The following is a 144,179-nucleotide window of genomic DNA, read 5'->3' as shown; positions in this document are numbered from 1 at the left end:
GCTAATGCTTTAGAGGTCAGGGAGAAAAAGAACAAAGAGGGAAACCGCAGAGACTTTCTCTTCTGACAAACATGTCAGTCGCTCTACACAAGCTATGATTTTCCCAGCGTCCCTCCATCCGTCTCCCTGGTCAGAGAGCTGAAAATAATTTCCAGGCCAAAAAAATATTATTTATTTATTAATTATTTTTAATGTCCGTTTAGTCTCCTTTTAAAACTCAGATAGTGAGGGACTGGGTGGGGTGGTAAGAAACGAAAAAGAGCCCTCCTGAATCAGACCCAGCTATTTCAGCATCCTAATCTTACAATGGCCAACCAGATGCAACTGGCATTCCAAAGCACACTGCTTCTGACAGGTACAGCCACAACTTGGCAATGTCCTGGCCCTAACACCCAAGAGCGTTGGTGGGGATGGAGATGCTATTTCAGCAAAGTTATTTAGGGCTTTAAGCACAAATATGAGAGTCTTGAGTTGAGCTTGGTGTAACTTCAGTGCAAGAATGTGAATTGTACAGGCATCTGTTTGGCTACTGTGAGAACAGGATGATGTCCTAAGATGGGTCATTGGTCTTATCCAGCAGTTCTTCTTATGTTCTTATGGGGACAAACAAATATAAGCAGCTTGTACAGCTGCTAGCCCACAAAGGTAAAGGTAAAAGGACCCCTGACCATTAGGTCCAGTCGTGGCTGACTCTGGGGTTGCAGCACTCATCTCGCTTTATTGGCCCAGGGAGCCGGCGTACAGCTTCCGCGTCATGTGGCCAGCATGACTAAGCCGGTTCTGGTGAACCAGAGCAGCACACGGAAACGCCATTTACCTTCCCTCTGGAGCGTTACCTGTTTATCTACTTGCACTTTGATGTGCTTTCGAACTGCTAGGTTGGCAACAGCAGGGACCGAGCAATGGGAGCTCACCCCATCACGGGGATTCGAACCGCCGACCTTCTGACCAGCAAGCCCTAGGCTCTGTGGTTTAACCCACCTTGCACTATCAGCCATTTCCAAGGTCTGGCTGGATGGCTGGCGCTCTCTCTCTCTCTCTCTCTCTCTCTCTCTCTCTCTCTAACTCAAACTGCTGACACACATCTCTGCAGAACATCATTCTCAGACATCACCCCCTGCAGGTAGATTGCCCATTCAGGAATAACATCTCTGAACCATTAGCTCCATCGAAGGAAGTTCAACTGATCATCTTCAACTATTTGTAGCAAGCAATCAGCTCCGCAGAGTATGGTCTCCCGGAATATAGAACACCCAATCACCCTAGACTCTTTGGACTCAAATAAGATTTTTCCTTAAAAGTCATTTTGTGCAAAGATGTGGACCACCTAAGAGGTTCTGAGCAGAAAGTTCTCAGTGGAATCATTTCAACTAAAATGGGGTGGAGAGACGTTTCAGCAACCCAGTGTCCTAGCTCACTATTTTTGCTGCCACTGCTGTGTGTTTTATAGTTCCAGGTGTCCCAGTAGCTCCCAGGTACCTGTTTCCCCAGCAGTCTGTAAGAGCATCTTCCTCACTCTGGTTGGCTTCCTGGCAATACTAGCAGAAAAGACTGTGGTGGGCGTATATTTCCAAATCATCAACACATGTTTTCCTCCAAAGTGTCCCCGGCTCGCTCTGTCTCTTATTGTACTTTCCAGCCACTTCACCTAGAAGATATTTCAGAAGTATATTTACTAGGTAATTACTCTGGAAATGCAGGCGCAGCATTATAAAATGCAAAGCTGTCCATATTTTTACTCTTTATCTTTATGGACAACAGCGAAATATCTTGGAGCCAATCAAAGGCCCTTAAGCCTGAGCTTGGCTATGTAACCAAGCCCGCCGAAGATGCTAGCTATCCATGCGAGAAATAAGCAGGCGGAATTGTTAGAGATAATTAGTTTGTACTCCGCAGCCTCGTCACAATTCTTGGCACTGTTATACATTTAATAAGAACAACACGGGCTGTTACACTAGGAACACCGCGCCAGTGTGTGCATATTGGTGCATGCCTCAAACGTTATGCCTTTCCATTTGCATGTGAAGTGCTGCGCGACTAGCAATGTTGCATTCAGGCATAGCCCAGGGGGGCAGGGGGAGGAGTGAAAGAAGGACCTTGAAGGCAAAGAATGGTGAGTTTGTCAGTATGCATGCTTCCTATGATCTTAGGAAACCGAATGCCTTATGCCAGCAGTTCCCAAACTTTTGGGGGCCACAACCTGCTTGGTTCCATAAGCTCAGTCCCAGTGCTCCCTACCCTACCCCATAAAACACATGATTCAGAATAGCAGTTTGCACAGGCTAGGATAGCTCAGTCGGTAGAGCATGAGACTCTTAAACTCAGAGTTGTGAGTTTGAGTCCCGTGTTGGGCAACAGATTCCCGCATTGGACTTGATGACCCTTGTGGTCCCTTCCAGTTCTACAGTTCTATGATTCTATTTAATTATTTTTGTATATAATTTTTATTAAGTTTTCTGTTTTGCAATTTAAAATACTCATTTTACATCCTTAAGATATCAATGACTTCCATTCTTCTCTTTCCAGGCTTTATGTTACATATCATAAATCCCTGCATATTTTACAAAAACTATACCATTCAGTATTTCATTATTCCTTCCATCAAAACTTGTTTACACTGTTGAATTTATCTTAATGCTAGGATTCTATGACATGCTTAAAAACGTAATGACACAGTAGCATCCAAAACAGTAACAATTAATTGCACATTTATTCAAAATCCGTTTAAAACTTTCATTCAACCAAACTGACAAACCTGATCTAGTGATGCCAGCTTTTCAAAGTCCGACAGTCATTGACACTTCCAGCACACACACACACACACACACACACACACCCGACAGCCCTCAGGCGGTAGTACTGCTTTATACTGAACCAGATTATGGGGCCATCTAGCTCAGTATTGTCTATAGCATGGGTAGGCAAACTAAGGCCCGGGGGCCGGGTCTGGCCTAATCACCTTCTAAATCCACCCCGCGGATGGTCTGGGAATCAGCGTGTTTTTACATGAGTAGAATGTGTCCTTTTATTTAAAATGCATCTCTGGGTTATTTGTGGGGCCTGCCTGGTGTTTTTACATGGGTAGAATGTGTGCTTTTATTTAAAATGCATCTCTGGGTTATTTGTGGGGCATAGGAATTTGTTCATTATTTTTTCCCTTCAAAATATAGTCTGGCCCCCCACAAGGTCTGAGGGACAGTGGACCAGCCCCCTGCTGAAAAAGTATGCTGACCCCTGGTCTATAGTATAGTAGACTCTATCCTGACTCGTGGGAAGCTCTCCAGGGTCTCAGGCGGAAGTGTTTCCCAGGCCTACCTGGAGATGCCAGGGACGAAAACTGGGACCTTCTGCATGCCAGGCACTTGCTCTACCACTGAGCCCTGGCCCCTCCCTTTAAAGCAGTGCAGAGTTTTCTTTTTTCAAGTCTAAGGATGTTTAATAGAAAGTTTTATCTCACAATAAATTTGATTATATTTGTTTAGAGAACAGCTAAAACAAGGCAGCTTCGTGGCACCTTAAAGTCTGACTGTGGCACATATGAGCTTTTGTGGATTGCAGCCTACTTCATTGGATGCATGAAGCGTTGTCAGGCGCAGATATTAAGGTGTGTGGCGGGGGAAGGCTGTTTGTCAGCAGTACTGCTGAAAGGCTTTGAAATGCAGGAGTTACGGTATATAACCTGTGCCATTTCTATGCAAAATTCAAATGATTAAGAAAGATGCTCATGGAGCATTCATAGGCTAGCAGCAGCTCAAGCTTCTTCAGCCGTATTTACTCTCTTACTAGGAAGTTGCAGGGGGTTGGAAGGGTGCAGGTATTTTGCATTCATTTGCAAGTATATACACTAGAGTCGAAACTAGTGATGCCACAGAAGCTGCACACTGCAGTGTAGCAATTAGAGTGCTGAATGCGGGGAAACCAGGATTCAAATCTTCACTCAGCCATGAAGCTCCCTGGGTGATATTGGGCCAAACATTGACTCTCAGCGTACCATACCTCACAAGGTTGTTGTGAGCAGAGAAATGGGGAGGAAGGGAAGCATGTATTCCACAATGTAAATGTCTCAGAAATGGAGTCTTAGGTGGTTCATAGTATTCCTCTCAGCCAGTGGTGTATCAGAGGGTGGGGAACAAAGGGATGGTTGCTTTGGGTGCAAAATTGTTAGGGGCACAAAATTCCAACACCTAGTGTTGCCTCAATACAGCTGTGCACTTCCATCCCTGGGCTCCGTTGAAAACGGCTTCTTCATGCGAACCAATAAGTGACCTCTCCAGACAACGGAACAACTCTTCTTTTATTATCTCTGTGGCTGCAATCTCCTGGGTGATGTGGACGCCATTAGGCAGTTGAATGCACAGGTGTATTCTGTTTGTTTGCCTCCCACTTATCCCCTCCCTGTGGCTTGGGCCCTGGCAACCCACGCCACACCACTGATCTCAACTATGTGGCATTACAATCCTGAAAACTCTTCTCCAGCTAGGCCACCTTCATTCATGACAGCCAGACAAGACAGGAAGGGGGGGGGGATTTTGAGGGATCAGGGTTGCAGGGTAGAAATAATCTCGGATGGGAATGAACCGACTTGGATTTTAATCTGAGTCAGAAAAGAATTGAAGGCTCCTAACAGTTGCCTCTTTGAGGCAAACATTGCAAACCTTCACAAGCCATACCGAAGTCCCAGAAACACACATTTCACCAGCTTCTCTAGTGCAGAATCCTGTCTCCCCATTGATTAGGATCATCATTCGTAGGAAAGATTCCTGGCTTCTTTTTCTCATATAATCCTTGAACTCAGCAGTCACGAGGCAAAGGGTGCTGAATTCAGGTGGCGAAACCCCTGTGAAGAAACTGCTTTGGTGCTGCTATTGCTGCTGCTTCTTTTCCTCCCTGGCTACCATTATATGAACGCTTGGAAATGAAGTTGCCAGTCTCCTTATTGACCCGTTTACCCAAGATGAGACACTAGAAGAAAAAGGCTTGCAAAGGTTAATTGGTGTTATTGTTAAAATGTGCTTCTCTCCTCTATTCATTGGTGTCTCTGGCAACACTCAGATAGGCAGTGAAAGCAAAAGCAGGTGTGTGTGTGGGGGGGGGGGTTTGCTAAAGTGTTCAGCCTTGAGGTCAGCAGCTCTTTCTCATTTACCAGCAGATAAAGCGGGTCTGTTTAAAGTGGCAAAAAGGAGGAAGAGAGAGGCACATCTGATCGGGGATGAAATGAAAGAGCAGCCATGCCTCCAAAAAAAGCATCTGCATCTGCAAATACTAACATTTGCTTAGCTGTTTGCTGTGTTTTAGAATGTGGAATTTTCCTTGAATTTTCTAGCTGATTTTTATGTACAATGTTTATTTTGATGCTATTTAGTTGTTGTGTTTCGTAGATGTGGAAACTATCAGGTATTTGGGGTATTTTTTTTTTTATTTAAGATGCTTTAAACTGTGTTAATAACCACTTAGATATTTGTTAAATATAACCCATCAGGCTTGGGTCATTTTAAAGTGCTTCATCAGGTTGGCTGCATCCTTCCTATCTACCCCTCCAAAATTAGTCTCAATGCTAGTCAATAGGTCCCCCCCCTTTAACTTGGTCGGTATGTCAGTGTAGGCTAATGAAACAATCCCTGTGTTTTCCTGAACAGCAATGCGCACAGTCTACTCATTGTACTAACCAATCATAGGAAATGAATCCATAAATTGTCAAGGATCAGGGTTTATAGAAAAGAGGAAGAAGAAGAATTACACAAAATTCTTGCTATATATATCTTCAGCTTGATACTTTGTAGGTTAGGTTAGGTTTAGTACATGTATATATTGCTTCCCGATAAAAAGTCACAAAGCAATTTACAACCATCTTTTTAAGAAATATAATAATAATATCAACAACAGCATGTTACAAATGGAAAACAACAATATGTCTGGAGCTGAAATGATGACCAGTTTGGTGCCAGGTGGAGAGCATTCCATGGGCAGTTTTAGGGTCCAGTCTGTTTCATCTCTGGTACTTGGACTCTAACTATGATCAAGCTATTTACAGTTCTGAGAGTTCTGCATTTAGAGAGGACCCCTTTGGCCTGTTTATACTTAAATATTTCTCATTGTCTGCAGCATCATACGTGTATAACTGTGCCATGATGGCTTTATCAACACAGATATGAGCTTCATGGGACTCCATTTGTGATATGTATACTAATCGAATAATGAGAAACCAAAAGCTTAAAGAATGAGAGGAGAACTCATGTGTTATCCAATCAAGAAGTGATGTGCTGTTGGCCACATCTGCATGGCTTCTCCCAGTGTAATTCACTCATTAAGCATGGATGTCTGCAAGGGGAAAGCCTATGTGTGTGGACCTCTGTTGCGTAGGCTTCTCTGGGACCCAGGATTCAAAACACAGATGTGTTGAGGTCCCAAGGAAATGCAGTTCAAGGAGATCTGCACGTATTGATTTTCTCCCTGCAGATGTCCATTCCTAATGTGTGTATGGCAGGGCAAAGGAAACTATGCAACCTTGGGACATAGGTTGACATAGCCATTGACAACCTATGACATAGCTAGCCATAGGTTGACAGCACCATTGACATAGCCCTGGTGCTCTTTTATTGTGTGACCACTCCATCACAAGTTAACATGTGCACTCTGAAGTTAATTCCATTACAGGTAGTTTCATTTGCTTCCCATGTGCTACAATGTTCCCAAAATAACTTTATGGCTAGTGCCTTTCCATAATACATCAAATATTAGCTGATATCATCTATTTTGTTCCCCTTTTCTTCATCTAAGGTGAGGTAAGACCCTCTATAGCTAACCAATATCTGAGCAGGCTCAAGAAAAGGTTCACATTTGAGGGATTGTGGTCCATAATTCAAGAAGCAGTGGTTTTCATTGCGTACTGTGACCCAGTGCTTTGGGGGGGTGCATACCCCTAAACATTTTGTGAATCTAAGTTTGGCCTCATTGAGAGGCAGTGTTTCAATATGAGTAGGAAAATGAGAGTACCCCTAAACATTTTTTAGAAAAAGCACTGCTGTGACTACACTGATTATTTCACATCTAACTACTTTTGGGAGAGCAAAGGTCCAATAATATGCTCCATTGTTTTAGGACAGCAATTTTAAAATTATGTTTCAGGGAAACCAGCTGTTCCTTGAAGCTCATCAAGAGGGCCTTCAGTGAAATTAGTTCTGGCATATCAGCTTTGCCTTCTGTAGTTGCAGGAGAGCATTGACTACATGCAAGCAGCATGATGGTGAGATCCAATAACATGCACCCCAGAACATTCCCAAGAACCCTCTCCATGGCAATCAAATTAATGTGGAAAGAGTTCCTGGAGTGTAAGAAGTTGAAGTGTTTGCTTACTCCTGTCAAAACATCTGGGACATAATTAATTTCCATCTTTAAAACAAGATCAGCTATTTGTTTGTTTCTTAACAATGTTGTTTAGACTTTTACCTTATCTGAAGGGTCTCACTCAAGCAAAATTGCTATCAGAACTGGGAGGGATATTGTCAATATAGTTAGCAATAAGTAATAAAGCAATTAGCAATGAGTAATTAGGGATCAAGCTGCAAGACACAGGGAGCTGTGGATGCTGTGATGATTTTGCAGACCATTAAAGTGATGATTTCAAGAGGTAATTGTCCAGCATTTTGATAGTAATACAGATCAGCCAGCTTGCAGGTGCGAAGAGGCCTTTGGAGTAGGTGTCCTCCAATGTGGAGATCATGAAAATTTTGGGAAACTACAAGAGCAAGTTCCTGCCCATGATGGGAGCCATCAGTAAGAACAGGAAAGGACCCTATGGAGGAAAGAAACTGGGGGGGGGGATGAGACCCATTGTCTGAACCACTTCCCCACCCATGTTAGTCATAGGCTCAGTCAGTCGAGGGCTCACCCTACAGGGAAAGACTGCAGGTCAACAGCAGAGCACCCACTTTCCATCCAAAAGTCCCAAGTTAAAATAAATTCTAGACTCTAATTCTAAGTGCATGTCTACTTCTAGCTGGAAGACCCCACAATCCTCAAATGTGTCCACACCAGCAAGACACCATGGCTTATCTAGCCAAGATTGTTATACCAATGCCTATGGAACCGGAGCCCAACACCTTCATACTTTACAACTGCACATTTTCTAAAGAGAGGCTTGGGGAATCAGGATAGCAATGTTCATATGTTACATTCAACTAGTGTACAATGTGTGAACACAAATAGTTGGACTGTACATGTAAAGTTCAAGGAGTACACAGTTTGAATGTCTGTGTATACAGTAGCTGAGCTATTCAAATCTAGTGTACACTCACATGCCCTTGCATAGAGACAGCTTGAACATGTGTTTGGTGTAATGTGGGAACTAGCCTCAGTTCTTAAGTCATTGAGGTATGCAGGAACTGTTGAGAAATCTGCTTGAGGAGGAAGTTCACTGGCTATCTAAAAAGAGAATATGCAATGGCAGGGCTAGGTTAAGATGTTTCCCTACCTGAGGTGAAAGACAAACTGGTGCCCCTCTGTTCCAGGTAGACTCCAGCTGGAATGACATCTGAATTTTACTGAATTTCTGCACCATACCTGAGGACATCAGGGTAGCTTAGAGGGTACAGAACAAGCTACTGCGGAATGGTGAAGGGTTACTGCTCCCAAAACACCTGCGACACTTTGCCTAAAAGTAGGCCCAGCCTTGTGTAACAACTTGCTAGGGCGAAATTTAAAAGGCTCGTCTTTTTTGGTTATCTGCCCAAAAGATTCCCTTCAGGACTTGGTGTCAGACAATTATGCACATTATGGACATTTTGTGCCTCATTCTGAACATTGTCCTTGAGGGGAACATATTACTGAGCCTGAGGGATCACTGTGCTCTGCTGCAGCACACCAATGCCTATGGCATTATGGAGGAGCATTGAAATATATCACCTATGAAATGAAGACATTAACCCAGACCTGGTCTGTTTATTCCAAGCCCAAGAAAAATCTCTCCGGAATCTTTCTCACAAAGCAGTTCTGCTACACATATTACTTTGAAATATAAAGAAAGAAGAAAGAAGGAGTCATAGGTACATCTTCACTAGTTACCACAAAGAAATTTCCCCTTTCTTGCACATAAAGCTTTAATTCTGAGATCAAGTTTTCCTTTTGTAGGGTATTTGGCTGTGAATATGCTCAGGTCAGCTTGGGAATCTTCTTGCAAGTCTGAAAGGCAGGACATTTAAAAAAGAAACAACCACACAAGCCATGTGTAACATTAGTTCGTTCACCCCTTCTCCATTGCAAATAACTGTTTAGGAGCCTTCCCTTTCAGGTGGCCTTACAAGATACAAGAGTTGTGGCAGGATTGACTGTTTGCCACCACCTGAAGGAGAAGCAGCTAAGCATTCCTTTTCCTACTCCTCTTCTGTTGCACAGCCCTCTCTTCTGTGAGTATTCAGTGGCTAGAAGCCCCAATGTCTATATTCTGTCTCCACTGCCAGAGGCAGTATGTTTCTGAATCCCTATTGCTGGAAAACACCAGTAGCAGGCAATACAAACCAGGGCCGGCCCACCTATGAGGCAAGGTGAGGCGATTGCCTTGGGTGGCAGCATCCACAGGAGCAACAGATCCAGCCTCAAAGGAATGCATCTCCTGTTGCTGCCACCACTGCTTAACAAGAGGAAAATTGGATCGTTAGTACAGCCTAACTGGGGTTAGCAGATGACTATGGTGCAGCTCTAACAATAGAAAATGCTAAGTATCAGGGTGAGCCCTGTGACCAAGATGGTGAAGGCAGGAAACTGGGGCATGGTAGGCACTGGCAGAGGAACAGGAGTGCAAAGGGAGCGGACCACCCCCGGCACCACTATTCCCGTAGGGTGCCACTGCGGCACCCACCCAACACATGCCATGCACCCCTGCGCGTGCGCCGGGAGTCACGGCCCCACAAGCGGCACACCACACCCCCAAAACACGCGCCACGCCCTCGCAGGCGGCATACCATGCCCCCTGGATGTGCGCCATGCCCCTGGGGCACCAGCCATGTCCCCACCTTCTCTCCAGCCCCGGCAGTGGAGCATGCAGCTTCGCCACTGACGGGAGGTGCTTGGACTACGAGAAATGGAAGCTCACAGCTAGAGGCACATCAACACAGAAAAAATGAAGATGGCAGTGATTGAATTGGGGCAGGAGGAAGAGAAGGTATGGGAATCCTTAATGACTCCCTCCTCCATAGCCCTCTAAGTGCAGTGGTAAGTAACCTTGAGACTCCTCTCTCCCCTGCTTTGGAGGGCCATAGCTTAGTGGAAGTGTGTCTGTCTTGCATGCAGAAGGTGCCACATTCAATTCCTGGTGACTCCAGGAGACACTTTTGCCTGAAAACTGCCTGGAGAGCACATGCTGAGCCAGCAAGCTAGACGCATCATTGGCTCTAACGCAGGATAAGGCTGCTTCCTATGTTCTTCATACCACCCTGCAATTGGAGCACTCGGAGCAAAGGATGCAAAAAACAAATAAAAAACAAGGACTGAGAATATTATCTGGGGCAGCAAGGTGGGGGTGGGGTGGCTCCTTTGCCATAATTGAAGCTTCAAGGGCCACACAATATTTACTGGGCACAAACTCAACTTCTGGAAATGAGCCACAGGCTTAAAAAAATGTTTGCAGGCACCAACACTTAAGGCTGTTGCTGTTGCCAGACCCACTGGCAGATGTGATTGCTCTATTGGGGGGGGGGAATAACAGACACTTGGCTGAGCGGCTGCTACCTCACTGCAATTTTGCCTTGTGGAAATTTACCGCCCAGTCTTGCAGACGCTGATATAGCTGTGCTTCATGCTCTAGAAGAGAAAAGTTAACACTCTTTCCCAGCAATTGCCTAAGAAACGTTTTCTTCCCCTGCAGCTTTGTAGCCTGCAATAAGCAGACTGTGTCTGTAGTCAAGTCTACTGAAGATTAAAAGGCCAAAGAGGTGCAAGGAATTTTTGAGCTAAAATGCTCAAGCAGCAGTACTCTGCTCTTGATTTCAAAGGTACCAAAGGGTTGGTGATGATGCTGAACTCAAAGCTTTGATTTGGTCCTTATCTAATCAGGATAGAGGAGCCAGGGGCTCCGTGCGGCGCATCTGCCGGTGAGGTCAGATTGGCCAGTGACCGTGAAATGTTTTGCCATTTGGTTTGGTTAGTTGTTTATCAGCCTACCTTTGCAAAAAGGAGTTGGGTTTGCTAATGTACATCTTAGAACTGTATTACGGACTGTGGTGCAGCTCTGGCAACATAAAACATATGGTTCACCCTGTGGTCAAAGAATATGTTGAATATTAGAACTATCTAATATGTGAACAGCATAGTAAATAAGATGGTAGATCAGAGCCAGGTTCAAATCTTACTTCAATCATAAACTCATCAGTTGGCCTTAGGTCTGCCAACATCCTCTCAGCCCCATATCTGCAACATAAGAAAACCATGCTATACTTCAGGTTTAGCACCAGTGTGTAGAAGATTGAGGCAAGTCCCAGTCAGGGGGTACCACCACTGCTTTGGCTCAGTTGGGCAGAGACTGAAGAGATGAGCCATCCAGCGAATGATGTGTAGCAGGATGACTCCCTTTGCCACAGCTGTTCCTGAGGTTTTGGTGGTGAGCTCATGTACACCAGCAAGTATACATGCTGCTGGTGTGTGCGTTTGTGTGTGTGAGGCTGGCTTCATTATACCAGTGGCACTGGTGAGGGAAAGGGGCATCATACAGTCCCAGAGTTTCACTTGGTGCTGCCACTATAGCCTGTGCATCACCTTGCAAGTGGCAAAAGCCAGGCCCTTTCAGGGGGCCTTATGAGGTCAGACGGAGCACCTTACCCAGTTCATTGCCTCCAGAAAAACCTGGAAAAAAGACCTGTCAGCATTACTGGATTATAAGGATTACTGTGACAACAATCCTGGACTCACACATTTTTATGAAAACTTTTTGATGAATACATGTGGGATCAGGACTGCAGGACTCTACTCTTAATTCCTAACCTCCATGTCCATTTAGACATTAAACTGAAGCTCTACACAGAGTTTTCTCTGGACAATTGGGAACTTAGAGTTTCTAGTCTTGCAGAGGGATAGGCATGCAAAATAACTGCACATGCATGAGATTTATGGAGCTGTTCAGCTGAATGCATGGAGTCTGGGAGGCATGACATTTCAAATGACCCCACCCCACTGTTCCCACATTTTCACTGTAGCATTTGACTAGAAATTGTATGCATGAAGCATTTTGAATGCTCTAACGGTGCTATTAAAATATAAATATTATTGTCAGTTAACTGTTAGCTGGGCAAACACCTATTTGGACTGCACCTCATTTCTGTTTATAGTGCACTGTGGTCCACTTGTGAGTGCAAACAGTAATGTAGATGGAAAACACTCTAGGGGTGCATTTTTTTTTACCACTTAATAGAACTTTGCATTTGTATTGTGATTTCAGGTATTCAAGGTGCTTCTCATCCTTTATCTAGACATAATCCTTACAGCACTATAGTAGGGTTGCCATTTTTTGAAGCGCAAAAAAGAGGACACATTTGCTGACTTCTGCTTTAAACTATGGATCGCTTTGACGACTCTTGTTTTACATACCCATGAAAAAGAGGACGTGTCCTGGAAAAAGCAGCCATATGGCAAGATAATTCAGCATTGTTATTTTCATATTTTAGATGGGGAGACTGAGGGAGAGAGACCTGCCAGTGAGTTCATGGCAGAAACATAATTAGACTGGAGGCTTCCTGACTCATACCTTGGCTTCTTCACCACTGTGTTTTATCAGCAGCCTATCATTTGACTTGGGAATGAGTCTGATTGACCTGAACCAGTGCTTTTTTCCAAGTAAACATGCATGTGATCATGCTGCAGAAGTGCCATTAATTAGTGCATTTAATTACGCACATGACTAGTATGATTAATTACTGTAAAATAACTATTCACCATTACTATTAAAACGACACCTTTAGGTTCCATGTGAATTCACTCAAATTGGCTGCTACTGAGACAGCTGAAGCTTCCATTTGTTGGAAGACGTTAGACAAGGAGGAATTCATGTCATGTATTATGAAAAGCAGAGGGCACTTGCTGCCTGTTGCCATTAATTGATAGTGAAGGAAATGGTCCTTTACTAAATGCCAGGAATTGACTTAATGGGATAAAGTTTGTGTTCAAGCCCTACGCGTGCCTAGTGATGAAATTACAAACGCACTGTACATTTGTTTTCAATGCAACTGTCAATTGAGCGAAAGGCACACTAGCAGAACTACATGTCTAATGGCTCGAATCTGATCTCCCACTCTTTTTTTCTCCACAGCAAAGTGGCCTGGCAACTTCAAAAAGAGAGAGGAGGAAATGCTTCCTTCCTAACTTGTTAGCTGCTGTACATGTCTCTGGCTGAATGGCAAAGTGTTTTTATTCGTCAGCTTACATGGGAACTCTAAACATTTTAACTAAACACCCCAAACAGCTGTTACCAAGGGCATTTCTGCAGTTCTTGGGAATGATCATTGCTGTGGGGTGGGGAGGAACGTTGCCTGTAAACAGACCATAAGCTGAGTGATGATAATTCTGCGATGAGAGCTAAAAATGGTCTCCTATTGCCACTAAAGCACTGTGGTGCATCTCAGTTCCTAAAGCTTCCCGATTAACTGGACACAGGGCATGTTTGAAGATGCTTCGGTGATGTAAACTCAATTAAGTGTGCAGGACCTTGGAAACAAGTTATTCTGTGCGTAGGTGGGGAAGGCCTGACATTTTGCAATAAACTAAACAAAAATCCTTTAGGCAGCACTGCAAGAGACAATTCTGTTCTGTGCATCAGAAGCAATAGAATTAAAGGGGTGGAGGAACCTTATTGGTTGTGCTGTCCATGTTGACTCCTTGTGAGTTCAGCTGCTATTTCTGCACTTCTACACATTGAGACACCTCATGTGATATAGAACCTGGATCATCTCTGAAGAGGGATTTTTTTTTTTTTAAGAAGTGTTGACATAAAACTGAATTCTCAAGCTGGCTTTCCTTTCTTTTCCTGATTATGCTCTTGAGTGATAACCTCTGCATACCTATGGCTAAGAATCTGCTCCTGGCCTTACTGATCCCCTAATCCTGCTTTTGAGATTGATCTCTTCCTGACTTTGACCACGTATATACCTCTGGTCCTTTACCACTCCTGGACTCTGCCTTCCACCATATCAGATATGCTCCTTGGCCTACTTGAATGGGCAGCCGCCCTCCAACACCCCCCACCCAGGACCAGAACCTGATGGTAAGGATGCTCAAGGATTTTTTTCAGTCTGCATTTTTAAGCAAGCTAAATTAATACTTGGATTAGAACACAGTTATCCTCGAGGCTTCACATTTTTCCGAATTCTGCAACACAGCTCAAAAATGTAATAACATGCATATTTTAGTTTTAAAATGTATACAAAAAATCAGTGAAAACTACATTTTAAAATAATGTGTATTTTCATACAAGTTTTTTTAAATGATGATGATGGTAATTGTCAGGGGTTCAGGAGCAGAAGCGAGGGCAAGGGAGGAAACAGAGAGCGAGGGGGAGGAGGCAGAAGAAAGGATGAGTGACGACGACGACCCGAGATCTCCGAGTCTGTCCAGTGAATCAGAAGATTCACAAAGAGGAGCACCAGTGGCAAGGGCAAGGGGGGAGACTAGGGGGACACCCCAGGAAGAAAGAGCCAGAGGGGACTCAGAGGGGAGCAGTTGGAGATCGGGACCTACGTCACCGCCAGAGAGTAGGGAAGAGGAAGAGCGCCTGGGAACTAGCGCTGGCAGCTCACAACAGGAGGGAGGGCACGAGTCAGGAGTGGCCACACCTTCATCGGGGAGCGAAGTGACGGTTAGACGGAAAGTGGAAGGTTGGGCGCGCGCACCAAGTTCAAATGCACAGGAAGGTGGCGCAGTAGGCAGCCCGGAAAGAGAGCCAGGTCCTAAAGCCCGGCGCAAGGAGACAGGGGAGTCAGGGGGGTCAGCGTCAGAAGAATCCCGGAAGGGAGAGACCCAGGGGGGCAGAGGGACCCAGAGGAGAACTGTCAGGCGGAAAAGGTGGAGCAGGGCTAGGATATTAAGTTGGTGCGCAAGGGGCGGAGACTCAGAAGGAGCTTCGCCGACCTAAGCATAAGGCGTAGGGTTGCACGCAGCAGCTCAAGAATGGAGACTGTAACTCAATAAAGACTTTTAATCAACAACCGCTGGCTAGCGTGATCCTCTGTGAGCTAGGATCTGGAAGTAACCCTGACAGTAAGCTCCTTCTCATCAAATTGTGGACATCCACGACCTCGCGGAGAGGAGGGAAAGCGGGTGCCTACAAGAAAGCTCACGAACGGTAGACAATATGACGGCCGAACAGCAAATAACGGAACTCAGAGACGCGGTTTCACGACTGACTGCCGAGGCGGTGGCGTCCAGGAAGAGAGAGGAGGACGCAGCGGCCGCCTACAGGGATCTCCAGGTCAGGTTGGACGTGCTTACGAAGCAGGGGCAACAGACACCCAAATCAGAGGGGATTGGGTTGGGGAGACGCACAGGCAGTCTGGTCTCGCACTTCGATGGGAATTTGCAACAGTACCCCAATTTTAGAGCAGACGTAATGTGTGCACTACAACTACTGCAAAAAGACTTTAGAGATGAACAAGAGAAAGTGGGGTTCATCATGTCCCATTTGCATGGAGACGCTAAAGCATGGCTGCGCAATTTGTGGAGGGATAAGGATCCTGCGCTCCAAAATGCGGACGCCTTTATTAAAGCGATGGATGGCTGTTTTTTATCAAGCATTGACGTGGATCTTGCCCGAAGGGAGGTGCACGGACTAAGACAAGGGAGAGCCAGCGTACGGCAATATCATGCCCACTTTTTCGCTTTGGTCAGTGCCCTGGAATGGGACAGAGATTCGGCTCCCGCCAGAGACCTTTTTTGGGAGGGCTTGAACAGCTCGGTGAAAGATGAGATTGCGAGGGGGGAGAGACCCCGGACCACGCAGGAGATCGTTCAGAGGGCGCTGGCGGTGGGAGTGCGGCTGGAAGAACGTCCGTGGAGCAGGGACGAAGGGCGCAGCGGGCGCGAACCAGCCAGGGGCTCCTCCTTCCTTCCCAGAGAAGCAGCGCGTGCGCAATCCACGCCCCCAACAGGGGGAGGGGTGGAACCGATGGAGGTTGGGAGTGCAAGGGCTCAGTCAGCAGCCAGAGCCCTAGCACCGGCAGCAGTGAAAGCGAAGCCTCCTAGAGGGAACAGGAAGTGTTACATCTGCGAGGATCCAGGCCATTTGGCGAAAGAGTGTCCCCGGAGGCTCCACAAGCACACTGCAGCCTCAGCAATGGTGACTGCAGCAACGCAGCAAGGAGAACCACAGCAGGGAAACGACGATGTCTGGCTGGAAGAGGAGGCACTGGGGCCCAGCCAGACGTGTCAGTGAAGCAGTCCCCAGAGATTTTACCGCCCATGGACCCCCTCCCGCCCAAGCCAGTAGTGAGGCTCACCGCATCGCTCCAGCTACCCAATGGAATCACCATGGACGTGCCAATCACCGTCGACTCGGGAAGCAATGCAGACTTCATAGGGCAGGACTTTGTCGACCGGCACGCTATACAGTTGCTGCCTGCCGCGCTGCCACTGCAGGTTGTCACGGTGGATGGCAGGGAGCTGTTAGGGGGGCAAGTGGTGAAGCAGACGCCACCTATGGTGCTGCGGCTTGGAAATCACAAGGAGATTATCAGCTTCAACGTCACTCAACTCTCAGACACGCCTATCGTATTGGGCATGAGTTGGCTGGACAGGCACAGCCCGACGCTGGCTTGGTACCAGAGGCAGCTGACCTTCGGTTCTTCCTTTTGTGCTGAACACTGCATCATGCCCCAGCAAGAAGGGGAGCAAGAGGAGTCACAGCTGCTGCTCGGCACGCTGCAAGCGATTCCCCACAAGTACGCAGAATTTTTGGAGGTTTTCTGCGAGAAGGAGGCAGACAAGCTACCCCCCCACAGACCATATGACTGCAAGATTGACCTGCTGCCGGGGGCGGCGCTGCCCAAAGGGAAGCTGTATTCCATGTCTGAAGACGAACTGCAGGAACTCAAGGAGTTCATTGATCATAATTTGAAACGCGGTTTCATCCGAGAGTCCCAGGCAGCGGGGGGCAGTCCTGTATTCTTTGTGAAGAAGCGAGACACGCCCCAGAAAAGGCTCGTGGTGGACTACCGCATTTTGAACAGTGTCACCAAGCCGTCGGACTTCCCCATGCCCCGAATCGACGACCTCCTCGCGAAAGTACGCAAGGGCAGCGTGTTCACCAAGTTGGACCTGCGAGGGGCGTACAACCTGATTCGCATGCGGGAAGGAGATGAGTGGAAGACAGCCATGTTCACACCCCTGGGCACCTACGAATATAGAGTTATGCCTTTTGGATTGCAAAATGGCTCCCACGTTTTTCAAGCTTTCATGCATCACGTGTTGGCGGGGCTCCTCTACAAGACGTGCGTCTGTTTCTTGGATGACATCCTGATCTTTTCGGAATCGCAGCAGGAGCATGACAGACACGTCAGGGAAGTGCTGAGCAGGCTCCAGCAACATAGGCTTTACGCCAAGCTGGAGAAGTGCCAATTCGACGTGACGGAGGTGGATTTCCTGGGATACAGGTTGTCTGACAAGGGGCTCGCCATGGACAGCGCCAAGGTTCGAGCGGTGTTGGATTGGAAAAGCCCACGCAACCGGAAGGAGGTCCAACGATTTGTCGGCTTCGCGAACTTCTATCGCAAGTTCATCAAAGGCTTCGCTATGCAGACTGCAGCCATTACAGACACGCTCAGTTCCAAGAAAAAGAAGTTCATCTGGACAGCGCAGGCGGAGCAGTCCTTTCAGGCACTCAAGCGTCTTTTCGCCTCGGAGGAACAGCTGCTTCATGTCGATCCTAGCAGGCCGATGAGAGTTGAAACAGACGCCTCGGACAGGGCCGTCGGAGCAGTCCTGCTGCAGAAGGACCCGCAGGGGGTTTGGAGGCCCGGAGCGTTTTACTCCAGGAAGCTCAGCAAGTCCGAACAGAATTACACCATCTGGGACAGGGAGTTGCTGGCTATTCATGCAGCGTTCAAAGCATGGAGGCACTTCCTGATTGGAGCCAAGCACACGGTGCAGGTCTGCACGGACCACAAGAATCTGGAGCACTGGCGCACGGCACAGTTCCTGAACCAGAGGCAGATACGTTGGGCTGAGTTCTTTGCGAATTTCGACTTCCGAATAGAGTATGTCCCGGGGGACACCAACATCATGGCGGACGCGCTATCCCGTAAGCCACAGTATCTGGAGGACGCCACGCCAGCGGCCGCCATGCACATCTTCGCGCCAACAGTGTGGGCGTGCGCTGCGGCGACAGTGGACCTGGAGGCGGTGCGACAAGCGTTGCAGAATGACTCTTTCGCGCAAGCAAAGATGGCTGAGATGCGAAGGGGCACGGCAGCGACCAACGGGTTCCAGCTGAGAGATGGATTGCTCATCCGCAAAGGGGCCATCTACGTGCCGGGAGACGAACTTCGCGCCAAGGTACTGCATCAGCTGCACGACGCGCCCACTGCCGGGCACTTTGGCAAGGAGAAGACGGTGGAATTAGTCGCCAGGGATTTCTGGTGGCCCGGAATGAGAGGGGAGGTCGCGGACTACGTGGCGAGGTGCGACACCTGCCAGAGGGCCAAACCAGTGCACAGACCGCCGGCCGGACTGTTGGAACCGCTGCAAACTCCGGTCGAGCCATGGGAGAGAGTCGCCCTGGACTTCGTCACGGATCTGCCCAGCTCGAGGGGCAAGACGGCCGTGCTGGTGGTGGTGGACTTGTTCTCCAAGATGGCGCATTTCATCCCGTGTGCGAAGGTGGCCACGGCGGAACAAACCGCCAAACTGTTCATAGACCACGTGTTCAAGGTTCACGGTCTGCCACGGTCTATTCTGTCCGACCGCGGGCGGCAGTTCATCTCGAACTTCTGGCAGAAGCTGATGGGCTTCCTAAACGTCAAGATCAACCTGGCGTCGGCGAGACACCCGCAGACCAACGGGCAAGCGGAGCGGGTCAATGCCATCATGCAGCAGTACCTGAGATGCTATGCGAATCAACAGCCTGCGACGTGGGTGGATTACCTGCCGCTCGCCGAGTTCGCCTACAACAACGCGAAGCACGTGTCCACGGGGGTCACGCCGTTCTTCGCCAACAACGGGAGGCACCCCAGAACCTTCCCGGGACTGGAAAGACTGGTGGAGGGGGAGCCGCAGACAGCAGATGCGTTCGCGTCAGAGTTGCAAGAGGTTCACGATCAGCTGCGGCGGCACCTGGAGCTGGCCAAACACGCATACAAGGTGCAGGCAGACAAACACAGAAGGGTTGGCGAAGAGATCCAGGTGGGAGACTGGGTCTGGTTAGCAGCCCACGCAGTGCCGGCCAGGTCGTTGGCCAAGAAGAAACTAGGGCATAAGCAACTGGGGCCCTACCAAGTCGAAGAGCAGGTCAACCCGGTGGCTTTCAGGCTGGCGCTTCCGGAGGGTTCCAGAATGCATCCGGTGTTCCACAGATCGGTGCTCACTCCCTACAAGGCACCGCACAGGTTTCAGGAACCCGGCACGGCGCCGAGTCCGCTCCGAGAGGGAACCAGGCAACGGGGAGTGGCACAGGAGGTGCGCCTCAACGAAGTCACGGAGATTTTGGACTCCAGATGGGGGGAAGAGGGGGTAGAATACCTTCTCGCTAAGGAGGGCACCCCGGCCAATGCCAACAGCTGGGTGCCGGGCTACGCTCTAGATGAACCTCTGCTCAAGGAAGAGTTTCATGCCCTCTTTCCCCATAGGCCAATGCCGGCGGACTTTTTCGACGACTGGCTTTTCACGCCCACGCTTTCAGCCAGCACGTTCCGGGGGTTCGACTCGGATGAGGAACCGACACGAGACGCCCGTTCCCCGGAGGGGTCACCCTCGGGATCTGCCTCAGAACCCTCGTATTGGTGGGATGATCGACCAGAGGAGCAGTGGCGCAGGAAGTGGCTGGAGGGTCCAGGACGAGCTACGCCTACAGGAGGAAGCGAGGGAGAGACCGACATGGACTTTTTCAGGGACCACCAGGGTCTCGAGCACGGCGGCACGGAGATGGAAGCAGAGGTGACCGTCGTTGACGAGAGCAGGGAGGAAGAACCGGGAGTCTGCGGATGGAGGCCGGCCACGGGAAGCGAACTGTACCCGACATTCGTCCCTTTGACACTGCAGCACCCAGTTCCCGCACCGGAGGGAGGGGAGGGGGGAAGGGGGGGCTTTGAGGGGGGGATGGATGTCAGGGGTTCAGGAGCAGAAGCGAGGGCAAGGGAGGAAACAGAGAGCGAGGGGGAGGAGGCAGAAGAAAGGATGAGTGACGACGACGACCCGAGATCTCCGAGTCTGTCCAGTGAATCAGAATATTCACAAAGAGGAGCACCAGTGGCAAGGGCAAGGGGGGAGACTAGGGGGACACCCCAGGAAGAAAGAGCCAGAGGGGACTCAGAGGGGAGCAGTTGGAGATCGGGACCTACGTCACCGCCAGAGAGTAGGGAAGAGGAAGAGCGCCTGGGAACTAGCGCTGGCAGCTCACAACAGGAGGGAGGGCACGAGTCAGGAGTGGCCACACCTTCATCGGGGAGCGAAGTGACGGTTAGACGGAAAGTGGAAGGTTGGGCGCGCGCGCCAAGTTCAAATGCACAGGAAGGTGGCGCAGTAGGCAGCCCGGAAAGAGAGCCAGGTCCTAAAGCCCGGCGCAAGGAGACAGGGGAGTCAGGGGGGTCAGCGTCAGAAGAATCCCGGAAGGGAGAGACCCAGGGGGGCAGAGGGACCCAGAGGAGAACTGTCAGGCGGAAAAGGTGGAGCAGGGCTAGGATATTAAGTTGGTGCGCAAGGGGCGGAGACTCAGAAGGAGCTTCGCCGACCTAAGCATAAGGCGTAGGGTTGCACGCAGCAGCTCAAGAATGGAGACTGTAACTCAATAAAGACTTTTAATCAACAACCGCTGGCTAGCGTGATCCTCTGTGAGCTAGGATCTGGAAGTAACCCTGACAGTAATAATTATAATTGCAGATTGATATTGGAACAAAATAGAATGCACTTTTGAATGAGCACCTGCGGATCTCACATGGACCACAGATAGAAAGATTTATCCATGGGTACCTGATGGTCTAGAGGAGTCTGTCTCACATGCTAAAATGTGAAATCTAACCCAAAAATTCTGATGAGTCAGATCACCAATGCACATTGACTTTTGCCATCAGCACATGATGACAATTAAGTAGAATGAAGTATTGCTTACACATCATCTGACACCTGCCAAGCTGAACACAGCCTATCACACATGATTGGCAGTCTAGGAATAGGTTGATATGTTTACCTGCCTAGGATTACAAAGATTCATGAACAGGAATGGTAAGAGTGGCAAGTCACTGTTAAGGACCACTGAAATGGAGGCAGAATGCCTTTCCAAAGTAAACATCCTGCAAATGTAAAATGATGGGTGGTCCTTAACAGTGACTTACCACTCTTACCATTCCTGTTCATGGAACATTTATTTGATGTTTATTAGTTTGCACATATTGCATATCTTCTGTTTATGAATTTTGAAACAGTATTATGATAAGATTATTGTCATTACTGTATATTATTAGCCAGCATGTTGCTCGTTGTTGCTTAGAGTGTTCTGTTTTGCAACACCGGGGATTTTCTTTGTTGTAGGATTACAAAGATGGCATGATTGTCAAACACCTAGCAGGTGACAACACATGGATGATAGGTAGCATTTGGCTTGGCAGGTCTGTTGTGCTGGTCTGGATTTGGCTTGATGTGTCACTTTTCCTGCACAGATTGCCTGAAAGGATTCAACGAGAAAGCTAGCATTCCTCCCAAATTTTGCTATTTGACCACAGAATGTTGAATGCCTTCAGACAAGCTTGTTCATTTTGATTCTGACCACATGGTGAAATTGATCATGCATGCAGTCTATTGTATAGAAGGAGCTTCTCTGTCTTTTGGCTGCCCCAGTTTCAATGCAAGCAGGAGATCTGGGCAGACCAAGTGATATGCACGAAGCCGAGTTGCTCCCATTGAGATAAAACAGAAAACCTTGACATTTACTCCAGAGCCAGTGTCAAAAGAGTGAAGAGTCAAAATCCATTCCAAGGCTTGCAGTCTTTGACGAAAACATCCCCTGTAGTTAAGCAAAAGTGACAATTGGCTGGTATTGTATTCAACCATCTCTGACATCTCCAGCTTGAAGGAATGTATGAGCATTTGTAGAAGCTGCCTGATAGGAAATAGATCCAAAACCCTTAATTACTTGGACAACCCAATCTCTTGCATACAGTCAGTAGCAGCAAAAGAAAATAAAGAGGGGCAAACTCGAGGTTAATAGTCAAAGATTTGTTTGCATGTGTTGGAGATACGTTCTTCTCCCTCTCCCATAGTATTAGAACTTGACACCACCCAATGAAGCTGACTGGCAGTAGGTTCAGAACATACCAAAGGAAGCAGAACTTCATACCATATACATGGAATTTATTGTCGCAGGTATGGAGGTTGGATTATTTAAATAGTGAATTAGCAAAAGATACGTCTGTCAGCAACAAGTACTGGCCTTATTAGCTAAATAGAACCCCTAAGGCACTATATCTTTGAATATCAGATATTAAGGACCAGTGGCGTAGCGTGGGGGGTGCAGGGGGGGCGGCCGCACCGGGCGCAACATCTGGGGGTTAGGGTTAGGGGGCGCAAATCCACGGGTTAGGGGGCGCAAATTACTTGCCTTGCCCGGGTGCTGACAACCCACGCTACGCCACTGTTAAGGACAAGAGTTACTGCCTTCATGTCCAGCTTGTAAGTGCCCTGGGGGCATCTGATGGACCGCAAGAAACAGGGTGCTGAATGAGATCAGGGAGCCTGTGGCTCTGCAGATGCTGTTGGATTCTATCAGCCTCAGCCAGTATGGCCAGTGGTCATGGATGATGGGAATTGTAGCTCAGCAACTTATGGAGGGCAACCAGTTTCCCTTCCCTAGACCAAATGGATGCTTAGTTTGATCCAGCAAAGTTTTTGTTCTTAAGTGTGTGTGTGTGTGTGTGTGTGTGTGTGTTCTGTTCTGTTCTGCTGAAGAGCATCATTTTTTCCTCAACCCCACCCTTCCTTTGGACATCTCCTGGAACACAATGTCAAATCAGTTACTAACTGTAATGATAGCACTCACAATTTGTTGACACACCCTTAGTGCTAAGGACTTGGCAATTTGAGGACTTGCTCTGGAGTCACATGACCTGGGCAGCTCTGTGGGCTTTTAGTTTCAGATTTGACAGAGACACTTAGAGGATCTTCTGAATAAAACTCTTGATATCAAACTATTCCTCATTCTTGCTGCCTGTTCTTAGACCCAGAAACTTGTCACTAAGTTTCTTAAAGGTACCGCTTTCTAAACCAGTGAGCCCACTGTGTTCTCGCCTCCTTGCACATCACATTTCACCCTGAGCGTTGTGAAATAACAAGTGCTACCTCAAAATATCATTGAATGCCTTTGAGAGCAGGGATGAAGCAAGGGGGTGCATATGTTTTAAGTTCATTCATGGCCTAGATGACTTTCCTATATTGATTAAGCAGTACTTTCCAAGCAGGTATATTATCTTAGAAAATAATCAGTAAATTAACTCCAGGACATCAACCTCCTAGGAAGATTAATGATACATAATTTACTTCTATGAAAGAAGCAAGCATCCAATAAATTAGAAAATGCACACCACTATCAAAGCAAATTGTTAAATATCTCCAGCATTCACTTTATTGAGTGGTTGACAAATGGATTTTACATTCATTCAGTCACATCAAAACTGCCTCCTTGTTGCACATCCTGCTATGGCTCTGGGAACAAAGGTACTTGTTGCTTATTAAGCATGCCATGCACATTCTACTCAATCCCAAACTGAGACAGACAGACAGACAGATAGACAGATAGATGCAATGGCTGCACCATACATTTAAAGCAGTATTATGCCACTGTCATAGATTTCTCCCAAAGAATCTGGGGAACTAGTTTGTTAAGGGAGCTGAGAATTGTTAGGATACCCTCATTCCTATTGCACAGCTACAATTTCCTGAGTTTCCTGGGAAGAGGAATTGATTGTTAAACCATTTTGAGTATTATGACTTTTTGAGAGGATCACAGGTCTCTGAGCAGCTCTAAGCACCCTTAACAAACTGTGGTTCCCATGATTCTTTGTATGGTGTGGATATGACAATAGATAGATAGATAGAGGATAGATGGATACAAGCATACACACACAAACTGACCTAGTATATAAGGTAGCTTCTTCCCTATGACAGTGACTAGGAAAAGGATCTAGGGGTATGCCCTCTCCAAAGGCAGATTCCAAATTATGTGAATTTTTAAGCACCCCTTGCCAAATGGTTGTAATGACTGTTTCTAAGTCAGTGCAAAGCATGGATGCTATAAATACCCTGGAGAGCTGCTTCCTGTGTTACTATGTGAGGCCACAACAATTTCAGGCGTAAGTTTAAGGCATAACAATTTCTGATGAGGATGTGGAATGGACCATTGCAGGTCTAACACCATAAACGGAACAGTTGTGTCACTTTAAATGACATCCAATAATTCCATACATTCAATATGGGGAAAACAAACATGGTTGCATGTGTGTAGGCACGCTAAAGTAGAATTGACTTTTTATTACTTTTATTTATTATTTTTTTTAAAGACCTAGAAGAAGAGGCCGAGATTATCTACATAGGAGAGAGAGAGAGAGAGAGAGAGAGAGAGAGAATGTCCGCTGCAGCATACAGAGGACGATAAAGAATTTCTGCATCTTCCAATCTTGGCAAATAATTAAGCCTCATAATATCGGTGCCAGTATGATTAATGAAGAGGAAAGGACAATCTCTCTGGTGCTGCTGCGCTTTTTAAGTCGCAAGGGACCTTTAACCCTTTCAATCTAAAGATGATTTATCTCATTTCAAGGCAACAATTGCTCTCCTTGCCGCTGCCTTTTAGAAACAGAATCCAGTCATTACTGATACTCCCCATTCTGCATCAGAAGCTTTGAGAGACTCTCCATTAGGGCCATTCCAAGTTGTTTTGTTTTCTTTTGTTTTCGCTTCGCCAGGCATATTAAAATTTTGCGATGCCTCCCCCAGTATGCACATTTGGGTCTTATTATAGACCAAGCAACATAATAACTCATTCAAGCTGAAATCCTATGCACACTTACCTAGGAGTAGGTCCCATCAAACGCAATAGAATTTACTTCTGAGTAGACATGTATAGGTTTGGGCCATGGTTGGCTGTGATAGTCCCTTTTAAAACTGTAATTTTATCCATTTTTAAAATTTATCAGCACACGTTATTGTGTTCCATTTTACTTATTCTGGAATAAATACATTCCCCCAATCCCAGATTCCTGAACATCATTCTTAATGCAGATTGACTTCCCTCTGGCTATAGTTCTATGTGCACATTCCTGGAAGCCCCCTTTGAACAATTGGAGGTATGCAATAGGGATGGGTAGGAAGTGGATATATTGCAAACATGATGTGGCAGCTTTATCCAGGCATGCTTGGAATGTTGAACAACAAAGACAATTGCTTCATTTGCAGTTGAGCTAGCCTGCTCTCCATCCTTGTGGAAGGGTTTTATCATGTTCCTTCATCCCACCATAATGGCCTAACTACATATGACACTAACAACATGGTTAGCGACACACACACACACACACACACACACACACACGCCCCATCATAGTATCAGACTAGATGTGCTAGTCCCGGGGGGAAGGTTACCGTTGTTGTAGTCAAAGTCCAGTCCTGAGTCACTAGCCTGGAAACAGTTCACAAGGAGCAAGGCGAGGTCCGAAGCAGGAAGCCGGGCGGGGACAGGAACACTGGAAGGTCAGGTCTGGGTCCGGGTAGGAGCAGGTACTCAACGACGACGTTGCTTCCACAACCTGGGACCGGGCTGACTGGCCTTTATCTTCTCTGAGGCCAGGGGCGGTCCCAGCCCCCAGGAGACCCGCCTCTCCTGGCCTTAAGGCGAGCACTCCTCCTGGGAGAAACCAGTTCCCTTCGCCTCTCTGCCCTGAGCCTCTGCAGTTCAGGAGAGGCTGAAGGGTTACTGGGCCCAGGGGGAGACTCACCTGTAGGCACTGAGTCCTCAACCACCTCTGGAGCCAGAATGGATTCACCTGGTGCCTGCTCCTGAGGATCCGGCACAGGTGTAGGCGCCTCAGAATCAAGGCCCTGCCCCAGTTCAGCCGGCCTGGAGGTGGGGACTCCTGTGCAGGCTGGGATTCCTCCGGTTCATCCTCTGAATCGGATTCCCAGGCCATCACACTAGATGTGATTCCAGATTATCACCTGCTGTTGTCACTACTGGGGCTTCCTGATAATAATACGTTTCAGCCTTTTTCTCACCTAGGTGTAATATAAGCTATGGGTGTGCGTGGGCCACAAGATTTAGTCCACACCCTAATTCAGTTCTTCAGAAAATAGACCAATTTGGTCCAAAACACTTCACAGGCTGTGCAGTTTAGTTGAGATCTGAATACTGATTCAGAAAAATGTCTCCCCCTTCCGCTATAACAAGAAAATAAAAAGCAGTTATAAATTAGGCAAAACTGGATGAAATTTTCAGTGTTCCATACTAAGTAGATGAAGCTTGCTAAACTACAGACAAATGGGTCCAGGAGTTTTAGCACTGGGTACATTTAAAATCTGATTTTTTAAAAGAAGAGAAAGGAAGCATCTATAGCTCTCTCTCTCTCTTTTTGCACGATTAGATGAAATTTGCAGGCTTCTTAGCCCGTTTTGAGGGACTGAAACTTGCCAAACTTCAAAAGGAAAGTTGCAGTGGTTTTCCTGCAAGAGCAGGCTTTACAGTTTGGGGGTGTTCTGTTTTGTTTTAAAAAAGGATTCACCTAACCTCTATTTTGTGGACAATTTGTATGCAAATAGAGTACACGAGCGGTGGTCCTAGCTAAGAAACCTGCCAAATTACAGGCAAATAGGTTGAGGGGATTTTGTGGTAAGGTCCATTAGACTTGATTTAGGAACAGCGGGAATTTCAAAGGAATTTCTTTTCCTCCTTATGGTTTTGAGGGAAATGATTTTATTATGAAAATGGTATGCGTTGCAGAGGTGCCCTTAGCCTGCAACATTTCAGAAGCATGGGTGAAAGGCTAGGGAAGGTGGGGACAGGCAGAGCTTCAGACTTGGTCCACTTTGGTTCTTGATTCAGGATTCAAATGAATCAGATGCACACCCATAAAGTGAGACATGGCTCTGAAAGTGAAAGAATCTGAGACTAATAGACAAGATAATAGAGTGAAGATGCCACTTAGCACCAGAACCTCTGTGTTATCCTTCCACTGACAAGCTAAGACCTTCCTAGTCAGACAGACCTTTGAAAATTAAGGCACAGACAGTGCTGATCACTGAGTTGCTGTGTTCAAAATGTGTTATGATGTATTTTTATTACTGTTTCTAAATGACGTAAGCCACCTTGAATCCCAACTTAGGAAAAAGGAAGGATAAGTAGGTAAACAATCACAGTGAATTGGGGCCTGCTATAAACCATGTGTACTCTGGGATATATTTTCACCCCCACCCCCACCCCTGACCCTTTCATCTTCCTGAAATGCTACATGACTTAAATAAAGGCATCCTGTCTTTGATTACAGCAGAACAACCAGGCAATACGATTGGCACACTTCAGAGATCCTTGATGTAGACTTTGAGGGTTTTTATCTAGTTTTTATCTGTTGGCAGAGTTCTTCCACTGGCTAGAAGTGAATTCCTCCCAATTAGACAAGGCTAGGAGTAGTTCAAGGGGTTGCTTATCTAAAAGGTGTTAGGAGAATCAACCGCACACTGCACCTCGGTCAGAAGAAGGAAGCATAAAACTTCCACTGTCACCACTTCCCCAAGAGCATAAGGAAAATGTTCTCACCATGGATAAACTTTCATTTGATGTTTTCTAAAAACTCCTCCCTTATATGTAAAAGTTAGTTATGAGATGTAAAAGTGTATTTAAATAGTTAGTCTTTGAATTGTTAATTTTTTTTGAGCTCCACCATATCTCTTTCACACTATGTGCACAAAGACATCATCATACCCTTCCTCTAATCATGGAAACCTCCATTTGGCTTGTCACAGGTAATATCCATTGATAGGTCTCGTCTCCCTGAACTTCTCTCTCTCTCTCTCTCTCTCTCTCTCTCTCTCTCTCTCTGCAGAGTAATAGCCATTGCCACCTGTTATTGGTATGAATTCTGCAAGTTAATTAGGCATTGTGTAAAGAGGCACTTAAGGTATTTTCAGAAATCTTTACCATACTTTAGATATCACACCACAATGGACTGTTAATGTGCCCTTTTCATAGCTACATTACTGACATAAAGAAAGTCAAAGAAGGACCCATCTAGTAGAATTTTCTCAGCAAGCTTTTGTGTATATAAATCCCTCAATGTGAATCTTTTCTTTTCTTTTTACTGGAATTCCAGGAAAAACAAATTGCCAGGTAGGAAGAGAAAAAGAGGAGGACCAAACCATTATGACAGTACGAATTAAAAGCTTTTGGGAAGATAATGCAGGATGAGAGATAGCAGATTTGTATTCCCTCTGCCGTTAAAATTTTGTTTGACCAAATGCCTCACTTCCGGTCTGATGCCAGTCAAGAGAATATGAATCCATAAAGCTATTCTCTATCTATTTCAAATACCAGTAATCGCTCTCATTCCCACCCACCCTTGCAATATACTTTCCATTTGAAAAATGGCCTTTTCTCTTGCTCTCCATTATATGAAGCTGTTATCCATGGAGATGTAAGTGGATGGTTTTGATTACCATTTGGTTATGCTGCCTCATTGTTGCAGGAAGGCTCCTTCTGTAATGAAGACAGTGAATAGCACTTAGATAATAGCCAGGCGTAGGGTTGATGATGTGTTAAATTATTCCTGATGTATATGAGAGAAGCAGATGATTAGTATTAGCACTATGAGAAAGATTTCTAAAGAGCACAATATAGATGTTGAAGATGGGGTCCAGAAAGACTCCCATGTCTTCGAATACTTTAGGAGATTTGTTAAAATGAAATGGAGCCAGTGACTTGCCACCCAATTGCTCCTAATGCAAAACTTTGAGGCTAATCTGGAGGTTCCAGCTCAGGCAACAAGGCTGGCTCTGCATCTGACGAGGTCCTGGGCAAAGTCTCCTATGATAGGCCCCTTCTGGTGTAATTAAGACATAGCAATATGTTGCAGTGGAAAACTGGGGCATCTGTCTTCTGGGGTGTGCTCCTATGCGAGTCACGTGACCCACATGAGAGCACAGTGTCCCAAAATGCCTGTTTTGGGGCACTGTGCTCTCATGTGAGAGCACAGCCCCCCAAAACAGGATGTCCCGATTAAATTGAGGGGCTATGAATAGTGGGTCTATCTGGTTGTGTTGCACTGTTCCAAGCAGTAGTGGGTGACTCCTTTGAGACATTAGGTCAGGAGCACTGAGGGGAATTGAAAGGGTGGCTAGGCCCACCTACTTGAGAATGCTCAGAGTACCAGGTCCGGGGGGGGGGGGAGCAGAGAGAGGCATCTTCTCTGGTCTGGACCCTTCAATATTGCTGGGGCCCTGGCAGTATCTCCCAGATGCTGTTTGGTGGGCTATAGAAAGTATAATTTGCATGGGCATAATGACTCTCCCCATACACATTCCTTCCTATCACACTTGTGCTCCTCTCAGCCTGCCAAACATCTGATGGGCTGAGGGTAGGGCGGCTGCTGGTACCACTTGCTGAGATCCCATTGCCTGCCTGTCTGCTCCCCATCCTAGTGGATTGGACCTGCAAAGAGCTGAGGTGCATGCCAACCAGCTAGAGGGGGGGAATGCATGATGGGATTCCTGTTCATCATGTGCCTCTCTGCTGCCCAGCTGATGGATCTAGAAGAATGAAGGTGAAAAGCGGTATTGACATTGTAACCACAAGGAAGGGCTCTAAGGGCGTTTCAGAGTTGTTCATGGTGAGAATTAAGTAGTTTCACAGTGTGTTCCTGTACGTGGCTACTTAGAGTACATTGAGTTTACCCAGGTAGGCGTGTGCAGGTGTGAAGCCTTAGCCATATTAAGGCAAAGCTATAGGGAGAAGCAAGAAAAGCTACCTAGGTGTGCATTAGTCTGATGATGCTTATGGTTAAGTTCTGTTAAAAATAGTTTCAAACTGTGCTGAGCTGTTGGCATTAATTGCTCTTGTCTCTCTCTACATCTGTAATCAGCACCTACCGGCATACATTCCATGTTCCCCTCCAGGGCTGCCATTCACAATACTAATCAAAATGGAGAATGTTCTGCATTGAGGGGAATATTCAAAACAACAGCATGGAATTTGCCACTTGGACATAGGACAGGATGCCAAGGGTAACCTTTTTTCATCTTCTGAAGTATTGTCACTGTTCTTTCTGTAAGCACAGAGAGAAAAGTTGCACAAACATGTGGAATACTTTCCCCTTAATGAGTGCCAGCACTTACTAGATCACCCAAGTCCTTGGAGGGTACTTGAAACCACTCCTAGCATCTTCACCAACAAAGGAAGTTTTCTGCCTGCTTTCTTAGAATCAGTTAGCATTACGTCACACAAAGGAAAAACTCCAACAGCAATGGAGATATTGCATTTTTTTTCTCAGGTGAAGTGGTTAAGAATGGAAACAAAAACAATATGTTAGACAGGCACATAATCATCTTTATCTCTTCCCCCGCTCCCCTCAATAAGAACAGGTGTTTTCTCCGTGTGTGTTAGTAGTGCTTATTGGTAATACCAGTTATGTCATATCAATGGTGTAGCAGGGGGGAGTGTTGCCCCAGGCACAGTTTTTTTGGGGGGGCATTCCTCATGATGCCCTGTGACATTGTGAACTGTTGTGTCCTTTTCATACGGCCCTCCAGTTGGAGGGCTCCATGAGAAAGATGCAACAGGCATGCACCTGTTAGGATCACCCTACTCACATGTAGGACCCTGGCAGAGACACATGCCCGACTGGCATGTTCTCTACCTCCTGGTCGGTTGGTTGGGAGCTTCAAAAGCTTTCTTCAGCCCAAACATCACAGCGACTGATACCAAGAGGCATCAGCACACTTACGATCCTGCAGACTATTGGCAGTTTGTGTAACAGAACTCAGTAGCGCAGCATTTTGGCTAATCTACTTTTATTTACATATAATACACTTGGAGCATTCTGACTCAGCTCCTTCCTCTTTCTCATCAGACAGCAAAGAGAAAAAGGACAAAGGACAATAATCCTGCATTCCGGAACACGGTAACATAAAACAACCTGTCTCCGTCACTTCCCACTCTGTGGAATGAAAACATACACCATCGTGTGATAGACAACAATCCCATGACTGCAAACACAGAGCAAGAATCCTAACATCACCCTGCCAGCCCCATGGCATTTTTGCAAATCTTGCCAAGTGACACTGGGCTCGCAGGCGCCCTGAGTGCACCTCTCAAAGCAGGGGGGCATTGGCTGTATTGGCCAGGCCGGCTCTCCACTCCAGTGGGCGGGGGTCACTCCAGCATCGCACCCTGCCCCCACAGTGGTGCATGTGCGCACACCCCAGGCACCAGCAAGGAACACTCTGCCACTGTGCCATATCACATTTCTGTGAAAGGCTAACAGTAGAAACATGAATAGAATCTGTGAATGTCTGGTTCAGGGAGAAATCATGTGTTTACCTGCCTGTAAGCCTGTATCATTAGTTTATGGAGTTAGATACCGGCATGCCAGTATAGACCCACTTCTGCAGTCTGGAGACCTCCAGGAATAGTTGGGCTACAGCTCCTATCATTCTTGACAATTGTCTATGCTGGTTGGGGTGGATGGAAGTTGTAGGCAGGTACCAGATTCTGGAAGTCTGGTATAGGCTGTACTGGCTACGTGAACCAATGGTCTGATTCAGTACCAAACAGATTGATAGATTTCTGTGTTCCTACAACAGAGATCTAAATGACAAAGGGAAAACACTATTTGCTTTTGTGGGTAAGTTTCCAGACCATGAAATACCAGAAGGCTGAGCTATTCAAGAAAATAAAACAATGATTTTCGCACCTAAGAGTGCAAAGTGAATCACTGAGTGTGGAAACTGCTTGGAGTAAAAGAAGAGGAGAATTTTCAGGAGGGCTTTGGTGATCATCTTTTAGCAAAGCATTTATCCAGGGGGTTGCCAAGTGGATGTAAGGTGAATTGAAAAACAGAATAGGGTGTTGTCTGTCTTTCATCTCCCGTCAGCAACCCAACAGAAAGTACCTCTATTTTCCAGGAGAGCTTCCGGCAGAGAAGCGGCTTTTGGGCAAGTGAAAGATTTCAGGCCAGTACATCTTATTACATGGGTGGTCGAGTTATTGAACTCTATTGACAAAGGGCTGGATTTTCTAGCAAGACGGAGCTTCATTAAAATTCTGCAGAGACTGAAAATTCAATAATCTCTCTCACAAAGAACTGCATGAGTGGGGCTGATTAGGCAATTTCTCTCTCATTCCATTCCTTTTGCTAAAAGCGTTGTTACTTCTTGTTGGTACAAAAAGACAATCATTAAATGAGCATTCGCTATAGTTGATCGAGTGGAAAGTTTTAAAGGTGCACCAGTTTCTTTCTTAAGGCTTTATTGAGGCCTTTAAAAAAATCTCACAACATGAGAGTCACAATACTAGATAATTCTAGACCGAATGATTGAAAATTAGATCAGAGACCGTTCCGTTCTGGGATCCTTCCTCTTTAACTCCTCTGCTGGTTGTTGTTTTTTCCAATGGCAAGATGTGGAGAACCATTGGTGGTAGGTGTGCCAAATTACGCCCAACATTGTGGGTGCCTGGTGCACAAGTGTGATGTCACATGCTGGGAGGAGCCCCAGTGTGCCCTCTGAAAGGCCTGGCGGGGCCTGCTGTGGCTGTGACAGGCTCCATCGGGTCCTGCTGCTTCTGCAACAGGCTCCAATGGAGCCGACCACTGCAGCGGCAGGGCCCGGCTGAGCCCACCAGAGCTGGAAGAGAGCCCAACAGAACCTGCCTGACTGTAGACTATTGAGGGGGCCCAGCCCCCACATTGAAACTTTTGTGGGTGCCTGGGCACCAACAGCCCCACAGAGATGGTTCTGGTGACTGGTGTTGTTTGCCAAGGGTGACACACAGTATTTCTACACTGCTCTAAAACTGCAACTGAGGAGTCTTCATGTAAAGGAAGTCACATGGTTCCAAAGGGGAGAGAGCTCACTGCAGTATGAGCCTGTTGCACATTGTACAAGCACAGCTGAATGTGGAGGTGATCTTTCACACATTCAGCAGGGTATGCAGGTGTCCTCTTTTTTGCTCTTCAGAATATGGCAACCCTAGTGTTGGTAGGACAGGGACAGGAGATGTACCAGGGGCTTCATCAGTGAATAGAGTCCCACAGCCTCCTTCATGTGCTCAGTGAAAAAAAGTCTGTCTAATAGCTTCTGTAGATGAGACCTGCTCAAGTCATGACCTGCCAGCTGGCCATGAAGGATACCTGCAGGCTCCTCAACTCCCCCTCACCCTGTTTAATCACTCCCTGGCAGGCAAAACAAAAAGTTTATCAAGTCCTCAGTAGGCTACCATATGCAGCTGGTTAGTGGAGCACTGTGCTCGACTTACTATACCACATAAAAAGAGCCCTGCTGGATCAAGCTAAAGTCCATTATAGTCCAGCACCTTGTTCTCACAGTGGCCAACCAAATGTATAGGAGAAGCCTGCAAGCAGGACCTTTGTGCAGCAATGCTCTCTCCTTGTGATTCCAGCAACTGGTATTCAGAAGCACACAGCCTCCAAACAAGGAAGAAGAACATAGCCATGATGGCTAGAGGCAAGTGACTGCCGTATCTTTCATGAGTTTGAAGCAGTCTAAGTTGGTGACCATCATTACATCTTGTGGGAGTGCATGTGGTCCAGACATCATTTAGATGGTTTAACCATCCTATGTATTACGGCGGAAGGCATGGGTGCCCGCCAGTCTCACCTCTCCGACGACCTTTCCTTTATCCTAAAAGTGGAAATGTATTCTACCCTTGAGGAAATAGCTCTTCAATCAAACAAAATATTCATCCTGACATTTTTCATCTGAAGGATTTATTTGTTGGTTTATTTGTTTGTTTATGCCCCACCTTTTTCTCTGGAAGGACTCAATGTGGCTTACAGATAAAAATAAGAACCACTTAAAACACAGAAAAACCATAATTTTTTAAAAAAATTAAATATTGATACAATTAAAAACAATGTACAGATATAAAATCTATGAAACCCACACCAACAATTACAATAAAAACAGCACAACCCCAGTCCTTTCATTAAAAGCAGTCAGTTCCCAAAAGCCTGTTGGAACAAGGAAGTCTTCACCTGCCAGCAGAAGGAAAACAAGGTGGGAGCCAGTCTAGCTTCTCTGGAGAGGGAGTTCCAGTGTCTGGGAGCAGCCACTGAGAAGGCCCTTCCCTGCACCCCGACCAAGCATGCCTGGGACGGTGGTGGGCCTGAGAGAAGGACTTCCCTTGAAGATCTCAAAACCCAGGCAGATTTGTATGAGGGAATAGGAAGCTCAGTCATGAAGAGCTTTAAAGATCATAGCCAGCACTATGAATTGTGCCTGGAAGCAGACCAGTAGCCAGTGAAGCTGTTCTAGTGAGGGAGTCATATGCTCCCTATAACCAGCCCCAGTCAGCAATCTGGCTGTAGCTCTTTGAGACAGCTGAAGGTTCTGAACACTTCTCAGAGGTAGGCCGACATAGAGCATGTTACAGTTATCGAAACAGAATGTAATTAAGCCGTGTGTCACTGTGGACATATCAGGCATCTCAAGGAATGGGCTCAGCTGGCACTTACCTGTGCATATCTGGAAATCACACACCAGAACCTGAACATTTATGCTCAGGGCTGAATACAGGGCATGCCCAAACTGTGCACCTGTGTCTTTAAGGGAAGGGTTACTCCATCCAACACAGGCCAAATCCCTATTCCCTGTTGTGCCTTCCGACTGACCAAGAGCACCTCTGTCTTATCTGGATTAAGTTTCAGTTTGTTCACTGAATATTCACTTTATTGGGCCATTGTTTCCATAGATGGCATCCCGGTGGAAAAAGTGGGCAATATGCATTATTACCCACTAGAGGGCAGGCAAAGCTCACAATTTCAAAGGCCAATGGCTCAGTAGAGAAGAATTGGTTCCTGGGATCTCCAGCATGTTCCACTTGTTCTGAACTTCCTTCCTTCCTCTTCTCAGCCCAGAACATTGACAAAAAGCTGTCTAAGGGTGAAGCTTTCTTTAGCTTCATCTGAAATGACCTAGCCCCAAACCGCTTGTCAGATCATCAGAGGTGGCTCAAATTGGCACAGGTGTGCTGCGTAAGAAGATAGGGATATTTTTAATTTAGTTTATTTTAATTTTTAGCACAATCACCTCCAGTCAATCTGCAGCCTGTGCAATAAACATTGGGGTGGCGGGGACAGGCTACTCTATATCTGCACCCAATAACCTTTCCTTTTATAAATTCACCCATTGCCTCAAAGCATTGAGCCCAAAGTCATTAACCCAAGTTTGGCCTGGGACAGGGATAATAGCTGTTTCCCTTGCCCACCCCTCATTGGAGGGAGAGAGAGACCCAGAATGTAAAAGGTAGCAACTCAAGCATGAATTTAATGGGACTTACCCCCAGGGAAATATGCACAGGACTGTGCTTACTTATCAGTAAATGTGCTTAGGTTGCACGCTTAAGGAAATTACTGAGGAAAGTAGAACAAATTGTATAGGGAGGGATATGCAACGCAAGATAGGTAAGGAGAGACCCCCTAGCTCAGAGGTAGGCAATGTGATGCTCATCAGAAGTTCCTGGACTACAGCTCCCATCTGGTCCTGCCAAAGCAGTCAATAGGCAGGAATGATGGGAGGTGTAGTTAAATGACATTTGGAAGAGCACTACATTGGCTATCCCAGACTACTTGCTTCTTTAAAAAGAGAAAGAGAGAGATAGAGAGTTCTTATCCCAGGAACAGCAGATGCAACGGTTGCCCACTTAGTGGCTCAAACTGGAGGAAGGCTATGAATCGTATGCTACAGGGCTCTGTCCTAGGTACCATATGCTGTTCAAAATTTGTATAAATCAGGAGTCAGGAAACTTTTCAGCAGGGGGCCAGTCCACTGCCCCTCAGACCTTGTGGGGGGGCGGGCTATATTTTGGAAAAAAATAATGAAAAAATACCTATGCCCCATAAATAACCCAGAGATGCATTTTAAATAAAAGGTCACATTCTACTCATGTAAAAACACGCTGATTCCCGGACTGTACGAGGGCCAGATTTAGAAGGCAATTGGGCCGCATCCGGCCCCCGTGCTTTGTTTGCCTATCCATGGTATAAATGTCCTAGAAGCAGGGATGAATGAATCCAGAGCCAGTGTGGTGTAGTGGTTAAGAGCGGTAGTCACGTAATCTGGGAAACCGGGTTCGCGTCTCCGCTCCTCCACCTGCAGCTGCTGGGTGACCTTGGGCCAGTCACACTTCTGTGAAGTCTCTCAGCCCCACTCACCTCACAGAGTGTTTGTTGTGGGGGAGGAAGGGAAAGGAGAATGTTAGCCGCTTTGAGACTCCTGAAGGGGAGTGAAAGGCGGGATATCAAATCCAAACTCTTCTTCTTCTTCTTCTATAAATTTTGGCTCGTCTTAGCTTCTAACATTTCCAATCTTAAGACAACTCTCACTTGTTTCTGACTGATAGGCCTGGATTCAGTGTTCGCTGACTGCCAGTGCAAGGACTGTTGCACTAACGTAAGTGTGAAAATAATGCTTTTGCAATATGAAACCCAGTGCAACTCTTGCAGTAGCGGAAGCTTGTTGGGCAAGCAGTGGTGCAACAGGTTGTGCAAATGCTTGCACAACAGAAAGAACTAGGGCTACAGCAATCTGTTGCACAACCCTGGCTTCCTGTGCCTACTTTAGCATTAGCACAACTAGTGCAACATTAAGGGACTGTAACTTAGCTCTGTGTTGAATTCCTCCATTTGTTTCCCCTAATACGCACATTCTCCTCTGTAAGTTTGTCCAATACAAATATTTTTGCAAAGCAATTTCCCTGGATATCGTGCATCTTTATATCTTACTTTCCCTAACAAATGCATTTATGCAGTACTATGCATCTTGATGGGAGAACGGCACTGCAAAATTAGGATAAGTGTGACTTTCAAAGCATGGCCCTTTTTGGTTTGTGTTTTATTTTGGAAGATTTGAATAAGGTAGGTTCACCTTTGAATGCAAGCGGAATTGAATTTCTCCCCCATTCCTACTTGGAAAAGGGGTAGAGGGAATGCTCTTCACATCTGCCAGTGACACAAACCTGGGAGGGGTAGCTATAACTCTGCAGAAGACAGAGTCAAGATTCAAAGTGAACTTGACAGCCTGCAGCACTGAGCCAAAACCAACAGGATGAAATTCAGCAGAGATAAATGCAAAGCTTTTCATTTAGGTACCGAAAACACACAACCCTGACACAAGCAGAGGATGGGCGAGACCTGGCTTAGCAGCAGTACAAGTGAAACGGATCTGGGTGGATCACATGCTGAACTTGAGCCAGCAGTGCAGTGCGATTGCTAAAGCAAGTGAATGCAGTCTTAGGTTGCATTGACAGAAACAGAGTATCCAAGCCCATGGGAAGTAAGAGTTCTGCTTTGTTCTGTGCTGGTCAAGCCACATCTGGACTATTATGTCCAGGTCCGTGTGCCACCTTTTAAGGACAATGAGACACTGGATTGTGTCCAATGGACGGTATTCAGGATGGCGAGGGGTTGGAATAGTTGAAAGGGCTGGGAATGTTTATCCTGGAGAAGAGGAAGCATGATATCATTCTTCAATCATCTGAAGGGCTGCCATGAAGAAGGACAGAGCAGACTTGTTCCCTGTTGCACCAGAGGCCAGGACTAGAAGTAAGGGGTGGAAAGTACAGGGAAGTGGATTGTCATCAGAAGAAACTTCCTGATGGGAAAGCTTGTTTGACAGTGGAGCAGACTGCCTTGGGCAGGCATGGGTCCTCCTTTGCCAGAGGGTATTAAAGCAGAGACTGGGCAGCCATCAGTCTAGGATTCTGTAGCTGCAACCTGTATTGCAGAAGCACAGCGTTTGGACTAGATCAGGGATTCCCAAACTTGGGTCTCCAGCTGTTTTGGGACTACAACTCCCATCATCCCTAGCTAGCAGTACCAGTAGTTGAGGAAGATGGAAACTGTAGTCCAAAAACAGCTGGAAACTAGATGGCAGCTCTGGACTACATGACCTCCCTTTTAATTCTATGATCCTAGGGAATGTAAAGGAATTGTTCCTCCTTTGTAAAATTTATCCAGCCTTGCCATCCTTTCTACTGGCCTTGCTCTTGAGCCTTTAACAGCCCCTTTAAATTAGCACATGAAGCTTTGCCCGTCATATGCCATCCCATAAAAAGATCCAGCTGTCTGCTGCCATGCCTGTGTAAGGAAAGAGAGAGACAGATAAAGAAAGGACGCAACTCTATAGACGCATATTTAAAATATTGCTATATTGAGTAAGGTAGGGCGTATTCCAGCTAAACAGCAGCCCTTTTGAGTTCCACTTTTTTCAGTGTAAGAGTTAAGGGCATGCTTAATTCTCTGTCACATAAATCAATAGGCTTTAGGGCTTAGCTTTTGCTGGATGGTGCCCTAAGTAGGTAAAGAGATTGGCCCTGTCAGAGGATAGAGTGTGGATTTTGTTAGGAGTCAAAGAAGATCTCCTTTAGTTCATAAGGTCAAAAGGCCTGTGTGTTTGGCGACTGGAAGAGCTGGAGTCGCACTCCCTCTTCTCCTCATGTGTGCTTGATTTAGGGGGTTGATATTGGAGCAAGAAAGAGACTTTCCATTGACTTCAAAGGCCTTTGGATCAGGCTGCTGTGTAGTCATTGTATCAGTGGCCTGAATTCATTTCAGATTGGCATCCAGACAGCACAGCTGACTGATGATCTGTTACAGATGCAGCGAAGTGGCCTGATGCAAGGCACTCTCCCATCCAACATCCACAATGGAGTGAAACGTCATACCAGCTCTGAAGAGCTTCAGGTCCCTTGTTGAGCATTTAACTCTTTGGAGAGAGTCTCCTCCAGGGAACCAAGGCAAGGGAGATAAGTTGTCAACAACAAGTTCAGGTCATCTTTAGGTATTACTGAAATGTATACCTACTGTTTCACTAAAGGACTTTCAACTTTGTGCGCTCATTTACCAAAGACGCGCCACGCCAGCTGTGGCGCTTGTCATTCACAATGGCGCCATGCACGTGAAATTAACTCTTACATCAAAATATTATGTTAAGTGTTGTGTTGAGCTGCTATGCGGAAGCGGGGTCAGTGGCACCTTTGACACGACTGATGTTTCTCCTAAGTAGGTGCCTAAACAATACTTATAAGTTTAAGTGTGGTGGTGTATACTTAAGTATAAGTGTATTGTAAATAAATGAGCAAATAAAAAAGTTTGTTTCTTTTTCCTACCATCTTTCGTAAACAGGAGATAAGGCGTAATCATGGTGTCTGACACAAGCATAATAAAAGTTAATTTGGGGGCTAAACTAATTTTGGGGGTGCTGGGCAAATCTTTGCACCGGTGGTGCATATGCTAAAGACAGCGCTGTACCCATGTAGTTCCACCATCGTTCATACTCTCTGGGAAGTGGGTATAGGACTGTAGCCTAAAAAAACTGGAGAAAGTGATTTTTTCTGGGACGGAAGGTCTTTTAAGAAAAAAAAAGGGGGGATATAAAATCTGAAAGCACAACTGTACAAAAACAAACCCTTCTTTTAATGAGCTTCTGGTTCCTCCTGGAAAGCCAGGAAGGTACCTCACTGCATATAAAGTTCTTCCAATAGATCATATTTTCCACCAGAGTCCCTTTCTCTATATCTCTCTTTATTTATTATGAGAAAGCTATTTCCTACTTAAAAAGGAAACGCGTTAGTTGTTGTTAGAAAGCTCTTTCATGAATCCCAAGCAACTGATTTTATGAAACGTGTTTGCTTGTAAGAATGCCAGGTTCTTATTTAAGAGGAGTCTGTGCTAGATCAGACTAAAGTCCTCTTTTGTTCAGCATCCTCTTTCCCACAGTGGCCAAGCGGGTGCCTATGGGAAGACTGCAAGCATGACACAAGGGCAAAAGCCCTTCCCCACTCTTGTTCCCCAGTGGCTGCATTCAGAAGTGTGCTGTCTCTGATCCAGGAGCTAATACATTGCCAACATGATTAGTAGTTACATCCTCCAGGACTTTGTCTAATCTCCCTTTAAAGCCATCTATGTCAGTAGTGGACTTCCTGTTTTAACTATGTACTGCATTGAGTTCTGTCCTGAATTTTCCACCATTTGCCTGCATTGGCTGACCCTGGGTTTCTCCCTAAATTTCCTTCAGTTTTATACACCTTTATCAATTCTCCTCGTTCACCGTTTTCCAAGCTGAAAGGCCCCAGAAATTGTGTCCTTTCCTCAGACATGCTGAAAGTGCAACAGCAGAGATCAGTCAGTTTCCAACTTAATGGTTAATTTTGTTATCAGTAATTCAGCTAACCAAGAGGGTGGTGGAAGAGGTGTTGCCTAGCAACCAGGCAGAGTGGCAGGAACTTCACTGAAGTACCATGTGCTTTGATCGACTGTGTAGTTTTGAGGTAGTTTTCTCCCCTTTGTATATATGTATGGTTGAATGAATGTCTTCCTCCTATGTACACAAGGCCTGACCTAAGAAAAACAAAACCACTCTGTTCCTTTTGCCTCAAATGTTGCACTATTTTGTTCACTTTTACTCAGTAAAGTGTTATTGGGGCTTTTCTCTCTGGACTCTTTCTACATTATTTAAGGGAGCAATCCAAACTCAAGATCTGCTAGGATCTAGCAGATTTCTGGTGCAGCTGGCCAATTCCTAGTACAGCCAGCTATACCAATGTAGCTCCCTCATCCCAGCTCAGCCACAGCTAAGCCAGCTGAGTCGAGACTGGCAAATCTTATCCTGGCATAAGCCTTGAAAAATTATACTTCCTGCATAATGTGAGTATTGACCATGGTGCCAGTTCATAACTTTGAATGTTTCCACACTAGCCTGTTTCTATGGGGTTGCCATCTTCCATTCACTTGCTGTATACAGAGAATACAGTTTTCATCAGTGCTAAGTTCTGTTTCTCTCTCCCTGTGCCATTTGAGCGGCAATCTTACCAAGCACCAAGAGAAGGGGAGCAAGGGCTCCTGGACTGGGCTGTTAGTAACTAAGAGAGCAGCATTTCTTCTGCCTGCTGCACCAGTACCCAGGTTCTACATTTAAAGAGCATCAACCTTGAATGTAGACTGCCCCAGTTTTAATCCAAGGCATCTCCAGGTACAACTGAAAGAGGCCCCGATCCTGAACAATAGCTCTTGGTCAGTGCAGACAATACTGAGGTAGATGGACCAATGGTCTGACTCAGGATAAGGGAACTTCCTTTATTTTCCTTTATTTTCCATGCTGGCCATCTAAGGGTTGCTGCCCTCCCAGCATCTTCCCCTGGAAGCTCCCAAAATAGGTAGGAAAGGGGATTCATATAAATCCAATGGTTTCTCACTCCCCCCCTTTCTCTATGTGTGATTTTTTTAAAGGAACCACTTAACAATATACTTGGTTGTACTGTCTTTAAAAGTGCTGGGTTAATCCCTTCAAAGACACATGGAAGCCTTTGGCTTGGAGAACCATGAGGGCCTCACGGATTGCAACATCAGACTCAAGTTCGTTCATATATCCATTCCTGCAGCTTCCCTAAGCCAAACTTAATCTCTACTGCCCTCGGGTTTTAAGAATAGACAGTGCCAGCTTCGCAATCCAGGGCAGCAACATGCCACTGGCAGGGATCCCAAAGGAACTGGTAGGGCAGATCAGGTTCATAAACACTGCATCCTAATGGCTTGTCTGGAGCAAGAGCTCACCCACCTGAAGAGCTCACATCCTGACTTCCTCTAATGACTCATCCCAATGAAATCTGGCATAATTAAGTGCCTTAATCCTCTTTTCATGAACTCAGTGGCAAAACTCCACCTGCCTTTCAACCTCTTTTGGCCATGTGTGAACTTGTTTCTTCCTCTGACCCATCTCAGTTTTTCCCACATTATCATGACTTGTGTGAGACATCCTTTTCCAAGTGTCCCCTTCCAATATGACTCCTTTGAGTGATTAAAAATCCTTCAGAAGATCTACAGTCCTAGATCTTCCACCATCTCTTCTGGTTTGGCCCTTCAAAACTAAACTTGGCCGGTTATTCATGAACTCCTTTCTCCTGGATCACAAAGCCTGGTGACCATGATTCTCTTGGCCATGTTTGGATTCAGTTTACTCACCAGTATCTTTGAGTAATTAGGATCAGGGGAAGACGAAAGAGACACAGAGATGAGTGTTAGATCAGCAAAATCCATAGCACAATGTTCCAGGTCTTGCACTCTGGCCAGCAACTTTTCCACTGCCACTCAAGTCACAGAATAGTCCTGGTTAGTAGTAGTAGTAGAAGAAGAAGAAGAAGAAGAAGAAGAAGAAGAAGAAGAAGAAGAAGAGGAGGAGGAGGAGTTTGGATTTGATATCCCGCTTTATCACTGCCCTAAGGAGTCTCAAAGCGGCTAACATTCTCCTTTCCCTTCCTCCCCCACAACAAACACTCTGTGAGGTGAGTGGGGCTGAGAGACTTCAGAGAAGTGTGACTAGCCCAAGGTCACCCAGCAGCTGCATGTGGAGGAGCGGAGACGCGAATCCAGTTCCCCAGATTGCAAGACTACTGCTCTTAACCACTACACCACACTGGCTCTCTTAGTGTGGAAATGAAAGTCAATTAGCATCTTCCTTTAAAAACCTATGGAATTCACGCATCTCTAGAGAGAAACAAATCTATTTTGCACCCCGCCCAGTGATTAGGAGGAAAGATTAGTGCAATACATTCTCTGAAGGTAACTTCCCAACAACAAATCCAGTATCTTCTCAACACCCCCAATAATTGCAGTGTCTGCTTCCAAGCCAATGCAAAGCATAAACCCAATATATGCCCCAAGCTATTCATAACTTGGAATAGATCCATCACTATTATGAAAGCCACGAAATCCTACACTGTCTTGAGGGGGTCTGTCTCATCCAGTATGTCAAAGATGCTCATGCCAATAAAATTGGACATGGTCAACATCGGCTCTGAAACAAACACATCCAGATCATCAGCCTATTGTGCAATGGGGAAACTAGTATAAGAAAGCCTTCAGGACAAAGAACACACATTCATCACTGGAAATCTACCTTCATTAGGCAAAGCCAGGTGCATCTAAAAGGTGCTAATTGCACCAAGCACAACATGGGTTTTTGAGCAAGATTGGGGTGTTCTGATGTATATGTGAGTGTGCTATGTACTCTGCTAAAAAAAAAATAACTGCACAAAACCAAACCAAATCCTGTATCTGAAAACACTAAATTCTGTGAACAGTGCATAAGTTATGTAAACTAGGACAATTTGCAAAAGGACACTCCTGTCCTCCGAAGGGGCAGATTTCCATCATCCCCTCTGCCTTGGAAGAGACTGGATTTGGTCTCTCCCAAAACTGACATCTTGGACAGTTGCTGTGAATAGTGAACTTGGGTCTTTTGCAAGGAAAGTATTTACTCTGCCACTGATATATGACCCTTCCATCTTATTAGCCACCCCTTCCTTCAACACTCTATCCTAAAGGCCTGGGCATCAATTCATCCCATCATTAAGTTACCTACAGTAGATCTCACCATAGTTCTTTAGGGCAGCTGTTCTCTCAAATCTGCTCAGGTGTTTTGTTTTGGTTTAAGTCTACATGCTGCTTTTTAGACCTGATTCAACTGCCCTGTCAGGTAGGTTAGGTTGAGCAACAGTGACTGGCCCATGGTCCCCCAGTGAGCTTCGTGACTGGGTGGAAATTTGAACTCCAGTCTCCCAAGTCCTAGTCTGACACTCTAACCAATAAACCACACTGACTCTCAATACTCCACAATGATTTTAAAAGTCTTACACTTTAGACCATCCTAAATTCTTACACAAATCATTAACAGCCCAATTCTGTATCCGGTACTTACTGTACTACACACATTGTTGCCAGGGCACTCTTAACGTGGATTGTTTGCAAACCCAGATGCTAATTCTGGCAGAAAAACCAGTCAAAAGTTGGGGGGACTGGATCTACACTCAGGAAAAATGATATAAATAAGTCAGAAATTAAATCACTATAACTCAAGAAAACAAACACTATGTAAAAATCGCATATAAATTTTTTTTGCTCTCCGGTGCCATCTGGTGTTGCATGTTTATCATGTATTCAAAACATTGTTTTTTGACTAATGTAGCTCAGAATTGCACTCCATAGGGCTGGGTGGAACTAGTGCCAAGAATTCAATAATTGTACCAAGCATAGCATGGATTCTTGAGCAATATGAGGGGGTTCAGATGTGCACCAGAGAAAAGTCTGTACTGAGACAAACCAAATTCTGTACCTCACAAAGCTGGATTCTGCAAACAGCCATTGAATTAAGGACATTGAGCCAATTTGCAAAATGTAGCTTATTCTGGATCAACCCAGGTGGCACCCTTGAGGAACACTGCTCAGTCTGCACGACTTGTGACAGAAATGCCATGGATGCCTTAGGTCAGATTCCTGCATTGCAGGGGGTTAGACTAGATGACCCTTGCAGTACCTTCCAACTTTAAGATTCTATGATTCTATGAAATATGGCTCCGAATGTGCAGAAGATAAGTTGCAAGAGGCTTGCTGCTGTGTATGCTCATTTGAGACCACTACAATTACCCCGGTGCCTTTTGGAACTGTAATTTCAACATAGGATAAAGATCTGGGCACTATGTTTAAGTCCATCACACAGGGAAGAGCTATTGCATTTTCCCCCTTGCAGTATACATCACTATATCCATTGCTGATAAGACCAATCAACTCCTTTCTCCTAGTGCTGAATGTTAGTTCTAATAAAGAGAGGTATGTTGATTCACATTGCTGCTTCCCATACCCCCATTCCTCTAAGAAAAGGGGAATCATACATCTGTTTGTATGCTTGAATTAGAAAACAGGCCCTAGTCAACAAGAGACTTAGACAAAAGCCAAATGATCAAATTTACTGCTTGAAAAAAGAAGCTTGAAGTTTTAGAATTGATGATAAAAGCTCTGGAACTCTTGGCTGCGATGTGAGGCCGTTGCTGAGGAGGTGAAATCCCGAAATCCCAAACGCTGCTGCTTCTCTTTCTATATAACTTTTAAGAGTTTACTGTCTCTTTCAGTTTGCAACTGTTGCCAATTAAGTCTTCCAGCTGTGCAACTCCCCTCTTAAATCTAGAATCAATTTGCCATAGCTGCTCTCTACAAGTCTAGAAAATGCGCACAGTGTAGCCTGACACGGTGGTCATTGAAAGCTGGCTGTTGCCTGTGTGCCATGATTACCGATAGTGGTAGGAATATTTGTTATATAATTATTCCATAGCATTTTAATAATGTAAGATTCCTTTGTGTTTTAGAAAGGAGACAGCAGATGCAGAAGGTCCCAGGTTCAGTCCTTGGCATCTCTTGGAAGGGCTGAGAGAGATCCTTATCTGAAACTCTTCTACTCCCACTTAGTACAGACAACACCAAGCTAAATGTGCCAATAGTCTTAAAATAAGTTTCCTATATCTAAATCAACCAGGGAAGTCCCTTTCCCCCAAAAAACATTTTCCCCCACTTGTGAAATATGTTGATGTGTTTTTGGTAAAATTTTGCATTCTTTATTTGGATTAACTGTGTTATTACAGTCTTTCCACGTATATCCAAGGATGTTTCTTTCTGGAACAACTGGTTTCTTCTGGCTTGTACCTAAAGAACTACATTTCACGTAATGGCAACTTCTGTTTCAATCATGCAAGAGATCTGTTATCCCACTTTCCTCAGCTACAGGGCAGTCTTGTATTGTGGAAACGGGTGCTTCACCTTTTTTTGCACGACAACAATGGAAAATTTAATCCAATCTGTTTAAGAGATTCCAGGGACTGTTCTAGGCATCTGCAGTCAGAACTCTATTGTTTTGGAGGAAACCTAATGCACCTGGAAATTACACATTCTGAAAGAACATAGCATCCTTGACAATTATAATCACTGTTTCCCAGTGATCAACAATGGAATTGTGGTGTACAAGTTAGTTGCAGAAGAAGGGGCCCTGATAAGTTTGCTTTATGATGATGTGAAATGCCAAAGATACAGACAGACCTTGCAACTCAAAATGGATTGGAGGAGGAAGAATATCAGCAATTCAAGATCAAAATAACAGGAAGGCAACCCTTAAAGACGCTAGAGAAAAATAATGAAGAAGAAGAAGAATAGTAGTAGTAGTAGTAGTAGTAGTAGTAGTAGTAGTAGTTTGGATTTGATATCCCGCCTTTCACTCCCTTTAAGGAGACTCAAAGTGGCTAACATTCTCCTTTCCCTTTCTCCCCCACAACAAACACTCTGTGAGGTGAGTGGGGCTGAGAGACTTCAAAGAAGTGTGAATGGCCCAAGGTCACCCAGCAGCTGCATGCGGAGGAGCGGAGACGCGAACCCGGTTCCCCAGATTACGGGACTACCGCTCTTAACCACTACACCACACTGGCTAATTTATTCACACACCCTTCAGTTTATTATTATGCCTAATATGTTTTTTTCATCAGAGGCAGTAGTCATTTCTTGCCTCCTGGATGAGGAGTCTGTTCTGGGTGAACAAAGAGTTGTCATGCCTGAAACAGGTATAATAACAGAAAACAGGGCTAGTCTTGTAAATAAGTCATGCTATTTTTTTCAGCATCTTTTAAGTTAAAGTCCACCACTTTACAGTTGTTTTGGCCTTACAACCAAACAGATCCCACACAGTAAACATGAGGTTAATGCAGGGCAATTTTATTACCACTTAAACATAATTTATAATCATTTCTAAGTTGTTTGTTCACCCCTGGTCAATCACTTTAGAAACATGTGGAGAATCTGGCTACAAGCCATTTGTCTACATTATTTTTAACATTAGTTTCCTATCTGCCACTGATGTAGGTAACATCATAGCAGTTTCACATAAAAGGGAATACAAATGGGCAGAGGATTCCCTACTGAGGCCATGAAGGTATGGAGTGGCAGAGCTGCCACCACATCCAAAGCCCTGCCAGTTGGGAGTGGTTGTGTGTGTGTGTGTTTTGGTGGGTTGTTGTTTACAGTTTTTGCTGTGCCATCTCCTGGGCTGGGGCAGTTTTTGGGACCAAGGATTGGGCCTCTTAGGGGATCTATGGAGCTTTGAATCCTGAAGATCCAAAGTGTCTTGGACCTCTTTCTTTCTTTCTTTCTTTCTTTCTTTCTTTCTTATTATGGACAACTTGGGGTGTTGGATTAGACTGCTCCTTTAAAAGCATTTCCATTCCATTCCAAACCCCAGATGGTGGGGTAACTGCTATGCAGTAAGCAACCTGTCTCACGAAGAGCTTAGCAAAGGTTTGCAGAAGCTCTGAAACTCTGCAGAAGGAAATGTCGCACCGTTGTGGGACACGATTTGCTCCTTTCCATGAAAAAACCAAAACCAGCGAATACGGTGAGATATTACTGTCCAATAAGGACACTCGCAGATCTCCTGTTGCAGCTGTAGGCAACAGGGCAGCCTCACACATGGCTGGAACACTTTGCTTTGTTTGAACACACCAGAGTCTATTGACCTGGACCGTTACAGAGAATTCCAAGTACATTTATCCAGAATAATATTGAGATATGGGTGAAGTGAACGTGTCCGTGCCAAAAGCCAAGTTGTCAAGGCCACATTTTCAGCAGTTACTCGTGTCTTTCTATCTGTCTGTCTCTCTGTTAAAAATGCAATCTATGCACTGCCAAACGACTTTACATTTCTCACCATGCACTGAACCAATGTTTTCAGGGGACCCAAATGCTTTCGATACAGCTGTCGATTTTTAAATCACCCTGGGTTTGTCCAAGCGGTACCCTACTTCATGGAGAGCATGAATAATAAACAAAAGAGTACAGGAAGGTTTTCATAGGAGATTAAGTGTGAAAACGAGGGAAGCATCCAAGATAAGAAAAGCAGATGTGGTTGCATCAGAAACATGGGAACAAGAGGTCAAAAAGCAGCAGTGAAGCAAATACAGGATAAAAATGGAAAAATGCACTGCGGGACCCAAATTCCATGTAAATACTGATAGGATATTGGGAACAGAGGCTATATATGGAAAGGTAACAATTTCACTCCCAGCAGCAAGGAGGCTATCCAGCTGCATCATGAGTTTTGATGGAAATAGGAAATGGTGATGATGAATGACACTAAGGATATGATAGTGTTCCACAGAGTAACTATTTCCAGAAGGGTATCTTGCAGAAAAACAACCGAGAGTCTTGAGGCATATTAAAAACTAATAAAACTGATTATGACATAAGGTTTTGTGGACTGGTCACCTGATGAAGTGGCCTCCATACTACGTCACCGGTGTCATGGCACACCCTTTTTGTTCTACTGAAGACACCCAAGACTATAAAATTAGGTGTGTGTGAAGGGAAAAGATGTCATGTTGATTTGTTCCTATATGGCTACTTCACATGTGGGAGTGCCATTATTTGATGACTGCAGTATCAAATGATGACTTGCAAGTGTGAAAGGGCCATCCACAGATAGAGCTTATATAACACCTCCAGGGTGTTGTTTTTTAGCAGAGTCAGTCCACACATTCAAGTGCAAGTCATCAGGTATATGAAATGAAGTGATGCATAACTATCCTAAACCACTAACTACAAGGAAACCAGAGTGTGCATGGCTAAAGTACAGGGCGAATATACATAGGGATCTGTTTGTGAAGATTCTCATTTTTCCAATATTCAGTTCTCCATCTTTCTACATCAGTTTGCAATTATTATTTTAAAGAAGTCCTCTTCAAAACTCATCAGCATTTTAATGTGAATTTCTCTTTTCTGTGTGCAATTTTGCCTAATACACATATTTTGCAAAGCAATTTCCCCAAATATAATGCAGGTATGTTATTGTCACTAATATATGCATTTATAATGCACACCTCATGGTAGTACATTTACTTTTGTACACATCACTGGGCTGGAGAACTGCATTGCAAAATTCAGAGAAGTGCAAATTTCAAAGGATGTCTGTTTTAGCTCGCATATTGCTTCAGAAAGCATTAATTAGGTTAGTTCACCTTTAAATGCAAACTTAATCAAATTTCTCCCCCATTCATAATGAATATACTGAGTTCTTACATTCCATGTCCAGAGTGGGGCTAAATGTCACTAGGGTCATGTAAGGGCCAGTGAAATGTAGAACAAGCCAGTAACAAGCAGGATATAATGAAGGAGATCAAAGTAGTGAAGGGAGTGTTAAGTACTACGGACCCCAATCAAGGTTGACACTGTTAACCAATTCTAGATCAAGCAAAAATAAATGTGCATAAGTTAGGTCTAGCAAGGAGCTTTCAAGAGAGCAGTCAAAAATGGACAAAGGTTAAAGTCCACAAGCTATTTACTCTACAGCAGACCTGCTAAACCTAGAATAAATGTCATGTGGATTGCAGTTCAAGCAATGAAAACCCATTTGCATGATTTTGAAAGGAAAGCTATGGACCAGAAAACAGATCAACCACATTGCAAAGTTTAATATACCACATGCAATTGCATTATTTTAACAATATTCTTTCCATGCCTATTTTCTTAATAGTAACAATGGGGAAAAATAAAGACCCAAAATAGCATGCACGGATGTCATCAAAATTTGTTCTTCTCTACAAAGGATATAGTTACAACTTGCCAGATGCACCCATTGTGTTTTTTTAAGGGGGAAAAGGCTTTATCTAATAATGTGTACCATATTTTCCTTCAACAGGCATGCAGACTAGAACCACTGTACCCTTCTTTCTGTCATTGTTAGGGGTTTTTGTGGTGGTACCCACGTCATAAGCAATGAACCAGAGGGGGAAACCTTAATAGAAGTTAACATTAACCCATAGCCTTGGCCTATAACAATATGATTAGCATGATCTTTACAAGGGGAAAGCTGGGTGGTAGGAGAGGTTATGTGGGGGGAAAGTCCACACATGTGGACATGATAAAACAGGAACTGAGAAGCCATTACAAAACAAGGACAAAACAATGCTGGTTTGTAAGAATATTAGGTTGCTACTGCAAGTTTAGACCAAGTGAGAAAACATGAAACCATAATCTTCTTTCGGAGACTAGCCCCCCAAAAAGGAAGAGATTTTATTTGTCTCTCTGGGGTAGACTTACTTCCTGCTAAGGATCACAATAAAATGCATGTTGTACAAGCAAGCAAGCAAACAAACAAAAACTGCAAACCTATAGCCCCTGGAAGGACAATCCAAAGGCCAAAGGATAGACAATATCTCCTTCTTCAATGTCAGACATAAAACTCCCACAGTGGAGAGTAAGATTTGAAGTTGGATTCTCCCCCTCCCATTGCCACCAATAAAAATAATATCTGGTTTGATACAATCCTACAGACAGATCCATAACATTCTCTCCAGGCATCCAGGGATACCCAGTATAGTACTGTGCTTCCAGTTCTTAAGAGAAATTAATTAAGTGGCAGCTAGTGACCCCAGTTCTTGTAAATATTGTATCACTCCTCATTTCATTTCTTTCTACAGGAATTGGTGATGTTGGATGTTTGTTCTCTGCATTTTTCACAGCTGGACTGGATTTTTACCATTCTTTTATGTGTAGAAAGCAGACAGAGTAAAGGAACACAGAACAGATTCCAGGAGTTCAAGCTGACTAACAAATGTTTGCTGGGGTCAGCAGCAGGGGATTCATTCCTATGGAATAAGAAGGTTTTTGTTAAATTTCCTCCTTCCATTCCAAACAAAACTGGCCTTAGCCTGCCTTCTGTTTTTATGAGATTTTTCATATAAACCTGCATTTATCTGTTCACTGGTTGATTTAAAAAACAACATCTTAATCCTGAAGTTCCACATGAAGAAGTGAACTGTAACACAGCCAAAGTCTGAGACAGTTCTTTGTTCTCCTTCAACATGAGGTCTAAGTCCACCGTCATGGCCTGTTGCCTCAAAATAAGATGCAATGTGTTGTGAATCCTACGCTGAGTCAAGGTTCCTCCTTATTTTACAGCAGGACTGGAGATTCTGTGGCCTTCCAATATTGTTGGACTTCAGTTTCCCTTAGCCTCAGACACACTGGTCAATGATTTGGGATTATGGTAAGAGATGAAAGGAGTCTAGCAGCATCTGGAGGGTGAGACAAATGCTCCATCCCTGTCTTGCAGGAGGGGACAGCTGCTACCACAAACAGTGGCCATGTGTCCTACTTTACAAAGGATTGTCTTCCATTTAAAGGCCCAGTCTGAAGATAAAGAGCTCTAAGTAAGGAGAGTTGGAGCCTTGAAGTTGCCCATCAACAGACTGAGCAGGCACAGTGTTCATCTGGTCACAGTCTGCCCCACCATGTTGAGACATATCAGTGGCACATCTTAGGGTCTCAAATTTCAGTGGCACCCTGTGCGACACCCAAATTTGGTGCCCCCTCCGCCTCTTGCCTTCCATTCTACATCATAGTTGTGACACCCCCTGCAGCGTCCCTCCTAAATTGCGCTCTCCTAAATTCACCTCTGGACATATTGCATTTCTTTTAAATTTATAGTATTATGTGTCTGTTTCATCTTATTTTGGTTACCTTTCTCTCATAGATTAGAGAAGGAAACTAGCAAGAATTTTTCCACGGCATTCTGGCACACCCCTTGCTACTTCCACAGTAGAGTCGACTAGGTTTCAAAATTCAGTTTATGTCGTTCAGCAACCCTTCTCACTGCCTCTTTCTGCCTCTTCATACTGTCCAGATTGAGATACTCAGTAAAGCTCTGTGCTTGTGCATGCTGTATAGAAATGAGAATTTGTTAGCTACCCGTGGCAGAATTCTCCCTTGCTCCCACACTTCGATGACCTAAGGTCTTCTGGGTCCTAGGACTTTCTTACTCAGAGGTTTGCTACTTGTTTCTGATCCCTTTTCTTTGCTTTTAAAAGACACCTGGTTTGGGGTGGGAGGGAATGAAGCTGGTGAAACATTTACCATTACTTTGTTTCACCACAAATCAGGAGCCAGAAAAATGACAGAAACCATCCTTGCTTATCAGCAACCCTCAACCCCTCGTTTTACTAGGCCTGGCCAAGAATTGTCATTTTTATGTTACGACAGGGCTTCTATACCTGTAAAAGCTCCACAAGAGGCATAAATGCAACTACTGAATTAAATATGCTTATTATTAACCGGGCAGAGATGCCTTGATGGGAAAAAGTGCAGCTGTTCAGTTTTGATCAGTCATGCAGCTTTTAAAGACACAGGAGCCCTGCTATTATATAAACATCCACCGTGTGGTCGGGCTTCCTTACGTATTTACACGCTAGCGATAGACTTCCCAGGAGGGCATGCATTCTTTGAGTATTAGGCAAACACACAAGGAAGGCCAATCATGTGGGCGGGATTTTGTATATATTCCTCAGAGTGATGTAGGAGCAGCAAGAACTACATCGGAAAGGGAGCCTTTGCTCAGTCTCTTGCTTTCCCTTGGCTCTGCTGAAAAGCCTAAGTGCATCTTGCTTACAACCAACGATGAAACAGGGGGCTGATGTTAATTACACATTTTCTTTTCCTGCAACATAGAATCATAGAGTTGGAAGAGACCACAAGGGCCATCACAAGGGCCATCGAGTCCAACCCCCTGCCAAGCAGGAAACACCATCAGAGCACTCCTGACATATGGTTGTCAAGCCTCTGCTTAAAGACCTCCAAAAAAGGAGACTCCACCACACTCCTTGGCAGCAAATTCCACTGTCGAACTCCACATTTTCTCATCCAGTTAACTTGTAACCTTGTAGGTCTTCTTGGACTCCAACTCCTGTCAGACCCAGTCAACGTGGCCAGTGGTCAGGAAAGATGGGAGCTGGAATCCATCAAGATCTGGAGAACCACAGGTTCTCTGCCAATGCTTGAATGGGCAGATCACAGAATCACAGAACTGTAGAGTTGGAGGATCATCTAGTCCAACCCCCTGCAGTGCAGGAATCTTTTATCCAACATGGGGCTCAAACCCACCACCCTGAGATTAAGAGTCTCATGCTCTACCAGCTGGGCTATCACTTAGCTTGAAGCAGAATACTTTGCTGGTTCCTTGAACATGCCTGTTCCTACCCACTTTCCCCAAGGTTGAACTACTAACAGACTATCACATCAACATTATTATTATTATTATTATTATTATTATTATTATTATTATTATTATTTAAAAGGGGGGAATAGTTGCTTTCATTGAAGTTCAAACAAACCAAGCATCGGGGGAAATTGAATCCACAGCGTTTGGTTGCAACTATACAGCTGAGTGTATGGATTCTTAGAAGACTCGTTGCTGATTTCCCATCGGAAACTGCTCCACAAACTAATTTTGGATAATGTGCACCGAAAGGCCTTTCCAGTCAAGGTAACCTATTGGCGGCAGCTGCCCAGTCATGGAGGATTTGTTAATGAATGACAATATGTAAGAGACTTGAAATAATACATAAAATTCTACTAATAGGCAAGTCCTGAGCGCCAGCTTTAATAAGAGGGGAGAAATGATTACATGTCTAGCAAATCTGCTGGCACACAGTAGCTGGAAGCGACTCAGATCTACCTTCTGTTCTCTGTTTGAAGCCAGTAAAGCGAGCGGGAAAGCACCCAGACATCATTGGTATTAACCAAGACCTTCTGAAATTCTATGGCCCCCATTAGACATAATACATAAAATCTGAGCCTACATCATTACAAAGGAGACAGCTGGTGCAACAGTCACACAGGAACAGTGGGCAGGATGCTAAGCTTTGAGAGTTTATAATAATGAACCATGCATATAACTGCATGGAATGAGAGACAGTGATGTCCCCCTTGGTCCTCATTCTTCTGCAGCCGAGAAGAGGGAGCTTCCAAGGCAGCCAGCAGATATGTGCATATATGTGTATCATTTAAGTGGCTGCCAGGCTCAATGGAGAAATTACTGCTTTGATAGAAAAAGGGAAGGGGACTCTTGGGTAAAGCCCTGTTGCTTGAAGTGGGCCATACACAGTGGGGGTGCACTCGCAAAAGAACAGATGAAATAAAACTCTGCAGGCAAAATAGGACTTTTAAGAACACCCAACTGGTTTACGGGTGATATGGGATTGTCACGTAATGCAGTCTTAGAAATTTCAAGCAGCAAAAGCTCCCATATAGAGAGAGAAGCAACAATCTAAGTAGTCCGAAAGCTTAGTATCTAAAGGACTGTCTTCTCCTAAACCAACTTCCTCCTCAACTGTGAATCTGTTCTTGTCTATGGATGGGAGAGAAATGTGGTCCAGTTCCCATTTAAAGGCGAGGCTATCTAATTTGCAATTTTTGAAACAAGATGTGAACCAAAACACAGCCATCCTTCAAAATTTGCGGATCTCTGAATTTTGCAACATGTATTTTACAATGTGTACAAAATTGCATATACAAAATTGAGTCTTAGAAAGATTATTAGTGCCAGATCCTATGTGTATGTCATTGCCCCAAATATGCTTTCTCCTGAAACAATATGGCTCAAGCGTGTCATGCCATGAATCCCCTTTTGCAGCCCATCTTAAAACTATCATAAGACCACACTGAAAGAGGAAGAACATAAAATTTATAGAAAGTCATAATAAAATTGCAAATTTCAGCATCCCCCACATATTTATCAATATGTGGATTTGCCGAAAGCAAATCTATATAGATCCCCATTCCCTTCAGAAAGTTAGATGAAGGAAGATTTGTAGGTTGACTCCCTACGTAATCTGGGGGCATGTGATGCAATCACATGGTAATATCTAGTAGAGCAGTGCCATAGAACCTCTCTTCCATCAACATTTCTACAGATTATCTGGACAGGGCAGGACAGGGGGGTAGCAAGTTTGAGGTGGCTTGGACACACTGGCAGGGGCACCGGATTGGCTTCCCTGATGTGTCTACCCAACCCTGACTTTGCTGACACCCTGCCCTGCCCTGCCCTGCCCCACTCCATCCCCCTCCAGATAAACTCTAGCAGTGCCAGTGTCAAGACACCTGGAATACTATGTCCAGTTCTGGGTGCCTCAGTTTAAGAAGGATGCTGACAAGCTGGAATGTGTGCAGAGGAGGGCGACCAAGATGATCAAGGAAACCAAGCCTTATGAGGAATGGTTGAAGGAGTTGGATATGCTTAGCCTGGAAAAGTGGAGAGTGAGAGGAGATATGATAGCCTTCTTCAAATATCTCAAGGGCTGTCGCATGGAAGAGGGAACATGCTTGTTTTCTCCTGCTCTGGAGGGTAGGACCCAAACCAATGGATTCAAATTACAAGAAAGGAGATTCTGATAAAACATCAGGAAAAAACCTTCTGACAGTAAGCTGCTTGCTGGTGGAACGGTCTGTCTCAGAAGGCAGTGGACTCCCCTTCCTTGAAAGGAGGTTGGATGGCCATATGCCATGGATGGTTTAGCTGAGATTCCTGCATTGCAGGGGGTTGGACTAGATGGCCATTGGGGTCCCTTCCTACTCTACAATTCTATAATTTGATGGCAGTGGCTTTGCAACTCTGCTGCACCGCACTACCCCCTACTACTACCACTATCACCTTCTTGAAGCTGAGCATATCTGCGGCTGGTCCTGGCCTAGACATAAGATCACTTGGGAATCCTAATAATGCCCCTTATTTGCCTTTTGTTCTCTCATAGCACAATGAGCGGGAAATGCATTCTAATACCTGTTTCATGGAGATGATGTGATGATTAATTAGTTAATGCCTTTAAATACAAAGTAGTAATACCCAGCCATAAAAGGAAAAGCCTACAGGTTTGCAAACACGTTTGGGCCTGCTGGGTCTTATTCATCAGTAATAACAAGTGGGGTCTTGAGGGTTAAGAAACTGACACATCTCTTTCGCTGATGGTATTTGTTTGCATAGCGCAAAATGTTTATAATCTTGCCTTTTTAAGGATTTGCAGTGTTGCGAGGAGAGTCCAGGTGCGGTGGGGGGGGGGCGGGTTCTGTTGCACAACCAGGAGTGACTGAACCATGCACAGGGAGCAATTGCTTTGGCCCAGAACAATTGAATTCTCTGGGTGAAAGGCTCAAAAAGCAAGCCGGCAGCAAGTCCACAAGTTCGAACTGCAGCTGGCTGCTGTTTGAAGCCAAAGAGAAATTCTCTTTTTCTGGAAAAACAGCATACTTGCTCATTCTTTACAAACAATATAAAGAAATCTTTAGGAGGACAGATGGGCCCAAAGAATGGGGATGCTGAGAAGATGCAAGGGCTTCGCAATATTCTAGCTCCTGCGCTGAAAGCAGACTGCTGTTAATGTGAAATATAATTGATTTTATTTCATACTGCTCTGCTCTTTCTCCCTTGCTGCCTCAAACACTGCCTCCCAAAACAGGTTGAAAGCCACCTTTCCCAAAAAGTCATTAGCACAACCCCTGGTTCCCATGCTTTACTGCATGCAAGTAATCCTAAATATGTGTACTTGAAGTTAAATTACAACACATGATTTCCCTCTGTTGCAATTTTAGATTGCAAGTTCCTCGTGGCAGAGACCTGTCTTCCTGTAGTCCATAAAGCACTGCGCATGAAGGAGATGATAGATAGATAGATAGATGATGATAGATATAGATAGATAGATAGATAGATAGATAGATAGATAGATAGATGATAGATAGATAGATAGATGATAGATAGATAGATAGATAGATAGATGGTAAATAGATGACAGGCAGATAGATAGATAATAGATAGATGATTGATTGATTGATGATTGATTGATTGATATAGATAGATGATAGATGATAGATAGATAGATAGATGATAGATAGATAGATATAGATAGATAGATAGATAGATGATAGATAGATAATCATCATCATCATCATCATTAATTTTTATATCTCATCTTTTTCCCTCAAGGGACTCAAGGTGGCTTAAAGGTAAAACAGGAACAATATTAGCCACAACCCACATCTATCCTGAATCTATCCTGTCATTTCTTATACTGCATTGTTATACTCAATACTATTTTTCTAGCAAAAAAGGTGCCTCACCTCCTCGTTCTCTTATAATAGCAATGGCGCCCACCTGAGAGGTGCCAGGACTAAGTTCCAGCAAGTTCCGGCTGAAAAAAAGCCCTAGTTATACTGCATGTTTTTAACTGTTTTTCTTTCTGAATTTTTAAATTGTTGTAACTCACCTTGGGAACTGCAGGTGAAGGGTGGGTAGTAGTAGTAGTAGTAGTAGTAGTAATAATAATAATAATAATAATAATAATAATAATAATAATAATAATAATAATTTTGACCCAGCTTCAATCAGAATTGACAAAAAGAATGACCTAGCTGCATTTAAACTTGGAATGTTTAGTTATTGAAATAATCATGAAAAGAAGGTAGATATGATTTATTACAACAGGAATTTCTACCTCTTCAAAATTGCAACTTATTTTTTCATTTAATTTTCATGTATTAAGTTTCTTATCCACCCTTTGCTACAACAGTAAAATAGGCAATTATAACAATCGGCAAAACAGTTAAAGCCCTGAAAAAAGAAACATGTAAAAACAATTCCATATAGAAAACCATTAAAAACCATTTATAACATTGAAATATAGCTGCACAGAAATTGGAGAAAATGATTAGAAACCACTAGAATGTCATGAGAGAAAGAGGGCCATTTATATATTGTCTGTCTAAAATCTGGGTCCCAACATTTTGCTGCATTTCCATAAAAATAGAAAACAACCAAGAACAGGCTTCTTTATTCTGGTGCCAGAAACACCAGGAGAGGGTAGCGGGTTTAATTGTCTTCTGACCATCTATGCAGAAGGTGGGTTCAAATTGTATAGACAAAGCATTAACCCTAATGTTCCGAATGCATCCCTTTACATTCTCCATTGTGAGCAAATAGTTGCCATCCAACTCCTGCAAATATAAAGTCATCAACCCAAATCTGCCCACCACCTCTTGAAATTGGGTGCTCCAGGCCTGACTGATGCAAATTCCCCAAATTCCCCAATGGAGGGACCAGCTGCAGAGTGTCTCTATATGCAGGGGCCATGGCGGTGACACCCAAACTCCAGGGCATCTAGTAATACAGTATATGCATTTTCATATCACAGTAACGGGCATTTTGCTAGCTAAGTCATAAGCCTCAGGGATGAGGAAGGCAAGCATGTCATATGTTTATCTTAATAAGATCTCCACAAGCTACGAGTTGCAGCCCATAAGAAAATTAGGAGATGACTGTGATGGCATTAGGGAGCAAAGCGGGGAAATACCTGAAGTAGTCATCATGTCTGATGTCAAGATCAAGAGACTTCCAAATCTTAATCAAGGTGGGAGCAGGCTTGGACAGAAGCAAATTGCTCGAATGTAAACTGTAACTCTTGCTGTAGGCAACAGCCATAAGGGCAGATGCAAATTTCCAGCCCCTGTTAAGTGCATCTGTCATCAAATAGCTTGCTCTTACTACAGTTAGTTTCATCTGAGCAGTGGGTGCTTGGGTGTTCTGAAGGCAATGTGGAATGCCCTCCCATCAGATGTCAAAGCGATAAACAACTACCTGACATTCAGAAGACATCTGAAGGCAGCCCTGTTCAAGGAAGTTTTTAATATGTGACATTTTTCTGTATTTTTCATCTTTGTTGGAAGCCGCCCAGAGTGGCTGGGGAAACCCAGCCAGATGGGCGGGGTACAAATAATAAATTATTATTATTATTATTATTATTATTATTATTATTATTATTATTATTATTATTATCAAAGAATGCTGTGCTATAAATGGAATGAATGAATGAATGAATATGTGGAATTTGCAAACTGCTACATCTGCCCACATGGACGTTCTGGCACCCCTGAGGTGCCATCTTTATGTTAAAGCAAACACAATCAATACTGTCCCCGACTTGGTGGAACGCTCTGTCACAAGAGACTAGGGCACTGCGGGACCTGACATCTTTCCGCAGGGCCTGCAAGACAGAGGTGTTCCACCTAGCCTTTGGTTTAGTCTGACTCTTATGTTTCCCTCCCCTTATGGTTTTTTATCTATGAACTATTTTTTAAATGAGGCTGCATTTTAAATTGCGTTTTAACCTGCATTTTAAATTAGTTTTCTCCTATTATGTTTTTACTGTAATTTTATTGGTGTTAGCCGCCCTGAGCCCAGCTCTGGCGGGGGAGGGTGGAGTATAAATAAAAATTTTTATCATTATTATTATTAATCATTGAGGTGACTGGCAAGCTGAACAAAGTGGCAAAAAATTCCATCCCCTATGCTGGTTATCTCTCAGCAGCAACTGCCTGAAGGAGCCGCCTGAGCTGTGGTCACTGCAGTTGCTACTGCCGAGAAGCCCCCGGCCTCAGTGGGGGGAGAAGGAGGTGGAGGCAGCGGCTGCGTGGGCAGCAGCGGCAGCCTTGACTCAGCTCGCGTCATAGCGAAGAAGGTGCAGCTCTCTTCTGTGCCCCACACCAAGAAGCTGGAGAAACTGGGCTTAGCCCTGCACTGCACTCCGCTCACCACTCAAACTCTTCCACTCCTTGAGCCTGCTAAACAATATTGAAGGGGCTGGCAATACCTCAACCCTAAGGAGTTGACACCTATGGCTGTGGGATGGGGGGAAGCACCAAAGCTGTTCTCTCCAGGTAGAAAAACCTCTACACTTACTTTCTGTGTCTACCAATTTCAACTGCAACATTACTTTCTCTCTTTCTTTCTTTCTTTCTTTCTTTCTCTCTCCCTCTCTCTCCACACCCCCCCTTCCACTGCAAAGCACACACCTCAGCTCCTGCCCCCTGCAGGTAAATTATCCATTCAGGAGCCCATTAAGAAACAGGAGCCTTCTTTTATCAAGGCCCTGAGGACCAATCATTCACAACAATCAAGGCAGGCGCTGCTAACAGCACCATTTTCAACAGCAGGGTCGTCTGCATCGTGGAAGACCTGCTTAAATTGGAAATGATTTCCGAAAGCAGAGGTTACAGACTTTGGGAACTTGCTTTCTCTAGAAGTGACAGTAAGTGCCAACACCTCAATGGTAATTGTACAGGTTCCACAGGATCAGCAAGGACTCTGTGACCTGCTGGGACAGATCCCATTATCTGATGCAACTGACTTCTGCCTTTTCCTCGCCAAGGGGAGAGGGCAACGACAGCCTGAGGTATTATCAAGTTTGCCTTTTTTAAAAAAAAGTTTAATGTGTCGTGTGTTGACCTATGAGCTTTCCCTCCTTATGTAATATGACCTCATTGTCACTGGGGGGAAAAGGCATGAGTTCCTATGGAAACAGTTGGTTTTCTGCACAAATAATCCAAGGCTTACCAGAGATGCTGTTGAATCTCGTTTCCCGACCACAACTCCTATGTAAGTAAGCATCTGGTTTCTGTGTTGCTGTCATTTCCAAGCACATCTAAAGGGGCCACAAAATGTCAAAGGCTGTTACTGCAACCTAAGAAAGGCATTGCAAAAAAGTTTGGAACTTTTAAGCTCCTTTCTGTATTGCACATAGAGAGTTTTAATCTATTTATCTGAAGGACATGACTCCTTAATATTAATTTCCATGGAAATGGGGGCTGCTGGCTGTTCCTTGCTGCAACACTAGACATATCAAATCTGGTACTCAACAAATGTTATTGAACTCCAGCTCCCAACAGCCCAGCCTTCATGGCCAATGGTCGAAGATGAGGGGAGCAGTGGTGGAGAACCCTCCCCGGCACCCGGGGTGTGTCAGCCCATATAGAGTGTGCATGTGTGGCATCCCACACATGCACAGTCCGTATGGGATGCCGCACATGCGCACTCCGTACAGGCTGCCGCTCATGCGCGGCAGCGCCCATATGGAGTGTGCGTGCCCTTGGCCACTCTACAGCTGGGGGGAGGCAGGGGCCATCTTGGCACCTGGGGCAGCCTGCCCCCTCCGCCCCCCACTTTGTATGCCCTTGAATGGGAGTTGCAGTCTGGAAACACCTAGAGAGTATCGCATTGGTTATTCTTGCTAGACAACCTGGTTCACTGCAATATCTCAACATGTTCTCCGATACATGGAAGGAACTGCATAGAAAACATATGCAGCTCACAAAACAGTTTTTAAAATATGGAAGTTTTTTTTTTAGTGTGTGGTTGTTGTTTTTAAGACATAGGAACATAGGAAGCTGCTTTATACCAAGTCAGATAACTGGTACAACTAACTAAATATTGTCAACACTGACTGGCAGTAGCATTTCAGGAGTCTTTCTCAGGCCTGTCTAGTGACACCAGGGATTGAACTTAAGACCATTTGCATGCACAGCAGGTTCTCTACCAGTAAGCTATGACCTGTCAAGCAGCTGCACTGTGGTCATATGGCTAGGTAGGGAAAGCAAATGACCACTGGTTGGTTAAGTCCAGTCAAAGGCGACTATGGGGTATGGCACTCATCTTGTTTAAGGCCAAGGGAGTCAGTGTTTGTCCACAGACAGCTTTCTGGGTCATGTGGCCAGCATGACTAAACTGCTTCTGGTGCAATGGAACACCGTGATGGAAGCCAGAGTGCACAGAAACACTGTTTACCTTCCTGCCACAGCGATACCTATTTATCTACGTGCACTGGTATGCTTTCTAACTGCTAGGTTGACAGAAGCTGGGACAAAGCAATGGGAGCTCACCACTGTCGAGTGGATTCAAACTTCTGATCTTCCAGCACACCCAATCTGCACACCCAAGAGACTCAGTGGTTTAGACCACAGCGCCACCCACACCCCTGATTATATGGACAATGCAACAAATAAGGATCCATTCTTCTCCATTTCCAGAGTGGCAATCAAGACTAGTTTTGGAGAGCAGCATAATGCCCTCTGGTGGGTCTCCTTCATTTGGCGGTGCCTCCCATCAGATCCTGTGAGCCTACCTGGCAGTGGGCTGTAGTAGGCAGCAGCAGAAGGAGTAGGAAGTACAGTGCTCCCACAGAATTGCAGAAGCCCTTGGAGGACTATGTCTCCCATAGGTCCATGGGCTTTTCATCCCTGTGTACTGCTAATCAGCAGACTGGGGTAGTGAAAAGAAAGGGAGGGCAAGGGCAAACAAAGAAATGAGTTTCCTCTAATAACTTTTGTACTTGACCAGGAGGAAATGTTCAAGCAGTGATACTGAGGTAGAAAAGAATGTCCCTATTTTCTTCTGAGCAGTGTTGGAGGGTATGCTTTTCTCCTCAGGAGGAATCAGGTATCCCCCATCCTACAGAAAAGGCTATCCTATGGAAAGTCACTACCCTGAAAGGAGGAAATTTCTGCAGGTGTTGCTTGCATGTGTGGGCCAAACAGTGCCATCTTATTAATTTATATCGCCCCAGTTCTTCCCTGCTTCAAAGCAGTGGTGACCAGTGAAGGGCAGTTCACCGCAGATCCACCCCAGGGCCACCACCTAGTCATGTGCTTGCAGGATGCTCACTCCAGCAGCCCCCTGGCTCCACTGCTGTCTCTCAGCACAGAAAGGGAATAGTGGGATGACTTTTCTATCACCACATCTCAGCCACCGGCGCTTTTGCTGAGCAAACCACACCTCCTTGCCCTGCCAGTACTAACAGCTGCTGCTTCCCAGACACTAGACTAAAGTTTGCATGCAGAGCTGTAAATTATTATATGCTGCTTAAGCCAGCCCATAGGACTACAATGCAAGAGGAATACTGATGGGGTGGAAATTAACTTTTCATGGGTTTGAAGGGAGAAAAAATGCTGTATAGCTGGAGGGTTTCTATCCCCCTTCCTTTTATTGTTATGATGCAAACCTCCATGGGACAAGTGTAAATCTCATCACTTAAAAGGAGACTAGAGAAAGAAGGGGGGGGCGACCAAAGGCGGCATTGTAAAGGAGCAGTCTTGAACTTGCCTCTAGGGACATGGATTACCTGAATAAGCAAAGCATTTCTATTGCAAAGGTCACTGTTTTTATTATCATCAGAATCCAGGAATTGCCATCGACAAGAAATAACCGACAGCCAGATTACTGTGGTTACCTGTTTGGATACATTCCAGTCCTTTAGAGGAAGTTGGAGCATTTCTACAAATTGCAAGGTCACATTTTTGTGTGGTTTTTTTCACTTTTATGCCTAGTATAATACAACCGGCCACAAGTGAGTGGGCTCCGGTCTCTGTAATCGTTATAGTGGATGCTCTGCTGCTATTCACAATGAAAGGAGGGCCTTAGGAGAGACAGAAGCAGCTGCCCAAGAGGTTAATTAAAAGCAATGGATAAAAGGAACAGGGAGGGAAGGAGAGAAGACTCACCCAAAAGCCAATGCAAGAATCACATACCATAAATAAGCCAGAGGGAAAAGAGACAGCCAATTATTTGTGGGAGAGAAAGAGCTGGTTTGGTACATTCTTTATGGCTGAACACCTCTCAGGCGCAGTTCCACCACTGAAATCAAATGAGAATAAATATGCTTCCAAATAGCAACATTCAGGAATGAGACAATACATGGTGTGACCTTCATCTGGACTTTGGCGTTGAGTGGAAATGATTTGTTCTCTTCCCAGACAGCTATTCAGTTGTTTTCATATAGAGCTAATTTTTCTTTTCTTTCTTTCTTTAAAAAAAAAAATCAACCCTATTCATATCACAAAGGGATTTCACTTCTTTACAGCTTCCTCATTTGCTATCACTTTGCACATAGCAAAAGGCAATGGGCAAAAAGGATTGTCTTCTGTGAAAATGGGAACTTGACATGGCCTTGTCAGTTCGTGGTGCTTCATTTGCCCTAGCATTCAAAAGTTAAAAGATTTCACCCCACTGCATAATGTATCCCTCACTCTTTCTTGATGCATCTTTTTTTCTTTCCCCTAAACTTATTTGAACTCTTATCATAGAGCCAGTGTGGTGTAGTGGTTAAGAGCAGTGGGCTTGTAATCTGGTGAACCGGGTTCGATTCCCCGCTCCTCCACATGCAGCTGCTGGGTGACCTTGGGCCAGTCACCCTTCTCTGAAGTCTCTCAGCCCCACTCACCTCACAGAGTGTTTGTTGTGGGGGAGGAAGGGAAAGGAGAATGTTAGCCGCTTTGAGACTCCTTAGGTAGTGATAAAGCGGGATATCAAATCCAAACTCTTCTTCTTCTTCTTCAATCATGCCTTTTATTATCAGACCCAGGTGGTGAGTGCCACCAGGATTATAGCTAAAACAGAACAGGTACTACACAGATATTTGCTAGCAGATGCTGCTGCCCCTAATATTAAAAGGTTGGAGGACCATTTTAACTCCGAAAGCGTAAGATGTTTTCTTGTTTGTTGCCACAGTTAAAACGGCCCAGTTGGAGGATCCTGCTTCCAGACATCTGTAAATAACTTTATGATGCTACTGCTTCTTGGCAGCTCTCAAGTTTGTCTGTCTGTTTTTATTTTCTCAGGGATTTGCATTTTGAGGAGCCAGAGGAAAGTCCTCAATCTTGCTCTTCTTCTCTCCACCCACTGTTATTTTGAGAACTGCTAATAAGTTCATGCTGCAACAAACAGCGAAACCAACAGATTTATCTCTGCAAAAATGTCGTCAAGTAGTTCTTGGGATTATGTACTTTGCCCACCATGTGCAGGCATCTACTCACAGTCTCACTCATGAGGCAAAGTTGCATTGCATAATTTGTCTTCTAGAAGTGGGCAGAGGCCCCTTGTATTTGTGCATTTTTAAAAAATTAGAATCTGTTTCTAAATCGCTCTGTGCTCTCACCACTTTGATCTGTGTGTTTTAAGTTCCAAGCTGCTCTGTATGAAATGAAGCTATATGTTCCCCATTCACTAGAGTTTCTAAGAATGGCTATAACTTTGGCCATATTGTAGACAAATAGGTCCAGACACTTTTCTGGAGAAATTCTCTTTCCTCCATAATTTACACTGTTACATTAGGGGCGTTGTCACATTCGAGACAGCTATACTTCTTGCAAAGCCCATGGATCCAGAATAACATAAAACTATAGGAAGATACTGATATAACACCCAGAAAAGGATAGGAACTAGAGAGTGGTATATGGTTTGGGAGGTGGGGGCTAATTTAACAGGTGGATAGGAGTATGGACTCCACACTTTGACTCAGGAGAGAGGAAAAATTCACTGAATCAACCCAAATTGCCTCAGTATTTGGTGTCACAAAAAGCCAATTCGTACCCCCAAGAATCTTCTTTAGACAGGCTAGTGGACTAGGAATCATTCCAATAAAGCTACTGGGTATTAAAAAAACACTATTTATTGAAAATTTTCATTGCAAAGAAGAAAAACATACATGGCTGATTGCCATCAATGGTAAGGTGAATTAATCACCACAAAAGAAAGGAAAACATACATAAAGCAAAATATAAAGCAATGTCACTAATCAAAAGGAAATGGGGCATATATACCTTTACACATTCAGCTATGACATAGGTGATTGGACAAATTTTAGGAGGCTCTCAATGAAAATGTGTTGCATCGCACAGCAACAGATAAACAGTAAATGATATTAATAAGGCTACCTTAGGTAACAAGGTAAAGAAAAAGTGATATGGGTTACAGTACCACCGACTTCAGTTAGGCTAAATATGCTAAAGGGCAAATTGATAAATCATATCTGGAATGGACAGATAAGATTTACACAAATGGGGAGCATTAGTATTATTATATTTATTACCTACCCTTCTCCAGCAGATCCAAGGGTGGTTTATAACAATTTAAAATTCAGAATTAATAACCGTTAAAACATAACCCAGCCACAAGAAAAGGGTAGGCCCTGAAAAAAACATATCTTTTGTGTCAAAGGCCAAGGTAAAAAGGTGTGTCTTCAGCATTTGCTGAAAGCTACATAATTTAAGAAATGCAGCTGGATTTGGGGTGGCGGGTGATAGTTCTTTTCAGCCCAAACTTCACTATGAGATGCTAGGTTTGGACCCAACTCCTAGGGACGTACAGGATTTATTCACTTTTGGCACTCATTTTATTTTTCTTCTGAGAAATACCTCATGCCAGAGATGGGAACTGTGCCCCTTCAGGTGTCATTGGATGACAACTTTCATCATCTTTGATCACTGGCAATGTTGTCTGGGACTGATGGGGAGCTGGAATACAACAACCTCTGGAGGGCCACCAATTCCCCATCTCTGTCTTATACAGTTTCTAAAATGGGAATAATCCTGATTAACTCCTCAGCACCATGTGGCATGGGTTTGAATCAAGTTGGCAAAACTTGCAAATTAGAAAGAGGAAGGATAACTACTTTGCAAAATCCATTTTCTTCATTCCTTTGCCAAGACCATTTAGATTTTAATTATTATCATAACGCTACATTGCTGTTCTCTAATTTTCTCTCTGCAGTTTTGGTAATGCGATCTCCTCAACATCACTCTGCAATTTAATCTTTCCTGAGTGGGAAGAGGCTGTAGTCTTTTGCATTCATATTATGAGATGTTTGGATAGTGAAGTTTGAATGAAGAGAGATGAAGCAGTTTAAGACATTTTGCCGAAATGTGAGATCACCCTCTATTTCCTTTTTCCATTACAGAAACAGATTGTGTACAAGGAACATGCCAGAGAAAATGCAAGAGAAGGTGATAGCAAACAAATAAAAGAAAAGAGGAGAGGGAGGTGGACCTTCTGCATTGTACTCCATAACAGTTTTATCCCTTAAACTGTTTGATAATTGTATTTGGTAAAAAACAGTGGGCTGGATCCACATGTAGACACAATGAAATCATGTGTAGACTCAATGAAATCAGAAAGACTTGTTAATCATATTGATTTCAATGGGCTCATTCTACATAGGACTAAATCTCTCTGGGCCATATCCAATGTTCTCTGTCCATTAGTTCAAGAGACCTTGTTCTAGAGAAGGACAGAGTTTAAAGGTTGTGCAACAAAGAAATGCATTGCAACAGTTGTTGCACAACAGCTAGTCCTTGTTGTCCAACCTGTTGTGAAGAGGTTACTTGCATGTAGAATGACTGAACTAAGAGGAGAGCAGCTACTCCCCCTCCTACTGTGCATGAATCAATATAACATCAACATGCAAACAATCCTGCTCCAACATGTACATGCATTCAGCGTACATTAAGGTGTAACAACTGCCCATCCTTTTTGCCAAAGCAAGGCAAACAAGATATCTTTAGCTACTGAATCATACATTGTGGGAGTTGCCTTGTGCTGCCATTTTAATGATTTCATGTAGTGAACCCCTTTGTTTCACTACGTGAATCCCTGACTCACCCATGGCCTGAAGTCATGCCAGCGGGACATGCCAGCTATTGTCAAAGGCCACCAAAACAATGAGTAAGAATGATAAGGTGCTTATTGATCTCCTTAACAGAGGTCAAGACCTTTGGTGCATTCAAAGTGCCATGCCCATAGCAAATGTTGCACTGACAGAGGTCAAAGAAACCAGCAGAACTTTCAACTGCCTCAGAAGCTAGGTAGTAACCACCCTCTCAATAACTCCCACCCACAATAGAAAGATGGGGTATGGGTAGAATGACCAGTGAACTAATTGCATTTGGATTTTAGTCTCCGTGTCCTTGCCCATCCTTAAGAGAAGCACTTATGAACTGCCCCAGGTTATCCATGGAGGACATTCAGTGGCTGCTGGCCATGATAATATGTTGTTCCTTCAGCAGAGGAGGCCTCTGAATACCACTTGCTGGGAATCACACATGGAGAGCAGTGCTCTTGCACTCGGCTCCTGCACAAAGGCTTCTGATAAGCATTTGGCTGGCCACTGTGAGAACAGCATGCTATACAAGGTGAGCCAGCAGGGATCATCTTACATTGTTATGATTCAACTTCTGGTTGGCTTGCACCTTATATGGTGGTGAAAAATAAAAACTGGTGGTTTGTTTGTTTTGTGAATGGGTGCCCTAACGTTGCTAAAATGACCAAGGATGCAAATAATAATTATTTTGGGGAGTGTGGCCAAGCGTCTTCATCTTCTCAGCATGTTTCACTTGTACCAATATGTTTGTATTCTGAGAAAACCCATAGAAGACCCTCTCTTTTTGCCTCTTCTAGGCAGTGTGAAAATGTGTTTAAAGGTAACAGTGCGGTGTTTTTTTTCTCCAAGCCTCTAACACTGCAGATATTACTCCCTGCTCTCCAATATTTACTTCATCTCAGTTAAATGTAAACTTTGAGCACAGCATTTCACTGGAACCACAGCCTGAAAGGGACAGTATATATGCCAACAGACAATAAATAATCAAAACAGGTAGCTGTAAAAATCTACATTATTATAGCATGCTATATTTAAGGTTTGCTGTTTTACAGGGGGGGGGATGTTGCCCACAAATCCTTCAACAACATTAATCACAGAGCAAACCATTCTCTCTTTTTTGCAAAAGTATAAGGTGCCCTAAAGGAGGTATCGGTTCTGATATTGTACAGTGACTCATGAACAACTGGTTACAGGAAATATTAAGGGAAATTGAGTAGGGAAGTCTTGCTTGATTTATGACCGAGTCTTCGAAACAGGTGCCCTCAGGAAATCCAGTATATATATGTCATCAGAATATTTAGCTTAAACAGCTCTTAATTGCAACAGTTTCACTGCAGTGAAATACTATCAGCATAATCCATAAGTACTTGTACTGGCACATCTGCTTAGGATTCTGTTATGACACACCAGCAGAAGGGTATAGCATGTTCTCCACTGGCGTGATTTTTTCATTCACAGAAGTGTTTGTGAATGGTGAAGCAAATGTTAAACCACAAAGACACCTTGATTTCCCCACAATAAATTGCAATCCGCAGCTGTCCTGCTAAGATTAATACCACAATATTTCCAGATAGTATCTCTCTTATCCTCATATTAGCCCCAATAAGAATTCAGTATTCTGCTGACGCATCTTTCCTGGAAAACCCATGTGGATTTTCAGTTCCAGTGTAATATTTCCCACATACATTGCTTCTTGGGAATAATTCCAGTCACAATATAGTGGTGGAAACTTTGCATTGGGACAGATATATAACTAACCAGAAGCATTTGTGGTTAAGTCAACAGAATCCTGTTGAAATCAACTTCATTCTATGGATGAGCTTGCAGCTGAATATGATGGTAAGTGGGGGGGGGGATCCTCCACCCTCCTTAGCCCAAGTTATGACCATGTCACAAGTACTCAGATGTGCCAAAAAAAAGGTTCATAAAATGAATGTAACACAGTATTATCAATAGTATATTGACTGGATTTCTCTCCAGGGTTTCATACAAAAAAATACTCCCAGCACTACCTAGAAATGCTGGGGATTTAACCTGAGACATTCTGCATGGAAAGCAGATGCCCTTCCACTTAGTTGCACGCCTTCCCCAGGAAGCAGGAGGAGTTTTCTGAGAGGATATAAATCTCCTGGACTCTTCTGGGTCTTTGCAGAGGGAACAGCTCACCATCAGGCTCTCCTAGGCAGCTCTAACTTGCCCTAGATCCAGCAAAGATCTCAAGCTCACACCAGCTCCAAGGTACCCTTGCTTCTGTCCTGTTTTACCCCGCTCTGAGGTATGGGCAAAGGACAATGGCCATAGGGCAGAGAAGCACCCCTGAAAGAGAGCTTGGCTGCTGCCACTGATCTTAACCCAGCAATGGGGAGGTGAACCACCAATGGATGTGTTTGAAGTCACATGCTTAGGTCATGTGGGGCAATGGAGGGATCCAAAGGCCTCACTGGGTGAGCTTTTGGGGACATTTCCCAGAATTGTTCGCAATGCGCTGGAGTTCCATTGCAGATGCTTAGCAATTCCTTGGAATAAAAGTATAAAAAAAGAGCATTCCCTGAAAGTTTGCAAACTAACAGGACAGGGCAGCCTTAGTACAGGTCCTACAGCTGTAAGAGTTGTGGATTTCACTGAAAAATATGTTACATTACCATTGTGACTTGGTAGCTGCCACCAGAAGCTCCTGTTTTCTTCCTGACAGCAGATATGAAGACATAACAGTCTAACTATTCATTAGTTATATTGGATATACTGCCATTGATATTTCTGCTCTCATACACATCCTTCCTCCTCCACTGCCTCCATGCCAGCTCCCCCTCCCTAGCTTGGTAGTGTCCCTGGCCATTGATAAGACACAATTCTTTAGAATACATTTAATTAAAGTTCTATTGTGTATTAAATAGATCATGACTGACACCTGATGGTAGCAGAAACAATTAAAAAATTGTTACCTGACTTCCCACATATCTGTCAAGTAAACTGATTTATCCTCTGCCCATAAGGGAAGATCAGAAGCAATTTAATGGCAGTTTAATAGGAGGAAGCTTGATAAAATACCAGCAGATGGTATTCTGGGTAATGATCCAGCCCATAATGATTTCAGTAATGGCTTGTCTTATCTATTTACCTGGCCTGGAACAAAGCACACCAACAAAGGAGAGCTCAAATAGTTCAGTCGGATTAGGTTGTCCCAGAGATATAAACGTTTAAATCACTGAAGCAGCCCATTCGCTTCTGTTGCAGGAGAAAAATGTGAAATAGATTAAAACAGTTGAAACTCAGAACCTGAGAAAGGCCTGGGAAGCAGCTGAGTCTTTCTTATCTTCCATTATGGGCTGCATGTGTTTAACCAGAGGCATAGCATGGGGGGCCAGGGAAGCCATGCCCCCCCACAGAATTATGAGGGGGTGCAGCCAGGCACCCCCATGCAGGCGCTGGCTTCAATGGGGATCCCTGCCCCACCCTGGCAAAGCATCTCTGGCCTGTGGTGAGCATGCATGGAGGGAGGGAGGTGGGCAAGGGGCAACCCCAGTGCAGCCCGGCCTGGCGCTCCTCTCCATGGGCATTGGGGGATTCACCCACCAAGGGCCATGTTGGCCGGCTCGACACCACCCCCCTGTGCAAGCATGCAGGCGGCGCAGCATAGCCCTGATGGGCTTGGGTGGGGGGGAGCACTCCAGTGGCATCAGCAGCTTGCCTGCTCTGAGTGCCAGCAAACCACGTTACGCCACTGTGTTTAACTGTCATTGTATGGTCTCTATGAGATTATGAGCAGGACCAATAATATTTTATCGGCAAATTCAGGCTGCCCAATTAACACTGATCTGGCATTCTTGCGCAGCAAATCCATTGCCCAAGTTGGACTTTTTACAATAAGGAAAATGATAGGAAAATGCACTGGAAAGTGGCAGGCCCCAAATCGATTCGGGGGTGTAAATAATAGAATCGTGGAATAGTAGAGCTGGGTCATCCAGCCCAACTCCCTGCAATGCAGTAATCCTGTTCCTGGGTGGGCTCGAACCACCAGCCTTCTGATTAACAGCCAGATGCATTGACTCATTGCAACACGGGGAGCAGCCCTGATTAGAGTTTAAATAGGATGTCTAATTTGGCCACAGTGACACATGCCTTAGTTTTGCATCCTGTTTGGATTACTGAGAGCCAGTGTGGTGTAGTGGTTAAAGGGCGGTGGTCTCGTAATCTGGGGAACCGGGTTCACGTCTCCGCTCCTCCACATGCAGTTGCTGGGTGACCTTGGGCTAGTCACATTCTTTGAAGTCTCTCAGCCTCACTCACCTCACAGAGTGTTTGTTGTGGGGGAGGAAGGGAAAGGAGAATGTTAGCCGCTTTGAGACTCCTTCGGGTAGTGATAAAGCAGAATATCAAATCCAAACTCTCCTCTTCCTCCTCCTCCTCCTCCCCTTCTTCTTCTTCTTCTTCTTCTTCTTCTTCTTCTTCTTCTTCTTCTTCTGTAATGTACTGTACGTGGGTCCGCCTTTGAAAAGGGCTGAGAAATTTCAACAGGCTCAAAGAGTTGCAGCCAGATTACTGACCAGGGCTGGTTATAGGGAGCATACGACTCCCTTACTAGAACAGCTTCACTGGCTTCTGGTCTGGTTTCCAGGTGCAAGTCAAAGTGCTAGTTGTCACCTATAAAGCCCTATTCGGCTTAGGTCCAGACTATCTGAAAGAACACATTCTCTCATACAAACCTGCCCAGGTTTTGAGATCTTTGGGGAAAGCCCTTCTCTGAGTCCCGTCACCCTCGCAGGCATGCTTGGTGGGGATGCAGGAGAGGGCCTTTTTGATGGCTGCTCCCAGACTCTGGAACTCCCTCCCCAGAGAAGCTCAACTGGCTCCCTCCTTGCTCTCCTTCTGCCAGCAGGTGAATACCTTCTTGTTCTAACCGGCTTTTGGAAATGGAAACTGACTCTTTTTAATGAAAGGGCTGGTGTTATGCTGTTTTTGTGAGAATTATTTATATGTGTATAGTTGTTGTTGTTGTTGTTGTTGTTGTTGTTGTTGTTGTTATGTCTGAGAAAGGTTCATCTCCCTTGGCCTAGCCAAATCTACCCCTAGGGCTGGAGTCACTCCCACCAAGGGATCTGCTCAGCAGTAAGTCCCCCAGCCTTTCACTTGGTGTGGCTAAAACAATTACACAAGAGCAATGCAGGTGGATCTCAAATACGCAAAGATCAGCCCCGTATTCCCTGGGACCCAGTAAGAGCTACAAAGATAAAGGGAAGGACATTAAGAGCTCTGGGTTGGATTGCATTTCAAAGTGGCGTTCACTATCTCATGTTGGGGTGAGTCTCCTGACCCTGGAATCCTCCTAGTTTTCTAGTCACCCTGAAGGCAGCTAAAAATACTCTTCTGTTTGCTGCTTTCTGCTCCGTCTTACTCTCTTGATGGGTTTCCTTTGGCTCTCCATGACGGCAGCTATATAAACAGTGCAGGAGCTTGCTGTCAATCATCCCTCATAGGCCCATAGGAAGCTGCCCTATGCACACAGTTAGACCAGTGGTTCACTAGCTCAATTCTCTCCACAATGACAGGCAGCTGCTCTCCAAGATTTCAGGCAGGTGTTTCTCTCCAACCAGCGTCAGACCACTGGTGCATCTATTGCAGTTCTGCCCACACTGATTGGCAATGGTTCTCCAGGGTTTCAGACAGGAATTGTCTCTCAGGCCTACTTGGAAATGCTTGGACTTCAACAGGGGACCTTCTGCTTTATTGCTGAGCCACAGCCCTTTCTCTGCCATGTCACCTAAGCCTCCCATCATCAGGGAGAGGCCCACATCTGCTATCTTTTCTCCATGCATGGCCTTTCTCTTGCTTTATGGAGAATCTATTTGTGTCCAGCCTTGTTTTCATGCTGTGGACATCCCACTTATTCCAGGAAAACGCTGGGACAATTAAATAGCCCCAGTCCCCTGAATTCCATTACGCATTCATTTGGCCACTTCATTTCGTGTCCTGAGGCTAAGAAACTTTCCATTTAAACATGTTGGCAACCGATGCAGTCATAAGCTGCATTAACAGAAGCATGGTGTGCGGATCACGAAAAGTTGTTAGCTCCCTTCAGGCACTGTAACCCTTCATCCTGCACTGGTGGCTTGTTGGATCCTCACTGCAGACATTTGCCTGTCACTCAGGTTACAAGGATGGAGACAGGAAGGTGGAGCAAGGAATCTCCCCCACGTTATTCTACTCACAGGGGGGGGGATTGGAATTTGAACAGGGGTGTAGTTCCACTCTAGGCATGGAAAAAGCCAGTTCTGGGTCTGGTTCTGGATTCCACTTTTTAAGAAAGACTAGAACCCCTGAAAACAAGTCCTATGAGGAATGGCTTAAAGGAGCCTGTACCTTCTCAGCAGAAGAATGGAATGAGGCTTTGCTGAATCTAGTAGCAATAAGAACTTTGGGTTGTATTCAACGTAGTGCTGAGATCATTCCATTTCTGCTCCCCTCTTCCCCCCTTGCACACTGTTCTTGGGGTCCTTCTGACCCTCTGGAGCAGATTTGGGGAGGGTTGCAGGGGTGGGTGCAGGAGGAGAAGGGGAAAATCCCATTGTACAAGCAGGAATCATTGTGCTCATTTCCACTAGCACAACTGTTCAGGTCCCGTCCGCATTATACGTTTGAAGCAGTATTGTACCGCTTTGAATGTATCGTGCAGGTGAGGACTTAGTTGAATATGGCTGCTGAGTTGTCTTTGGTTGCTGAGATGGTAGAGGAAAGTATGTGGGCAGTTGGTTTCCATTCCGAGACCTTTACAGCAATTAGCTTGTAGCAATGATGCTTCTACCATGCTGACTCAGCACCCAGGCACTAAACAGGAAGGTGTGTGGAGATCATATTGTAGAAAACAGGATCAGTTCAAGGTGAGACATAAGTACTGTAGAGTTGCTGTTTTGCATTGCATAAGTCATGGTGATCCAGCTGAAACTCCTGTCATTGGGCTTCCAGCTATCACAGGGAAGGTCACCCACCCACCATGGCTTGTGTGTGCAGAGCACACAGAATCAATTGCCCAGAAACATTTTGTGAGGAAGTGTCATGGGCAACACAGTGGAAGGGAAGAAGAGAAGAGAAGAGTTTGGATTTGATATCCCGCTTTATCACTACCCGAAGGAGTCTCAAAGCAGCTAACAATCTCCTTTCTCTTCCTCCCCCACAACAAATACTCTGTGAGGTGAGTGGGGCCGAGAGACTTCAGAGAAGTGTGACTAGCCCAAGGTCACCCAGCAGCTGCATGTGGAGGAGCGGGAGACGCGAACCCGGTTCACCAGATTACGAGTCCACCTCTCTTAACCACTACACCACACTGGCTCCCAGGGAAGAGAAAGAAGCAAACTTTTATTTTGAGTTCCCATAAATTTTCAGGCAATCAATTTATTTTTCTTCTTGAATACATTAATCAAACATGAATTCACAGAGGGGTGGGGGTTCTTCCCTTTTGAGCTCAAGGATAGTACCATCTGGTTTGCTAAAAAGCCCTGAAGATGTTTCTTAAAGCTCTACTGTGACAGAACAATGAATCACAGAACTTTGGCACATCATAAAGCCATCAGCAGAGCAACAATGTCTGCTGCACTTCCTTACACATCCATACACATGGATGGGTTGTTTAGAAAGTGGTTATTACAGAGGCTGGCTAAGACACTTTGGTATTTGCAGTTGGTAGTATTCTTTAGGCAAAAACCTACCACCATGAAACATATTCCACAAAGCTGTGATTGGCTTGGATTGATTTCTTGAAAATCTTAGAACTAGCCTTGAAGACAACATCTCCAGCAACCTCTGGCCTAGATGCTTCCAGGGGTGGGCTCCTCTTAGCCAAACTGCAATGAAATACACTTCTGCTTATGAGCAAAAACAAATCCAAACCTGATGCCCTCCAGATTTTGTTAGTCAACAAGTTCCCTCATCCTTACCCATTGACCATGCTGGCTGGGTGATGGGAACTGTTATCCAAAGCATCTGCAGGGTACCAGGTTTGGGTAGGCTGTTATAGCTTGTAATACTTGGCTATGTCCCTCACTTTAATATGCCTATAGGAAAATTCATTAGAGTTCTCCCTCTCTCTGTACAGTCACAGCTCACAGTTCGTATGTGGCAGGGTCTAGCATCCAAACAGTTGTTCTGGTGGCATGCCCACTCCCAATATTCAAAAGTGTTGGGTATCGTAGATTTAAGAGAGGAGAAAAAAATAATGTTTCGGCAAACCTGATGCAAGTTTGTTTGGCATATGTGGGGCATAGAAAATAACAGCTTTATATGGACCATTTAGCAATGGAAAGATGCATGTATCAAATGAGGGTTGGCAGAGCTCAAGCCAAACGGAGGCAATTTCTTTACAGTACAGTGCCTATTTCTAGAGGCGGAAGCTAAAAACTGGAGAAACATAGTGTAATTTTGCTGTAATAGTAAATACTATGCAAAATATGTTTATCGTTAGCAATGATTTATCTTTTAGATATTTTTTTTTAAGTAATCATTTTGTTAAAATACAAAAATACAAAATTCTAAAAGGGGAGAGGGGAACTACCTTAAATTCTTACCGCTTAGATCAAAGAAAAGAATGTTTATACCTCTTCCATGCTTCATCTTGCACAAAGCCTCCTTTCTCATTGCAGGCTAGACCCTAATTTACAAAAAAAAGTCGCTTGTGAATGGCTCCCCGTTGAAGAAAATATCTAGGTGCTAACAAAACACAGAGGAGGATACAGTTGATAGGAACAATGCTGTTTTATGATGGCCCCTTTCCCCATTTTAGTTCTGCTTCAGGGTCTAACCCATTGGTCTAGAAACTACATTATGGTCATTAAAGTTATTGCACAAATGCTTACAGTGCGTACAAGTGGGGGTAGGGTGGGAAGGGAAAATCTTCTTTAATTCAAACTAGATGTTATATTACAACCACCCCCAGTTGGTGTTTGAGGACCAAGAGTTTGACACAAACAGTTGGCATTCCCAGAATGTCTCATGCCACATTAGTCTCTTTAAAACATATGTATGCCAGTGGGTTCATTAACGCGACTGGCAATTTAGAGGAAGGCGGGCAGGCGGGCAAAATGTAGTGAGTCAATTAATGCGGTGAACCATAGACAAGATACTGACTTTAGCTAAAATTGATCACTTGTCTGTGATCAAGGTCTTTAGCCAGCAATTAGGGCTTTTGTTGAAAGGTTATACTTGGGGAAAGGTTAATGATGTCTTAAGAATGTTGCTCTTTTTTGTTAACAGAGTGACTGTGTGTGTGTGTTTTTTTTCCTGTCATTGCATAAACCTGGGTATTGAAATTTGCTATTTTGCTTCCATTAGAGATGGACAAGATTTCTCTCCCCCACCTCACCATTATTTATTTGATACTTTTGTCATTTATTTATCTGTGGAACACTTTGTTTTATTGATTTTTTTGGTAACCAATTACACAAAACACACAACACAGGACTCCCGCTCCCTCCCTACAAATAATTTTTTTTAAAAAGTACACTTGCAATTACATTTAGCTTATTTCTCCTCCTTATAGCTCACATTTATTTTAGTTCACTTGGCATACAGTGGAAACAAAGCAATTCATTCAAACATTTAGTTTTGTACACATTTGGTTCATTTGAGATACTCCCATTTCCAAATATGTGATTATTGCCCACTGGTCTTTCCTAAAATGATCAGATTTCCACCTCCCATTTTGAGCCCTAATTTATGGTGATAGATAGAGATAGATCCCAATCCTTGTCTGTAGGTGATTTGGTAAATTTCCATTTCTATGCTATCACTAATTGGTCAGCCGTTAACAAATGATGAATTTATTTCTTATAGAAGTGTTTTAATGACTGGTGCCATTCATGTCTGGGAAGTAGGAAACTGGCTTATATTGAACCAGGCCATTGTCTGTACTGATTGGCAGTGGAATCCCAGTGTTGCAGACTTTCTGAGCCCTACCTGGAGATGTGGAGGATTAAACATAGGAGCTTCAGCATTCAAAACACACACTTGTCATTTTGTTGATGTTGTGTGAATCTTAAGAACATAAGTAAATCCCTGCTGGATCAGGCCAACGCCCCATCTAGTTACCAGACCCTCCAAGTGTCCCCATTTTCCAGCGGCAGTCCCAGATTGAGAGAAGTCATCCTAGTTTCTGATTTGATCCCAGCATGTCCCACTTTTCCTAAGGGAAAAGTCCCTACTTTCACTGGAGAACCCCTGGAGGATATGGAATTATGTGACCCCTGAGCCAAGGAGATAAGTAACTATACAATCTTTAGAAGACACCTGAAGGCAGCCCTGTATAATGTTTATTATGTTTTTATATATGTTGGAAGCCGCCCAGAGTCAGATGGGTGGAGTATTATTATTATTTAATAGGACATCCCTATTTTCATCGGAGAAGTGTTGGGAGGTATGCTAGTCTAGCATCCTGTTTTCTCAGTGGCCAGCCAGATAGATGTCTGTGGGAAACCCGCAAGCAGGACCTGAATGCAACAGCTCTCAAATATTCCACTCTTGTGGAATCAGGTTCAAAAGTCATTTTGTTTGTACAATGTTGCAGTAGGCTATATTTATATATTTTAAGCATTTATAGCCCAGCTTTGTACCTGGTAACTGACTTCCCAGAAAACTGGCTGACAATAAGCAAACATGAATATAAAGTTAAACATAAGATTTCATTTAAAGGCAGTTGTGGTGACTCCCTTAAGGGCTCTGAGGCAGAGATGGGTAGCTCCAGATGTTGCTGGACTCCTTCAGCCACAATCAGCATGGCCAACAGTCAGGGGGGATGGGGATTGAAGCCCAACATCTGGAGGGTCGCAGGTTCCCCAATCCTGCTCAAGAGTTTAATAGCATAAAATGTCAACTCCCCGGGCTTAAATGCTCTGGCTGCTTTGCACATTCCAGTTCCTGCTCAAAAGACCTATGGTGACCCCAGATTCATGCTATTTCACAACCAGGGCCAGATGTTTTAGTTGCTAGTGGGTGATGCATCTTCTCACCCAAGCATCTGGACAGCCAGACATGATGGCGACAGCAGAAGCTAGAAGTCATTGCCACTTCAATATAATGGCAAGGACACTCTTCCTCCATTTAATTCATTCCATTTTGTCTTGAAGAAGACGAAAACTCCCAAGTCCCGTCCCCCCCCCGAATCCTGGAGTTTAACTTTGGGTTGACTGTGCCTCATCCAATTATTTTGCTTACTCTTTCATTCACAGATTGAATGTATTACTTTCATAGTTCTCCTAAATCACTGGTGATCAAGCCTCTCCAAAGACAGTTTAAAATGGCCTTTCACCACTTCAGGGTCCGGAAGTTCTACGAGAACCTGTGTCATGTACCCACAACAGAAAAAATGAGTCTTTTTCTTCTTCTTTCACTTTTATTAAAATACAAGGTGGAAAACACAGTTCTATAAAGTACATGGTCCACGCAGCACCAATATTGTAACATGTTTTTGCTGATTCTTCTACAGAGTGTATTTGTGACATCTAAACAAGGATACATGCATACACACAAACAAGTGATTTCCTCACCATGTTGACTCAGGACTCATATTAAATGGATATCAAATACATCCCTACTTCTGAAGGCAGAAACAGAGAGGCAAAGAGAAATGCAAGTGCAAAAGCATCCGAACACCAACTGAGTGAGACACTCTTTTGTCAGTGATCTTCATGGAGACACCAACATCTCTGCTTCACCCTCTTCTCCCATCCTTGCAAACCAAGTCTTAGGTCCAGCCAAAGTTTGGTCAATATGAGTCCTGAACTGACATGGTGTGGAGTTGAATATAACTGGCCAGTATTCCCTGCCTGATACATCTTTTATTGCTTTGGTTATATTATTGAATGCAGGTTGTAAAGATCTAAATCCAACATCCAGCAACACGAAAGGCCACACAAAGAATACCAATTATGATCTCAACCGAATACTCAGCCTTAGTCCCGTCATTTAAGTGAGCTCACCTTAAGCTTTCTCAATCACCCTAGAGTATATATTGAAAAACAGCACTGGGTTTGATTCACTGACATGTGATTTGCATCTGTAAAAGAGAAGCATGAGACTGCTTTTATTATGTGATGGTTGTGTGAGGCCCTTTTTCTTCACAAGTCCACACATAAACTCAAGATGTGAGGCATAAAGGGATTGGCTTCCCATGCTGCAAGTTAGATCTAACACTATGTTCTTCCTTTTGCGAATTTTAGGACCAGTTAACCACACTGGCTTGTTTACGTTGATCCAGCTCAGTGTATTCTGTGGTAGGGTTCCATCTGTTATCTTATTCCTTAATATGTCAACTCACTGCTTCTGCCTAATTCCCCATCTGGAACATGGCTGTGCAAACTACTATCAGAGACAAACATGATTTATAATACATACTCAGGAATTACATCCTACTGGTGGTACAGAGTGGCACATAGACCTTTTGGTGGGTTCTTATAACTTGGGAGCATCATGAATTGAAAAGTGACAAATCCATCTATATATCAGTATCCTGCTTCCAACAAAAGCCGGTATTGTATTGTATTTGGGCAATTAATATCAGAACATATACTTTTAGAAACATTTTCATTATTATACCTGAAGCCTAATAGTCTAATTTTATGTTTTTAAGTCCTGCTGATTGAAGAGTAGGTGCTGGTATTTTCAGTGGGTGGCCTAACATCTACAATATTTTTATCATTAATGGTGAGAGGCTGCTCACAAAAACTAAAACCTTAAATCTATTTTTTTTCCTTTTAAGAACAATAGCAAAATCATATCCCTAACAAGACTGAAATCACAAAAGTCTTCTCCTTGTTTTTTTTTTGGGGGGGGTGTATTTTCCTCTGGGTTTTTGGTCTGCTGTTTTCTAGTGGAGTTTTTTTTAAGAAGGTAACACTGTCATGATTATTGTGTTGAGCTGATGGGCATAATTAAGTTTATGAACAGAGTCAGAAATCTGTGTTGTTTGGAAAGAAAGAAAGCTGGTGGATTTTCCTTTTACATATGTCCGTTTCCTAATCCCCACACTGTGTGAGGAACAGACATCTATGAATAACAAGCATTTCACACATAAGAAGAAATCTCAGAATAATGGAAAACCAAAAGGAAGAAAATAGCCATGCAAAATAGCAGTGACTTTAGATATGTAAATGTATTATAGTTTAGTCACTCACAATCCCTATTCTGAGTTTAAGGTATGTTCCAACTGTCAAGAAAACACTTTGGTTGGTCTTTCTATCCAAGGCATATAAATGAAAAGGAATTTGAATTTTTGACATATTTTTTTTAAATGTGTTTTTTTTTTTTTAAAAAAAAAAAAAGTCTGAAGAATGAACATAAAGAGCATAAACATGCAAACCAACTTCTGTCACCATCCAGAATAGTGACTTGTGTTTTATGTTCACCAACATGAAAATAGAGCATTTGCCCAAAAAAAAAAAAAGGATAAAAATGATCAAAAATATAGAGGGACTTAAAAAATAAAGCAACAAGGTTGTGGTTGTGTAAGGAAACAATAATGGAACCAAATGCCTCATTTTCCTTAATACTGTGAGAAAAAGGAACATTCTGTGAAATGACAGGACAGCAAATTTGAATGTGATCAAATAAATTATTTGGCATTGTATATCCCACTAAATGAACTTCTTGAATTGATAAGTCATTGATTATATTCAGAGGTGCAGCTGCAAGCCTATGCACATTGACTTGTGAGGCCCATTGAACACATTTGATCTTACTTTGGCATTACCATGTGTAGGCTTGGGCGATTCAGGCCCTTTGAACCTATTGGTTTTCACTTCCAGGCAAACCTGTTTAGCACAGCACCTCTTTAACACAGTGCTTAACTGTGTCTCCATTGTGGTTTTAAAAGATAAGCGTTAACAGTCACTGCTAAATTGTTCTGGAAAAAGCCATAAATTGGATTTTTGAATTTGCCTCTAAAATAAAACCTGACAACTATTTGAAACAGGATACTGAATAAAATGAATTAGGTGCCAATCCCACATGCAGTCACTGGACAGTAAGTCAATTGAAATCAGTAGGACTTCTGATTAAATATAGTTGGGAACATACAGTTAATCTGATAATTGCTTCTATTCTTCACAAGGGTAAAATCAGGCTTTGTACTAATATTTAGTTCTTTGTTGTTGTTGTTGTTTTTAAAAAGAATCAGCTAAGAAATGAGGGATCATCCATACTTCCTCTTGTACCACTGCTTTCCCCTGGGGAAAACTGATCTTTAGTGCTCAATCAGAGCAAATGGCAAATTGGGTTTTCTCTGGATTGATGTTTGCATCGATTTAGCACTAAAGACAGATTTTCCTTGGGAAAAAGGAATGCGTTGAGCAGAACACCACTCAGACATGTCATTTTGGGCATGAGAAGTGTGGACAATCCCACTGTCTCATGTACCTGCCAATAGGCTGGGGAAGACCTGCATTCCTTCCATATTGACCATTTTTCCTGTGTCTATCCCGCCCCCTTTATTTGCAGCAGTATCTTCTTCACCCCGAGCTAAAGAAGCCCATCTTCCCTAACACTTTCCCTCTTTACTTCCCTCCTCAAGCCCTTACACCTGTGCAATACCCTCGACCCCAAGAGCACACCCCTTCCCTACGTCTTCCAACTGCCAGCTTTCCACACTTCGTTCATCCTGTCAGCTTCTCCAAAACCCTCTCTCGGTATTTGTGTGGCCAAGTGCTGTGCGTCTGTATAAGGGAGGAAAGGAATGAAAGAGGACATGGGGAGGGGAAAATAGCATTCATACCACACTGTCAAGTTTGCATACCTGCAGTGGAGAGAAGCACGTTCTAAAAATGCCATGTGCATGAGCTGGACTGGCCAACATCAAAACATAGAGATAGGCTGAATCTACAAATAAGGAGGCAACATAAATGAAGAGGTGGGGAAGGAACACTTCTGGGTATTGCTGAATGGTTTCCACCAATGATGTAAATTGCTTTCCGTCCCCTGGTTTTTTTTGTGTGTGTTTTTAAGGTGGCTTGTGCTCAGTGTCGCTTTCAAAACCACTCCTGAAAAACTCATACCAACTATTGTATTTCTAAAGTAGTACCTATGCGGCTGACATGAATTTTCCAAGGAAGCTCCTTAGAAAATGAAGCTGGGCAAAGGCAGCTGGCCCTCTGCAGCTCTGCAATTCATCAGCCCTGAGGGCGAAACCTCTTTCATGCTGAACTAACTTCACCGAACTAATCTGATTAAAAACTAATTGCAAACTTCTAGAACAGAAGGGAGGGCAATATCGACGCAACCACATTTAACTAATGGACAAAGTTTCAATACCAATGAGGTAAAGTGGTGTGTATCTCCCTCCCTACCCCCTTTCCTTTTCACCCGCACACAAAAATACACCATCTGCATCATGGCTTCTAAATGCAATAAATTATTTTTTAAAAGAGCATCTACTAAACACACAGTAACTTCTAATCCTAATTGTACTGTTGTTGTTGCAGCTGCACCCGTGGCTGCTGTTTCTCTTCAGAAAAGCAAGCAAGTACACTGATTAATAAACTGTTTCAGTTCCATGCATCCAAAGCTAGTGTTAAACCAAGGTTGCTTCTAGGATGTGGCCTTAGGAGGTTGTGAACACACACACACCCAGTCCAAGAAAGCCCAGGTGAAGGAATTCACAAATGGTCCCAATGTCTGAAATGTCATAATGGCTCTCCCACAATGAAGTTCCTGGCCTGTGTGTTCTTTCTTGCCTTACTCCTGCCTTACTTTTCTTCCCTCACTCTCTTTTTTTAAAGATTACGACACACACAATATTTTTCCTACATGGAGGTAATCTGACAGCACAGAGCACATGAGCTTCTCCCTGTTCAGAGATTATCTGAGTGCAGGCATAATGTTAAGCACATAGCAATCCTAAGGGCACATTTATGTGGCTATTTATGATGAGATCAGACACAAAGTATCAGCACATGCTGTCCCTGATAGTGTTCTTTTGCCTGTGCTGGTCCACAAAGCTGAATCGTCTGGTGCAGACTCAGCAGAGGCTACAGAATTTTCATCGGTGGGATCCCAGAGGGCAACATTTTCTGATTTCCCAACTGGGTGTGGTCAAGTGGAACTGCATATTAAAAAATGCTGCCATGTGACTGTTCTCTAAATTCTTCATCTGATGAGAATACAAGATCTATGCTGACATGGTAAGAACACTTTGTCTTTGATGATCTGAGACCCAAGTGAGTTATCTTAGCAGATTTTTCTCACACAAGATGACATGAGTCAGCTATCTTGGATGCATTCAAGCTCAGGCATGGTAGGACTATCACCTTATCTTACACAATGTACATTTTCATTATGTAAGTTGGCTTTGGCAAGGCAAAATATCCCAAGGGGTGAATTCAAACTAACAGGTTGTCCCCCCATCCCATTGCTGCCTCTAAGTGGTGGGAATCCAGTGGAACTGGGTTGTCTGAAGTGATCCAGCGCAATGTGGACTGCTCTGCCACAACATTATCACAAAGTTAGATTTTGAGATATAGCCTATGATCTTAAAATAGACATATGTGTTTTTCATGTTGGGTGGTGCTGTGAAATCTTTAAGTTTCCTTAAGATTTGAAGACCACAGTGCAGGGGTTATGCATGAATGTATAAGCTGAATCTCTTTGTTTCAAAAGCATGGAAACCAGCTAGCATCAAATCATCTGTTTAGATTAAAAGCTTTCTGAATTGCAGCTGTACAATACTGCAAAGAGAGATTTCTAGTTGTGAACACCAATACTTTCAGCAAAAAAAGAGGTCAACTGACTAGCCAGTTTGTAGCAGATGCTGGAACTCGCAGTATCTATAAAGCCGTACCCTCTCTATCAAAAAGGAATAGTTCTATTTCATGGCACTTGCAAGCCTCAAATTTCTAATTTTGCTACATTTGAATTCAGCAGGACAAACACGGGAGGGCAAAGAGATACCCCTTCAAATGATGGTATAGCCTTTTCAACAAACTGTTCTAGAAGCGATGCTTTTGGTTCCTTCTGCACCAAACACCTCAACACAAAGATCACCTGCTCATGACACAGGAATCTCATCTCACCAGTCTTTCTGTCCCAAACAGAACGCTTCTCTCAGCTCCCTTTTGGGAAGATGATGGGGAATTCGGGTTTCATTTTGCTTTCATGGTCTGTTGTGTTGATCTGGCCATATGATTTGGCCTGCTGTTCAGTAACAGGCCAACAAAAAAAGCCTATCCAAAACAAAAACAAAAACAGGGTGCAATTTCTTTCCCTTTTGCATTGCTTTAAAGGGGCACTATGTGCAACGTATTTTCCTCTAGTAAGTCTGGACACTTCATCTTTTCCTGAAGTTCTGCTCCAACCAAAGTCGAACTTCTTGGAGGTTGTAGAAAAAGGGGCCCTTGCCCCCTAGGTAGGCAATTTTTTGTCTTTGTACAATACACACACGCTCAAAGGAGACCCCGTAGGCCACGTTTGCATTGTTGTCCATGCAGTCTGCCACTATCTGACACTGAGGCGGCAAGGAGAAACGCTTCAAAAGCTGGTGAGCAGCTGCACACCTGTCTTCTTGGTTCCTATGTTTCTTGACGTCAAATGAGGAGGAGATACCAGGAGCAGCCCAGCCGTCTGATGGGTGAGCCTCATCAATGTAGACCAACAGGAAGTCAGCCACACTGGAGAACTCTTCCACCAGCTTGCCAAAGGCCGACAGCTGGTTTGTGAAGGGGGGTCAGGTGGCCGAGCCGAAGTTGACCACCAGCGGGCGCTCCGATTTGGCAAAGTCTAATAGGTGGCACTCGGTGCCGTACTTCCCACCAGAGCTTTTCCATCTGCTGCTGCTGTCACTGGTACCATTGGGTATGTGAATCACGTTGGAGTTAGGTGCTTCTCCGCCCAGTTTCACCTGGTATTGAAAACAAAGAAAGAGGTAGTAAGTTACTATTGTTTGCTGCCATTTGCTTTTTGTGTTCCCTGTTGCTCAACCAATAGCAGCCAACTGCTCCAATAAGATTATGTTTGTCACATAAAACGCTACTGGTAACCCTGTTTGCTTTCACCAAATGATTGATGGTGATGAATTTTATCTCCCACCCTCCCCAAGGAATCCAGAGCAACTAACAACAAGCAATAATTTTTGTAGACATCCGAAGGCAGCCCTGCTTCTGGAAGCTTTTAATGTTTGGTGCTGTATTTTTGTTGGAAGCTGCCCAGAGCGGCTGGGAGAACCCAGTCAGATGGGTGGGGTATAAGAAATGAAGAAGAAGAAGAAGAAGAAGAAGAAGAAGAAGAAGATACAATAGATACAGCCCTTGACTAATATTTGATGAGAGGCAATTCCAAAGGTTCAGCTCCACAACACTAAACACCCAATTCCTATATTGCGTGGAATGGTCCTCCTGATATAATGTGCCCCAATCTCCCGTTATTTCCCCCCTCTTTTGGTTTTGAATTATTGTATATATACTTGCTCTATTGCTGTAGTGATAATTTAACAGTTCTGTGGCAGAAAAACTACCAGGTAATAACACGCTTACATTGTGTAGATAGATAGATGATAGATAGATGATGATGATAGATAGATATATGATAGATAGATGATAGATGATAGATGATAGATGATAGATGATAGATGATAGATAGATGATAGATAGATAGATAGATAGATAGATAGATAGATAGATAGAGATAGATAGATGATAGATAGTAATGAAAGAACTTTACAGATATTTGCTTATGTTCAATGGCTCCACATCTTCAAATATATGGTTACTTTCAACAGACTTTGGGGAAATGGAAGAAAAGAGAATGCAAGGAAGGCCAATGGTGAGAGCCAATAGCGGCTGTAGTCCAACAGTATGTTCCAACTTCCAAAGTTAGCGAAGGCTGCCTTTCACAATAGCCGTAGGAGAGGAGCAAAGAACAATGTTCCATAATTAATGCCTATTTGTAGCTACTAGAAGTCAAACTGGGACGCGGGTGGCGCTGTGGGCTAAAGCCTCAACGCCTAGGGCTTGCCGATCGAAAGGTCGGCGGTTCGAATCCCCGTGGCGGGGTGCGCTCCCGCTGTTCGGTCCCAGCGCCTGCCCACCTAGCAGTTCGAAAGCACCCCCGGGTGCAAGTAGATAAATAGGTACCGCTTACCAGCGGGAAGGTAAACGGCGTTCCGTGTGCGGCTCTGGCTCGCCAGAGCAGCGATGTCACGCTGGCCACGTGACCCGGAAGTGTCCCCGGACAGCGCTGGCCCCCGGCCAATAAATGTGAGATGGGCGCACAAACCCCACAGTCTGTCAAGACTGGCCCGTTTCGGGCAGGGGTACCTTTACCTTTACCTAGAAGTCAAACTGTGCACCCACAATGGTTTCTGAGCTTCTATTATTATTATTATTATTATTATTATTATTATTATTACCATTATTATATAAAAACACAAAAATACATAACAGTAACAAACAAAGGCAATACCCCACCCCCAGTTTAAACGGCCAAAGGTTGTTTAATTAGCCAAAGGCCTGGCGCCTAAAGATATCATATCGTATCGTAATGAAGGTGCCATGCGAACCTCCCTGGGGAGAGCATTTCATAAGTGGGGAGCCACGACAGAAAAGGCCCATTCTCATGTTGCTAACCCGCCCCCGCCCCCAGCCTCTCATGGAGGAGGCACATGAAGAAGGGCTTCAGATGATGATCACATGGTCCAGGTTGGTTCATACGGGGCTAGAAAACTGTTTTAAAACGAACACTAAGTAGTCTGAAATGGATCCCATAACTTTAAATTGCACTGCAATTTCTACGAGCACATGGAATACATACAGTAGTCTAAAGGGTTTAAGTAACAATGGGAATCTTTTATTTTGTTACATGAGATTTATTTCAAGACCCAGACATAGCTGTTATGACTAAAGCGGCAATTCTAAGGGAGCAAGCGCCACTGAATTTAGTAGGAGTTATTTCTGAGTAGATATAAGAACATAAGTTTGGGTTTGCTGGATGAAAGGCCCATCTAATTTCAACCTCATATTTTTACAGAGGCCAACCATATGCCCCTGGGAAGCTTGGTTAGGATTGTGCTGTAAGGCAATAAATGTTTGCATACAAAGCCTGGAATAAAATCCCCCTTTGATGGCATGATTACTGTACATGCTCCTCAAGATTCATGAAGCGAAGCCTTGCAATTTAGTCAACCAATTGTGACAAAGTAAAATATGGAATTTCAAAGAGAATTTCTGAAGTGTGAAGATATACATACATCCCATCAAATCACTGGAATATACATAGGTAAAGGTAAAGGTACCCCTGCCCGTATGGGCCAGTCATGTCCAACTCTAGGGTTGTGCGCCCATCTCACTTAAGAGGCCGGGGGCCAGTGCTGTCCAGAGACACTTTCAGGATCACATGGCCAGCGTGATGAAGCTGCTCTGGCGAGCCAGCACCAGCGCAGCACACGGAAACACCGTTTACCTTCCCGCTCTAAAGCGGTACCTATTTATCTACTTCCACTTAGGGGTGCTTTCGAACTGCTAGGTGGGCAGGAGCTGGGACCAAAAGACGAGAGCTCGCCCCGCCGCGGGGATTTGAACCGCCGACCATGAGATCGGCAAGCCCTAGGCACTGAGGTTTTACCCACAGTGCCACCCGCGTCCCGGAATATACATATATAGATATAGATATAGGAATATACATATATAGATATAAAAGAGAATGGATGGATTCAATGAATGGCTAGAACAGGATATTTGCCTAACAGCCCAGTCTTACGCATGTTTGTTCAGAAGCAAGTCCCACTAACATCAAGCAATTGCAGCCCATGATATGTGTACCTTTGCTGCCCCATACATGATGCGCTTTTTGTCGGTTGCACCAATGCAGGGGGAAAAACCAAGCTTCTCCTGCAGCTGTAATGTGAACAGGGGCTGGGGGGGGTGCGCGATGTTTGCTTTATCCAAAGAGTAAAAAGGAAAGCAATAGTGTCTTAATTTTGAATCCTCCACTCTTCATGCTATTCTTAAAATGAATAGATCCTTGAAACCCGGGACGGGGAGGGCGGGAAGGGGGAGATAGAAGGACCTAGTTCTGTAGGGCGTTGTTATCATTTGGTCTTTCAAGCACCAAAACCGCTTTGCTGCCAAGGGCATTGGTTTAATTATGTCCCAACAAAGGAAGGGTGCCCTCTGTGCCTCCCTCCCAGCCGCAGTAACTTACAAACGAAAGGGAGGAAGGTTGACTTTGGAAGCAAAATAATAGCTGGTTTCACGTCATCACATATCTGGAAAGTACCCAAGCAACCCTCTGGTGTGGCTAGCATCACTGCATTTCCCACAGCAACAAAGGAACTCTCTCGGCCACAGGTTACCTATCGTGTTAATGTTTTCCCCCCTACTAGGAGTCCTTGCGTCTGTTTGGAGATTTTGGTCCTTAATGAGAAAGTCTTGCCAAGCAGACATTCACAAGGCCTCCTCTGCTCTAGCGGAGGAGTAATTAGGTCGGTGCCTTGTTCCGTGCTAGCGTTAAGCCACTCCGAAACAACCCCCCCAACCCTGCCCAGTAGTTAATGCTCAGACACAACCAGCAGCATGTCCTGCTAATTGGTCCTGATGAAGCTCTTACATTCCCAAAGGGCCTCTTTATTCCAGCAGGCTCAGGAATGGGATTGACATCCTCACTGATCACCCGCTTCGTGGGGCTCCTTTGTTTCTTTGTTGTTGTTATTCGTTATTGAGAGGGGGGTGTGCAGAATTAGCTCTTGGAAAGATACCCACACCACACCACAATGAAATGTCATCCAAAATAAAATAAAAATGGGGGGGGGGAATAAAAATTATTGCTCTGCCAAACCTCTTTTGAAATTATAAACAAAGGCAAGCAAGGGAGCTGTTCTGAGGAACCGACCCAGAGAATTTTACTCACACGCAATAGCTCAGGCTCCAGAGTTCCTATAATCATGGACTTCTGTCAGCTACACCAGCCAGCTACTCTGTGTGCCTCAGTGGTGGATGATGCGGAAACTGGGCTATGGGTCTCTGCTTCAACTACTTCTCCTCCACAGGGAAGCTTGGAAGTTGATCTATCTCAAGGCATTTAATCTTCTGACCTCAAAAGTAGCAAGTGAAATGATTCTCCCCTCCCTCCCTCCCTCCCTCCCTCCCTCCCTCTCTCACAGGATTGTCCAACGAAATCGACAGACTGTTGGCTCAAGTTGCATAAAAGGGCATGTAATACACTGTTATGCAATACATTGCTGCAACGTGAGACAATGCTTCAAACAGCTTCTAGAAAGATTAGACATATTTTAATAATATCTTTATTGTCAATGTACAACCTGTGTACAATGAAAATAACTGAGCCTCCCTCCCCTCCAAACACTCAATATCATTGCACTCTGTGCACAACACACCAACCCCGAAAGTCAGTTGCACTATATTATATTCATTTCATATAGTTAAAGCTATGGTTTTCCCAGTAGTGATGTATGGAAGTGAGAGCTGGACCATCAAGAAGGCTGATTGCCGAAGAATTGATGCTTTTGAATTATGGTGCTGGAGGAGACTCTTGAAAGTCCCCTGGACTGCAAGAAGAACAAACCTATCCATTCTGAAGGAAAAAAAACCCTGAGTGCTCACTGGAAGGACAGATCATGAAGCTGAGACTCCAATACTTTGGCCACCTCATGAGAAGAGAAGACTCCCTGGAAAAGACCCTGGTGTTGGGAAAGATTGAGGGCACAAGGAGAAGGGGACGACAGAGGACAAGATGGTTGGACAGTGTTCTTGAAGCTACCAGCATGAGTTTGACCAAACTGCGGGAGGCAGTGGAAGACAGGAGTGCCTGGCGTGCTCTGGTCCATGAGGTCACAAAGAGTCGGACACGACTAAACAACAACAACAAATTCATTGATGTCACAGAACTGCAGTGTTGGAAGGGACCATAAGAATCGTCTAGTCCAACCCCCTGCAATGCTGGAATAGGCAGCTGTCCCATACCTGCAACCTCGGCATTATCAGTGCCATGCTTTAACCAACTGAGCTATCCAGGCCCATTGCATTATATCAATAGCTGTAGGAGTTGTATAAGCTAAAACGAAGCCTCCACATTTAACAGCACTATAGGAATACTGAAAACTGCCTTCTATGAAGTCAGACCATTGGCCCATCTAACTCAACACTCTCAACATGGACTGGCAGTGTAGGGTTTAGCGTTTTCCCCCAGCCCTCCCTGGAGTTGCTGGGGATTGAACCTCAGGCCTTCTGCATACAAAGCATTGTATTGAGCCATAGCCCTTCCCACAAAGTATTTTATGGGTTGTCAGACAATACGAGCACAACCTTGCCTATATGACCACGATGTCCTGCTTCCGAGCACCCGCAGACCAGAAGTAGCAGGCTGGCTACTTCTGCAGAAAGAAAATACTGGACAAGATGAACGTCTGTTTGTGCATAAGGTTCAATCTGCATTTTTAGCTAACTGCCCAGACTCAAGGGATCTCACTTTAAAGCTGCACCAAGTAGCAAGGGCATGATTAATGTTGCTCTTGCATGCAGATTGAAAAATGAGGTGGAAGAGGTAGGGGAAAAAGAGGTCCTTTCATAAGCTGCTAACCAGAAATAGAACTTACCACTGTAGTAACATTGTTCATTTAACGCCCCATGGACAAAGCATCAGAACATTTAGACACTTTTTCTCACTTATTTTCAGGGGATAATATAATAAGGCTTTTCAGAATCTGTACACTAATGTTTTTAAAGCACAGCATTAGAGACTTCTGAGTTCTGAGCAAAGTTAAGTCCTTACAGAAGATAGACATTGTTGGATAATTAGCAGGCTGTGGTGCTGGCTGTTTAAACATAGACATGATGTATTAGGGCTATGGAGAGAATCCCCTTGAGCTCTCAAATACTTTTGAAGACCTTCTCTTTGATTTTGTTCCATTCACAGGCATCCAAGCCCTTAGGAACCTGTCATTTTATAGTGTGATTCATCCAAACTGTCATCAGCCACTGGAAAGAGGACAATTCCAAAGCTACTATTGTTTTTCCCTCTACAGAATCCAAAGTTGTGGTAAGTTGCTCAGAGGCCATGCAAGATGCATATGTGTAAAGTCATACGCATTAAAAAATAGCAACTGTAAGTAGCCAGGGAAAATCTTCCCCCACTCACCCAAGTACTGACCCTCCAAGTATCCCTATTTTCCAGGGACATCCCTGATTTAGAGAAGCCGTCCCGGTTTCTGATTTGATCCCGGAATGTCCCACTTTGCCTTAGGACGACCCTATTTTCATTGGAGAAATATTGGAGGGTATGGTAGGATGTCCCTATCTTTATTGGAGAAATGTTGGAAGTTATGGAATTATCCAACCCCTGAGCCATCTGAAGGCATTCCTGTATAGGGAAGATTTTTTAAAAAAATGCTTAATGCTTTATTATATTTTTATATATGTTGGAAGCCACGCTAAGTGGCTGTGGCAACCCATTAATATGTGTGGGGTATAAATAGTAATATTATCAATATGGAATGGGATGTCCCTATTTCTATCGGATAAATGTTGGAGGGTATACAAGTGCCACCTGCTTACTAGTTGCCAACTATCATCTTTCCTCATCTCCCCACTATCAGAGTCCTGAATCGTCTATTTTCTTAATATTCTCCTGTTTCACCTGAATGAGCAAAATATTTCTTAAAGGAGAACAATGGGCCTGGATATATCTGCTGGCTTCTTAGCAGAGTTTTTTTAAAAAACAACAACACATACACACAAAGAAACCACCTGATTGTAACAAAACCTCTAAGAGGTTTACAAGAAATATTAAAAATATGAATAAAAAACAGTTAAAACAAGTAATTAAAACATTTTAAAAACAATTGAACAAAGCAGAAAACTAAAAGGAGATTAAAACATGCCAACATGTATGTCTCTGGATACTTGTCTAAACAAAAATGATTTAAGCAGGCGCTGAAAAGAATAGTGAAGGAGCCTGCCTGATGTCAATAGGCAGAGTTCCGAAAGTTTAGATGCTGCCATACAAAAAGAAAAAATTCTTACAAGTATGGACCAAGAAATGTGTGGCACCTGTGATAGGGCCAGTTCTGCAGACTTAAGCGGTTGAGTGGACACCTATGAGATAGAGCAAGAAAACTGGCTCCAAGCCATTAAGGGCATTATATTCCAATAGTAAAAAATTGGCAACCACTGCAAATCTCTGATCAAAGGCATCTCTGATCAAAGGGTCTCACAACCATGTTGCAGCATTCTGCAGTAGCTACAGTTTCTCAATCGAGTGCAAGAGAAGCCCTACCTAGAGTGCATTGCAGTAATCCAATCTTGGAAGTCACCAGTGGTCAAGCTCTCCTGGTCCAGGAATTGCCTTAGCTGTCTCACTAATCACAGCTGGTTAAAGATGCTTCTAGCCACTGAGGCTATCTGAGCCTCCGGTAACAGAGCTGGGTCCAGAAGCACCTCCGTTGCATAATTGTACCTTTGAGAGAGTGCAATCCCATCCAGGACAGGCAATTGAGCAATTCCTCTGACACTAACCCACAGTGCCTCCATCTCGCTAGGATACAAGTTCAGCTTATTTGCCCTCATCTCACTACTACATCCAGCCACCAGTCCAGGTCCTGCACATCCTCTCCTGATTCAGACATTATGGTGAAATTATGCTGAGTGTCATCACTGCACTTACAGCACCTTGCCCCCAAACTAATGACTGAAGCTCCATGTGGATATTAAATAGCACTGGGAAGAAAATAGTATCCTGAAGCAGTCCACAGTGGAACTGCCAGGTGGCCCAAAGCACTCTCCCATTGCTGCTTTCTGGACTCGGTCCCATATGTGCTGGGATCACTGTAGCACAGTGCCCCCATTCCCATTTCACAAAGCTGGTCCAGGAGGATACCATGGTCAATGGTATTGAAATCTGCAGAGACGTCAAGTAGCAGGAGTAAGATTGCACTCCCCTTGCCCCACTCTCAGTGAAGGTTGTATGCCAAGGTGACCAGGCCAACTAGGTCCCGTGGCCAGGTCTGAACTGAGCTTGGAACTAATCCAAATAATCCAAGTCATTCAAGAATGCTTACAGTTGCGCCATCACAACTCACTTCACCACTTTCCCCAAGAAGCAGACATTTGCAACTGGGAAATACTTATTCCAATCCATTCCATTTTGTCTTTCAAGGGAGTATCCTCTAACATGGTGAAGGATTACCTCCTGAACCCAAACAGTCAAACCCACTCTGCTGCACGTGGTCAAAATGTGAGGCCAGTTGGTCACAGCAGGTCTTCAAATGCTCCATAGGTCCCTCCACCACAGTGGGAGTAAGTTACCTTTGGCCCGTCCAAAATAACACTTCCAGCCAGCTACTAGAAGATACATTGCTAACTGAAAAGCAAACCTTCCTCACAGCCTGCATTGCCACATGGGCACAAAATCCGTGTTAGATCAGCTTTAGAGCAAGGCTTGCATCACTTGCACTCAACTTGCTCCATAGCTCCCCACAATACCAAGGAGACACTTGGGCTCCACTAACCCAGAGAGGATGCTTGGGAGCTCTTGTGTCAACTGCTCATTTCATCTCGCAGCTGAAGTAGGCCTTGATGTGTAGGCTCCAACAAGAAAAGAATCAGAGCAGGCACTGCCAAGGACTTCCCTAACAATCTTGGGGAACAATGCTACATTTGTCAGGAACAATATCAAAGAAGCTCAAAATATTGTGAAAGATCTCGGGCCATGTACATATATCCTCAACAGGAAAAGAACTCGTTCCCTCAAGTGCATGATGTTATCCTTTCCTTTCAACTTCTGTGGATTTGGGGGCAGTCACAGGAATGAACACATTCCCAGGCCTAAACCTAGAGTTAGGAAGTTCATCCTTCCCTAAGTACATAGGAAACAATTTGTGGTCTTGCTTTTTAAAAAATAGTTTGTAAATGTTTGCGCCTGAATAATCTACTGAGATCAATTATCTGCCTTCTAGGCTGCTATAAGCAGAGCACTCTTAATGTCAGCTTGGGAGAAAACTACTCACTATTTCTTAATAAACATCCAGTAAGACTATTTTAGACCTAGAACTATTGGACAATGTTTTTTTAATAGAGAGCTTCTTTCATAAGATACTCTCACTGCTATGAAATACAAAGAAAAGCACTTCCTTGAACTCCAGGCCAAAGTAAACAAAGATGATGAAAGCAGATGGGCTTAGGCTAAGAGGCCTTGTTCCACTGCCCTAAAAGCCTGCCAAAATAGTTTACTCTCCCACTGGTGTGTCAAATAGACAAAAGTCAGAAAGAAGCCTATCCATTATTCCACACACTGATTTGTCTGCCTTTGTAAATATATTGCCTCTGCCGTGATGCTACACAACACTGCTGCTCATATTAATAGAAGTCATTTTGGGATTACATTCTGGGAAGGTTTGTAGCTGCTTCATTCTAGGAACAAGTGTGCAACCAAGGAGTTGTTCTTATGCACAAACTGGGGTCCTGATATTAATTCTCCCAGATCAAAGGCAAAGAACAGAACCTTGAGACAGACAGATAGATGGACAGATAGATGGTAGACCTTAACCAAAACCTTTCGATCAGGGATGGCTAACCTGTTGTTATTGGACTACTGCTCCCATCATTGCTGACTATTGGTCACACTGGCTGGGGCTGATGGGAGTTGGTGTTCAGCAGCATCCAGAAGTCCACAAGTTCCCCATCTCTGCTTCTCAAGTTCCCCATCTCTGCACAAGAAAATTAGCCCATGACAACACTGTCCATAGCCAGGTCTTGTTGAATGCTGCTGTCAAAGTCCATTCTGCTTTGAGGGAGCAAACACATGGAAAAAGTGCAGCAGCTGCCACTTAACCTGGATACACGTGGGCTAAATAAACAAGTTGCAGTGACACAGAGCTCGTCCCCACCTTGTTTGCCCTGCCATTTCCCCCCAGGAAAACCCATGGTTTATTGCTGAGTTGGATTGCAGATCGAGAGGTAGTTGTACATAAACCCTTGACTTTTCTGTAGCATAGCAATCCAAGCAAACAACATGGCTGGGTTGGTTAGGGCTGTGGCCTGGGGAGACTCATGAGGGCCAGACATAGAGGCCTCAAGGGCTGCATTTGGTCCACAGGCCTGAGATTCCCCATTTCTGCTTTAGCCAATACTGAGCTAGATGAACCAGTGGTCCGACTTGGGATGAGACAGCATCCTAAATTCCTATGAATCTGAATTACCAGCTGTAGTGGAACAACAGCAGGGGAGACCTGATATTCTCATGTCTTGCTTGTGGGCTTAACAGAGGCGGCTGGTTGGCCACTGTGGGAAACAGGATGCTGGCCTTTGATCTTGTTTTCTTATGGTTCCACCCTAACTTCAGTCTTGGAGACTCTTATCAACATTTCCAAAAACCATGGCAAGGAGGAACAAAGAGATCTGTCTGTAGGACTTCATGCAGCCCATTCCCCTGCATTGGTCTGGAGATGGCAGTGAAACTAAAGCCCACTGTGTCCTCCATGTGTCTCTGGGCTCCTTGCACAGTAACAGAGATTAAAAACAGAGTAAACACCCTGGAGAGACTGGGTTTCTGGGTTTCCACTGGAGTCTAATATATCTGGGACACGGGTGGCACTGTGGGGATGGGGGTGGCACTGTGGTCTAAAACACAGAGCCTAGGGCTTGCCGATCTGTAGGTCAGCAGTTCGAATCCCCGCAATAGGATGAGCTCCCATTGTTCAGTCCCTGCTCCTGCCCACCTAGCAGTTTGAAAGCACATCAAAGTGCAAGTACATAAATAGGTACCGATCCAGCGGGAAGGTAAACGGTGTTTCTGTGCGCTGCTCTGGTTCTCCAGAAGCAGCTTAGTCATGCTGGCTACATGACCCGGAAGCTGTACGCCATCTCCCTTGGCCAGTAAAGCGAGATGAGCGCCACAACCCCAGAATCACCCGCAACTGGACCTAATGGTCAGGGGTCCCTTTGCATTTACCTATCTATCTATCTATCTATCTATCTATCTAGAGCCACAAACTTCAGGTGCTTATGTTTGAGCTGCTTCTTGAGCTGTGATGTAATGTAATGTGGAGGTTGGTACTGCCCCACCAATTTCAGGCTGCCCTTAGCCAACCTGGACTTCTCACTTGCAATCAGTCCAGGGAGTGATTGCCTGTTAGTTTCCACCTCCGCACAGAAGTCGGCAAGGAGAAGAACCTCTGCAACAGCTCGGTTGTTTAGAGTGTGGATCTGATCACAGTTACGGGTTTGATCCCCATATGGGTGCATATTCCTGCATTGCAAGGGTCTGAACCAGAAGATCCATCGTGACCCTTCCAACTCTTTGAATCTAGGATTCTGAAACTTGACTTAGTTGGCTTTGTCGCTCTCTGGGTCTCTCTGCCTACCACCCTACCAGTCTCAATGGGCACCAGCCTCCACAGCTTAGGCTGCTTGAAAATTACTTTGCTGTTGGTTATTTCTTTCTCCCTTTTTTCTGGGTTTCATAAAAACAGGTTCCACACAGTGCTGAAGCATGACCTGTTCTACAGGGAAAGATTTTGTTTCCCCCCTGTGACTGGGGGGGGGGGAACATATGCGTTATTGTGTATAGATCAAACATGGTGGCATCACCTGCCACAAAGTCTATATTGGCACTCATCCGGATGACCTATATAGCGTAGGAATATTGTGCATATCCTGCACGTATACAATCAGGGGTTTTCATCATCCTGTTTTCCCAGCAGTCACATCACTCTCTAAATATGTGATGGAATACAGATGCCTTTTTCATCCTAGCAGCATCCAGCAACATTACAGAACCTTTTTTGAGTTGAAAGCACAAGGTATTCTCAAAAACAAGCCCTGTCTTTGAACTCTTCCTCTAAAATGTAAAGATACCCAGCCTTAAACACTGGCTCCATTAACCCTCATTATGATAATTAACCTTGTTATAAAGAACCTCTCTGTGCAATGCAGGGTGTGCTTGCCTCCTGGGGGCTGCAATTCAAACGATAAGGAGGGAACAGTATGGCAAAAAGAAGGGGGGAAATCCATGCTGAATCTGGCAGGTGTTCAAATCGGAAAGCAAAGTTCACCAAGTATGTAGAAACCTACTAAAAGCTGGGTAAAAAATATACAAAAGAGGGGAAAAATAAGCAAACATTAGAGAATCATCAAACTCTCTCTCTCTAATGAAACAGAATCTGCCCATGCCAGCTTTAGCAACAAATTACCCATATATTGAATAAGCCCATTAAATAATGCTTTTCAACATCCAGCTTTACATTTAGCATTGTTGCTAATGGTTATTGCCCTAAAAGCCAGCTTCCTAACAACACAGTTGTACTGAGGTGTCTGCTTCTGCCGCCAGCAGTGGTACATTACAAAAGGGGGGAAAAGACAAATGCGCAAATTACATCTCACATCTGGAAGTTGTACTAGTTAATGTGATGTTAATTGAAAGCAAGCTTAGCAAAAGGAGGGGAGGGCTTTTTTCTCCCGCGACACCCAATTGTCTGGCCTTCCACACAGTTTCTTTTCCTCATGCCACCCTGTGACCCTACATCACATTCTGGCCTTCTGCAAACTCCTCTATAAAATGTGTTGTTGTTGCTGTTGTTGTTCCATTCTACATTACATTATATGGTGGGGCAGTGGGGTGTTGCTCAGACATCTTAGCAGTGCAGTGTGTGGAACCTGGAAACACTATTCATGGAAATGAGATCCAAGCCTCTTTCCTACGTATTGCTCAAGGCTACAGGGAAGAGATAGCAGCTGACTTAATCAACTGTTCTGGAATATGCTCTTTTTATACTCTCTCTTTCTGTGGGAGTTATAACCTTGCACACTTCCTCTCTCATTCTTTGTGGTGGAGACCTCAGCATTCTGCTCTCCCCTAAAGAATCTTACAGAATCTTGCATGACCTTCAACATTCAAGGGACCATTCACAACCACTGCCTCTGAACTCTTACAAGAGTTATATTCTCCAGGTCTGCTTTAGATACGCTCTTGCTGTGAAAGGATACAAAGCAGGGGAAAGGAGCAGTGGCCTAACTTTTTATTGATCCGGGAGTATTTACATTTTCAAGATGGAATGCACAGAGCATCTGCATGCTGTCCCTGCATATCAAAGTCAGTTATGTATGAGAAGTATGTTTCTGGAGTGTTTTACAGGGAGGGTTTTACAGTTCTTGGCCACTGCAGGTGAGCAGATCCTCTCTCTTCACAAGAGGTGCTGGCTGAGGCTGACAGGAGTCGCAGTCCAAAATATCTGGAAGGCATCAGGTTGGGGAAGGCTGCACTAACTTACAGGTGCTTAACAGTGTATAACGGCAAGAACACCTGGTGGACAGAGAGGACTCTGAGGAACACCTGCTCTCTCACTGCCATCATTATCTCTGAAGGATTGCCGTGGCAGCTGGGCACCTGCTCATTTGAGGAAGCCCTGCTCCACAGGGGGATTGAAAATTTAGGGAAGCTAATGAGGAGGACCATAGCTCTGTGCCACAGCATCTGCTTTGCAGGCAGGCAGTCCACAGTTCAATCCTTTGCATCTCCAGGTAGGGTGAGAAAGGTCCCGTCTGAAACCCTGAAAACCTGCGACTAATATTGGCCTGACTCAGTATAAGACAGCTCCCTATGCTCTTCCTAGCCAGTCAGGGAGTAGACTCTGGGTTGGAGTCTGTTTCCTCTGTGACCACTGCTGTGAACATGGCAAGGCATTAACCCCAGCGATAAGGCTGTGTCCAGTTACTGTGTCCAGTTCTGGGCACCACAATTCAAGAAGGACACTGACAAACTGGAACGTGTCCAGAGGAGGGCAACCAAAATGGTCAAAGGCCTGGAAACGATGCCTTATGAGGAATGGCTAAGGGAGCTGGGCATGTTTAGCCTGGAGAAGAGGAGGTTAAGGGGTGATATGATAGCCATGTCCAAATATATAAAAGGATGTCACACAGAGGAGGGAGAAAGGTTGTTTTCTGCTGCTCCAGAGAAGCGGACACGGAGCAATGGATCCAAACTACAAGAAAGAAGATTCCACCTAAACATTCGGAAGAACTTCCTGACAGTAAGAGCTGTTCGACAGTGGAATTTGCTGCCAAGGAGTGTGGTGGAGTCTCCTACTTTGGAGGTCTTTAAGCAGAGGCTTGACAACCATATGTCAGGAGTGCTCTGATGGTGTTTCCTGCTTGGCAGGGGGTTGGACTCGATGGCCCTTGTGGTCTCTTCCAACTCTATGATTCTATGATTCTATGATTCTATGATTCTAAGGCTGGATAGGACTATATATGTACATCACTGTTCCAGTGCCCTCCCCCTGGAGCTACCGAGACCCTTTGCGCACAGTGTCAGCAAGAACACTTGGCGGACTGGGGAAAGGACACCAGAGAATGTATGCCCCCTTTCTGCCACTGCCTTAAGGTAAACTCAGACAAGAGCCATACCATACCATCTGTTGATATAATAAGCGTCACCAGAGATTTCCTCCAGATGTTGTTGGACTCCACCAGCCCAAGCCAGCATGGACAATGGTCAGAAATAATGGGAGCTGCAGGTTTCCCACCCCTGTGTTAAAGCCATTGTGTTGCTTTGGTCCGCTTTCAAATCTTTGCACCTGTTTTCACCTTTGCAGGGCTGCAACCTGGCAGACAAAGTGTTGCTCCAGCACACACCAGAGTAGATAGTCACAATTTAAACTACGCCAAAGAGGTTTCGTGGCATGCAGTTTAATAAATAATAATTTCAAAAATTTTAGTCTGTGGTGCTCAGACTTCAAGGTATCACTTAAATTCTAAGCAGGAGTGTATTTTGAAAGCATTGGGTCAACTATAAGCATATTCTATAGATGCAATTAGAAGTGTTTCTGGAGGACCCTGGGATATCTGCAGAGTGGTTCGTGAACTCTTCTATTCAAGAATCATGATGGATATATTGCATGTGAATATTATTGTCCCTGGGTGCCTAACCCGCCACATTACTCCTGATTTAACCATGGGAGCTCTCCATGGTGCAAAGCATCACTCAGAAATATGCACACGCCATAAGAATGGCTAGATTGCAATATTACCCTGAATAACCAATTAGGAACATAGGAAGCAGGCTTATACTGAGTTAGATCATTGGTCCACATAGCTCCATACTGTCTACACTGACTAGCAGCAACTCTCCAGCCTTTTGGGCAATGATTCTTTCCCAGCCCCTATCTAGAGATGCCAGGAGCTGAACTTAGGACCTTTTCCATGCAAAGCAGATGCTCTAATACTGAGCTACGACCCTTCAATTTCCTGGTAGTTGTCACAAGACAATGCCCTTTCCTAGGGAAGATGCCGTCACTGTCCTTGACATGAATGGAAATCAAGCATATTCTTACATACTGTAATGAAAATGGACGGACTTCCAAGATTCATAGTGTAAGCTCCTTTGTAATACAATGCAGTAGATAATTCAGTTTAGCTTATGAAAGATGGGCATATTTGCATGTTATTTGTTTATTAATGTCCAGAATGTAAAGAGAGGGACTTCTGTTTTCATTAGTTTTCATTCTGTCTTCACTGAGAGCTGAGCTTAATGCTTCTCTTTTGCTACTTACACCAATAAAAGCACAACATTTCCCAGTACCATAACTAGTGGAAATCCTATGAATGATAACTGGGGAAGCACCAGGCTGTTAAATGAAAACCTGGTGAGTAAGTAAAGCAGCACAATTTCATTTCTATTATGTTGCTCAGTCGATTGACCCAGTTGTCACATGCCCCAACAAGAGGTTGCTGAAGTCAACACAGGGAGTTCCTGCTGAGGAAGCTCTTTGTGGATCACCCAGTAAGTTTACTACCCATGTATTACTGAAGGCCTCCTACTAACTGTTCTGCAGACTGTGCCATATCCCTTTGCTGAATGCAGAGGGTCCTTCTCACATGGGAGTTTGCATGGCAGCTCTGTGGCTGACATTATTACCCTTGCCCACCTCACTTTTCCCATCTGCAAAATGGCAAACATAGAAACCTGTATTGTTTTGGCATGCAGAATGATATATTTAGTTTCAAATCTGCCTAGACACTGGAAATCAACAGGATGTGCCAAGCATAAGGCTGGGGGCCTGGCTAATTTTGATAGCTGTGAAAGTGGGATATAGTGATTATATGCTTGCTTATTCAGTCTACAGTCCTGCACATATTTACACCCACACAGATTCTATTATTACACTCAAAGGAGAGACATGTAGGAATTCACCATTTTTTGCATGTATATATTTAACGTTAGGAAGAGTCTTTCTGTGCTTCAGTGAAAAATGAACCAACAACATGCTATCATTAGCAGTTAAAACTCTTAAAAGAGTTAATACAACGCTGGTCCAGAAGTGGGCATCGCAAATACACTTCCTATTATACAAGTTCATACACTGTAATGAAACCCATATAGTTTGAATGGAGTGGATCTCCCTGCCTAAAACTTACCTCTGTCCTTTGCTCCCACCCGAAAAAGTCTTCATGGAACCACGCATTTGAATAAGTTAAGCTGCAAACCAGGAGGCAGGATTCAAATCAGAGTTCAAATCCTGACTCATTTACTATCTGTGATAAATGGCTCAGACCATGTGCCTCAAATCTTCCTTGCGCTCTTGCGGTAAACTTTCTATCCGCAGCGGAGACAAATGTCCCCACCAGAAAATTTTGCTTTCCACTCAGTGTCCGCCAACTCACCTGTTTGTAGGCATCTAGTAGGAAGCTGTTCCAGACGCAGCGCAGCCCCTCCGACGTGAGCATCCTTCGCCACTCGCAACGTGCAGCCTTGGAGCGGCTCAGAAGAAGCACCATGTGCTTTAGGAGGACCACCGAGTCATAGAGTGCAAGGAAGAGGCAGTTGGAGAAAAAAACCGGCAGGATTTGAAGGGTGATCAACAGGTCCACACTTAAGAGACCCATCTTGCTTGCTGCTGCTCTTCAGAGGCTTCCCTTGAGTTCCCTCGTCATGCCCTGTGCTCTCATTAACAATAATAATTAAAACAAAAAACAAAGTGCTCCTTAAAAACTCATGGTGCCCTGTCTCTTCTCGTAGAGTTGCCTCAGTGCAGCAGAGCACGGGCTTAATGAAAGGAAGGAAGGAAGAAAAACATTAACTCAGAACGCCAGTATGAAAATCTTTTCCACCCTGAGCTGCTTTTAATTTTTCAGAAACTCCTAAGTCAAACTTTGTGTTGTTGTTTCTCCTTAGCCAGTAGTCCCTTTTCAGTCCGCTACAGGGAGAGACAGCTGCGCTGCCAATTGCTTGCAGTTCTAAAACTGAAGCTGAGCAAACTGCTAACTTTCCTCTAACTCTGAGGTATTGAAAAGCGCTGAGCAGCTCTAGCACTCTCGCTCTCTCATTCCTTTTATCACCAAAGCTCTCAGGTGAAACAATACTTTTTTTCGTTTGGTGGAAGAGGGGTGGGTGGGAAGAAATCTTTGTACACAAACTTTCTGCTCTTCTCTCTCTCTCTCTCTCTCTCTCTGTGTGCTGCCTCCGTCTCTCTCTCTCTCTCTCTCTCTCCTGCCACACTCTTCTTTCTCTCTCCCTCTCACTATCTGCCTGTGGTACAAAGTGCTTTCCCTCTGGAGTTCTAGCCGGCTTCCCTCAAGCCTTTTATACATTCCCTGGCTAATTGCTGCAATAGAGAAATGAAACCCTAATCTTAGTAAAGATCTTGACGTCAATGTAAAAAGAGGGCTTTACTTTGGCCAGAACTGCAGTGAATAGAAAAGTGAAATTTTCTAAACTCTTTTTTCCCTCTCTCTCTTTTAAGGAAAGAGAAGGGAGTGGGGAGGGAAGAACTTTGCTTTGTTGGGTTTTTGTTTTTTATATATATAAAGGAGAGGGGGAAATCTCTTGATACTTGTGGTGCTTTTTTCTTTTACAAATGCTTTCAAACTTTGGAAAAATATTTTCATATGACGTGGAAAGTGACACCATAACAAGGTCTTCTATTGTTTAGAAGGGTGCCCCCCCTTTCTTAGAGGTTTTTTTTTTAAAAAAAAAAAAATATTATTATACCCTTTTATATTTTCCAGGAAGGTGTAAAGGCTGATGCATCTTAGAAAAGGGCATGTTTTGGTATGTTTCCCTCCCACAACCATCAAGTACAAAAGCCTGTGCAATTTTAAATATCTTTTGTCTTCTTCTTGGTATTTAAGGAAACACAAGGAACACCCAGGTCTGACTTCATCTGCTGATGTGGAAGAGAATTAAAAGAGGTGGGGAGAAGAGTAAGGCTTTAACTTTTATGTAAAACTGAAGTTCATCAATGAAAATGTATTGTACTGAATTTGGAGCTGATTTAAAGTAGAGTGCCTCATAAATTCCAATTATAAAGTTACAAGGGATTGCATTTGTTCATGGAGATCTATTTCACACATTAAAAAGAATGCATTCCTTTTCTTCAAAGGGAGAACCATTTCCTCTGAAAGATTGAGATAGCCTCCTATTTTCATATAAGAAAGGCGTAGGCACAGAAAATGTATCTGACTCTAGTGAATGGCACTGATAGTTACAGCTGTGCCAGCAATCTAGGCTGATGGCAAACTGCCCCAGGAAGACAGATCACTGTTCCCCAGAACCAAGGAATCTGAGACAAGAAGAACAGGAGTGTTCTATCAGATCAAACTGGGCCTCTCCCTGCATGCAAAATGTTTTCTGGTGTTAAGTTCTTTTCCTCTGTTTGGGATAGTTAGCAAAATTATTAATGCTTTTGGTATGAGGTTTCTGTCTTCCATCAACATGAATCCCAACATGTTCAAGGAAGGCAATCACAGCCAATATGGTGCCCTCTAACCAGCACAGTCAATGGCTAGGGATGCTGAGAGTACTTAATCTTCAGTGCTTACGGTTTTCCTTGTGCAACAATGCTCTGCCAGTGCAACAAGCATACCAATAGGTAACTTAGCACTACATTGGGCACAAACCATGGAATCACAGAGATGGGAATCTACTGTTTCCCCCCGCTCAGTGCAAAACGTAACTACTACCTCCTTGAGCCTCTGTTGAAATACCTCCAGCAATACCTCCTAGTTGTTCCCTCTGGAGCAACCGAGAATAGATGAATTGGCACATGCAAGAAACAACTAACAAGACTGCATGTAGCAATACTGGGGAGAGGGCACAACTGAAGTGTAAGTGTAAGCGTGGGATACAGGGTTTGACTTCAGTTTAACGATGCCTCCAACTGCAGTCCAAATCTTCCCCTGGCTACCCCATCTTTACTTGAAAGAATGGGTTTCCCATTTCCCCCGAAGTCTTGCCAATTGCATCCCTTTAACTTTGTCCTACATGGGAGGGTGGGGGTTAGCAGTGAGAAGCAAGCATCTTCTGTTCTGCAGTGCCCCACCCCAAATTCATATGGTAGTATATGACATATAAAGACCGAGCTGGGACAATGGCATCATTGTAATAGGCTGAATGTGTGTGTGGAGAGACCCATGCATTTCAGGGACCTGCAGAAGTGAATGCCAGCCATTTGCTTACATAGGACTACAAACGGGTGCACTATGGGGGAGACTGCTAGGGGAGGGAATAAACTTGATCACCTCCTTTCCATTATGCCCCAGTTTGCCAGCCATTTATAGTGGCCCACAACGTTTAGCTCGCCATCAACGGCATAGCTTCACCCCTTCCTTTGCTTTTGCAAAGGGTTGCAGGTTTTTCCCTACCCCCGGAGAGGAATGCAACTAAGAGCTGGAATTTGGGAACTGGCTGAAACATATTATTTGTATAGTCTTTCCTCACAACATTCCTGTCAAATGTATCACTATAGTTCCTATTTTTAAGACAAGAGACCAGAAGACACTGACATGGCAGACTTAGTTGCCAACCATGCATCGTGGTTTCCAAGTGTGGGCACGCCCACCAATTTATCTGCACACAGACCATCATGTGTGATAACTGTACATAACTACAGCAAGTTATGCGCACGCATGGTGTAAATGACGGGGCCTCGCTCTGCAAAAGTCCGCCCAGCCAGAGAAGGACCAGCACTGCATCTGTTGCTTTGAGATGGTGTCACTCATTGTTGTCTACCACACAAACACCTCTCAGAGCTGGATGAGAAGTGGCACTTTTGAACTGGAACTTTTATCATGTGCACCGTCTAGGTTAAGTTAACCAAAATGCCAGGCCCTGGCCCATACAGCTATGTAATCAATAAATGTCACAGATTGATGGGCTGGGGCACTACCTTTTGAGTGACCTAAAATGGTGGGCAGCCATGTGGATGAGAGCTGCTGAAAAGCATTTTGGGGCCCAGCAGTAAATGCAGTGAATGGTGAGGAGCCCTTCAAAACCTCTGGGGCCCTCGACTAGTGCCTGCCCAGGCTGAGTGCTGATGCTAGGTCTATGCAGGGCCATCACACATGATAATCTACACTTGTACAACACATAAAGGCCTTTTGTTAAGGGGAAGAGGCCCTCAGCAAGTCCAAAACCTGTGAGATATCTGAGATACTTGAGAGATCCAGATCTCTGAAATAGTGTCTAGTCCATTTAGAGAGACACAATGACTCTCCTTCCCCTCCCCCACCTCTGGGAGAGGCAGCAAACCAACTGAGGAAGAGATATGTTGTACAAGCTGTACCTTCAGCCAGGTACACCATGTTCTCTTAAGTGTTGTTCTGCAAAGCTTTAATACAGAATTGAGAAATACAGAGAACCCATGTTCAGTTCTAGGAAAAGTGTAGGGTGCAGTTTGCTAAAGGAAAGAATGATTCCTGCCATTGTGGCATATGCCTTAAGCTCGTCAAGGGGTCCCTGCATTGTATGTCAGTGCTGTTAAGAGGTTTGGCAGGTGCCAGTCAGTGGGGTTGTTGAGAGTTTGGGGCAAAAGTCCAGCAACCCACCCAGCAAGAGGGTCCCAAAGAGAGCAAGGCTGTTTTACCACATTTTGGAGCATTTCTATCTAAAGATGAGTTCCCCATAAGACTATTAAGTCCAGAGTCTAAAACAACCTAACTGCTCCACTGGCAGTGATGAGATACTGAGCATTTTTCCTAGTTGTATCCTTCCTCTAAGTGCTTTTCCTGTGGAAGCCCATCTGAATTTGTTGAACCTGTCCTTTAGAAGGCAACTTAATTATTATTATTTAAATAACCTTTCTGGAAGGAGCTTGGATCAATGGGGAGTTCTATCCAATTCTTTCTCCTTGACTATTTGTTTTATATTAGAATTGTATCATTTGCAAAAAAAAAAACAAAAAAAAAAAACCACCACACTGCTATGAGACCTCATGGGGCTTATGATATGGCATACACACACACACACACACACACACACACACACAAATATATACTGATGGGGTTTTCGTTTTTTAAGGAAACTTTTATCTTTGGAACAGAGTTGATCCCAACAGAAATCACATTGATCTTACACCTCCCAACCAATTTCTACAAAATATTTCTTAAGGACATTTTCTCTGCCTCCCTTGTGGTGGGCCTCAGTTGCCTGCTTGTCATATAGTGCTTACGTATTACTCCTACTGGCCTCTGCAACATTTGGGTGACTTTGCATCAGAACTCCGTTCAGAAGGGCAGCCGCAGATGGGACAAGTGGCAAGCACCATCAGCACACTGGAAGCTCCAAGGCCAACAGTGACATGCTCCCTCCAGTAGAGGTCAGACGTGACACTGAAAGCGGGTGTGAATAGGAGGCCAGCAGAGAGGATTATTCATGTGCCTTTGGGAAAGGGACTTGCTCACCCTGTGATAATCTCAGGAAGGAACAACCAAGAGCCTTTGGGGCCCTTCTTATTATTACATCGTTCCTATCTTCTTCTTGCTGAACAAGACCTTGCAGTTGTGCTCCGAGGCCTTTGCAAAACCAGTTCATTCAACATGAAGATTGTCTGGCTTATCTTATTGGCCCCAGGGAGCCCCTGCAACAATGTCACCAGTTTCACTTGTATGCCATGTCTTGGTTGAACTTGCATGTGCCTGTGAACAGCCTGATAGATATGCACAACACTCTTAGAATCAGACACTTAGGTGAACTGAATTGTTCTGAGTCCGTGGATAAACTGACTGCATGGAGAGGGTATAAGCTTGCCAAATTTGTGTGTCTGTCAGCCCAGCTCCTGTGCATTTAAGAACAGTATGACACAGCAATAAAATAAATAAAATAAAATTAGCAAGTGAAGCTTCCCTACCAAATTTCTAGGCGACAGGCTGCTGTTAAAAGCAGAGCAGCAGGGCTATTAAAAAGATAGCAACTAGCAACAATAGCAGAGCAGGGTGGACTTCATCATCTAGTTATTTCAGAGGAATGAGAGAAACGCTAATGCGGGGTGGGGGGTGCAGTCATGGCAATCCTAACCTGACTGAGTGGATCACCAAGAGCACATTACATCATGTTACTTGGTTTTAATTAGTATATAGCTTTTATTTATAAAACCTTAAATGATTGGACACTAGTGTTGCCATTTCCCTCCACCTCCACTGCCTTTTACCTCTATTTGAGACGTGCAAAAATGCAGTGCCAGTTTTTCCCCAGCAAGGAGATACAGTGATGGGGAGATTCTGCAGACGTTGAATTTCTGCCTATTTGGAGGAAATGTTTCAGGAGATGAAAAATCCACCTTGAGTTTGACAAACCTTGAAGCCAACCTTCTCCTCCCTTACATCCATCCTCAAATCTTTAAACTCAGCCAAGGTCTTATTGGCCAATGTGTCAAACAAATTGTGAAAGTATCAAGAGGTGTCCTCAGCAGTTGGCTGTCCTACAGTTGAAGAACTCTGTTTCCCAGAAGACATTTTCTGGAAGCATGGTCATGTTTGGACTATCTTTTCATAGCAAGGGTTAAGTAGATATGCAACCATTTCAAATCAATTTAGTGCTTCAGTCTCTCTCGTGGGAATTTTATTTACTGGTCTTGGAGCAATGTTGTTTGAGCGTTGCTACCCAACCAGAGACTTCAGGATGGTGCAGGTTAAAAACTCAAATAAACAAGTGAACACACAGGAGTCTAAGATACTGCTGGAGTTCAAATATACAGGTGCCTATGGTATTGTCAAAGATCATGTAATGGAATTTGTTCATCTGTGTTTCCTTGATACCTTTGGCGAGGAACAGAGAATTGCAAATAGGCTGCCTAATGCCAATCATTAGCATACCGCTGATGTTTCTTGGGATTGACCCAGACAATTACTCACCTCAAGCATTTGGCATAATTTTCCCTTAAGGAAACATCGATCAACTCCGCTGCAATTCACATACATGTGCCGAAACAACACTCAGCTGGAGCAACTCTCAGCACATGCTGCAGGCTGTTGATGTCTTCTTAGCGCTTAGGCAAAAGCCTGCCAGTATCCATTAAGAACACACACCTATAGCATGGACTGCAAAGCCGCACTCCTGCACCAGCTCTGTAGGGTAAAAGGTAAAGGTAAAGGGACTCCTGACGGTTAGGTCCAGTCGCGGACGACTCTGGGGTTCCGGCGCTCATCTCGCTTTACTGGCCGAGGGAGCCGGCATACAGCTTCCAGGTCATGTGGCCAGCATGACTGAGCCGCTTCTGGCAAACCAGAGCAGTGCACGGAAACAGCGTTTACCTTCCCGCTGGAGTGGTACCTATTTATCTACTTGCACTTTGATGTGCTTTCGAACTGCTAGTTGGCAGGAGCAGGGACTCAGCAATGGGAGCTCACCCCGTTGTGGGGATTCAAACTGCCGACCTTCTGATCGGCAAGCCCTAGGCTCTGTGGTTTAGACCACAGCGCCACCTGCATCCCTGTAGGGTACCTCACCATCAATGGATGAACCATTCCACTTCTCTCTTCTTGCCACCACTCGATTTTAGGAGTAGGAGGATTGCTAGCTGAAATCATGCCTAGTCATTTCAGCCCATCAGTCCTCCTAATCTCCCAGGCACTTTGGAGCAATAGCATAGTTCACAAGGTCTAAGTAAGGTGGGGGGGGGGATAATCAGCCCCAAACTACAATTAAACAGCCTATTTAAGTGAAGTGCTAAAGAAAAAAAAGAAAGTGAGAGAGAACAGTGAGTAGGCACTATCAAAAAGGGAAGAAAAAAAACACTAGGCCAGAATGTTGACCTCTGTAACCGTACACAAGGCAATCTAAAGTTACTCTTATGGTTATCTCTAACATTGGCTGCCTCGGAGTTGGATAAGGGACAAAGGAATACAGGGAACATTTCAATATCCATAATCTTTTGTGTGAAGATCACTTTGAGGGACAGGCCTCTGGGTCAGCCAGTTGCAAAGAGAAAAAGCTTCAGGGAAGTGAGCTTAATACTTTGGGAGAGGGGAAACTGTCAAAATGTTAACTACTGTCAAAGTTCTCCAGCTTCCTAGCTAGAAGGCAAGCTTTCCTCAGTTTGTTTATTTGAGGGGAGATGTGACCTCTCCACTTGGACATGATGGAGAAGTAGAGAAATCGGCTATCTTGAAAGGAAATGCCCAGGCAAGGCAGATTTGCATTACAATTTTCACATCTGATTCGTGTGGACTCTTAGCCTGTTTGAGGGAGATATTTTGGCAGGTCACCTTATCCAGTCACTGAGACATTAGTTACACAATTTAAGTTGCAACCTCCAATTCCCATGAGCCCCGACCAGCCTGGCTGATGGTCAAGTATGATGGGAATTGTAGTCCAGCAACAACTAACCTGGAGGACACAAGGTTAGCCACCCCTGTCCTAAATAATCTGCTTCTGTTGTTCTGTAACTTTTTAAGTGTAGTGAGATTCTGCCAAGGAAGCATTGCTTCTATGGGCCTCTTCTATGGACATAAGCAACATCATCAGGTGAAAGACCTTCCCCATGTGTTTCATACACACAGTAAGTATGAATCTTTAGTTCTATAACAGGAAGATGTGAGCAGCAGGAGCCTTTCAGGCAACTGAATCATGGGAACATGTTCATGCCGTCTCTGTTTAGAAGGACTGTATTTCAATGACACATGTGCTGCATGCAGAAGGCTCAGTCCCTGGCATCTGCAACTAAAAGGGATGAGTTAATGGGTGATGGCGAATACCAGTCCAAGATCCTGGAGAGCCAGAGGAAGCCAGTGATCAGGAACCTGTGGTCCTCCAGAGGTTTTTGAACTACAACTTTCATCGCCTCAAACTACCAATAGTCTGGGACACTGGGAGCTGTAGTTCAGCAACAGCCGGATGCCCATAGGTTTCTCATCCCTGGAGTAGATCATTCTGGCCTGAGGATTTGCAGATAGACTGGCCAAGTATAAGGCAGCTTTCTAGAGTCCCAGTCCCAACCATCTCATATTTAGAGCCTTCCTGCTGTTGAGCAATGCTATCCATTAGATGGTATTTCTGTGGATTGATTTGTTTTCTATCCAGACATGCAGAGGCTTAGATCTGGAGCATTTTGTTATTATGTTTGACAGGTAAGTTGCCTCATGGCCTACATTGACTTAAGATGGCACAATGTCCTTTTCCTTGCCTCTGACACTCACCTGCCAGTATCTAAAACCTAGTTGTATTATGGCTTTGCACCGCTACATGCCCATGCTTACAGAACATACCTTTCTAATACTTCTGAAGATTTCTCCCCTTAATAGCAGTTTCCATGTTCCTAGCAGATCATTAGGTTTGCAAGGTCACACCCTGGCACTGAACTGGGTTGTTTGTTTGTTTGTTTGTTGTTTTTGCAAAATTTGCAGAATATTTTTTTCAGGTACGCATGGGCCACAATTTTTCATCTAGACGTGCACTTCAAAAAATGAGCTATCTGGATAAGGGAAAAGAGGATGCTACTGAGAACGTTTGGGGTCAATGTTACAGCACAAATGGGGAAAACAACTGTCAGGGGCTGCCTGCCTGACGAAAGCAAGCTGGTAGCCAGGATGGGAGCAACTGCTGCAGAAAGGCAACCTGAAGGCTACTCAGGACATGAGCAATACTTAGAATGAGGAACCAGGCTACAGCCAGAGACTATATAGCATCAAGTGGAACCAATGGGCTCTTTCTCTCGCACAGCTCCAGCAAAGCAGGCAGCCGCAATACCACCCTTTGACCACCTACAGTAGTGGAACTGAAGCACAGAAGAGGAAGACCAGCAGATCCTCCTCTCTTTCTGTCAGACCACCTGTGCAAACAGTAAGGCACCTACATCCCTCGGCCAGGGGACTCAGCTATACAGCTGCAAATAAAACGTTTTGAATGTGTTGTAAAGTGCAATATACAATTGCGAGCTATAGCAAATTCAATGCATTTTTCAAAATGATTTTTTAAAAAGCATTTTGAACAATTTTTTTTAACATGTGTGTAGATTCCACCAGAGTCTCTGGTTTGAGATTTGCAGCGTCTTGCCAAATATGTGTTTGGCACAGGGCTAGAAAAAGCAGCCTCTAGCACTAGCGCTCATTCAGCCAAAAGAACAACCCTAGAAAAACAGAAGAAGAGTCCTGCTGGATCAGACCAAAGGCCCATCTAGTCCAACCTTCTTTTCCCCACAGTGACCAACCAGTTGCCTTGGGGGAACCCACAGGGAAGAGAGGAGCACAGCAGCCCTCTCCTGCTGTTGTTCCACAGCAACTGATGAAAGCTCTGTACAGAAGGAACAAGGGGAAAGGGGTGGGGTTGAGATGCTTTTTCAGGTGACATCTTATTCTGGAGAATCTTAGCTGCAAAACTGTACGCTGTCACTTTTGCAGATAAACCACATTATTATGCAAGAAAGGGTGGAGCATATGAAGAACGATTGTACTTCAGTGCTGTCCTAACCTCATTGAATCATAGATTTGGAAAGGACACTGAGGACCATATAGTCCAACCCCCTGCAATGCAGGAATATGCAGCTGTCCCATATGAGGATCGCACCTGCAACCTTGGCTTTATTTATTTATTTATTTATACCCTGCCCATCTGGCTTGGTTTCCCCAGCCACTCTGGGCAGCTCCCTATAAAATATTAAAAATACAATAAAACTTCAAACATTAAAAACTTCCCTAAACAGGGCTGCCTTCAGATGTCTTCTAAAAGTCAGATAGTTGTTTATTTCCTTGACATCTGATGGGAGGGCATTCCACAGGGCGGGTGCCACTACTGAGAAGGCCCTCTGCCTGGTTCCCTGTAACCTCACTTCTTGCAGTGAGGGAACCGCCAGAAGGCCCTCAGAGCTGGACCTCAGTGTCCGGGCCGAACGATGGGGGTGGAGACGCTTCTTCAGGTATACGGGGTTGGGGCCATGTAGGGCTTTAAAGGTCAGCACCAACACTTTGAATTGTGCTTGGAAACGTACTGGGAGCCAATGTAGATCTTTCAGGACCGGTGTTATATGGTGTATTATCAGCACCATGCTCATAACTGTTGCTGTCCGTCTTCAGTGGGTTTTATGAATCTGTTGTGCTAGCTCTTTCCACGATTGCTACGTTCTCCCATCAAGAAGGCAAAAGAAACTAACCTGCAAGTGTTAGTGGCGGATGAGAGGCTGCAAAGCTCCCTGCATCGCTCTCAGTGATGATCCTCAGCAATACGTGCAAAAGAACCACGTTTCTCCCGGGAAGTAATCAACTGAACAAACCTGGCAATGAAACACACCTGGATGAGTCAGACCTGATTTTGGAACAAAAACTAACCACCTTGCCTGCCCAACCCAATATAAAAAAGCAGTTTCTCTGAAGAGAAAGAAGAAGAAACAGGAAGGTTGGTTCATAATTATTGATGGGAAACATTCCTGAGATAAAATCAAGAATGCAACAAAATCCAAGGCATATGTTGAAAGAAGTGGTTAAAAATTCATCAGGCAACCCCTATTGGCTGGATGTGCTCTAAATGCTGAAGGGAAGAGGGCTGAATATATTATCTCTCATGTGTCCTGTTGGCCTCTTGCAGCCTTCATTTAAGACAATCACATTCCATAGAAGCTGAAGAGCTCCGAGTGTTAATATTTGTGACGCTGAATTGTATCCAAATAAGACATGCTCAAGAGTAGAGCCATTGAAATTAAAAGACTTAATTTAGCCACGACCATTATATTTAATAGGTCTACTGTGAGTAGGAATAGCACTGGCTACATCTTAGAACAGGTTGAGTATGGTAGCTCAGAGACGATAGGTAGCCGAGCTCACAACATCTATCACAATGGAAGGCAACACTCTTGTCAATATTACCTAATTCTCAATTCAATTACCAAAGCCCTCAGGCATTCAGATGAGGCAAAGTATGTTAACTGTTGAAATATATATGGTTATGTTTTCTATATAGTATAGATAGGCAATCTGTGGCTGTAGGGCCGCTTGCAGAATGAGAAGCCCACAATTCTTTCATTCCCTTCGCTGGAGCCCGTTTGTTCCTGTTTCTTTCTTCCTTTCTCTTTCCACCATCCCCACCCCACCTTTCTGTATAATTTCAAAAGAACTAGAATGGGAAATATGTTGCTTAAAAAACACTCCTTTTTGTTTTTAAACATTTTTCCTAGTTGTATGGCTTGGATAAAAGAAGCCTCCACGCACACACCCCAGATGTCTTAGAACAACACATATACAGTGGTACCTCAGGTTACATACGCTTCAGGTTACAAACTCCGCTAACCCAGAAATAGTGCTTCAGGTTAAGAACTTTGCTTCAGGTTGAGAACAGAAATCGTGCTCCAGCAGCGCGGCAGCAGCGGGAGGCCCCATTAGCTAAAGTGGTGCTTCAGGTTAAGAACAGTTTCAGGTTAAGTACGGACCTCTGGAACGAATTAAGTACTTAACTCGAGGTACCACTGTAATTCTGCCTTGTGTATGTATGCGTGCATACATGTTAAAATCTGAAAGGAATTACTTCACCTGCTTTCAAGAAGAGTAACCATATTAGCCTGTTTTAATAAAAAAGAAATTCTGGGTTCAGTCCCTGGCATCTTCAGGATATGCCTGAAACCTTGGAGAGACACTGCCAATCCGTGTCGACAGTACTGAGCTAGATGGAGGTCAGACTTGGCATATGCCAGCTTCCTGCACACCTTACTTTACATCTAGTTAGGCCCTAAATGTGAGCAAGCATGACCTTGAAGAAACATTCTTACTTCACTGTGTAGCTTTTCTTTTCCTCGAACATGTTTAAATGTTTAGAGTTGAACAAGTCTCTTGCCAGATAACAAAAATGTGTGTGTGCGCGCGTGTATATATATATATATATATATATATATATATATATATATATATATTTGCTTTCGTAGATTTTCACGGGTACAGGAATGCAGGTTTTGGTGTCTTCGGGTGTCTTCCCGTGTAAGAGTCGGGGTGTCTGTGCGACGTTTCGACGAGGTCTCACTCGTCATCTTCAGGCTGGTGCTTTCGGCTTCTTGTTACTGGAACAGAGCAGAATCTGGTGTTTGAGTTCCTATAAATACTGTTGAGGGGTGTGGTGTATAGCCTCCAACGTTCTGGGCAGAGAGGAAGTTCCTAGATTAGTGTGCCTTTTCTTCTTTTGTTCCTTAATTACTTGAGGGATATCTTGAGTGATTTCATGAGTGATATTCTGAATACCACTGGGTGGGTCATTAAGTGTAGATTAGTTGCTAAAGCTTTCGTGTCTTGACCTCTTGAGCTTGTGAAGAGTTTTTCTGAGAAGATGGCTGTGCTGCATTTAGTTGTGCTCTGGCTTGGCTTCGTGTATAGGGGCGAGCTGTGGTTTTGTGCCTTGTGCCAGCCAGATCTGTGTAGGGATTGCAGGGGGGTGCAGCATCCGGAGGTGCCACTATAGTTTGGCTACTGGATGGAGTCTGTAATATGTCTGTGGAGAGGGTCTGGGTTTGGGTCTGGTGTGGTTGATTGGTGACGGCGTTCTGTGTGCCTCTGGTTCTGGTGTCGGTTTTTGTGGGGAGGGCTAATTTCCAGATGTCTGGCAGGCGGGACGTGTCGTCACGCTTGTTCATGTTGTGAGGGTGTTTCTCTATCTCGATGGCTTCCATGATTATTCTCTTGTGGTGATGTTCCATGTTAAAGAGCAATTTGGAATCTGCAAAATTAATTTCGTGTCCTGTTTCTTTCATGTGTTGGAAAAGAGAGGAAGTTTTTTCTTCTTTTTTGACGGCATTCTTGTGTTCTGCGATACGTGCATTTATTCGTCTGTTTGTTTGTCCAATGTACGTGGCTGGGCAGACTTTGCAGGGTATTTCATAGACCCCTTGGTTTTCCAGCTGGATTTTGTCTTTTGGGTTTCTGAGGATATTGGCTATTTTTTGGTTGGTGCAGAAAGCTGACAAGAACCTACGAGAAACTAGAAATCCGAAGAGCCACCATCTTATGTGATCTCCTGTTCCTACGCAACTGCCGAGACAACAACTTAACTCCCACATGCTTCCAACTTAAATTCCACTCTAAAACCCCAGCTACCGAAAGGATCCTGAAACGAACTGAACTATCCCTAATCAGAAACGAAATACATAAGAAAAGATACCTACTAAACCAAACCAACAAAGATCTGCTCACTCTTCACCTCAAACTATGTAACAAAATCCACCCTGCACTCTGGGACAAATGCAAACAACTAGCCGTCTGGAGAGCTGAAACTGAGACCTCACATAAGACAGACAGACACACCAACAAACTCTACAAACTAGAGAAACGCCAGAAACCCAGCCACCCTCCACAACAACCCATGAAACAAACAGTACATAACATATCAGACAGGATCCTCACCCCAACTGAAACCAAAGTACTCTCCAAAGGTTTCAACTTTGCAGTCGCCCCGAGACGCATCCCCACGGAAAACATCATATGCGGAGTCGAAGCTAGCCTGACCAAAATCGACCCAGATGAAGCCAATAAAATCAGACTTGAAGTCACCAACATCCTCTGCTCCAGCAAACCACCCAGAAGCAATTTACACAAAGAAGAACAGAAAGCACTCACCAACCTGAGGAAAGACAACAACATAATCATTCTCCCAGCAGACAAAGGCAACGCCACTGTTGTGATGAACACATCGGACTACCAAGCAAAACTATCAAATCTACTCCAAGACCCTACCTACCAACCTATAAAAACAGATCCCACCACCTATCTGGAAAAAACCACCAAATCCAAAATAAAAGCCTCTCCTATCAGTGAAGAAATCCAGCTAAGAATCATCCCCAGAGAAAAATCATCCAGATGCCCCAAACTCTACGGTCTCCCCAAGATACACAAAGAAGGAACACCACTCAGACCAATAGTCAGCTCCATAGGCTCACCTCTACAAAATCTCGCTAAATTTCTCGCTAAGCAACTTCAGCCCTATGCAGAATCCATCGCTTCACACGTTACTAACTCCTTCCAGTTCATAGAAACAATAAAGAAGCAATACCTACATCCCGATGACCTACTTGTGAGCTTCGATGTTGTATCTCTCTTCACTCAAGTGCCCATTAATGAAGCCTTGACAGCCATTCAAAACAAATACAACCCCCCCAAATACATCCTGGACCTGACCAACCACTGCCTAACCAACACGTACTTCATCCACAATGGACAAAGATACAAACAGATAGAAGGAGCACCTATGGGATCACCCCTCTCACCGGTCATCGCAAATTTGTACATGGAACACTTTGAAACCAATGCTTTAGACAAGTCAGAACACAAACCCAAACTTTGGCTCAGATATGTTGACGACACCTTTGTAATTTGGCCACACGGGAAAGAAAAACTAGATAGCTTCCTCACACATCTCAACAGCCTACACCCCAATATACAATTCACTATGGAAATAGAAGACAACAACCAACTCCCCTTTCTTGACGTCCTAATCTACAAAAAACCTGATGGCTCCCTAGGACACACTATCTACCGGAAAAAAACACACACCAACCGCTACTTACATGCACAATCACACCACCACCCTGCACAAATAAACTCCGTAGCCAAGACTCTCATCTCCAGAACCAAACGCCTGGCTGACAAAGACCACTTGACAACTGAGTTACAGAATCTCTCAAATGTGTTAATCGCCAATGGATACCAGAAAAACAGGGTTACGAAGCTAATCCAAAAAGAAACACCCCCCAAAAACCAAGACACAGAAGAAAACAATGGCATGGCCCTCCTTCCTTATATCAAGGGCACTACAGACAAAATCAGCAAAATCCTCCATAAACACAATATCAAAACAGCCTTCTGCACCAACCAAAAAATAGCCAATATCCTCAGAAACCCAAAAGACAAAATCCAGCTGGAAAACCAAGGGGTCTATGAAATACCCTGCAAAGTCTGCCCAGCCACGTACATTGGACAAACAAACAGACGAATAAATGCACGTATCGCAGAACACAAGAATGCCGTCAAAAAAGAAGAAAAAACTTCCTCTCTTTTCCAACACATGAAAGAAACAGGACACGAAATTAATTTTGCAGATTCCAAATTGCTCTTTAACATGGAACATCACCACAAGAGAATAATCATGGAAGCCATCGAGATAGAGAAACACCCTCACAACATGAACAAGCGTGACGACACGTCCCGCCTGCCAGACATCTGGAAATTAGCCCTCCCCACAAAAACCGACACCAGAACCAGAGGCACACAGAACGCCGTCACCAATCAACCACACCAGACCCAAACCCAGACCCTCTCCACAGACATATTACAGACTCCATCCAGTAGCCAAACTATAGTGGCACCTCCGGATGCTGCACCCCCCTGCAATCCCTACACAGATCTGGCTGGCACAAGGCACAAAACCACAGCTCGCCCCTATACACGAAGCCAAGCCAGAGCACAACTAAATGCAGCACAGCCATCTTCTCAGAAAAACTCTTCACAAGCTCAAGAGGTCAAGACACGAAAGCTTTAGCAACTAATCTACACTTAATGACCCACCCAGTGGTATTCAGAATATCACTCATGAAATCACTCAAGATATCCCTCAAGTAATTAAGGAACAAAAGAAGAAAAGGCACACTAATCTAGGAACTTCCTCTCTGCCCAGAACGTTGGAGGCTATACACCACACCCCTCAACAGTATTTATAGGAACTCAAACACCAGATTCTGCTCTGTTCCAGTAACAAGAAGCCGAAAGCACCAGCCTGAAGATGACGAGTGAGACCTCGTCGAAACGTCGCACAGACACCCCGACTCTTACACGGGAAGACACCCGAAGACACCAAAACCTGCATATATATATATATATATATACACACACACAGGATGAATAAATGAGCTGCCCTTCAGGCAAAGTAAAATAATTGTATAGACAATATGAGCAGCTTGTTGAGAGCTTCTGCTTGACAGTTCCCATCAATAATCAAAATGAGCAAACCCTCAAGAACGTTTGTTTTCCTTTTCTGCTAGTGAGGTCCGACCAACATGTTTGCTTTACATCTCCTTACCCAGCTAGTATTACACATTCCCTCAAATAAAAGCCTCTGCCCTTTAGTGGAATAATTATTATTATTTGATTCTGGTAAAGGAAGTCGCTGGCTACTTTTTATTTTTATTTTTAAATGGAATGAGGAAGGCTATTCTGTGGTGCACTCAGAAGCAGGCCAAGAGTTGAGGCTCCCAAGTCCCTTGGCTTCGTCTGCACAGAAGGAGGTGCTAGAAGGCCAAGGAAGTAGAGCAGATTCCATTACTTCAGACACCCCCCTACATTAAAAAAACACAAACCCTCTTCCCCTGCAAATAGAAAGCCAGCACACTCTTGCTCTCTCCCAGGCTTGGTTTTTTACTTGCAGAGGGTTTTCTTACTGGGGAGCTTTAAAAATGGTAGCTTCCACCTTCAAGACTAAAAAATTGTAGTCTATTCTACCAGTTTACCTGATTCCTCTTCCATTCCGCTACAAGTTGACACCCAGTCTCGGTTTCTTTGGATAGCCTTCCCAACCTTGGTGCTCTCCATATTTTTGGACTACAACTCCCATCAGCCTCAGCAATGTGCTGGCTGAATGGGAGTTGTAGTGCCTTAGGATATAGTTTCTTATTTTAACTATTAGTTACTTCCAAGTAAAATCACTATTACATTTACATCCAATACAGTGGTACCTCAGGCTAAGTACTTAATTCGTTCCGGAGGTCAGTTCTTAACCTGAAACTGTTCTTAACCTGAAGCACCACTTTAGCTAATGGGGCCTCCTGCTGCCGGAGCACGATTTCTGTTCTCATCCTGAAGCAAAGTTCTTAACCTGAGGTAATATTTCTGGGTTAGCGGAGTCTGTAACCTGAAGCGTATGTAACCTAAAGTATATGTAACCCGAGGTACCACTCTAAATTGGTCTGTCAATTGCTTCAGACCTTCCAAGTGTTCCTATTTTCCAGGGACAACCCTGATTTAGAGAAGCCGTCCCAGTTTCTGATTTGATCCTGGAATGTTCCACTTTTCCTTAGGATGTCCCTATTTTCATTGAATAATTGTCGGAAGGTATGGAGTTATCTGACTCCAAAGCTGTCTGAAAGCAATCCTCCATAGGGAAGTTTTTTAAAATGTTTAATGTTGTTGTTTTTAATATGTTGGAAGCTGTCCAGAGTGACTGGGGCAACCCAGTAAGATGTGTGGAGTATAAATAGTAAAATTATCATTATGGACTGGGACGTCCCTATTTTCATTGGAGAAATGTTGGAGGGTATGCCACAAACGCAGGCTTGAGACCAACAGCACAGAATCCTTGAGAGAGCCCTAAACTAAAAAACAAAACACCTTTCTTGAGGCAGAGAGCATAAAATATTCCTGGCCATTACTACTTGGGACTGCAGGTAGTGAATGTTCTCCCATCTATTAAAATCAAACCAGCAGACCTCCCTGCACATACATTGAAAACTTGGAAAGTCAGAAAGTCAGGAAGAAGTCAAGTGCACAACTGTAGCCTTCTTCCTGATACCCTAGTTTGCTATGAGTAGGGATTTCCCCCCACCCTTTGTTGCTGGGAATTTGACTGTGCATTGTCTACTCTTGCAGCTTGAAGTGGTACATGTCAAGGCACGTTTTGTCATGTGGAGAACTGTTTGCGTACATTCCTTTGGTTTTCAATTGTTGTGCCCTGGTGGAACGGCATGCCTGGCCAATTGTCTTACCATCATTTTCTCTTTCTGCACACTTTTTATGAGAAAACATGAGGAAAGAAGAAGAAATTGCATAGAGAAGGAGGGACGATTACACAAGAATAATAAAAATTAAAAGCCGTAGTATGAAGCACTATTAGCCTCCCATCAGTGTGTGTATACCAGGGCAGCATAAAAAGAAATCTTCATCTCTGGTATGGATGGTAGGTGGGATGGGTGACTGCATAGACAACCACTTGCAATAGGAATTGCACCAGCCGTTGGTCCTTCTAGGAGGCTGACCATCATTCCCTGTGTGTGTGTGTGTGTGTGTGTGTGTGTGTGTGGAATACGGAGCTTAAGTCAAAATTAAACCATCATGTCACAAGTTTTCTGCATTGTAGGGGAGAATCTATGATTCTATGCTTGCTGTGATCATGGCACCTTCATCTTAAATCTTCATCTGAGGCTCTCCCAACAAGGAGTAGACTAGACCTCTGAATAACTCTTCCACTTAGGCATCCGAACCAATGCTAACTGCTGGAGAATCAGAGCACTACAGACTAATTTCTCTTTTGGGACTATGTTGTCATTGCATATATCTGGAAAGAAGTAACAAGAAGAATTAATATGATCTTAAACAAATGCTATCATATTACATTTCTCCATGCTGCTATAAAACACATAATTTTAAAATGGGACATGTCTACCCAATAGAGAGCCTGGGTTCACAGAGCATCCTCCTAGTCAAACACAGATTTCCCCAGATGCTGTTGGATTCCCATGGCCATTGGCAATGCTGAATGAGGCTGATGGGAGTTGGAGAAAACAGAAAAGCCTCTAGATTCCTCATGATGACCAATGGGTAAAAAACCTCTTAGGCCTCACAGCTTATGAACAAATAAGTAAAGGTAAAGGGACCCCTGACCATTAGGTCCAGTCACGGACGACTCTGGGGTTGCGGCACTCATCTCGCTTTACTGGCCGAGGGAGCCGGCGTACAGCTTCCGGGTCATGTGGCCAGCATGACTAAGCCGCTTCTGGCAAACCAGAGCAGCGCACGGAAATGCCGTTTACCTTCCCGCTGGAGCGGTACCTATTTATCTACTTGCACTTTGACGTGCTTTCAAACTGCTAGGTTGGCAGGAGCAGGGACCGAGCAACGGGAGCTCATCCCGTCGCGGGGATTCGAACTGCTGACCTTCTGATCGGCAAGTCCTAGGCTCTGTGGTTTAACCCACAGCACCACCCGCGTCGCTCTTATGAACAAATACTTTACATGGAAAGAGGGGTGAGAGAAATTGCATTACATTTGGCAGAATTTCTTAGAAATCTGGGTGGACTAAAAAGATGGGTATCTCCCTCTGGTACCTCCCATCATGAACTATACCATGTTTTGCTTTTCTTTTTCTTTCTTTTTTTTCTTCCCACTATAGTTCCTTTATAACCATTCTTCTTTTTCTATACAGTATATATTACCAAATCTCCCATGTCACCAAAAATATAAATGAGAAAGGCAGGAGGTCTTTTATTGTAAAAATCTCAAACAAAAATCTATAAACAATTTTTAAAAGGCTTCCACTAGGGATATCACAAAACCCATAGATTTTGTATGCGTAAAGAAGTCTATATTACAGATAAATATCCTAAACAGGCAACAAATATTATTGTCATATTTTTTTCAGTGGATAGTGTTCATTTAATCATAGAAGCTGCCGGCTCCATTAACAAGTAATGTCAAAAACAGCCCTCAAAATGTCAAGCATCATTAACCTGTGGTGGCAAATATTCTTAAATGAAATTATTATGATGTGGGTTTCACTAATTAATATCACTCCAGTTACATAGTTTAATGATAAGAATGCATTACTGTTAAGTTGTCAAGGCAGCAAGCCATTATTTTCTCTGTACATCTTGCTAAAGTTCTCTAAAATCAGCTGAATGCAATCTCAGGATGGTGGAAAAAAGCACAGCATTTGAAAGAATGAATGCTGTATTCACTTACGAAACAAACAAAAAGCTTTGGAGTCTGGATTATTGATTCTTTAATCAGGTTGGGGAGAATCTGTAAGTAATACAGCTAGTAGTAGCCCAATTCTGGTGTCACCTGTAACCCTGAGATGTCTGCAAACATGACATGAAGGCTGGCAACATGACCCTTGCCATGTGGAAGTCCCTTGCAGACGACCGTAGTGCCAGCAACAGGAAGTCAAGTTGTGTATCCGTAGCAGTGACCAGAGGAGGAATGACCTCTGGGAGGAGCGCAGAGAGAAGAAATGCCATGGTTCATCTGCAGCAGCACAACCAGATGCCTTCATCTGCCCCAGCTGCAACGAAACATGTCTCCCCCACATCAGTCTCTATAGCCACAGCAGGTGCTGCAACCAGCCAATAGTTTGACCTCACCCCCCAAAGGCGCACCCTTCCATTGTCTCCCGATGCAGACGGATGCCAACTCAACATATAATTTGAGTTCAAAGCTGATGTTTTCCTACAGGTCAGAGATCCCATTGTTCTCTGCTTATCTTCTTCCTAAAGTTTGCCTTAAAATGCCTAACATTTCAATACATTTTGAGGCACAAAGGTGTGTAAGTCAAGATGAGACTCAATGGTTTAGCACCTGGTTATGATTCAGGAGTTAAGTACACTAACTCACGCAAAATAAAACCTTAGAGTTATACTTTTTTTAAAAAAAAACACACCAACAACTATAAGGGGCTCTATTTTTATACCAAAAAAGAGAGAGTTAAAATTGGTGCAGATACTCCACAAAATTGGATCTGTTTAGTAATGTCAACACAAATAGCCCCAATTCAGCAAGCAAGCATCTTTACCACATGTCTAAATTTAAGTCTGGGAATCATCTCAGTGGCGGTGGCAGAGTTTGCTTAGCAGTGAACTCACTTGCGGCGCCCAAAGAGAAATAAAATATCACCAGCATCACCATTACTCCTTTGCAGTGGTTTATTTTATTTATTTATTTTTTAAAAAATATGATTTTAAAAAGGCAGAATGATATTTTGTCATTGTTTGGGCACCGAAGGGCTAAATGTTCGGCCTCATTAAACTTTATGAGAGAAATAGAGAAAGTAGCAACGGACTTAATAATAATAATTATGTTGCACTGTTCCACTCTGAAGTGGCATACCTATATGAAATCATCTGTGGCAAAGAAAGAGGCCTTGAAGTTTTAAAAGGCCCATTGAATTTAGTGGAAATGCTGCCCCTGTTGCTTTCTGAGCTGTTTGCAAAGAGCCGCCATTAGAATTGCTTAAAGGCTAACCCTAATGCACACAAAGAGATAAGCTGTATAATTATAAAGGAAAACGTATGAGCTGGAAACCTGAAAATGCTCCTTTAGAATCAATCTTACCCATTATAATAGGGCTCATGCAAGATGGTCTGAAGGATGTAGCCTTAATTCCCGTGCAGCGTCAGTTAGCATTAAGGGGAATTTAGTCCTTGAAACTGACTATGACATATATTCTGTTCTCATTGATTGCATGTATTTGTTAAGAAACAAAAACAGTATATTGAAGAAAATAAGGAAAATGTTTTAATTAAATGAAAAAGCTGGACACCGATTGAAGTATTTATTATGATTGTGTTTACAGTTATTTATTTATAATATTTATATACCTGTTGGCATTTATAGGATGTTGTTAAGCCACACCTTCATGGCTGGTGCGCATTAAGCTGCCTCAACTCATTTATCTGTTAATAAGTGTAAGATATACCTCTGATCTATTATACATTTTTATATTGATTAACTTGAGTGGCCTGAATTGGCAGGTGGATTATTTGCTCATGAAAAATAATGGCTGATGGCTCATGTTGTTGAAGGTGCTTGCTTCAACTGTGAACTGAAATCACCCTTCCTAGAAAAGATCTGATTTCAAAAGGTTTTTTTCTTGAGAAAATGGACTCCTAACAGTGGCCAAGCACAACAGGAAGCTGACCTTAAACTGAGTCAGACCATCTGTTCCTTTAGCTCCAAATTGTCTAAAATGGCTGACAGCAAATCTCTAGGGTTGGTCTCTCCCCCAGTTACAAACCTGCCCTGTAAAAGGTAAAGGACCCCTGGATGGTTAAGTCTAGTCAAAGGCAACTATAGGGTGCAGTGCTCATCCTGCTTTTCAGGCCGAGGGAGCCGTCATTTGTCCACAGACAGCTTTCCGGGTCATGTGGCCAGCATGGCTAAACAGCTTCTGGCACAACACAACACCATGACGGAAACCAGAGCACACAGAAACACTGTTTACCTTTCCACCACAGCGGTGCCTATTTATCTACTTGCACTGGACTTGAAAATGGAAAGCGTAATGCTTGTGGTCAACAAAAGAGGTTTAAAGACTGTCTCAAGGCAAATCTTAAAAAATGTAGTTTTTTCCAACTGACAACTGGGAGACACTGGCCTATGAGTGCTCCAGTTGGAGAATAGCCTTTACCAAACGTGTCATGGGCTTTGAAGACAAACTCAGGATGCAAAGGAGAAACATGCTAAGAGGAAGGCACACTTGGCAAATCCACACCATGATCAACTCCCGTCCGGAAACCAATGTCCCCACTGTGGAAGGACGTGTGGATCCAGAATTGGCCTCCACAGTCACTTACGAACTCACTGTTAAAACCATGTTTATGGAAGACAATCTTACTCGGCTACAAGTGATCGCAGAAGAAGAAGAAGAAGAAGAAGAAGAAGAAGAAGAAGAAGAAGAAGAAGAAGACTTGCACTGGCATGCTTTTGAACAGCTAGATTGGCAGGAGCTGGAATAGAGCAACGGGAGCTCACCCCATTGCGGGGATTCAAACAGCCGACCTTCTGATCAGCAAGCCGAAGAGGCTCAGTGGTTTAGACCACAGCGCCACCCACATCCCTGTATTCAATGTGTGTAATGAGGACCTGCATTTTTATATAGAATAGCAGCCTGAGGAGGGTGCTCTTTTGAATGTAGCAGTAGGAAGGCAGTGAAGCTTAACCCTTTCTGTACCAAGCACTGTTCTGCTCAAAATCCCCCACCACCACTCTCAGCAATGAGCAGGGAGATCTGCTTTTCATTTTTCTTTCAAACAATAAAATAAGATACCAAGACTTTGTTTCACAGCTTTGCACATAATGGTTAGTTTGTCCCCCATTCTCTGTCCTTTGGCAGGTCACCATCTGCCAGCTTCAGTTCCCCATCTATAAAATGGGACCAACAGTAACTCATCTCATGGAATTGCTTTGGGATTGAATACAATAAAGGCTGTGAACCACTTAGCAAAGACCGAACATGCTGTAAAAATGGTACAGAGTATACATGAGCTGTATGAATTACCAGCTGGGGATAGTTAATTCCTGAGAGACATTCATTATAGGATATGTTACTGTGACCCGACCGTTTAACAAAAACATTTTCCATTTACATTAACACTTAAAAAAATTGACAGCAGCTGCTCTAATGGCACTGGCTTGCATTCCCTGCTGGTCTATGAAACAAAGCCAATATACACTCTGCCTCCCCCCAGACAGGCAGCCCCCACAAGTGCTTTAAAATAGACAAACAAATGCCAGCCGTTGTGCCTCTCACCTTTACTACGCTGTGTAATTCAGTAAAGGCTGGCACACGTGTTGAACATGTGGACCTCAAGTTGCAGTCCTAAAAAACCTACCAGAGAATAGGTTTCATTGAAGACAGTGGGGATGATTGTAGGGATGGGAGAGACATTCAATTCAGTTAGCATTTAAAGGTGAACCTTCCCCAAGCAAAGGGTGAAACACACCCATCCCTTGAATTTTGTACTTCTCCGTGTGTTCACAAGTGTGTTCTCCAGCCAAGCAGTGTATACAAAAATATGCATAATAAAGTGTACATAAAAATGCTTTTATCTATTAGAATAACACACAAAAGTGTGTGGTGTTAGGGGGAAATTGGTTTGCAAAAATGTGTCTATTACGTTAGGCAAAAATTTGCACTAAAATGCTGAATATTTTTTCCTGAGGACTTTAAATGAATCAGAAACGGACGTGGAAATTCTGAAGAACTGAACTCAAGGTTGGGAAAATGAGAAACTGAAATTCAGGTATAGTCACCCAACCCCAGAGGCTTACTTTTGAACAAACCTGCATAGCGCCATGCTGAACGTTGTTGACATTTGCTCAGTGGATACCTAGATAAGGGATTAATCAGGATTGGGGTAAAGGGAGATGCAAATAAATGGAAGAAACTAACAATGACCTTTTGAGAATCACCAAGCACACATTATCATTTATCAGCATTCATTATCATTTATCTAATTAGGCAGATAATGTATATTTCAAGTGCTTTTAACAAGGGGTAAACCTTAAGTGCAGGTCTAAAAGAAGAAAGCCCTGCCGGGTTCCATAGCACCTACTGCTATGAAAAGAGAGGCTAGTACCCCATCCTTAAGCACTTTTAGGTCCTCCTGATGGAAGAGTTAAAATGGGACCTGTCTTTTTTGCTTGTGTATCAGTGCTGCTATTAGTAGTAGATGAAGAAGTAGTATTAACAACAATAATTTTAAAAATGATAATTGAATTGAAATGAAGTCAATGAATGGCTCCAAGCTTAATCATCAATCCAACACAAGATCTCCCTCCACCCTGCTCTGCTGGCTGTACCCATGAAGTGACGGCATAGGGTTGGCATATTTCCAGAAATTCTGGGATGTATGGCAACCTTAGATGACACCATCACTCTGCTGGCATTGAGCTCCAAATGAGCAGGTGGAAATTCCCAAAGTTGGGCCTTCAGAAAGCCCCCAAATGTTCTGGGGTGTTCTGAGGATGGAGCTGAGGATTAGACTGTGACTTCTCTGCTCCACCACACTTCACCTGCCCAGACAAGGTTTGGATGGTCCTGTAAGTCGTGCTTGGAGTAGACCCACTGAAATAAAAAGGGACTGAATCTCCCTTGATTTCAATGGGTCTACTCTAAGGATGGCTAAGTTTGGATCTAACACTATTAGTTTAGCTAATAACCCCGAACATATATAAAATAAGTGTGAGTGCATTTTATTATTATTATTATTATTATTATTATTATTATTATTATTATTATTATTTAATATATAAAACAGTTAAAACAAGTGCATTTATGAAAACAATGTTTAAAAACCTATAGAGAGTGAGAGATGATAGATGATAGATATAGATAGATAGATAGATAGATAGATAGATAGATAGATAGATAGATGATAGATAGATAGATGATAGATAGATAGATAGATAGATAGATAGATAGATAGATAGATAGGCAGGCTTAAAACAACAACATATACATAAGCTCAATCAGAGGCTGGATCTAGACACATCAAAAATGTGATTCAGTTAAACACACTGTAAACTTCATAAAAGGAAATCCTGTTGGCAAAAGACAAGACTCCACAGAGCATATTATCACAGTGTTATAACTCATATAAAATGTTTTTTTCTTCACTGATGTAGCTGAGTCCCAAATCTGAAACAGATACCAACAGGGATACTGTAAATATTCTTTAAGGATTGTAGCTTTATTCTGTATTTCAAGTGTGATTTATTTCTTTATTTTGCAGAAACAAATGCTCTAAATTGGAGTAAAACTAGGCAGTCTCCAAGCAAGAAAACACTCGCTTTTTTTTTAATTCTGTGGGATGGTAACTCTGAAGTGTATAAATATCCTATCTCCACAAGACAGAAAACAGAGTCTCTCTCTTCTTCTGTAAGATTATCTATCTCATTTGGGAGCAGAGTTCAGGATATCTAGGTTTTAAACTCCAGGTCCTGCACTTTGTGAATATGGGCAAATCATATAATCCCTTGGTGTCTCCATCTGTAAGATGGAGATAATAAATTTCTGCACAACACAAGTTTGATTTCAGCTGGGCAGTTGGAGCCTATGAATTGACTGTATGTGCTGTAGAACAGTGAGTAGTGTCAGCAAGCCCCATTCCTGGCTTGTGAATGAGGACTGGCTAGGTCTTGGCTGCTTGCAAAGAAATACCCATCCACTTTGTTACTCTTGTATTTAACAGATGCATACATAAGCGAGTTTCTCTGGCTTGTCCAGGACAGAAGAGAAAGGTGGAAACCCATGCTATCCACATCCATGAATGTGCATAGTAGGAGGAATTTGCATTAAAATGCTGATAATTTTGTATTTAAAAAAATCACAGTGGAAATGTAGAAAAACAAGAAACAAAATCAGTACAGTATATCCCTACCACCCAATGAGCAAATTTGTTTAGGAGATATTATGGACACAGCCTGTTGTAATACTTTCTGTCACTATCTCTCTTTTTATGGAAGGCAATGGCATTATTACTAGACAACAGAAGGGGACTAGATAGCAGAATGAAATGGACCTGTGTGATTGCATCAGTCTTTGTAGTGTTTTGTCAGTGACAGGCCCAAAGGAGCAGCTCTGAAACGACGGCCTTTGCTTGGCAAAAGATAACGCTGACAAATCCAGGGAGAAAGTAAAATAAACCCATGAGAACTATTCTGAGCTTGCAATACAAACAGAATTGACCTTCCTAGTGTAATGCGCCCTGATGTCTTGCATGTTCATTTGGCACTGTTGTAGCTTGGCTTAGACCTCTCACAATGAACAGCCATAACCATTTCAAGGCTTGATCAATGTCTGTGAAGCTCCTGCTAGTACTGCCACTGCATTCTCTTTGGCTGCTGGAAAGCTCCTAATAGCAACAAGATTCTCTTCTCTTCTAGTTGGGCTCGCCTCATTTCATAGATTCCTGCAGAGGAGCCACTGAAGGAAAGCTGTTCTTTATTATTGTACCTGTTCAATGCAATCCCTTTCAAGCAGGACAGCCAAGGCTTGACCGGAAAGGCGCAGCTATGTAGAGCAAGGATACACTTTTCCTAGACTTCTGCCAGCGTATCCCGGATCTCCCTGGTCAGGGCAGGATGTCTGCAGTCATTTTGGGTCTTCTAACAAGAAGATCATGTCATGGTTGCCAAACTCCAGAATAAAAAAGCCACCGGAGCAATTTTGGCTGGTTTGAACATAGGCGGATTTGCTTTTTCTTTTTTTCTTTTTAAGCGCCACTTAGAACATTTTCCTTATTTCCAAGCCAGCAGCTAGCATAGCAGGACAAATTTGCTTTTACCTGATATGGTTATGAATGGTTTTATAATAATGTTCCACCACAGATCCACAAATCTGTTGGTTCATCCGCCTCTTTCTGAGCATTTTTGCTGGTTTGGGTGGAAAAGGTGCAATCACAAAGATGAGGGAAAATAAAAGGTTGTATTTGGAGAGAGAGTCTTGGGGACAAGCCAGGAACTGCATAGGGAAATGTCATGGTGTTCCTGTGCTTTGGAGCTACATTGGTGCCCTTATGCAGTGCTTGGGGGGGGGCGCAGGGGTACGCATACCCCTAAACATTTTGTGAATCTAGGTTTGGCCTCATTGAGAGGCAGAATTTCAATATGAGTAGGAAAATGAGAGTACCCCTAAACATTTTTTTAGAAGAAGAAAAAAGCACTGCCCTTATGTACACATTACTCTAATCCCCAGTTTAATCTCAGACCCACTGTTTTTTTTCTGGGGGTGGACACAGGGGTACGCATACGCAGTCCAATCTGGGCATCTGGCATAGATGATTTAAAAATAATCTTAATGGTAAATAAAGATCACCCTTTTAAAAAACCCCACCCCTTTTTACTACAGCTGTGGCTAACACCATATTTTTAAAAAACAAAAACTTTGTGTTCAATAAATTCTTTTGAAACCCATTTTGAATGAAAGATGTTATAGAATCCAGCATTCTGCAGTGAAGCATAATAATACACTTCCTGAATGCCTAAAACATCTTTGATATAAATGACTGAACAATAAGGAAGTCATGAGAACCAAAGATGTGTGGGCACTCAGAAATTTGAGGAATGAAATAATGTTCCACTTTCTCTGCTTAGTCTGATGGATGACTGTACGTCCTGAACATTTCTGCACAGAACGATGGAGAATATGGAAAATTCATTTCAAAAAACGCATCATTTACTCCAAATATTCACTTAGCATGCAAAGAGTGTGCCCAGATGGGACATAATGTTTCTTTTATTTATGGCAGAATATAACTACGTACACTTCAGTAAAAAGGGCACCAGTTATAAGCAGTCCCATTCAGAAATTCCTTACAAATGATGGATCACGAGTTCAGTCTTCTTTTCCTCCTTTCTCGGTCAAGGGAAGCACATTGTGTCAGAACTTGTGTTTGCAGCTTCCAGTAATATTTGCATACAGATTTTAAGTAACAATAATACTGTATGCATTACAAATTCTGAGCATTGGTTTGGTATCTCAAGAAGTTAGAATTGCTGCATAAAATTGGTATGTTTCTATGGCTTGGATAGCTGAAGCTGGACCATAGAGACTAATGTTACTCAGAGTTGTTCCAATGGTGAAAACAGGTTTCATAGTTGAACAGATAATATTATAGCAATGCATTATATATATAAATCAGAGACAGGGTTGCCAAAGTTTTTGCACAGATGAGCACATTTGGAATTTTGAAAAAGGGCTGCGGGTGCCAGTCACAAAGAGGACAGTGTGGTGTCTTTACTGACCATAAAATGGATGCACTGGGCAGAAAAGAAGAAGAAGAAGAAGAGTTTGGATTTGATATCCCGCTTTATCACTACCCGAAGGAGTCTCAAAGCGGCTAACATTCTCCTTCCCCTTCCTCCCCCACAACAAACACTCTGTGAGGTGAGTGGGGCTGAGAGACTTCAAAGAAGTGTGACTGGCCCAAGGTCACCCAGCAGCTGCACAGATATGTGTCCTCCATCAGCTGCCTCATCAATGTGGGGAAAGGCACCTTATGTCTTGCATGTGGGGGTCCCAAAGACATCTGGTTGGCTGCAGGACAAGATGGGCCTTTGGTCTGATGAAGCTCTCACGTTCCTATGTCCAGCAACCAAGATGGATGTATTCTCAGTGTAGGTCATCCTTCAATGCAATCAAAACTGTCTCAGCCCCAGAAACAGCCCCAGAAAGGACCTAAATGAGCCACATCATGCAGGAAAACATTCAGTTAGGATAGCACCCCTTGCTATCTTTGCGTACAATAAGATAATTCAATAATTTGTTTGGGTGTTTTGTTTTGTTTTTGCTCTTTTCTGGCATAGAACTGCTGCCTTATATCCTCTAGTCATGGTAGCCTTATTTCATACAAATTAAAATGTGTCTCAAACATGAAAGGCTGGATTTCTGCAGCTAAGTGTGGCTTCCTCCCCCCCCCCCCCCGAAAAGCACAATGAAATATGCACTTCATCACCCTGTTGAACGAGGTCTTACAGAAGGTTGTTGAGGGTTTTTTTCTTGCTGACACCCAATAACCCATCAAAATGTGAGGCATAAATTCATCAGCATATAAATGAAAGGATCTAAGACTTACTTGGGCGCAATAGCTGAATCCTTTTTAAAGATTTCCATTATTTCTAGTATTATTGTTTATCAAAAATAAAGCTATTTTCCACTATGATTTACTGAGCATTTATTCTCAGATTTATTTGGAATAGGATGGATTTCCATTTTTATACCTTTCTCTAAGATCAGGGTAACAAATAAATGCACTATCCTGTAAGAAAATTTGAGGACTCATTAACTGAGGCTTGTTGTCCCTTGCAGTATTTTTCTTTTTTAATTCAATGGGGGGGCGTTAAACTCTCCCTTGACTTGGTTTAGTTTCCTTACCGGAAGCTTCTTCTCACCTGGATCTGAAGTGGTGCCCAGGGTCTGCGGTATACACTGCAAGAAAAAGCTCCAGATTTAAGCTACTAGAGAGGCCATGAGTAACTGGTTGTCAGGATGTAAATTTCAGAATAATTAAAAAGCAACCAGCACAGCTTCTTCTAATTCTACCTGTCCCCAACCTGGTGCCTTCGAGGTGTTGCTGGACTATAGCTCCCTTCATCCTTGTCCACTGTCATGCTGATGGGGATTGTAGTCCCAAAATATGGAGGGCACTAAGATGGCGAAGGCTGGCCTAGAGTCAAACACTAAAGGGGTCATTTCAGAGTACTTCTCTGTGTGATAAGAATAACAAATAGAAGCTTCGGTGATTTTCCTCATTCTCATACTTAAACTGCCTTTTAGTGATTAGAAAGGTCACTGAGATGCAAAGACTGCATTCCGGTTTATTGCGTTAGCTTTATTAGTTTTGATGCTAGCACTTCTGTCCCAATTTTTAATGTTCCTTTTACACTGTAGTAGTATATGGGTGGCTCTGTGGGTTAAACCACAGAGCCTAGGACTTGCCGATCGGAAGGTCGGCGGTTCGAATCCCCGCAACGGGGTGAGCTCCCGTTGCTCGGTCCCTGCTCCTGCCAACCCAGCAGTTCGAAAGCACGCCTAAGTGCAAGTAGATAAATAGGTACTGCTCCAGCGGGAAGGTAAACGGCATTTCTGTGCGCTGCTCTGGTTTGCCAGAAGCGGCTTAGTCATGCTGGCCACATGACCTGGAAGCTATACGCCGGCTCCCTCAGTCAATAAAGCGAGATGAGCACCGCAACCCCTGAGTCGGTCATGACTGGACCTAATGATCAGGGGTCCCCTTTACCCCTTTACCTTTACCACTATGTTGCACTAAATTTCAAATAGGAGGAAAGAACTGTGTGCTGGGGTACCACATTTGTCACATGAGTGGCAGTGATCATGAAAATTGTGGGAAACATTACAGTGCAAAGCTATATATGGGCAATTGTAAATCTACTTCTTACTTTTTTGAGCAATACTTTTGCATAGCCAATCTCAATTACTGAGTTTGTTTTATCCTTTGAATATAAACTGATTTTATGTTAGCCTTGTAGTTTGTTACACACGTGTGTGTGTGACATATCTCCAAGCTTTCAAATGAATGAACTTTTCCTTAAGAGTGTTTTACACAAGTTATTCCATAAGTGCTTCCATGATATATGATTATAATAAGGGTTTAAAAAGAAATATTTCTAGTGATATTGTTGTGCTATGTGCTTTCTTCCAAAATTCCAAGCATAAAGCCCCCTCCCCACCCACCCCAAAATACTTGACATGCAATTAGACAAGGAGATCTCTGACCTTTCTCAGACCTCCAACTTTTGAGAAACAACTTTCTTTCTTTTGTGACATTCCTGTAAGTCAAACTGATTAAATGTTGCTTAAAAGCCCATTCTCAGATTGCTCAGCAGGGCAAAGCCAGAAGACCAGAGCCTAGTGAGAGGTCTTGATCTTGTGGACAGTGTGCTCTTTCAATACCTTCCCATCCTTTCGTTCCTTTTGATCCCAAAGGCTCAGGTTATTTCGTAGAGTTCATGAACCTGACATGGAAAATCTGACCTTTGTGAAAATAAATCTTTGATCTTTCCTGAACTATAGATGTTGGTTTCCCCCCATTTTTCTTCCCTAAAGTCTGAAATGCTTTGCAAATGTTCAACACCGGTAGGAAAATAAGCAAAGGCAGTTCTGCCATGGCGGTGGCCTTTACAGCATTCTAGCTGGACACGACTAAACAACAACAAGCTAAGGGTTTGCCAATTCAGGAGCCCATTAGAATCATAGAATCATAGAGTTGGAAGGGACCCCAAGAATGATCTAGTCCAACCCCCTGCAATGCAGGAATCTCAACTAAAGTATCCAGGACAGAAGACCATGTAACCTTTGCTTAAAAACCTCCAAGAGGAGAGTCTGATGCAGAGCACTGAGGCTCCTCCTCCTGGCCAGTCTAACACCTTCCCCTTTGCCCATACTGCACCTCTTCTCATTTTAAGATCAACTGCAACTTTAGACAGTTTTATATAATGCTAGGGTATATTGATCCCGCATTGGGTGATCTACTCTAAAGGTAAGGTAAAAGTAAAGGTAAAGGACCCCTGGACGGTAAAGTCCAGTCAAAGGCAACTATGGGGTTGCGGCACTCATCTCGCTTTTAGGCCAAGGGAGCCGGCATTTGTCCACAGACAGTTTTCCGGGTCATGTGGCCAGCATAACTAAACCACTACCGGCGTACAGAGGACCGTGACGAGTGCCAGAGTGCACGAAAACGCCGTTTACCTTCCTGCCACAGCAGTACCTATTTATCTACTTGCACTGGAATGCTTTTGAACTGCTAGGTTGGCAGGAGCTGGGACAGAGCAACGGGAGCTCACCCTGTTGCAGGAATTCGAACCGCTGATCTTCTGATCAGCAAGCCCAAGAGGCTCAGTGATCTACTCTAAGAATATACTGGGACCTTAAGCTTGCAGATCAGATTGCCTGGTGCAAGCTCTATATCGAGGTTGAGGCTTGGTTTGGGCACAGAAACTGCTTTCGTCACCCTGTATGATGACCTCTATCGGGAGAGAGACAGGGGAAAGTTGCCCCTGTTAATTCTCCTCAACCTCTCAGCGGCTTTCAATGCCATTGATCATGCTATGCTTCTGGAGTGGCTGTCCAAGTTAGGGGTGGGTAGCATTGCATCGTGGTGGATAAAGCCCTACTTGGATGTTTGTCCCTTGAATGATTCAGCTCATCTGTTTGTCCCTTGCATGATCCAGCTCAAACGAAGATTCCAAACTAATTCACAATAAAGCAAGTTCATTTTCATGGACTGGGCAGCATCATGCACTCTTTTGTGCATGCTCAATCTGTTTGCTTGAACATTCCACCTGGATTGGCAACAGTGGCTATATAGATTGAAAATAAGTGCAGTTTTGCGACCGTGTGATTTGTTTCGGGGTCTTACTCCAGTGGTTTTCTCAGGCCAAGCATTGTGCACCAGACAAATACTGGTTCTTCTTTCCCCTAGATCACAGGTTGGCTTAACCGGCCCATGAGCCACCAGTGAACCATGCCGCCTGCTCGGCAAGTCCCCATGCGCTGCGCTAAACCGGTGCAGTGCGGCGTGGGGACTCTCTTCCATGGCTCCGGAAATCGCGTTTGCGCATGCCCAGACGCCGAAAATCGCTTCTGCACAGGCGCGATTTCCGGCATCTGGGCATGCGCAGAAGCAATTTCTGGTGTAGCACTGCACTGGATCTCCGCAGGAGTGATCCGGCCCATGCCCGGTAAGCCTTGCCGACCCCTGCCCTAGATGTTCAGATTAAAACTACTAGGAATATGTTGACCTTACTTATGCCTGAACATTCTGATTCAGATTCTGCTGAAAGGACTGATTTTACAATTGCCTATTAACTTCTGCAACCAGAAACATAAAGTTATATCGCTTCCTTTTAGCATTATAGCTCTATGGGTGCCCCCAAAGTGTTACAGAAATCCAAAGACCTGATGAAAATAGGGCTCCAATGTCCCATTAGCACTTTTAGATAAGCCAGAATTACAAGAAAGCAAAGCCTTATGGAATGGTCAGCCTCCAGAGGCTCTTTCTGTGTGGCCATGTGTTCATCTTGCTAATATGTTACGGAAGCAGAACCTTTGGTCAAAGGGAGAGGGAATACTATGTTGTTTTCTAATCCTTTGTTTGCAGCATCACAACGGTATCCACAGCAACAAAGTATGATGTGATACTGAAAGGAATGTGACTGTTGCGCCAGCTGCTGATGAACCCATAAGGAGCACACAAAAATCCTCTTTTGTTACACAAACACCCAAGGTAATGACGTACAAATAAACAAAGAGCTGGAATGCAACGACATATACAAAAAATTAGGATTTTATTTTTTTTAACCAAAGAAATATTACACTCAGCTTGCAGAGTGGCTTGCATATACAGGGTTACCTTGGGTTACAGATGCTTCAGGTTACAGATGCTTCAGGTTGCAGACTCCGCTAACCCAGAAATAGTACCTCGGGTTAAGAATTTTGCTTCAGGACAGAAATCGCACGGCGGCAGCAGGAGGCCCCATTAGCTAAAGTGGTACCTCAGGTTAAGAACAGTTTCAGGTTAGGAATGGACCTCCAGAACGAATTCATTTCTTAACTCGAGGTACCACTGGCAAGAGCCAGTGTGGTGTAGTGGTTCAGAGCGGTGGACTCGTAATCTGGTGAACCAGGTTTGGTTCCCCGCTCCTCCACATGCAGCTGCTGGGTGACCTTGGGCCAGTCACACTTCTCTGAAGTCTCTCAGCCCCACTCACCTCACAGAGTGCTTGTTGTGGGGGAGGAAGGGGAAGGAGAATGTTAGCCGCTTTGAGACTCCTTCAGGTAGTGATAAAGCGGGATATCAAATCCAAACTCTTCTTCTCTTCTTCATTTAACAAACCTTCTTAGCTTCTTCTGCAGCAAAACTGCATCATGTGCCTTCATTCTGGAGGCTGATGTTACCCAGAGGTGTCAGCATGCGCTCCAGCTGGGAATGTGAAATACACCGGGGAAGTGAATGCGCCAAACCGACAATGGCTATATTGAGTCTCCTGGGTGTGCCCATGGAAGCCGTATACAACTTGGTCTTTGTTTGGCTAAAGCTAGTTTGCAGGGATGGATGGATATGATGTTTTAGTTTATTTCTGTCATGCATGTATTTTGGCAGCGAGGGAGATGTAAAGCTTTAAGTGACGCTCTGAGCTTAAACTTACAGTAAATAAGCAGGTAATTATTGCACAACGGTGACTAAGAACAAGTCTCAGAAGTTCTATTGTTCGTTCTTCGCTGACTTACGGTGTCATTTGAAACTGATCAACCTTACCAAGCACATTCTATGTGCCTCTATTTTTCCAGCTGGAAAAATAATTGCAATTTTTTAAAAGAAAATGATTATTTTTGCTTCAGTTTCGTGAGCCGCGCTATTTATAATCTGCACAGACTCATGCTCACAACCACACTGCTCTTATTTAGGGGATCAGATGTACCATTTCGGCACCACAGGCACCTGGAAGATACAGGTCCCCTACATATTCGCAAGGTTAACATAGGCCATACAGGAACACAGTAAACTCACACACACAAGGATTCATGTTCCACCTTGAACATAGAGCCTTCACACACATATACCCAGAAGTGGGGGCGCTGCTTCCATGTGATGTGACTCCATACCCCTGGGAAGTATGCATGAAGATTGTAGCATTATTGTAGCAATGCGTCTTAAATCATGAGTCTTCCCCACCCTCCAAGCCAGATGACAACTTGACCAGTGCCATCCAGGTGGATGGACCAAGTAACTGCATACAAAGCATCACTGCAACCTTAGTTTTCTCAAATGTTTCTTGGGGTTTTTTATTTTTCCATAATCTCCTGGGTGCTCATTAAGTTCCAGATTTGGATCAGTCATACAGACTCCTCCCAATAGGTAACTTCCCTATTCACTTCATCTTCTCAGAGCACTGAATTTATTTCCAATGAATATACTGCATCTTATTGTGCTGAGGTTATTTCTACCAGTCGGGACTTGGGTACTGACAATAACTTAAAGCTAATGAATGAAACTCTTTTATTTTCTCCCTCCCTTACTCAGGAGCTCTTGCTTGATTCACAGATCATTGCCAGCATTGTTCTGTCAAACCTAACTCTAGTTTATTAGTTAAATCATTTCAATTCATTGAAGCCTGAAGATGCTTCGGTTTCCATTTACATGGAGACATTGTCAGCGGCAGCAATCAGGTGATGTTTTTGCTCTGAAAATTGTTGGGGCATTTCATGGATAGCATCAGATGAGTTTCAGCTTTCTACTGATGAACTCCATTGCCCAATACGCATCAGCTTATTTCTCCTAAAATATAAAAGACCTTTGAGTTAACCATTCTTCCCTTCCTCGGGGGAAAACACATTTCCATTTCTCAGTGGGTACTGAGAATAGGTATTCCAACAAGCCTGGATCTCAGTTATAGACATTACTTTAATTGCTAAAGCCAGCATTTTATAATGGCATATTTCCTGTAAAGGAAAAATGTGGCTGGAACATTAAGCAGTACCCATGAACCCCAGAAAACATTGAAAACTTTGTCCTCTTTTTCAAGGATTTCTCAAGTAGCCATATACTGAGTAGTGGGTTCATCTGGACCACTCCTGCTATCTCAGACTAGCAGGCATTCTCCAAGGACTCAGGCAAAGACCCTTTTTGGAAAGGCCAAGGACTGAACCTGAGACCATCTACCTACCTCATCACTGACCTGTGCAGTCTTCAGAAACAACTTCTGCTTTTAAAATAAAATAAAATGTCAGGGAAAGGTTGCATGCAGTAGCATGGCATTGTTTGGTCTGCCTCTTAAAATAATCATTTCCACATTTCTGTACCTTATTATGTGTAACCTTGAAAACCTTTGCCATATCTCTTCAAACCCATAAGTTATTTTTATGTCTGAGCTCTGTGTCTCCCATATAGCCAGTATTTCAAGGGAAAGCGGAGGAGAAGGCAGATCTATGAAATGTACAAGCTGTTTCTATGCCCTGCAAGACAGGCTGGTGCATTTTGTGATATCATCCAAGAATCTGTATTTGAGCAGAACTGACTTATGTAACTACCATTGCCATTTTAACTGAGTTATCAAGGGATGCCTGGACAGATGTTGTAAATAAGCAGATTACATCACCAAGGAGTGTATTCTCGAAGCTTAACTGTTTACACAGCGGCCACAACTTCCAGGAACACGGTTAATGAAATGCAGTGAGATGTGGCAAGTTACGTGTGTGTGACAGCAATGGAACGGGGCACAGGACTCGACATGCAACACCAGTCCTTTATTGCAAACAACTCTACCTCATTGTACTGTACAGGAAGCTCTACTGAGCAGAAAATAAAGGAAGCATTTTGTATTCACAGTGCCTTGCTCATAAGAGCACAACTTGGGAAGGCAGCTTAGTGTCCTCTTAGATGAAAGTCACTGGGATGTTAGAACCCAGATAGGTGCAGCTAAAGCCAACTTTTGCCAACCCAAAATGCCCTCTTTTGAGTCATTCACATGCTATTATCACTGGGGTATGGTTTTCAAATGACATTTCAAGGAACTCTGGGTTTCCTTCAAAGCTTTTCAATGGTTTCTTACACAGAAGATCAGTAACAGCTGACAAGCTGCCCAAAGTCTCTTACTGACAGAAACTTCCCCACCGAGATGTGGAGATGCACAGAGGCTCTCGCTGGGGTTTGTCCGATGGTAAATTTTCAATTCACGCCAGACAGTGGTGAAAACTTGAGATGTGTGCAAATAAACTTATCATCTGTGAAAACCACACAACAGCAGCAGGGAGAGGGGGGATTTTTTGTTGTGCAAGCAGACATCCTTGCACTAACTCAATAGGTGGCTTGGCACTGCACTGGATAAACCACTGGCTTTCCAGCAACAGCGTCACTCTTCCGTACTGGGATGGCGAAGGGGCTGGGTGGCAGTGGCAAGTTTGGGCCACTCCTGCTGGGGATCCCCTGCCAGGCAGAGCAGTCAGCGCCAGGCTACATGCCCTTAGAGAGTGGTCCATTCAATGGCATGTTGCCAAGAACCCCCTGCCTTAGCCTGAAGGCAGAATAACTGACCACTGCATGGGGCAGAGGGGTTAGTGAATTCAGAACCAGCTGCTGACTGCTCATGACTCTCAAGTGATACCAGAAAGTGAAAGGATGAAAGCAGTTGTGAGGAAGAAGAGAGGGAACTAAGAGAAGTGGTTAGGAAGGTACCAACCCAGAAAGCAGGTCCTCAAGCAAGTGCTCTTTTATGAGCCAATGTTTTTGTTAATGCAAGTAAACAGTGTTTCTATCATAATGGAGATCCAAAATATATGTTCTGTGAGAGATCCATCACTGGCTTTCCCATCGTTTTCTTTTTGCAAAGTGCCGTGCAGCAGCTGAGGTGACTTGGGGCTAACCATTTGACCAGATACAGATAGGTAGCCGTGTTGGTCTGCCATAGTCAAAATAAAAAAATTCCTTCCAGTAGCACCTTAAAGACCAACTAAGTTAGTTCTTGGTATGAGCTTTCGTGTGCATGCACACTTCTTCAGATACACAGATACACTTCTTCAGATACACTGTGTATCTGAAGAAGTGAAGAAGCGGGTTTGAAATCTGAGCTGTAGGCTGCTTTTTATGGGCCAAATGACACTTCAGTTGGGTGGTGTATCTGAAGAAGTGTGCATGCACACGAAAGCTCATACCAAGAACTAACTTAGTTGGTCTTTAAGGTGCTACTGGAAGGAATTTTTTTCATTTGACCAGAGTAGTTGTAGAGAGGGAAAGAAAACCTTGCCATTTCATTTCCATAATCAACAACCCCCCTCCCCATGTTTTAGTTTGCCCAGGGGAACCCAGGCACCTAAATTATTTCATTCATTCGCCAGTTTGTCAAAAAGCACCTTGAGTGATGGAGGATTTTGATTGGGAAAATGACCATGGAGGAAAGGGTTAAACACTCCCCCAAAAAATGACAGTTCTGATCCAGTTGGCAGCCCACTGTGACTGCATTTCATTAATGAAAATAAAGCATAGTGAGATCAAACCACCCAACTGAAGTGTCATTTGGCCCATAAAAAGCAGCCTACAGCTCAGATTTCAAACCCGCTTCCAATCCAACCAAGAATTCCCATACATTTCTCAACAGAAATATTATTTCCTTGCACTTCCTACCACCACCGGCCAACTTCCCCTCTCTAGTTCACAGGAGCAGTGGTTATGTGGGGAATATATTTCCGTCAGCAACCAATTGTTTCTCTAGGAAATGAGTCAGAAAGGAAGGTTAAGGAAGCAAACTGTATTTGTGGTTTGGTGACCATTTACTGTATGTACCACATCACAAAGGTCCAATACATATGCAACGAAAGCAGCTCTAGACAGACTAAACCACCATCTGACCTCATGGTGCTCCAGGAACTTCTGCAAGAAAGAACCACATTATCTGCTACATGGTTTGGTCCTTTCTTGCCGATGGTATCAAAGCAGCATAGGATCAGACCAAGGGAAATAACTCTCACTCAGAAAGTATTATGGAGTTGGGAAAGGTTCGGAAAAAGGCAAACAAAATGATCAAGGGTTGCAATGTTTGGGGACTTTTTAGTTTAGAGAAAGGGTGAATAAGAGGTGGCAGAAGTTTATATAATTATGCATGACATGGAGACAGCGGATAGAGAAAGGTTTTTCTCCCTGTCACATAATAACACTAGAATTCATGGCCATCCAATGAGGTTGAATGTTGGAAGATTCAGAACTTATAAAAGAAAGCAGTTCTCCCTTTGCCTTTGCCGGCACGACCTCTCAGCCGGGGAGCGTGAAGGCTTTAACCCCCGACTGAGCAAAAACCCCATCCTACTGGCATGCACACGCACAGACTGAAGGGATGGGGGCTTATTTGTGCACCTCAGCCGGGGAGCGTAAAAACCTCCCACTCCCCAGCTGAGGGAGCCTGAATCCTTCTCCCGCCTGCATGCTGGCAAGAGAAGGATTGGGGCTCCCTCAGCTAGGGATCGGGAGCAGTTTAATGGAGCCTATGGCGGGGCGGGGACTCCGTAAAATTGCTTGACTGAGGTGAGGGCAGCTGTGTGCTCCTCAGCCAAGGAGTTTAAAGAAACAGAGGGAGGAACAAGCTGTATACAACTTGAGAGCCAGTGTGGTGTAGTGGTTAAGAGAGGTAGTCTTGTAATCTGGGGAACCGGGTTCGCGTCTCCGCTCCTCCACATGCAGCTGCTGGGTGACCTTGGGCTAGTCACACTTCTCTGAAGTCTCTCAGCCCCACTCACCTCACAGAGTGTTTGTTGTGGGGGAGGAAGGGAAAGGTGATGATTGTTAGCCACTTTGAGACTCCTTAAAGGGAGTGAAAGGCGGGATATCAAATCCAAACTCTTCTTCTTCTTCTCTTCTTCTCCCTCTGCGCTGGGATGAGGGGCAGACCATGATGGTGGTTTCACTCCACCATCGCTGGTATATCGCTGGTGAGACCGCCATGGCTCCTGAGTCCCTCTGCCTCCAGCGACTGGCGGAAGCTTGTTTCTCCCTCAGCGTGCTGGGCACTGGAGGGACTTACCAGCGGTGGTGGTTTTGCTAGCGATATACCGCTGAGTGAAATCACCATCACGGTCTGCCCATCATACTGGTCCTGGGCAATATATTGATATATCGCCCAGGCCTAGTAGACAGTAGCGCAAGACATAAGGCAGCTTCCTATGTTCCCTACTGCAGCTCTCTGGATTTATTGGAGATTTCTTTAGGATCCTGAAGTAATACATTGTTTTAAACACCTCACTAATGTGTGCTTTGTTTCTTTGGGTTGATTTCCCACATTTTGAGTTTTGGGTGATGTTAATTATTCAGTGGTTGGGAAAAGAAAATATACCCACCTTGTTTTCTGCTCACCTTTTCCCCAATCTCCTCCATCTCAACTCCATCTCCCTTTAACAGCTGCAGTCTCTTTCTCCTCCCACTGAATACCCTTGGCCCTCGTCCCTGCCCCCTTGGGAGCTGAGTAAAATGTACTGCTGATTGCTGCATTGCTAAACCGGAATGCTGTTGGGCACAAAGAAGGGATTTCCAATACCAAGAAAGGGACTGATGATGCAGTGTGTGGAAGGTAAGCCACCAAAAGAGATACGTCATGTCAAATAACACAGACCTCGCAGCAGCCAATGGAAGTTCTCGGTAGCAGATTATGGGTCGTCCCCCCCCCAAGCTTTGCTGATGTCATTCAGGTTCTTTTTTTAAAAAAAAATGTTGGCCATTGAAATTTCAGCAGCCTAATCTAATCTTTGTTCTAGAAATTCCATGAGCCCTCAGTCAATAGACATGATTTCCTTCTTTTTAACCAGAAGTAATAAAAGAATAGGAAGGGAGGCAGGAGGTAAAGCATGGCAGATTAAACTTTCGTGACATTCTGATCTTTGACTGGCAAGCACGCCTGTTGCCCAGCAGGCAAACCCTTAGTTCTTAGAAAAATTCTATGAAATCCCAGACCCAACCTGCCTCAGCAAGTGACTTTGCTTACTCACCATTCAAACAACAGTTCCCGGCAGATTTATTAACCTGTCTCTTACCGGGAACCTCATCATTTTAAAAAATATTTTTATTTTATTTTATTTTAGCTTTCCTCAAGTCAATGCCCTGGGAAGAGTTTATTTTACTCACCATCTTTCCTGGGATGATCTCCTCCCATCTCTTGAGTTTCTTATGTGCATTTTTGTCATTTATAGAGTTCCAGAACAACGTGCAGAGTGCCTTGCAATAAATAGAGGCAGGCAGAGAATGGAATTCCTCGCTCAGGGGGGTTGAGAGCTCAAGGGCACAAGCAGATACAATGCAGAACAACAAGAGAGTGGAAAGCACAGGGGGACATGCCATGCCATTAGAGATGGAATGCTATTGAAAGTAGATAGCTTTTCAGAAAGGGAAACATACAGGAAAGAAAGCCCTGCCTCCATTCGGACAAAAACTGGGCATATCAGAGACAAACCAAGTGTGCCATTAAATATGTGCTTATATTTAATGTGCATATTTTTAAAACTACAGATAGTATCCATTGGAAGTTGAGAGATGGATAATTATTTGACCATTTTCCTCCCCTGCTGCAGTCCTGATTAAAACCATGCTTTTGAAGCTACTACCTGCATTAGGAGGGATGCGGGTGGCGCTGTGGGTTAAACTACAGAGCCTAGGACTTGCTGATCAGAAGGTCGCGGTTCGAATCCCCACGACGGGGTGAGCTCCCGTTGCTCAGTCCCTGCTCCTGCCAACCTAGCAGTTCGAAAGCATGTCAAAGTGCAAGTGCTCCAGCGGGAAGGTAAACGGGGTTTCCGTGCGCTGCTCTGGTTTGCCAGAAGCGGCTTAGTCATGCTGGCCACATGACCTGGAAGCTGTATGCCGGCTCCCTCAGCCAGTAAAACGAGATGAGCGCCACAACCCCAGAGTTGGTCACGACTGGACCTAATGGTCACGGGTCCCTTTACCTTTACCTGCATTATGATAAAGTCCTTCCTTGGCACCAACTCCCCCATCCGACCCGTTGCAATCCTGACCATTATTGCCCCCTCCTTCTAGCGGTTGCTCTTTGCGTTTTTTTATGGTACATCAAACAGTAATGTCACAGGTACTTAGGCTCTCAGTTGCTCAATATGTTTAGTGAGTGGGGAGAGGAAGCATGAAAAAAGATGGACAAACATGGTGGAGGAGCAC

The 144,179-nt window shown here is 44.1% G+C and overlaps 1 protein-coding gene and 2 long non-coding RNA genes across 4 annotated transcripts; 1 reads left to right on the top strand and 2 right to left on the bottom strand.

Annotated features, from left to right (window-relative positions):
- Positions 1-82,377: 82,377 nt before the first annotated feature.
- On the bottom strand, positions 82,378-105,719 carry DIO2 (iodothyronine deiodinase 2). The gene is made up of 2 exons (XM_082234096.1): positions 101,959-105,719; positions 82,378-85,193 (listed from the first exon to the last, which is right to left on the bottom strand). Exons 1-2 carry the CDS (start codon positions 102,178-102,180, stop codon positions 84,624-84,626), a joined length of 792 nt encoding a protein of 263 aa, XP_082090222.1. The 5' UTR covers positions 102,181-105,719; the 3' UTR covers positions 82,378-84,623.
- A 5,717-nt stretch (positions 105,720-111,436) lies between these two features.
- Positions 111,437-143,257, bottom strand: LOC309539013. 2 transcript variants are annotated; one of them, XR_014222605.1, is made up of 3 exons: positions 143,136-143,257; positions 112,656-112,775; positions 111,437-111,799 (listed from the first exon to the last, which is right to left on the bottom strand). It is a non-coding gene; the product is annotated as an uncharacterized lncRNA (long non-coding RNA). The 2 variants fall into 2 exon arrangements; XR_014222606.1 differs by lacking the exon at positions 143,136-143,257 and adding an exon at positions 118,974-119,045.
- On the top strand, positions 135,698-138,857 carry LOC309539057. Its single transcript, XR_014222621.1, has 2 exons — positions 135,698-135,758; positions 138,423-138,857. It is a non-coding gene; the product is annotated as an uncharacterized lncRNA (long non-coding RNA).
- Positions 143,258-144,179: the final 922 nt, after the last annotated feature.

Source organism: Podarcis vaucheri (assembly GCF_965113315.1).
Source record: "Podarcis vaucheri genome assembly, chromosome: 1".
In the NCBI taxonomy this organism is placed as follows: Eukaryota; Metazoa; Chordata; class Lepidosauria; order Squamata; family Lacertidae; genus Podarcis; species Podarcis vaucheri.
This window is presented reverse-complemented; position numbering and strand designations above follow the sequence as displayed.